General features: G+C 37.9%; 4 protein-coding genes across 7 annotated transcripts; 3 read left to right on the forward strand and 1 right to left on the reverse strand.

The window, feature by feature from the left end:
- Window positions 1-2468: 2468 nt before the first annotated feature.
- Window positions 2469-10133, reverse strand: LOC137252165 (uncharacterized). The gene is made up of 4 exons (XM_067787505.1): window positions 9964-10133; window positions 9591-9880; window positions 5057-7537; window positions 2469-2599 (listed from the first exon to the last, which is right to left on the reverse strand). The coding sequence occupies exons 2-3, from the start codon at window positions 9868-9870 to the stop codon at window positions 5442-5444; spliced, it is 2376 nt and encodes a 791-aa protein (XP_067643606.1). The 5' UTR covers window positions 9871-9880; window positions 9964-10133; the 3' UTR covers window positions 2469-2599; window positions 5057-5441.
- Window positions 10134-14230: 4097 nt separating this feature from the next.
- On the forward strand, window positions 14231-17741 carry zpg (zero population growth). Its single transcript, XM_067792257.1, has 3 exons — window positions 14231-14912; window positions 16623-16762; window positions 16826-17741. Exons 1-3 carry the CDS (start codon window positions 14435-14437, stop codon window positions 17339-17341), a joined length of 1134 nt encoding a protein of 377 aa, XP_067648358.1. The 5' UTR covers window positions 14231-14434; the 3' UTR covers window positions 17342-17741.
- Window positions 17742-28917: 11176 nt separating this feature from the next.
- On the forward strand, window positions 28918-93466 carry ndl (serine protease nudel). 4 transcript variants are annotated; one of them, XM_067787507.1, is made up of 18 exons: window positions 28918-29414; window positions 65285-65422; window positions 65479-67497; window positions 67568-67982; window positions 68502-69150; window positions 69225-69728; window positions 77258-77591; window positions 77659-78910; window positions 79968-80137; window positions 81501-81614; window positions 81678-82467; window positions 84994-85185; window positions 85263-85765; window positions 85841-85999; window positions 92061-92193; window positions 92263-92370; window positions 92664-92810; window positions 92879-93466. In XM_067787507.1, exons 1-18 carry the CDS (start codon window positions 29384-29386, stop codon window positions 93303-93305), a joined length of 8085 nt encoding a protein of 2694 aa, XP_067643608.1. In that variant the 5' UTR covers window positions 28918-29383; the 3' UTR covers window positions 93306-93466. The 4 variants fall into 4 exon arrangements, with proteins under 4 accessions (XP_067643608.1, XP_067643611.1, XP_067643609.1 ...); XM_067787510.1 differs by having other exon boundaries at window positions 28937-28989; XM_067787508.1 differs by lacking the exon at window positions 28918-29414 and adding an exon at window positions 29470-29545.
- A 42305-nt stretch (window positions 93467-135771) lies between these two features.
- On the forward strand, window positions 135772-141509 carry LOC137254530 (trypsin-like). The gene is made up of 2 exons (XM_067792262.1): window positions 135772-135830; window positions 140539-141509. The coding sequence occupies exons 1-2, from the start codon at window positions 135787-135789 to the stop codon at window positions 141281-141283; spliced, it is 789 nt and encodes a 262-aa protein (XP_067648363.1). The 5' UTR covers window positions 135772-135786; the 3' UTR covers window positions 141284-141509.
- Window positions 141510-144179: the final 2670 nt, after the last annotated feature.

Raw genomic sequence — 144179 nt, forward strand, 5'->3', positions numbered from 1 at the left:
CGAATGGATTCAAAATTCTAGTAACAAATGAGAATCGAAATTAAGCGCCGTGCCAGTAGAACTTTACGCCACACTTTAACTTTGACAATTGAGAACTTCGTAGCAAGAAGAGTCAAAACACAACTTTTGCAATTGCATTGAAACTGGTTTTATACAGTATTTTTTACTAGTTATTGGAAATGTTCTTACGTTGATCTGTTGATGTTGATTTTACTGTAAAACTTGAAAACGCGGGGAACAAAAGTCAAAATAAAATACGGCAAATAACAAAGTTATCAAAAGTTGCCTAACTTTTCGTCGACGAAACAAAGTACCTTGGTATGCACCTCGACAGAAAATTATCTTGGAGGACCCACATATTCAACAGAAGAAAAGCCCTTGGTATCAAACTAAGAAATCTGTACTGGCTTATGAACCGAAATTCACAATTATCAGTTGATAACAAAATCCTGCTTTACTCAGCCATCATAAAACCCTTTTGGACATATGGAATACAACTGTGGGGAACTACAGCAAACTCAAACATAGAAATTCTCCAAAGATTCCAGTCGAAAACCCTTAGTATGATTGTAAACGCACCCTACTATGTGACTAACAACCAGCTACACCGGGATCTAAAGGTACCAACAATAGCTGAAGAAATCAAAAAGTATGCTATTTCATACAACACGAGGCTTCTAACTCACCCCAACCCATTCATTCTAGCCCTGTCAGCAAGACCAACTAATTTCACGCGCCTGAAAAGAAAGTCAATCACAGATCTTCGACACTGATTAATTCTTAAAAAAATGGTTGCAGTACAAGAGCAATCCATCCATGCCCACCAAGTTTATTAAGTGGTATTAATAAATTCTTAAAAAAATGGATGCACTACTGAGAGCAATCCATCCGGGGATTCAAGGGGTTGTGTAGCGCAATATATAGCTTCTCTAACCCAATTTTCAACCTCACCTTCGAGCGGCGAATCCCGTTTCACTAACAGACGAGGCTCTGGCGACCCCAAGCTCCTCATGGAACTTGGGGTGGGGAGGAAGGGATCGCCTGAAGGTTTAATGTGGCCATATAAATCGTTCCCGAGATGGTCGGGCCAGCACCTTAATGGTGCTGTGTTACCGGAGCATATCGGATCTGTATCCGACAAAGGACCATCACATCGATAACACTCCCCAAAGCCTTCGGGGAGTAACCTAATCGCTACAACAACAACAACAACAGCAATCCATCCATGCCCATCAAGTTTATCAAGTTTAATTAATTATGAATTACTTTTAAAAAATCAAAAATTTGTTAGATGTATTCTATGTATACAGTTGGCAAAATGTATTGGATGCTAAAACAAAAAAAAACAAAAAAAAAAAAAAACTTCGTAACATGTTTACGCCAAAGCAAAATGTATTCATTCTGTTAACTTTCCCTAAATTCGTTTGCCTTAACTTTATTGTAAAAGTTAAAGTTGTATCGTATCTTATGTCGAATTGGTTATTTTCAGTAGTATACGAAAATTGGAAGCAATTTTTTATTTATAATTTATTTAATAATTTGGGAAAAATTTAAACAACGTGACATCAAGTAATCGGAATTGAGCTATTTCTGAAACGTGTTATGTTTTTTTTTTCAACCTATGTGAAATCGCATGTTTTAACGTGAATATTTTAAGTTTTAAGACAATTAAATTGAGTAATTGTGATGGATTCTGATATTTCAGGTAAATACTAACATTATTAACGGTGTTAGTGATTTTTAAAAGTTATAAATTGATAAAGAACCTATTTTATTTACGATGTTAAATTTTTTTTTTATTTTTTTTATTTTTGGTGTTCAAAACCAGTTTTGTTACGTTTCCAAGTCCGTCCAACTGAAAATTAGTTTTGAACGTGGTACTTGGCACAATTAGCTTGCCAACAGCATTAAATTTAGCTGCAGATACTTGCAGATAGGGTGTTAGATAGGAGGCGTGATACACCATTGTTGCTGTACAGCATGAAAAATAGCCTCAATGCGCAGGTATTTTTTAGTGTTACACAGTGTAATATCTATTCTAATATAACCGATTAGTTACACAAATTATTATAATTTTTCATAAAGCTAATTAAAAATTTACCCTAGATAAAGACAGAACTAAGTTATTACACTTCTTGCTGTACAACAAGAAAAATAGGCTCACCGCGCAGAAATTTTTTAGTGTTACACAGTGTAATATCTATTTTTTTAATATAAGCGATTAATTACACAAATTATTATAATTTTTCATTTATTAAACAGTTTTAAGAAGATATAGGCAATAAAATATTTTTGGCCGCCTAAAACTTGAAAATCTACCTATGTGCGCTGAAGATAGCCCGCCGGTTGCGCCGCTATATTGAACATCCTGTCAAAACGCTGCCTAGCCGCGAAAAACTAGCTATCTTGAACAACTTGTCAGGCAGTTGACAGATAAGATATCACACTTATTTTGTCCACAATGAGTTGCGCATTCATCTTATTTTCACTATCTTCAGAGTTAAAAAGAACATGGCTGCTTTCCTTTTTAACCATTTTTTGTAAAAACGTAATATTTTTTTGGGCTGCTGACGGATATGCGTTAATAAAACAAGTGGTCCTGGGTGAAAAGGAAAAAACAAATATTTCACTAATTAATATTGTCATTCCATTATACTATGTTCAAACAGAAAAATTAATAGAGGCAATTTCGATTTAAATTGAGTGGCGTTCATACAACTCAATTTAGTTTACACAATAGTAATTTGATAGCTGGTTGGCTCATCTCTACAGCAACAACATACCTTTGTTCAGATTGTCAAAACTTAAAACATAAAACTTTGAAATTTTTGTGTGGTGTAAGAAAATGTTAGTTTTTTAATAAGCTGATGCCGTCTGAAGTGCGCTAGTGCAAGAGAAAAAAGAGAGAACAAGATATACACTGGAGAGCCTACATATTTTGAAAAACAGAGAAAAAACAATGAACAAAAAGGAAGTTAGCGACGAAATCGCGGCAGCATATTTGTTATGTTTATGATAACAAATCAGTCTGACAAATGTACCTGACATTGATGGTACAGATAAATTATGTTATGTGACTCAAATTTAAAAAATTTGTTGTTATTGTTTAATGTTTTTATATTATACATTTTTTCCAACTTTTCAATGTAAGTGACACTTATACATGTTTTTATGATATTGTCTCTTATGTATTATCTTTGTTTGTGTCTTATAAAATAAAGATCCTGCCCCTGAGGATGCCAAGGAGATTGGCGAAACGTAGGGAGTTAAGTGGAGAAAAAGTGTATATTTTTTTCTTGCACTAGCGGACATCAGACCGCATCAGCTTATTAAAAAACTAACATTAATAAAAAAATCTATAAAGTGGTCAGCAAATAAATATCATAAGAAAATGTGTTCAATGTTTTGGATTCATTTTCAGCATTGTAAATTTTACCAAGTAGCGCAACTAACAGCTGATCGGTGAAAATTGCACATTCAAACGCACAGTTCTCGACTCAGTTTCAAAAAAAAACTTTAGATTATTTAATTCAAATTTTAAAGTGAGATAATCCTTACAAATTTATGTATACAGAATATATATGGCGTGTTTGTTGTTATTAAAACAATAGTTTTATTTTTATTAAAGCTTCTATCATTTTTTTTTTAACTTTGAAAAAACTCCGAACACCATTCCTTCATTATATGATATTCGACTGCCTAGTCCACTGCCTTCCACTCTATTCGCAACATAACCTCTACTTAAGCTGCCAAACTATATAGTAAACAATGATTTTCAGTTTGCCATCTTCTTTTGACAATCCCTACTCCAGGTTAATGAAAAAAATAACATCAGCTGATGAGATGAGCCAGCCATATAGTTGAGCCATGCGTAAACTGACGTTTAAATCTACTCAATAAACACAATTTACAAGGTTGCATTTGCAGTTGCAAACAATTTATTACGCAATTTTTTTAAATTGGCAACTTATTATATGGCAAATTGCGTAATAAATTGCCCAAATGGTATAAATTGCCAATTTGGCGTATGTTTGTACATAGTATTAAGCTTCTGTGTGAAATTGGTATAATAACACTGGTCAACAGTTTTCCAGACTTTTTTTAGTCGTTTTAAGTCAATTTAAGGGTGCTGATTACGAACAAACGATTTTTTTCTAACAGTTACAGTTTTTAATTTTCGTATAGGTGTTAAATTCTTACAAAAATGAGAATTTTTACATACTTAATTTTAATGATTTACCGCGTATCAGCACAAAATTGCCTTTTATAAGACTTTCTTGTCAGTGGGTCTTGTAACGATCCCGACAAGGACTCCAGCAGTAATCGGCCAGCACATGGGGTCCTTCTTTGGTATCGCTCTTCCATAACGCGAATGTCCTGGTGAAATATTTCACCCTGCTCTTCACTATAATCTCCAAGATTCTTAGGAAACCGATTTAAATTGCTATGCAAATAATGAATCTTAATGCTCATGTTGCAGCCTAGCTCTTTTATATTACACAGTCAAAGCCAATACGAACGAATAGTAATTGAAAAGTGCAAAAGCGAAAGGCGCAAACTTCACTTTCATTTTCATTTTAAACTATTTGTTTTTGTACTTGTTGTGTATTTGTTGTTTAATTTAACGAAAGTTTAAGAACAAAAACAAAATAATGTCGATCACTTTCGCTGAGTCCTTATTGGCATTCTTGTAGATTTTTTTTTTAATTTTTGTTAAATGAAACAACAAATACACAATAATACAAAAATCAATAGTTTAAAATGAAAGAACAAAGGCAAATAATAAATGAAGTATTAAAAAAATTGAGGTTTGCTTTTGTAAATTGTTGCATTTTTTGTTTTTGCCTCTTCTACTCCTGTGGGATAAGTTTTCGGTTAGTAGAAAATATCTCGAAAACTAGAGCTGTTACAAAAAATGATTTATGAAATCAGCACACAAAATTACATCTAATGTGATAAAAATTTCCTTGGAAAAATTTGAAAAGTGGAAATTTGTTCCGCAGTGTAATTTAACTTTCAACGCAAGGAAAATATGTGTAGCTTTTTTTTTAATTACCAGAAAATATGATTTTAAAAATGATCCAAATGTATTTGAATTAACATATTGAGATATGATTCGGCACAATGTTGTTGATATAACAAAATTCCGATCACAATTCATGACAGTTTTTAACCTCTTCCACTTAGCCGTGCATATGCATCGATATGGCAGCATAAGAACAATAATCGGATCTAGAGAGCCCCCCTGTTAATTTAGTTGACCTCTTCCTGGTACACCAACATCTTTACCGATCTCGTTACGGCACAATCCTTTTTTATGGCTCCTGCTTTAACAATTAGTTCTTTCTCTGTATGTCTCGCTCTAACGTCCCACACCACTCTTTACCTCTCTTAATTACGTATAACATCTCTTCTTCTCGCCATAATTCTCTCATTTTCCCTTAATCCTTTTGGTTCTCTTCATACAAAATTGGCAACTCCGCTTGCAAACGCAACAATCGCACGTATGTCACCAGCTTCCAATCATCTGGATCATCATTACCCTTATGTGTGAATGTTGACGAATATGATACCAATTCCTGTGAGCCGTCCATATCGAAATCAGCAATCAACATTGAATTCTCTTGATTGTTTAAATCTGGTTGGCATATAACTTCACCATGATCATTACGACAAAATTGTACAATATTGCTCTGTGATGTATTTTCAATGCGCGTATCAGCGCCTACGAAAATCACTAAAATTACGCTTTCTGTTATCATTTGCATTTTATAGTTACTAAGAAATAAATTAGTGTTACTGCTACGACGTGGGCGTGTCACGTTTTGTATAACTAACGGTAATGTGTAAGTATGCCTCTTATGTATAAAATGATCGAACACGTTGTTTGCTGTTGTGGTTGCGGGGAAATCATATATAAGATCATATTTCTTATCTGTTTTCTCACTGTTATCCACACTACTTTGCCGTTTCGTTGTATTTGTTGTAATATGATTTTGTTTGGCGGTTTTTGTTGTACTTTCTTTAGCATAATGAGTTTTGGCCTTTTTATTTGAATTAAATATTGCAGAATCGCGTGAATTATTGATATTACTGCCGCCGTTTGTGTTGGTGTTTTCTTTCTTGAGTTGTTTGGTTGCGGGAGCATGTACGGCCTCCTTGTGATTAGTCCATTTCCAAAATTTCATTACAAATCCGGACATTTCACGTTTCATATTTTTAAAATGCCATTGTGCCGGCACCATACCGTACATTGCAGGGTTTGTAAAATTTCTCAGCACAATTGTTTTGTTTTTGCGTGTTTCGCGTAGCACAAATGTCACATTGCAATCTTCAGGACATTTGCCACGATTCTCTACAACCAGTTCACGCCCGCTTAGCGAATAAATATTGCGCTGTGCTTCCGTTTCCTTGCGTTGTCCATAATGACGATGCTGAGATATTTCCGATGCTGGTAATAACTTTTGTCCTGTGGCTATAGATTTATTTGTTATAAGCGCATACAAATCAGCCAAAGTTTTCGACCGCTGCGCTTCTGTATTATTGCGCCAACAATTAAATGTTATTTTTTGTGAATTTTCCAATTGCAACTTATGCAAAATATCACAATCTTGCACCTTGAAACCATCACCCATTGGCTTGCCATTACGTCCAGACAGTATGCGCAAGAAATTCCTTTCATCCACACGATGATTACGTGCACGCAACTCTCCTTTATAAACCAAATTGCGTGTACGCATTTCAAATGGCATACTTGTGACCACGAGAATCTCTAAAACTCCATCACCATCTAAATCTGGTAATATCACTGGGAAATCTAGCGCATCCACCCTATGTGGTGAGCGTTCTTTATAATGCCAATGCCATTGTCCGGTTAATGGATCGATTGCACGCAATTCACCAAACTCATCGAGTACCAAACAATCCGAGCGTCCATTATGATCCACATCAATTAGCGTACAATCAATGGCTACAGGCTCATCTACCATTTCATCATACCATGCAACAGCGCCAGCATTTCCAATTAGCGATATAATCCCATTACGTTTGGCATTATTGCCATCGGGAAAGAATGCATCGCCACGATATAAAAATATTAAATTATTCTCCCAACTACGTAGCCCACTAACAATATGCACGCCTCCTTTGAGTTCGATTTTAGTATAGTTATTAAACCAATTGTGTGTACGTATTTGATCCACAGGTGCTGGGCAAGTTTCATTGCAGGGCACCAACCATACAAATCCAAATATAGCAAATACACACAATAGCAATGATGATATGAAACAACATTGGCGAGCTGATGACATCGGCTCATGTGTGTTGATATCCTTTGAGTTGCCTCGTCCTAAAATAGCGACATTATCGGCATCAGTCTGATTACGTTCATCGTAGTCGCTATTGAAGCTGGAAAAAGTGCTTCCCTGACCATTTGAACCTATGTCGGACATCATTACAGATCTAAAGGTATTTTGCATATTTGTGGTGTAACTGGTGGGTTGTGGCACTGGTCTTTGGATGTTTATTGAGTGGTTTCCTGAAAAGTAATGTGTGTGCGAAGATATGTTAGTGAGTTGAAGTAAAAAGAAGTACGTTGTTTAATTTAAACAGCACAGTTTTAATTAACACAGCGGCTATGCTGGCTAGTTCATGTTTATGCGAATTGAAGATGATCCGGCTAAATAAGTATTCTTATTGGAACCCGCCTATGAAGACAGAGGAGGAGGGTGGCTCCACTCCGCTGGAAAGGCTGGAATCCAGGTGGAAAACGATTTTACCAGTAAACCCAACGAAGAAGCGACTGGAGCGCCTGGTTGGACGGCCATAACCGTTTAAACGGTTAAGCACCAAATAAGTAAGTTTAATTAAGAACCAATCAACTACACGCAAACAAATCCGTACCGCTTTAAAAGTACATACATATGTACATGCAATCATAGAATTAGAGCTAATATAAGCGTGCTGATAACAACTTGAATTTGTTTTCAATAGCAACTGGAAGATGCATGCCTGTAATGTGTTGTAGTTAACTTTGTATTCAAAATTTAACTCAAAAATCAGGGGCCGAAGCGTAACATACGATCCATATGTTGTTGTTGTAGCGATAAGGTTACTCCCCGAAGGCTTTGGGGAGTGTTATCGACGTTGATGGTCCTTTGCCGCATACAGATCCGGTACGCTCCTGTAACACATCACCACTAAGGTGCTAGCCCGACCATCTCCGGAACGATTTATATGGCCACATTAAAACTTCAAGCCATCCCTCCCTCCCCATCCCCAAGTTCCATGAGGAGCTTGGGGTCGCCAGAGCCTCGTCTGTTAGTGAAACAGGATTCGCCGCGGATAGGTGAGGTTGACAATTGGGATTGGAGAAGCTATATATTGCGGTGGCAAACTGAAGGGTTGCGCTACACATCCCCTTGAATCTGATATTTTAGTCACCTCTTACGACAGACATACCTACCGCGGATATATTCTGACCCCCTAACCCGCTGGGGAGACGATTGAATGCCGCTTTCAAAATCACAATATCTCTGAAATGGTGTATCGGATTAATGAAATATGTGAACTAGGGACAATGCGTACTCACTAGATTCATAATATATTATTGTTGTTTTTTTTAATATATATTTTTAATACCCTAATTTTTATCGCTTAAGTAAAAATAGTTTTCGATCCGTGATCATATGTTACGATTCCGTAGCAGATCAGCCCCAATGGCAACTGGAAGATTCATGCCGGGAATACGTTGTTGCTGTTTTAGCTGTAGCGATAGAGACCCACCCTGAACTTTTGGGGATATTTATCGATGTTGCCTCGACCTTTGCCGGTTATAGAAACGGTAAAAACGCCATTAAGGCACCAGTTCGACCATCTGGGGAACAGTTAACTCCTCGGGTAGGTGAGGTCCACAATTGCGTTCCGGAAGCTGTGAAGCTATACAGCTTTGTATAGCCTGGAATGCAACCCCAATCGCTTTCGTTTAGTCCCAAAAAGAGTCGAGGTTTACCTCCGAAGGAACAGCCTTTTGGCGGATATGAATTTTGTTCGGTTCTTTAAACGATTTACTTTCTTTACTTTATTCGCCTCTTATGACATATGCACATACATACATTCGTTTACTGAGACTGATCTTGGATAAGTTTGTTTAAAGAGGTGTGTTTGCGTTATTAAGTTACCTCATATTCAAAAACTAAAGCGATCCGTTTCATATAGACTTCACTTCCCTCCTTCTGTTACCACATATGACGAAGGAAGAATACACATTAATTGACGGACTATAGGTAAATTTCGTCAAGTAGCCATCGGTGGCTGCTTTCTTATGTGCCGTAAAGGCGGCCCCGCTTCGTTAAAAATACCGTTTAGGTTCTTGGTTCCAGGCTTTTGGGGCTACTTTGGGATAAGGCATGGTCCCCTCCGCAGAAAAGTAGGGGCGGATTTCCAATTTCTATGCGCCTTAATAAAATACTCTTAGCAGGGGCTATGATCCTAGGGCACTACAAAATTTTATAACAAAGTTTTCTTGGCACTGTAAACGAAACGAGGGTCTAATAGATATTTAGATACTTATTAAGTACATATTTACATACCCACATTTGCGGTTGTATTACTCTTTGTAAAATGCACTGTGTTAAAATTGGTTTTATGTTGGCGAAACGCAAGACTCTTGGGTGGCTCTTTTTTCCCAATACTAACACTTCCGTTTTGTTTCACCTGTTGTGGTTGTTGTAGATGTTGTTGATGGTATATTTGATGTTGTGGATGTTTTGTGCTATTATGAATTTCCTCCTCAGATTCTTCATCGGAATCAGTAACCATTTGATTTAAGGGTGCATAAATAACTTGATTTGGATAATCCATATGAAGCATTGTAGCTAAACTGTTCCGCAAAATGAGACAAGGAAGTACATGAGATCGTATGAAAAATCAATAGATAGTGAATTGTGCATCAAATTCGTTTACCTGAATCGTCAATGTAACTCTTTCATCCAACAACCGCATAGTTAAACAATTTAATGCATTTGATTATACAGAAATCGTTCAAACTAACTTATTTCAAATTGTTAATAAATTTTATTTTACTTTGAGATGGAACTATACATTTAACGGTAACACAGTAATGAGCTGCTCACTTCCGCAAAAAGGAGTTTCTGTACAGCTGTTCTACGCCGGGTGCTAACAAAAAATTATTTCATAATAGTGTGTGATAGGGTGACTCAGCGGAATACAATTTTTCCGTTTATTAGCAAACGAAACGTATACGTAAAAAAACGCCTATCCTCGCTTAGATAATGCTTTGAAGACCCATCTAGCGGCAGTCGTTAAACAACTAGCTACAACTACAGGGTGTACCGAAAAGCGGAGACACAACCCTCTGTTGTATTTCTGTGTATAACATATAGCTGAATCAGTTGTGATAGATAGTGGACGCGCATAGAATACATGGAATTAGTGCAGAGGGTGAAACGTGGATACATATTTCAGTTACATCTGAGTATAATGCGTATTGAAATTTAGTAGTACTAATTTTATGCGTAGCAATTTCAGAGGTGTATTTAAAGTTTGTCGCTTAGAAGTCCATATAAAGTTTAAGCGTAAACGTATATAGTCGTGAAAAAAAAAACACAACTTATGTTACATTATTATACAGAAACCAAACAGAATAGATACAGATGTCAAACCAACAATTTTTTGCATGGTATAAATATTAATAGGTAAAACCATTTACTCTTCTTGGCGGCCATGATGGTTTTTTGATTTTTAAACAAATTTTAAAATCACATGATTGTGGTCTACGATCCTTTTAAACTTTTTTATATCTAAGTTGCCGTGGTCTTTAACCGATTTTACTAGGCATACCTTCGACTATAGGGGAAATTTGTGTACCCAATTTAATTACGATCCGTTAATTTTTCTTCGAGTTATTGCTCCCGAAACATAGAAAATTGCTTGGTCATAAAAGGGGCGGTGCCACACCCATTTTAAAAAATTTTAGTGTTTTCCAATTTAATGTTATAATTCAATTTAAAAGGTAAAATTCTATTGATACAAAGTTCTTTTTCGCTAAGATATAGCTTATTATTTTCGTCTACGACCCTTTTAAAAATCTTTGTTTATAAGGGGGCGTGGTCTTTAACCGATCTCGTCCATTTTTCCTAGAAATATTTCCTGCTATAGGGAAAATCTGTGCACCCAATTTTATTACGATTCATTAATTTTTCTTCGAGTTATGGCTCCCGAAACATAGAAAATTGCTTAGTCATAAAAGGGGTGGTGCCACCCCCTTTTTTTAAATTTAAAATTTTTCATATCTATTGTTATAAATCCACTTGGGAAATGAAATACCATTGATATAAAGCTCTTTTTTTGCAAACATATAGCTTATTTTATTCGTCCATGACCCTTTTAAAAATCTTTTGTATAAAAGTGGGCGTGGTCCTTAACCGATTTCGGTAATTTTTCTTCATAGCAATCCTTATAGTAAAGGCAACCACTCTGCCGATTTGAGATTTATGATTAATAATATATGTAAAATTGATTTTATCACAAGTGGGCGGTACTCATTTAAAAAAAATTTTTTAATTTAGGTGATCCCACTCTCGCTTTGGTTGTGGGTATTCCATAGAGTACATACGTAAGAGTACTGTCCAAAGTACTTTCACTGTAGTACTACATGGAGAACCCACAGAGGATCATATGCCAAAGTACTAAAGAGGAATTGGGTCTTAGAGTATTATCGAAGTGAATTTAATTTAAAATGAGAATAAATGAAGAGGGGCAATACAACTTTTATATTTTATACTACGAATATTCTTATGTTATTTAGCATTTGCGTGAATAAAGAACCTAATATTTCTCTATAAATAACTGTAGAATGTATACATAAAACCAGTGCGCGGTTGCATTTTATCAGAGTTGCCATAGTAAAATTTTATTATCAGTTATTTGCATGCAATATTTTACTTTTGGCAACTCTGTTCGATCGTCATCGTGTCGTGATCACTGTCGTTAAAAACGAGCAATGATCGGCTGATGGTGGTCCGCAAACGCATTGCAAAGGAGTATTGTTAGAGTACTCCAACATGAAGAAGGGTTATCTGGCTCAAATCGTTGTTGTTGCATTTATATGCAAAATTATTTATTATTATGGCAAACATCACTACCCTTCAAAAAACGCGAGTACTCTATAAATAATGTATGGAATACTCCTTTGGGAGTATAGGACTGCTCCAAATCTAATCTGTATTCATACAAAAAATGTGCTCCAATTAACATTGCGATGTCCTAGGAGAGGAGTAGGTGATCCCACTCTCGCTTTGTTTTTGAGTATCCATAGAGTATACATACTTGAGAGTACTTTCCAAAGTACTTTCACTGTAGTACTTCAAGGAGCACCCACAGAGGATCATATGCCAAAGTACTAAAGAGGAATTGTGTCGGAAAGAATTATCGAAGTGAATTTAATTTAAAATGAAAGTAAATAAAGAGGGGCAATACAACTTTTATATTTTATACTACGAATATTCTTATGTTATTTAGCATTTGCGTGAATAAAGAAACTAATATAATACGCATACGCATACGTGAATAAAGAAACTAATATAATTGCCGTCTTTCAGTGAGTTTTACAGCTCCGGCTCACGCTCAATTCTCACGGGAATGCTCTGGATCATTGAGAGACTTGAGAAGCAGATGTCGTGAAATTTTCGCACACGTGAAATGAGATAGGCAGATGTCGCTGCTGTTTTTCGTTTAACTCATACGGCGAAAGGCTAAGCAGCGACATCTATTTTTGAAAAAGTATGTATATTAAAGGCCGCGTTGCCAACCTAAAAAGAAGTAATTAACAAATTATCTGGCTCACAAATTGAACCATCTATCTGGATTAATCTGGCTCAAATCGTTATTGCATTTACATGCAACATTATTTATCTGGCTCATGATTTTCCCACCGGATGATAGCTAATATGTACACATAAAACCAGTGCGCTGTTGCGTTTATCAGAGTTGCCAAAGTAAAATTTTATTATTAGTTATTTGCATGCAATATTTTACTTTTGGCAACTCTGTTCGAAGGTCATCGTGTCGCGGTCGCTGTCGTTAAAAAACGAGCAATGATCGGCTGATGGGGTCCGCAAACGCATTGCAAAGGAGTATTGAAGAAAATGGAACACGTAATCCAACAATTTTTGCAGGGTAATGGTAGTAGATGATATCCGGGCGAAATGCATTCGTCGCATGGCGGAACCACAAATCACACATGAAGATTGCGAGTTCACGGGTTTAAAATTGATTCGTTCTGCTCATCTACGTCACACTTGACTGCTTGAGCGAATGAAAGAAAGAGAGAAAAAACAAGAACTAAAGGAAAATGACGTAAAAATTTCCCATAAAAATAGCTAATCTTTTGTTTACATGCGCAATCATTGTGAATGATAACTAAGTGTGATATCTTCTGCATAAACGTCAAAATTCCAAAGTGATTGGATCACCTGATTTGTATTTGACTATCGCTGTCTCATTCTGTATCTCTTTCTATCACACGCTGAAGATAGCCGCCACCATATTGAACACCCTGTCAAAATGCTAAAAAGTAGCCATATTGAACATCCTCTCAGGCATTTGACAGATAAGATATCACACTTAAAACATCATCCGGTGGCAAAATCCTGAGCCAGATAATTAATTTTGCATGTAAATGGAACAACAACGATTTGAGCCAGGTAAGTCCAGATAGAAGTCTGGTTCAATTTGTGAGCCAGATAATTTCTTAATTACTTCTTTTTAGTTTGGCAACGATGACTTTAATAAACCTACTTTTTCAAATATAGATGTCGCTGGTTAGCCTTTCGCCGTATGAGTTAAATGAAAGCCAGCAGCGACATCTGCTTATCAAATTTCACGTGTGCGAAAATTTCACGACATCTGCTTCTCAAGTCTTTCAATGATCCAGAGCATTTCCGTGAGAATTGAGCGTGAGCCGGAGCTGTAAAACTCACTGGAAGAGGGCATTAGTTATCATTCACAATGTGCAATCTTATGCCAATGATTAGTTGGCGGAACTATACAAGGTAGCAGCACGGGACAGCTGATTTGTACTTTTTTACTTTATTTGATACATCAACTTCCGGCGCAGTACAATTTTGACATTTGTCCATCGAATTTACAAAAACAAAGTATATGGAACTTTTATTTATGTTTGTATGTCACCTTGCTGCCACCTTGTATGGTTCCGCCATGATTCGTCGTAAACGCCAAAACAAACCGTTATAAAAGATGTAAAAAAAGTGTATTATTTTACACAAAATACCGCGCGTTTTCTATAAGAAACTTGTAAATAAAAGTTTATATGTTTATCGCAACTTGAAATTAGTACAAAATTTACGATTTCGTGTTAGAGGTTTTGGAAATTTTCATCCCACAAACGGTAAACATGTATGCCGCTGTGAGGCCACTCTCCAAATATTTGCAATTCAAATCTGTGCGCATCTATGATCTCGTCTTCACGTTGCATTCCAAGTGCACGGTGGTCTTCCTTTTAACTTGTTCCTTTTTGCTATCGGCCAAGCAGTACTTTGGTGAGCCTATACAATGTATAGGCGGTGTGGATAACATCGAATATGTTAACTCATTTTGCTGGACAATGGGAACTTATGTATTCAACGTTTACGAAACATATGATCGGATACCACATGGAAACAAATTTATAAGTACACAGACCGGAGAAGAATCCCCGTATATAGCGGAAAATGTTCTCGGACGGGTACATGGCGTTACAGAACGTATATATTTACGTTACTACCAATGGGTTATTATGCTACTTTTGTTGCAATCTGTCGTCTTCTATTTTCCATCATTTTTATGGAAGGTGTGGGAAGGTCAACGCCTTAAACAATTATGTTCGGAAGTCGGTAAGTTAGCAATATATGCGCGTATATGTTAGACGCGCGCCGTTGTGTGGCGGTAGCGTGCTCCGCCTACCACACCGAAGAACCTGTGCAAAGCAACAAAAATTTAGAAACAAGTTTTGGTAATAGTCTAGAACATGAGTCGACTGCTAATAGGCTCCAAAAAATATCAAGAGAGGTGTCAAAAGAGGCGTATTGACCTCGACAACAATAATCTGAAGGCGGAAACAAAAAATTTTAACTCGATCAAAATATATTAACGAAACACCCCGGGTCCCTCCGAAACTGGTGGTGGGATTCATAGTATTTTTACGCAGACCATCTTTCTGTATTGGCGGCCATCAGCAGCGCTTATAAAATATTACTCTGGCTGGTTCACCAATGGGGTGGGTGCAAAATTAAATTCGTGCAAAATCCATTTGTACACAACATTTTTTTTCAGTGCACAACAACATTACAACAACCACATAGAAATTACCAACTTCAACTGCAAATATCTCTGGACAGCAATACAATTTTTATTTTCCGTCTTCGGATTATTGTTGTGAGATTAATAGGCGTCTTTTAAAACCTCTCGATATTTTTGACCGCGTATTAGCAGTCGACCATTGTTCTAGAGTTTTACCCAAGTTTTTTCAACTAGAAACAAGTTTATCTAAGCGGAGTCGCGCCGTTCGGTGTCGGCGTAAAACGTTTAGGTTCCGTCCCGCCAAGAAACACGAAAAGAAACGACCTAAAAAACAGCCCAATTCTAAACGAAAATTCCGTGCGAGTTTTTTTCCCCTCCCATTCTTCGTATTCTAAATAACAATTCCTTGTGAGTTTTTTCACTTCTCCCTTTCCTCCTATTCTGAACCATGTTCGAAAAAGCGGAAAACGGTTATGGGAGAAAAGTAGGTATTATGTATGTGAGGGAGGGATTTCACTAGTTAAATTAAAGGGAATGCATCAAAATAGTTCAAAGGCGAAATTGGTTATTTTAAGAAAGAATACTTATTTGTGCTAAAATATGTATTTACATTCATTATTCTCACTGTTAATACAACAACAACAACCACAATATTCTTTATTTTAAGTCGAAATGTATATCATAAGCAACGGAAGAGCTCTTCGCATATTTGATGCAGCCATCCAGAAATAGCGCAAGGATTTTTTAAGAAGGCTTAAGTAGATTTTGGCATATGGCGAAAGGCGAATTCAACTCGACTTGGCCGCCAGAAAATTGCTTTGCAGAATGAATGCAGGCAACTCCAGGATTTGTGTTATCCAGCCGGTCTTCTTCTAATGCTCCTCTGTTGGCCACCAATTCTTTACTCATTTCAGTGAATACCACATGAAATGCAATAATGTGCATTGTTTATACCTTATTCCTTAATTTCAAACCAATTGGCAACAATAATCAAACTTTTAAATTTTTTAAACAAAATAAAAAATGCGCAACGAAATTTCAATTGACAAAACAGCTGACTTCGAAAATTCGAATTTCCTATTCCCCAATTACTCTTCTCCCTAGGAGAAAAGAATTGGAGGAATTTTTACGCGGGAATAAAAAAATCCGCGAGAACAAAATTCCTCGAGAATATTTAGAATTGGTCTGAAAATCTTTTCGAAGGTTATCGCGCCTTGTATTTATTTATTGATATGTTTGCAGCAGTCATATGCACTACAAAGAATTTGCCCTAAACTAATTCCTATTAAATTGCTTTTATATAGGAGATGCCCTTATACCGGAAAGCACTTATGTTGAACGACTTCGAATGCTGGTAAAATATTTTTCTACTGACTATAAGGAAATACATTTTTGCTACATGATCAAATGCTTATCATGTGAGGTACTAAACTTTATAATCAGTGTAAGCTTATATTTTCTTTTCTGTTCTGCTTGCTGCCAAATTCTAAATAATTCTTCATTTTAGATATTAAATATGTTGCTACTTAACATATTCTTAAATGATTACTGGACTAAATATATCGATGCGTTAGCAGCTATACCACGTTATGATTGGGACAATTGGAATCGTATGACTTCACGCGTTTTCCCAAAAATTTCTATATGTGACTATAATGTATTTGGACCTGGCGGCTCACAAACTAGGCGCGATGTATTATGCATTCTACCGCTAAATATATTAAATGAGAAAATGTTTGCTTTTCTTTGGTGCTGGTTCATTATAATGGCAGTTATCGCTGGCTTAAATTTGTTGTATCGTTTATTTTTAATTTCGAGCAGAACTTTTCGTTTGAAAATGATAAGTACACAGGTACGGCCGATGTCAAGAACACAAGTGGAACTTGCTTTGGAAAATATAAGCTTTGGAGATTGGTTTTTGCTTTTCAAAGTTAGCGTAAATATAAATCCAATTTTGTTTCGAGAAGTCATTCAGGAGCTATATGAACAACGTAAATTACGTAATAATTTGGAATCGGTTTAGTTTAGAAACTACGTGGACAACTAATATTTACATATTTACCCTGACTGATAATTAACTTTTAAGTATTATTTTCTCTAAAATGTGCCTTACTAGATTTTACAAATGAATTGAATTTAGTAGTTAAAAGTAAAATATACTGATATGTTCGTTATTTGTAAAAGTACATAATATGTATGTAAATTTCACCTGCTGGGAAGTATTATAGTTTGTTTTTATAGTTATATAATTTCTGATTTTTATATATAACAAATTGTTCTTGTATGCATTTAATTTAGTTCATTGATGGAATAAAAAGTTATATTCTCTTTTGTTATATTTGCATAATTTTAGTTATAAATAAAAGTATGAATTTAGTAAACAATGAAATAAATTTGAGAAATGGAATTAAATTGGACACAAATATATTTATTTAATTTTTTGGAATAAGCTCATCTGTGTACGCACGAAGTAAAAAAATTTAGTTGATTTAATTTAATTAACTGCCCTGACGGTTTTGGCGATCTCGTAACAAAGTACACCAGATCTATCTTAAGCTTCCAAACACGACAGTTCTCTTTTGAATTATATCAATGTTTGTTATAAAAATTATTCATGTCTCTGAAATATTCCACTATTTCGAATATGAAGTAGAGCAATGTCCGTAATGACCCCAAATTTTTTTTATTGAAGCGGGGGCGAATTATGTACTGGTCAACGCATTGCATGCCCTTTGCTTACCAAAGCAAAATTTGCACCTACATATGATTTAACAATATTTTCAGGCTAAGCTTTAGTTTAATTTATTTCTATATAGGCAGTGTTAGGCAAAATGTATTCGCATAATAATGTTGACTCAAATTTCCTTATCGTAATTAGTCTGATGCTACAATGATCACATGTATCTAAACAATGTTCTGTATACGAGCTTTGTCTTCTTTTCTCCTCGTTTTTTAAAGACGTGGGACTCGATATGTAGATGCTCTGCGTGTAGAACTTCTTTGCTTGCTTTCGTTCGGGATCTCGTTTAGCACACGTCGGGTATGGAAGTGCTCTACTTGAGCTCGTTGGCTACTCTCGCGTTAATGAGCTAGACAACCATCGTCACAGTTTTTAGCTTTTCCAACCCAATTTTCAACCTCACCTACCCATGGCAAATCCTGTTTCTTCAGGCAGGCGTGTTTTCGGTGACCCCAAGTTCCTAGAAGGTGCAATATGGTCATATTAATTAAACTCTTCTTAGTTACTGGCCACCTAAAGTACTTATTTGGTTCCACTTAAACGGCTTCATCCTTATCTCAATAAACGGCAAATAAAAATGACTTTAATATCGAGCCCCTAGGCAGCTGTGGGCTTCGAATATTCCGCGCTAAGCATGACTGTTGTTGTTGTTGCTGTTGTAGCGATGAGATTACTCCCCGAAGGCTTTGGGTAGTGTTATCGATGTGATGGTCCTTTGCAGGATACATATCCGGTACGCTCCGGTAACACAGCTCCATTAAGTTGCTAGCCCGACCATCTAGGGAACGATTTATATGGCCACATTAAACCTTCAGGCCATCCCTCCCTCCCCACCCACAGTTCCATGAGGAGCTTGGGGTCGCCAGAGCCTCGTCTGTTAGTGACACGGGTTGCGCCGCTCGAAGGTGAGGTTAACAATTGGGTTTGGAGAAGCTATATATTGCGCTGGCGACCTGAAAAGGTTGCGTTACACAACCTCTTGAATCTGGTATATTCTAACCCCCTAACCCGCTGGGGGTAAGAATGACTGTCGTAAGAGGCGACTAAAATCCACCAGCTCAAAGGTTACTTAATTGGCGTTTAACCCTCTAAACGGTTATGGCCGTCCAACAAGGCGCTCCAGTCGCTCCTTCGCTCCGCCAGAGGCGTTAATTGGTCACACCAAGGGAGTTTAAATGGTTTTCCACCTGGTCCTTCCAACGGAGTTGGGGCCGCCCTCTACCTCTGCTTCCATAGGCGGGTTCCGATAGAAACACTTTCTTGGCCGGAGCATCATCTTTCATTCGCATAACATGGCCTAGCCAGCGCAGCCGCTGCGTTTTTATTCGCTGGACTATGTTGATGTCTGCGCATAGCTCGTACAGCTCATCATTAAATCTTCGGTACTCGCTATCGCCAATAATCTTTCGAAGAACTTTTCTCTCGAACACTCCCAAAGCCGCTTCATCTGCTGTTGTCATGGTCCATGCTTCTGCCCCATATAGCAGGACGGGTACGATAAGTGACTTGTAGAGTATGGTTTTCGTTCGCCGAGAGAGAACTTTACTTTTCAATTGCCTACCTAGTCCAAAGTAGCATTTATTGGCAAGATTGATTCTTCGCTGGATTTCAGTGCTGATGTTGTTACTAGTGTTGATGCTGGTTCCCAAATAAACGAAGTCTTTTACTATTTCGAAATTATGGCTGCCAACAGTAGCGTGGTTGCCCAGGCGCGTATGCGCTGACTCTTTGCTCGATGACAACAGGTACTTCGTTTTGTCCTCATTCACCATCAAACCCATCTTTACCACTTCCTTTTCCAGTTTGGATTAAGCAGAACTAACAGCGCGGGTGTTTAGGCCGATGATATCAGTGTCATCAGCATATGCCAGTAATTGCACGCTGTTATAGTATATTGTTCCAGTGCGGTTAAGTTCTGCAGCTAGTATAATTTTCTCCACGATCAAATTAAAGAAATCGCACGATAGGGGGTCATCCTGTCTGAAACCTCGTTTAGTTTCGAACGGCTCGGAGAGGTTCTTCCCAATTCTGACTGAGCTGATGGTGTTGCTCAACGTCATTTTGCACAGCCGTATAAGTTTTGCGCGGAAACCAAATTCAGACATAGCGGCATATAGGCAGCTCCTTTTCGTTCTGTCGAAGGCGGCTTTAAAGTCGACGAAGAGGTGATGTGTGGCGATTCTCTTTTCACGGGTTTTTTCCAAGATTTAGCGCATTGTGAAAATCTGGTCGATGGTAGATTTACCAGGTCTGAAGCCGCACTGATAAGGTCCAATCAGCCGGTTCACGGTGGGCTTCAATCTTTCGTACAATACACTTTAAAGGACCTTATATGCGATATCAAGAAGGTTGATTCCACGATAGTTGGTGCATTTTGCAGTATCTCCCTTCTTGTGGACTGGGCAAAGAACACTTACATTTCAACTCGTCCTCCCATATTTTGCTAAGAAGCTGCTGCATGCGCCTTACCAACTCCTCGCCGCCGTACTTGAAGAGCTCTGCAGGCAATCCATCAGCGCCCACGGCCTTGTTGTTTTTCAATCTGGTTATTGCTATTCTAACTTCGTTATAATAGGGCGGGGGACATATATTTCATCATCATCGATTGCGGGATCGGGGAAGGGGTTAGTTGAAAAGAGAAGCAGGGCGAAGGGTACAGGAAGACCGGAAGCAGGAAGAAGAAGAATAGACAGAAAGTGGGAGAGTGAAGGGATAGAACATTAGACAAAGAAGAAGAAAACGCGGAAAGATTATGTTCTGCTGACAACGCAAAGGGGAAGCGGAAGGCGGAGATAAAGAAGAGAACGAAGAAAACTAGTAATGCAAATAAAAAAGTCAAGGAGCGGAGGAGGAGTAGGGGAAGCGGAAGGTGGAGAGCAAGACGAAAAAAAAATAGTAATGTAAAGGAGGAGGAGTGGGCGAAGGAGTGAGAGGAATCGTGGAAGGAGGAGGAGTCGGGTAAGGGGTAAGGGATTCAAGGGTGTGTACCGTAGTTTATAGCTTCTACAATACAATTGTCAACCTCATTTATCTATGTATTACGAATCCTGTTTATTTCGCAGGCGAGGCTCTGGCAACCGCAACTTACTCAGAAAAGGAAGGTATTGGAAGCCTCACCGTGATTATATCAAGACGATCCCGAATTAGTTGGGCTAATACCTTTATGATGTTATTTTCTGGAAAGTAGCTATGGATCTGAGCTGACAAAGGACCATCAAAATCGATAAACTCCCAAAAACCTTCGAGGAGTCTTTTGGTCGCTGCAATAAGGTAAGAAGCGCAAGGGAGTGTGAGTGGAAGACAAAAGAGGAAGGGAGGAGCGCATGGCGTGGCAAAGCCAAAAAGAGTGTGAAGGGCGGAAAGAAGACGAAAAGAAAGAGGACGGGCAAAGGAGAGTAGTGTAAAATTAAAGTGGTCGTTTAAAAATGAAAGAGAAGAAAAATGAGAAGGTTAAAAAGGGAGCAGATGAGAACTTTGAAATTATTTCCGTATAAGACCAAAACGCAGCGAATGATGGCTTGATAATTTTGTAATAACTGGTAAAGTTTCTAAGTAAAAGGTAAATTACGCCTAGCTAAGTTTGGTCATTAAGGCAAAAAAAAAATATAAGTTCGTGCGATTTACCTTCGCAAAGGTTTTAAGCCAAGCTTCTCTTGCAATTTGCGTCGTGATTTTTTTAAATTTTTCTTGCAAATTGGCGGGAAATGTTTTACGACGACTCCAAACGGCATCTGCAAGGCAGATAAATTTTCACTGCGAAGCTTTTCATGACAGAAATACATTCGGAGTGTTTGCCAAATCACAACCGAGGGTCCGGCCCCTTCTATTTAATTGAACAAATTTTTTTTCTAACTGTTCGATATTGCTTTGCCTGCAACTCGAACACAGGGCTTTCGAAGTGGTAGGCGGGGCACGGTATCAACACGCCATGGGCACCGGTCATCCAGGTACTACCTTCTGATGCGAATATTGCCCAACTCTGTATTTAGATATGTATCTGTTCTTTGTGTTTCTTTTGAATTCAGTGCAAAATAAAACTTTTTCATGAAAAGGTCGATAATGTCCGAATATTGTTGTACTTTTTTATGCGAACATCAACAAAATCCGCGTGTATAACAAAAAAAAAATATTTTGCATTTTATTAATTAACTGCAATTTTTAGTTGGTTTAGCAAAAAGAAAAAAAAAACAAGTAAGGAAGGTTAAGTTCGGGTGTAACCGAACATTACATACTCAGTTGAGAGCTATGGTGACAACATAAGGGAAAATAACCATGTAGGAAAATGAACCGAGGGAAACCCTGGAATGTGTTTCAATGACATGTGTATCAAATGAAAGGCATTAAAGAGTATTTTATGAGGGAGTGGGCCATAGTTCTATAGGTGGACGCCATTTAGGGATATCGCCATAAAGGTGGATCAGGGTTGACTCTAGAATTTGTTTGTACGATATGGGTATCAAATTAAAGGTATTAATGAAGGTTTTAAAAGGAGTGGTGGTTGTTGTATAGGTGGTCGCTTTTTCGAGATATTGCCATAAAGGTGGACCAGGGGTGACTTTAGAATGCGTTTGTACAATATGGGTATCAAACGAAAGGTGTTAATGAGTATTTTAAAAGGGAGTGGGCCTTAGTTCTATACGTGGACGCCGTTTCGAAATATCGCCATAAAGGTGGACCAGGGGTGACTCTAGAATGTGTTTGTACGATATGGGTATCAAATTAAAGGTATTAATGTGGGTTTTAAAAGGGAGTGGTGGTAGTTGTATAGGTGGTCGCCTTTTCGAGATATTGCCATAAAGGTGGACCAGGGGTGACTCTAGAATACGTTTGTACAATATGGGTATCAAACGAAAGGTGTTAATGAGTATTTTAAAAGGGAGTGGGCCTTAGTTCTATAGGTGGACGCCTTTTCGAGATATCGCCATTAAGGTGGACCAGGGGTCACTCTAGAATGTGTTTGTACGATATTGGTATCAAATTAAAGGTATTAATGAGAGTTTTAAAAGGGAGTGGTGGTAGTTGTATAGGTGGTCGCTTTTTCGAGATATTGCCATAAAGGTGGACCAGGGGTGACTCTAGAATACGTTTGTACAATATGGGTATCAAACGAAAGGTGTTAATGAGTATTTTAAAAGGGAGTGGGCCTTAGATCTATAGGTGGACGCCTTTTCGAGATATCGCCATAAAGGTGGACCAGGGGTCACTCTAGAATGTGTTTGTACAATATTGGTATCAAATTAAAGGTATTAATGAGGGTTTTAAAAGGAGTGGTGGTTGTTGTATAGGTGGTCGCTTTTTCGAGATATGGCCATAAAGGTGGACCAGGGGTGACTTTAGAATGCGTTTGTACAATATGGGTATCAAACGAAAGGTGTTAATGAGTATTTTAAAAGGGAGTGGGCCTTAGTTCTATAGGTGGTCGCCGTTTCGAAATATCGCCATAAAGGTGGACCAGGGGTGACTCTAGAATGTGTTTGTACGATATTGGTATCAAATTAAAGGTATTAATGAGAGTTTTAAAAGGGAGTGGTGGTAGTTGTATAGGTGGTCGCTTTTTCGAGATATTGCCATAAAGGTGGACCAGGGGTGAGTTTAGAATGCGTTTGTACAATATGGGTATCAAACGAAAGGTGTTAATGAGTATTTTAAAAGGGAGTGGGCCTTAGTTCTATAGGTGGACGCCGTTTCGAAATATCGCCATAAAGGTGGACCAGGGGTGACTCTAGAATGTGTTTGTACGATATTGGTATCAAATTAAAGGTATTAATGAGGGTTTTAAAAGGGAGTGGTGGTAGTTGTATAGGTGGTCGCCTTTTCGAGATATTGCCATAAAGGTGGACCAGGGGTGACTCTAGAATACGTTTGTACAATATGGGTATCAAACGAAAAGTGTTAATGAGTATTTTAAAAGGGAGTGGGCCTTAGTTCTATAGGTGGACGCCTTTTCGAGATATCGCCATAAAGGTGGACCAGGGGTCACTCTAGAATGTGTTTGTACGATATTGGTATCAAATTAAAGGTATTAATGAGAGTTTTAAAAGGGAGTGGTGGTAGTTGTATAGGTGGTCGCTTTTTCGAGATATTGCCAAAAGGTGGACCAGGGGTGACTCTAGAATACGTTTGTACAATATGGGTATCAAACGAAAGGTGTTAATTAGTATTTTAAAAGGGAGTGGGCCTTAGTTCTTTAGGTGGACGCCTTTTCGAGGTATCGCCATAAAGGTAGACCAGTGGCACTCTAGAATGTGTTTGTACGATATTGGTATCAAATTAAAGGTATGAATGAGGGTTTTAAAAGGAGTGGTGGTTGTTGTATAGGTGGTCGCTTTTTCGAGATATTGCCATAAAGGTGGACCAGGGGTGACTCTAGAATACGTTTGTACAATATGGGTATCAAACGAAAGGTGTTAATGAGTATTTTAAAAGGGAGTGGGCCTTAGTTCTATAGGTGGACGCCTTTTCGAGATATCGCCATAAAGGTGGACCAGGGGTCACTCTAGAATGTGTTTGTACGATATTGGTATCAAATTAAAGGTATTAATGAGATTTTTAAAAGGGAGTGGTGGTAGTTGTATAGGTGGTCGCTTCTTCGAGATATTGCCATAAAGGTGGACCAGGGGTGACTCTAGAATACGTTTGTACAATATGGGTATCAAACGAAAGGTGTTAATGAGTATTTTAAAAGGGAGTGGGCCTTAGTTCTATAGGTGGACGCCTATTCGAGATATCGCCATAAAGGTGGACCAGGGGTCACTCTAGAATGTGTTTGTACGATATTGGTATCAAATTAAAGGTATTAATGAGAGTTTTAAAAGGGAGTGGTGGTAGTTGTATAGGTGGTCGCCTTTTCGAGATATTGCCATAAAGGTGGACCAGGGGTGACACTAGAATACGTTTGTACAATATGGGTATCAAACGAAAGGTGTTAATGAGTATTTTAAAAGGGAGTGGGCCTTAGTTCTATAGGTGGACGCCTATTCGAGATATCGCCATAAAGGTGGACCAGGGGTCACTCTAGAATGTGTTTGTACGATATTGGTATCAAATTAAAGGTATTAATGAGAGTTTTAAAAGGGAGTGGTGGTAGTTGTATAGGTGGTCGCTTCTTCGAGATATTGCCATAAAGGTGGACCAGGGGTGACTCTAGAATACGTTTGTACAATATGGGTATCAAACGAAAGGTGTTAATGAGTATTTTAAAAGGGAGTGGGCCTTAGTTCTATAGGTGGACGCCTTTTCGAGATATCGCCATAAAGGTGGACCAGGGGTCACTCTAGAATGTGTTTGTACGATATTGGTATCAAATTAAAGGTATTAATGAGGGTTTTAAAAGGAGTGGTGGTTGTTGTATAGGTGGTCGCTTTTTCGAGATATCGCCATAAAGGTGGACCAGGGGTGACTTTAGAATGCGTTTGTAGAATATGGGTATCAAACGAAAGTGTTAATGAGTATTTTAAAAGGGAGTGGGCCTTAGTTCTATAGGTGGACGCCTTTTCGAGATATCGCCATAAAGGTGGACCAGGGGTGACTCTAGAATGTGTTTGTACGATATGGGTATCAAATTAAAGGTATTAATGAGGGTTTTAAAAGGGAGTGGTGGTAGTTCTATAGGTGGACGCCTTTTCGGGCTATCGCAATAAAGGTGGACCAGGGGTGACTCTAGACTTTGTTTGTACGATATGGGTATCAAATGAAAGGTGTTAATGAGTATTTTAAAAGGGCGTGGGGCTTAGTTCTATAGGTGGACGCCTTTTCGAGATATCGCCATAAAGGTGGACCAGGGGTCACTCTAGAATGTGTTTGTACGATATTGGTATCAAATTAAAGGTATTAATGAGAGTTTTAAAAGGAAGTGGTGGTAGTTGTATATGTGAAGGCGTTTTCCAGATATCGAGCAAAATGTGGACCAGGGTGACCCAGAGCATCATATGTTGGATACCGCTAATTTATTTATATATGTAATACCAGCCAAGATTTCAAGGGTTTTTATTTCGCCCTGCAGAACTTTTTCATTTTCTTCTACTTAATATGGTAGGTGTCACAACCATTTTACAAAGTTTTTTCTAAAGTTATATTTCGCGTCAATAAACCAATCCAATTACCATGTTTCATCCCCTTTTTCGTATTTGGTATAGAATTCTGGCATTTTTTTCATTTTTCGTAATTTTCGATATCGAAAAAGTGGGCGTGGTCATAGTCGGATTTCGTTCATTTTTTATACCAAGATAAAGTGCGTTCAGATAAGTACGTGAACTTCAGTAAATATATGTCAATTTTTGCTCTAGTTATCGTGTTAACGGCCATGCGGAAGGACAGACGGACGACTGTGTATAAAAACTGGGCGTGGCTTCAACCGATTTCGCCCATTTTGACAGAAAACAGTTAACGTGATATAATCTATGCCCCTACCAAATTTCAAAAGGATTCGTAAATTTTTGTTCGACTTATGGCATTAAAAGTATCCTAGACAAATTAAATGAAAAAGGGCGGAGCCATGCCCATTTTGAAATTTTCTTTTATTTTTGTATTTTGTTGCACCATATCATGACTGGAGTTGAGCGCATGTCTTCAACCTGTCTCTTTCCACCTCTGTCATACCCGAGAAATGGAAAATGGTCCCGCTACTAAAGCCTGGGAAACCAGCTAACATAGGTGAGTCGTATCGTCTGATATTTCTCCTATCGCCAGTGGCAAAGACGCTTGAAGCCATTTTGCTCCCTTATTTCCAAGCAAATTTGCAGCTAGCCCCTCATCAGCATGGCTTCAGAAAACTCCATAGCACTACCACCGCGCTAAATGCCATTAGCACCCAGATAAATTGCGGTTTAAATCAATACCCCCACCATAGAACAGTACTCGTAGCGCTAGACCTATCAAAAGCTTTTGATACGGTCAACCATGGCTCGTTACTGCAAGACCTGGAAGGGTCTACCCTTCCCCCATGTCTTAAAAGGTGGACCGCAAATTATCTGGGTGGTCGGCAGGCATCGGTACAATTTAGAAACGAAACATCAAAACCAAGGAGAATTAAACAAGGGGTGCCACAGGGTGGTGTCCTATCCCCACTTTTGTTTAATTTCTACATATCTAAGCTACCTTCACCACCGGAAGGAGTCACAATCGTTTCCTACGCCGATGACTGCACAATAATGGCCACAGGCCCAGGCCCAAAGATCGATGCGCTATGCAATAAAATAAACGGCTACCTCCCTGATCTCTCCAGTTTTTTCGCCTCGCGAAACCTGGCATTATCACCGACTAAATCTTCCGCGACCTTATTTACAACCTGGACGTCCCAAATGTCGACCATTTTGAACGTACACGTCGATGGCACTACGCTACCGACTGTCCTACACCCCAAAATCTTTGGTGTGATGTTTGATCAGGATCTACATTTTGGTGAGCACGCAGCCGCAATTGTTCCGAGAATTCAGAGCCGTAACAAAATCCTCAAATCCCTCGCTGGCAGTACAAAATTACCCACTGGAAGAAACTACAGGCCTGCCAAAATACTGCTCTCAGAATCGCCACGGGCTGTCTTCTTATGTCCCCAGAACACCATCTGCATAATGAGGCGAGAATACTCCCCATCAGGGAGAGAAATGAGATGCTGACCAAACAGTTCCTGTTAAATACCCAGAAACCCGGGCATCCCACCAGACATCTGATTGATAAACCAGCACCGCCTAGGGGCTTAAGGAGTCATCTCCGTAAGCATTTTGAGGAAATACGGCACCTGAGAACCCCGCCGTATGAAGCGAAAAAACACAAGCAAATCTTTGGTGAACTCCATAAACAGGCGTCGGACCTTTATGCCGGGAATTGCCCGGTGAATCCAGTACTTAAAGAAAAGTATCCAAAACTCGCGGAAGAGGAACGCATACTCCCCAGGGAAACGCGTGTCACTCTTGCTCAACTTCGTTCTGGATACTGTAACAGGTTAAACTCTTACCTATCCAGAATCAACCCGGACATACAAAATGTATGCCCCGCTTGCAATGTGTCCGTTAGAGGATATTGATGACAATTTGTGATCGGTCGCGGCTATTAGGTGGGGCGAGCATTGCTACAACAACAACAACTGGAGTTGAATGTTGACATAATTTACTTATATACTGTAAAGATATTAAATTTTTTGTTAAAATTTTACTTTAAAAAAATTTTTTTTTAAAAGTGTGCGTGGTCCTTCTCCGATTTTGCTAATTTTTATTAAGCGTACATATAGTAATAGAAGTAACGTTCCTGCCAAATTTCATCATGATATCTTCAACGACTGCCAAATTACAGCTTGCAAAACTTTTAAATTACCTTCTTTTAAAAGTGGGCGGTGCCACGCCTATTGTCCAAAATTTTACTTATTTTCTATTCTGCGTCATAAGTTCAACTCACCTACCGAATTTCATCGCTTTATCTGTCTTTGGTAATGAATTATTGCACTTTTTGGTTTTTCGAAATTTTCGATATCGAAAAAGTGGGCGTGGTTATATTCCGATATCGTTCATTTTAAATAGCGATCTGAGATGAGTGCTCAGGAACCTACATACCAAATTTCATCAAGATACCTCACAATTTACTCAAGTTATCGTGTTAACGGACGGACGGACATGGCTAAATGAAATTTTTTTTCGATCCTGATGATTTTGATATATCGAAGTCTATATCTATCTCGATTCCTTTATACCTGTACAACCAACCGTTATCCAATCAAAGTTAATATACTCTGTGAGCTCTGCTCAACTGAGTATAAAAAAAAAATTGGGGCGCTTCCCTTATGGTTTTTAGTGTTATTCTACTTACGGAAATGATTGAAAAGCAGCATTGCGAGCTCTTTTTGGTCACAGTCTCGTCTCGTTCTTCAAACGAAAGTGTTCGATTTGTGTTGGTCGGAATTTAAATATTGGATTTGTTTTCTAATTGTTGATATCTGGAAGGTGAACTACTTACATAGATGCATATATAAATAAACACATCGATATACATATGTATATATCAATTGCCATAAAAGAGCTCAATGAGTTTTGTATTTCATTGGAAACGTGAAGGTGTCTTGTGAATTAATGAACATTTTTATGTGTAAAAAAATGCAATTTGATCCTTGTGATGACAGCTAATAACAACAAATGTTAACATTTATTCAAAATATGTATGATTAATTTGGATGTACTAAAAAAAAAAAAATTTTACGATATTTTTTTAAGTGTAAACATAGCTTCTCAAGACAAATTCGGTTTGTTAAGAATAATTTAAAAAATTTTATCGACTCTGTGAAATAAAAGCAGTTTAATGCATAATTAATAAATTATTTTTTTTTGTAATAAAGCAAAAATGATGGCGAAGTTAAAGCATTTATCCGATGGTAGGTTTGACAAATTTTGTATAAAGTCCTTTTTGTGGCCCGATTAGTGTATTAAAAAAGGAGTAAAAAAATAAAAAGTTTTCGAGAAATATTTTTTAAAATAAATTAAAACGCCGAAAAATGTATAAAAGGTATAAAAAAGCAATTTTTTGAAACTAAGAAGCAATACAAAAGTTCGAAAGAGAAATATAGCAATATTAAAAAAAAAACGATGTGCTAAACTTTTTTCGTTCGCATTAAAAAAGACACATGGGGGGGGGGGGGGGGGGGGGGCGGGGACTTACAATACATCCGCGGCAGTTATGCCTGTCGTAAGAGGCGACTAAAATACCAAATTTGGTAAAGGGGTTGTGTACAGACCTATTAAATAATGATTACTAACGGTAATGATTAGCCGTTCCATTGATTATTTTCTTTAAACGCCATTTAATGATTACTTGCCATTATAATGATTAAATAAAAAAAAAACTGTAAGGCGCGATAACCTCCGAAGAGATCTAAGGCCGAGCTTCTCTTCCAATTTGCGCCGTGCTCCTCTTGATTTTCCCTACAAACTGGCCGGACGGGACCTACATGTTTTATGCCGACTCCGAACGGCATCTGCAAGGCAGATGAGTTTTCACTGAGAGCTTTTCATGGCAGAAATACACTCGGAGCGCTTGCCAAACACTGCCGAGGGGCGACTCCGCTTAGAAAAACTTTCTTCTAATTGAAAAATCTTATTTCTAAAATTTTGATGTTGCTTTGCCCGGGGTTTGAACCCAGGGCATACGGTGTGGTAGGCGGAGCACGCTACCATCACACCACGGTGGTCGCCAATATAATGATTACTTTTCAATTGATTAAAAAAATAATCAAAACAAATCATGATTTTTTACGATTATTGAAAAAGATCAAAAAAAATCAAAAAGAGAAAAAAAAAATCAAAAATAATTATATCAATTCACAATGAGATAAAAGTATTATTAATTATATCCTTTAATATTTATTTGGAAAATGGTTACTGATAAGTTGAAAGTTAGAAACATTGAATGGAAAAATTCAATTGAAATTTTTTAACATATTTGAAATTTAAAGATAATATATTGAATATAAATAATTTTTTATAACACATATAAGTGGCAAAATACACAAGTAGCACCATATTTACTCCCCCACCAGTAAAACATAGAAGTAAAATAATTTAAGTAAATTCTTTAAATAACAACTATAAAAATTAATTAATATTAAAAGTAACCTTTTTAGTTGTTGTTTTAGGTTCAGTTGTAAAATTAGATGATATATGAGCAGGTTTTAAATGGCTTATTGATACTGTTTTAATAATATTACCTTTTTGAATTCTAAATGTATTTTTGAGCTTTGATATGACCTTAAAAGGTCCTTCGTAAGGTGGATTGAGTCCTGAAATTTGATTAACTTTAATAAAAACATATTCACATTCCTTAAGTGATCTTGGAACAAAGCTCACATCTTTATTGTGATGTAAAATTTTGGTTCTAACTGTTGAAAAGTGATCCCTTAATCCTTTAAGAGTGTTTTGGGCAGAATTTTCACAATGTGTAGAAACAACAAATTCTCCAGGAATTCTGATAGTTTGTCCATAAACTAACTAAGCTGGGGATGTTTTTAAATCTTCTTTAACTGCAGTACGTAACCCTAATCATATAATTCGTAAAATTTCTGCCCAATGAATTGAATCTCCTGAAGCTATAATTGAGGTTTTTAGTTGACGATGAAATCGTTTTATTATACCATTAGCCTGTGGATTATAAGCATATGTTTGAATTTTATGTGAACCGAGAATTTTAGTGAGTTCATTAAATAGCACAGATGAAAATGGAGCACCTTGATCAACAGTAATTTTAAGAGGAACCCCAAATCTAGAAATATAATTTTGAACAAAAGTCTTTACTACCGTATGCGCAGTTATATTTCTAAGAGGATAAGCCTCTGGCCATCTTGAATGCCTACCCTGCAAAAATTGTTGGATTACGTGTTCCATTTTCATCATGTTGGAGTACCTAACAATACTCCTTTGCAATGCGTTTGCGGACCACCATCAGCCGATCATTAAATAAATAAATAAATGTAAGGCGCGATAACCTCCGAAGAGATCTAAGGCCGAGCTTCTCTTCCAATTTGCGTCGTGCTCCTCTTGATTTTTCCCAACAAATTGGCCGGACGGGACCTACATGTTTTATGCCGACTCCGAACGGCATCTGCAAGGCAGACGAGTTTTCACTGAGAGCTTTTCATGGCAGAAATACAATCGGAGCGCTTGCCAGACACTGCCGAGGGGCGACCCCGCTTAGAAAAATTTTCTTCTAATTGAAAAATCTTATTTCTAAAATTTTGATGTGGCTTTGCCCGGGAGTTGAACCCAGGGCATACGGTGTGATAGGCGGAGCACGCTACCATCACACCACGGATCAGCCGATCATTGCTCGTTTTTTAACGACAGTGATCACGACACGATGACGATCGAACAGAGTTGCCAAAAGTAAAATATTGCATGCAAATAACTAATAATAAAATGTTACTTTGGCAACTCTGATAAAATGCAACAGCGCACTGGTTTTATGTATACATATTATATTAGTTTCTTTATTCACGCAAATGCTAAATAACATAAGAATATTCGTAGTATAAAATATAAAAGTTGTATTGCCCCTCTTCATTTACTTTATTTCATTTTAAATTAAATTCACTTCGATAATTCTTTCCGACACAATTCCTTTTTATTACTTTGGCATATGATCCTCTGTGGGTGCTCCATGGAGTACTACAGTGAAAGTACTTTGGAAAGTACTCTCACGTATGTACTCTATGGAATACTCACAAACAAAGCGAGAGTAGGATCATCTACTCCTCTCCTAGGACATCGCAATGTTAATTGGAGCACATTTTTTGTATGAATACAGATTAGATTTGGAGCAGTTCTATACTCCCAAAGGAGTATTCCTTACATTATTTATAGAGTACTCGCGTTTTTTGAAGGGATATCAATAATTTTTAAAATATATCGATATCCATCAGATGGTGGAAGTGGATCAACTAAATCCAAATGGATATGTTCAAATCTATCATTGGGTATATCGACTTTTTGTATAGCTGGTTTTGTGTGCCTTGAATTTTTTGATTTCTGACAAGAAATACAGTTTGCAGCCCATAGGTTTATATCCTTTCGCATGTTAGGCCAAAAATATTTTGATTGAATTAAACGCCTAGTTGCACGAATCCCTGGATGTGATAAAGAATGTAATTTTGAAAAAATTATATCCCTCATGGAATTTGGAACATAAGGACGTGGTATTGAACCGGAAATATCACACCAAATTTTTAAATTATGAATTGGAATGATAATCTGCCTTTAATTATTTTTAGATGTTTGAGAAGACACTAGAGCTTTAAGAGTCTCATCGTTTTCTTGCTCAACATACAAAGTATGAAAATTTATATCTTTAATCGAAAGTGCATCCATTTCTGGAAACCTTGATAACGCATCCGCTACAATATTATTTTTCCCTGATATATGTTGTATATCATTCGTAAATTGTGCTATATATTCCAAATGTCGTGTTTGTCGATGAGATCGTTCCGTTTTTGAACTCAAAACATATGTCAACGGTTTATGATCTGTGTATATTGTAAATACTTGACCTTCTAAAAAATGCTTGAAATGTTTAATTGCCCTATAGATACCTAAAAGCTCCCTATCAAAAGTGAAATATTTACGATGTATATTGGAACGATTTTCCATCATCCCTTGTCATATTTACATTCTTCAGGAGTTAATTTTCTAGAAAAATAAGCCAAAGATTCCAAAGTATCGTGCTTAGATTGTTGTAAAACAGCTCCAATCGCAACATTTGAAGCACCAACAGATATAGATAATATAGAATCTGTATCAAAATGATTTAAAAGCGTGTTTTCAGCAAAAAGACGTTTTACATAGTCAAAGGATTTAATTGACTCATCAGTCCAAACAAGTGTTTTTTTTTTTATTTTTGTTTGCACGGTCCCTGAATGATCTTTTATCTTTATTGGTAAAACTATTTCGTTCATTAGATTTTGATCTGGATCGTAACTCATTAACATCAAGAGTCAGTTTATTCAAATTTTCGCAAAGAATAGAAGTTAATTGCGTTAAATTTTGAATACTTTGTTCTAAAAAAAAATTTTGTGAAATTGAAGAAACTTGCGATTGAAAATAAAGACCATAAATTTTGTCAGCTATTTTAATTTTATTATCTACACTTTCTTTATCAAAAGATGTTAAATGAGCTTGAAATTGTTGAGGCAATTTACGTAACCAAAGTTTATAAAGCAAAGCCGGTCCAATCGAACTAGAACCAATTAAACATTTCATTTCACGATATAACTTAGAAGGTTTTCTATCTCCCAGGTGAGTATTAGAGAGTAGTTGTTCTATTCGACTATCTTCAGTTTTAGATAATCTCTCACATAAAATCTTCTTTATTGTTTCGAATTTGTTTGTTAGTGGTGGAGGATTGATAACATCTGATATTTTTGTAACAACTTCTTGCGGAAGAGCAACTAAAATATTATGAAACTTCAATGTGTCATCACATATATTATTAATAACAAATTGTGCCTCCGCTGAATAAACCAAATTTCAGGATTTTCAGACCAAAAATTTGGTAATTTTAAAAATTTATTTATTGGTTGATTATTTTGAATGGAAGACATTGCAACAAAAGGAGTTGTCGAACTATTTGAAATATTTGAGGTTGGAAAAAATTTCGTGTAACTGTTGGTGTTGCAATTGTTAAATTTTGTGTAGTTATTGTTGTCACTGAACTCTGGAGAAGTATAGGATTTGAATTCGTAAATGTGGAAAGATGACTTTGATAAATTTGTGATGTGGTTGTTGGACTATCTGTAAGTGGCATGTTTTCTTCTAATAAAGTAATATTATTTTCTTGAGCTCTTGTTAAAACCATTATATTCTTTAAGGAAATGAATCATGTATATTCATAAACAAATAAACTGGAGATAGAGTTGACAAATTAAGTAAAATGTATGAATTTTTTTTTTAAATTTAATAAATATTTAGTGTTAAGATCGAAATTTTACTCACGCACATAATAATTTAATAAAAATAATTCATTAAATTGTTTATATATTTGGGATAGTTGATTGATGAGTTTAAATAATTTGTATGCTCTAGTTGTTGATTGTAATTAAATTTATTGAAGAATTATTGATTGTTGTTTATTTATATTGAAGTATTTGATAGAAGAAAAATGTCTATCGCACCATGCAGAATTTGGTGTTTTATATATTTGTAATGGTTGAGGTTTTTATTGATTGTTTCATTTTGTCACTATTTTGATACAATTTTAAGAATCTTTTATTATTAAAATTTTTTATCAAAATTCTTTGTAAATGTTTTTCCTTTAATCAAGTCTAATTTTGCATTATTAAATTTTAAATTTATATTTTATTTCAAAACAAATTTCACTATTTAAAAAAAAAATCAGATTCATTTAATTCTTATTTGTCTCTTTCTTAATTTAGATTTGTGGCATGGTTCAACTATATGGTTGGCTCATCTGTACAATAACAAAATATGTCTGTTCAAATTGTCAAAATATGTGTATTGGTGTTGGTGCGGATGGTATGGAATGGAAACATAAAACTTAGCAGTTTTTGTATGTGTAAGAAAATGTTGTCAATGTGTTGTTTTCATTTTGAGTTTGCCATCTCCTTTTGACAATCCCATCGACCATGCAATGAAATAAATAAAATCAGCTGATGAGATGAGCCAACCATATAATTGAACCATGATTTGTAATCCATGGTTCAAATCTAAAAAGTTTCATTTTAATACGTATGACACTAAACTATTAAACAGACTATTAATTGGACGTACATATAGAAGAGACTATCTTATCAAAATTAAAGCAAATATTTCTGATCAGTGTAGTGTATGTAATACTATAGAAATTGCTGAACATCTTGTTTTCCATTGCACCAAGTTTGATAGAGTAAGAAACAAATATAACATTTTCAATAAATTTAATACATTAAGTGAATTATTTTATATGAAGAATGTGGATAATTACAATGTTTTGTTATCCTTTTTTACATGAGACAAAGTTAGACAAGGTTCTATGGTTGTTATTTTATGCTGAAATGTATACAAGAATATTACTATAGGAAATATAAGTTAGAAGATATATAAATAATTGGTTTTTTGCTTTGCTTGTAAGCATTTTGCTTTGTTTGAATTTGTTTTTATTTTTTGTATGTGTTACTTTTATTTTGCTGCATATGTTAAATATGTATTAAACTTTAAACTAATTTCTAAATGTTTAATAAAATAAAAATAAAATGTATAATCAAAAAGTTAATAAGTAATTAAAAAAAAAATAAAAATTGGAAAAGAATGAAAAATTTACATTTAAAAAAAATATATATAACTAGTATATATTAAAGTAAAAATGTATACTAAGATATAAAAGGTCAAAAGAAAAAAAAAAATGGAAAAAAAGAACAATTTACAGTTTAAAAAATATGTATAAATATTATATATTAAGCATTAAAAAAAAATAATAATAATAAATTAAAAAAAATATATATATACATATATATAATTAATATATATTCATCTTAGGTTTGATATACAAGGTTATTTTATGTGAAGTATGTATCTGAGAATTTTTTTTGTGTTCTTTTATTGAAGTATATTCATTTTATGTGTATGCCGCTCACTTTTGAGACCATCAATCAACTTTCTTATGTGGATATGACATGCTCGCTATGCAACTTTTAAAAATCAATTCAGTTTTCTATATTTTAAATATTTTGAGCTCATGTGAAGAAGTTCAAGACGCATTATATACATAAATTGTAAATTTTCGACTAAAACTGGATTTACAAAAAGGAAAATATTAAAGGAAACTTTGTGCGACGGGTATTTACGTTGCGGCATGTGTTAGCTGCTTAGGCACTTCTGAATGTGGCATGTATAGTAGTACCCTTTTACGTTTGTTAACCTGGCGATTTAAGAGGCAATTTAAAAGTCCTCTTGCCATTTATTGGAATTGGAACATTCAATTCCCAAAACTGGAAAAAAACCATGATTTGTAGTAAAGAAGATTTTACCACTATGCTTATATAGTCGATATGTATCTTGCTGTATTTTCATTTATTTAGTTCATTGTTCTAATTTGTTTCAAAGTTTATATGTATTTATTTGTTTCACTAATTTGTATGCGTTCTTAGTTAAGAAGAACAATTATTTTCCGTTGAAAATATGTTTAGAACTATAATTCTACTTCTTCTCATATTTAAACGGTTTTATTTAGCTTGAGTTGACAGGCAGGCCGCATGCACGGCCGCACGGCCGCATGCATGGCCGTTGTGAACGAATTTTGTAATTGAAATTTAAGTAACTTTCCGATAAGCTACAAGCTTGAAACTTGGAATATAGTTCAGAATCCGATGACAATGCAATAATAAAAAAAAAATCGCCGCTAGGTGGCGCATGGATCGAGATATTCGCAAAATTCGCATTTGTGGTCCGATTTGGCTCATATTTGGAACACATAATACATAAAAAAAAATCGCCGCTAGGTGGCGCAAGGATCGAGATATTCACAAAAATCGTATTTGTGGTCCGATTTGATTTGGTCCATATTTGGAACACATAATACATACATGAATAGAAATGGACCTATGATGCCCGATTTGGCTCATATTTGGAACAAATATTGCATACAGTCCAGTAGAAGTGACATCAAAATATTTTGGAGTTGGAGGAGGGACAAACATACGTGGCGCAGAGTCGAGTAAAGTCTTTGGAAGGATTATGTATTGAGGACTTAGGTTGTAACAAATTGTCAGGAAAGAGTCCTTGTAATAATGAGTCACTAAATGAACTAAATAGAATGAGAAATAATAGGCAATTAAATAAAGACTAAAAACTTGAAAATAAAATAATTAAAAAAAATTTTTAAGTTAAACGGTTTTATTAAAAACAATACTTACATGAAATAATAATAATACGAAAAGCTAGAAAATAATTAGGTAGGTCCTAGGTACTAGTCATCACACCCCTTATCAATCTAGGGCGTTGATCAGACAATTAAATAAAAGCGTTGGACGCGTCATATTTCTATTGATAGTCATAAGTAAAACCAACTGAACCTTAATCAGGTTATGCTACGCCTCACATTTTTAGAAATTTCACGCGTCCAACGCTTTTATTTAATTGTCTGATCAACGTCCTAGATTGATAAGGAGTGTGATGACTAGTACCTAGGACCTACCTAATTATTTTCTAGCTTCTCGTATTATTATTATTTCATGTAAGTATTGTTTTCAATAAAACCGTTTAACTTAAAAATTTTTTTTAATTATTTTATTTTCTTCTGTAGTTAATATTGTCTAATAGGGAATTCCAGATAAGGAGGATCGCCATTTATATCAATTCACAATGAGATAAAAGTATTATTAATTATATCCTCTAATATTTATTTGGAAAATGTTTATTGATAAGTTGAAAGTTAGAAACATTGAAGGGAAAAATTCAATTGAAAATTTTTTACATATTTGAAATTTAAAGATAATATATTGAATATAAATAATTTTTTATAACATATATAAGTGGAAAAATACACAAGTAGCACCACAATAATCAAAAGTATTTGTCTTTTAGGCCTGGTATATATTTGACGCCTGCGTATCTTTTATTTTCGTTTTCAGGTCTATATCTTAATAAATTTATCTGGGATATAACAACCTTTGGTTAGACAACTGATCATGATGATGAAAGGCAACTTAGAGGATCGCTCCAGTTGGAAGTTAAGCTATTGTAACGAATTTAGTGCAATTCCGGTTATTTGCAACCTTCTACTAACGTTCGAATCACTAAACTGTTGAATAAATAACTCCAATATTCATTAATGCAAAATGGCCTTTATTCAAGTACTTTCAAAATAACACTTCTATTGGTCGACAGATACGTTGCTTAATCAAACTGATTGTCGTGCCTCTACTATTGCTGCTCTTTATACTCTTCGATTTCCTCGTTCCATACTTGTAGGCGTTTCCAGAATTTACTTAGTTACTGCTATAAAATTATAACTACAGATGCACGTGTATAGCTTCTCATATGCGCGTGTATATGTGAGTGACACTTCGACAGATAATTGCCTACTTTTGGGAGCATCTCAGATTAGATATATGCATGTGTTTGTACGTCTCTTCTTCGCTGCGTGTACGTATATATGTGTAGACATAATGATTGATTCGTTTATGTAAATACAAGTGACTGCCTGCTTAATTGTTGTTGTGGCTTCATTTACTTAGCATTAGACTAGTGATGTGAGTATCACATAGTGTCACTAATATTCGTCACACTGACCTCCAACTAAGTCTGATCGTCCCGATCAGACAAATCTCTCGATCTAACCGCTGCTAGCCCCTCCAAATGAACCACCCTTCTATTTCGTGGTTTCCCAATTGTTTGTATGCGGTAGATGACATCACTGATCCTCTTCACAACTCTGCACGGGCCTTCCCAACTGCACCAAAATTTGGATGGAACACCTTTCCGCTGGTGAGGGTTGTATAGCAGTACCAAATCTCCCTCCAAGAAACCTTCCTTATTATAGTTCTTGTCGTACCTGTGTTTCATCCTACTACTCATTACCCTGGGCCGTTCCCTCACACTCTGTTCTTTTGCCAATGAACTACATCGCAGAGCTTGCGCTTGACGGATTGGCTTTGCATAATCAGTATCGTTCCCACGTTTCACAACAGTAGTGCGCTTCGGCTTGAAACTACCCTCGCATTCTTTTTGGGAAATTCTTTCCTTCGTTTCCGTGCACCCCTTTGGTTTTGTCAATGCCAGTGTTTCTCTCGCAGGTACTTTTGATTTCGCTTTATTTGGCCCATTCGATCCATTAGCCTTTACCTTTGACTTTCGTGGTCTTTGTCGAGTCTTCTCCACCAGTACTCGATTACTGCTGAAACCTTTCTCCAAACTAAAGTTAAGTGGTATATCCAGGTTCTCATAGCGCATATTCCTTCTTTGCCTGTCGATCCTGATGTCAGGGTCAACTAAGAAGTCCACTCCCAATATGACTTCATCAACGATCTCTTCCACAAAGAATTTGTGTAGAACCATGACCTTCCCAATTAAGACTTCACATACCTCTTTTCCCTGGACTTGGTTATACTTTCCAGTAGTTGTACGCAATCTTGCTCCAGGTAATGACTTTACTCTCCTGTTGACCAAATCAGATCAGATTTAACAATGAGATGCGCCCGTATCTACAGTCAGTACACGCTCCTTTCCATCCACATTTCCTTTGACGGTAAGACTGCTCGATTTCCTTCCAGTTTGCGATATAGGTATCACACGACATTCAATAGCTGGGGCAAGTTCTCGATGTTTACATCTGACTCGCTCTTGCTCATCTCCTCCAGCTTTGCGTTTACGACCAGCCAAGTTGGAACAACCACGACCGGTGCTGCAATGGCGTGCAATATGCCTTGGGTTACCCGCTCTTGAAACACTTCATAACTTCGGCATATTTCTGTTGTAATTCCTTCAGTGCTTCCAAAGTTGTGTCTATCCAATCAGGCCTTTCCACTTCCACGCGATGATCTTTGTATGCGGGCTTACTCAAAAGTGACGCTGTTTCCTGAGTCAGTGCATGGGATACCGTTTCAGCAAATGTTGGCTTTGGGTTCGCACATGTAGCTCGTTTCGTTTCGATATCCCGTATTCCATTTATAAAGCTCTGAATTTTAACCCTCTCGATTTATTCCACGGGTGCATCTGCATTTGCGAGATGAGCCAATCTTTCAACATCCGACGCAAACTCCTGCAAAGCCTCATTCGCTTTTTGGTAACGGCTTTGCAACTCAATTTGGTATATCTGTTTTCTATGCTCGCTTCCATAACGTCTCTCGACAGCGACCATCAATGCTTCATAACTGTTCCGTTCGTACTCTGGAATAGTCTGTAAGATTTCAGCTGCAGGACCTTTCAATACCACGAACAGTGCAGAAACCTTATCTTCCGCATTCCAGTTGTTCACTGCTGACGTCTTCTCAAATTGTAGCTTAAAGACCTGGAAAGGAACAGAACCGTCAAAGGATGGTGTTTTTACCTTTGGATTACTCGTTGAAACTGCTGGGCGATTTAGTTGCAACTGCTCGATACGTCCTCTCAAAGTATCCACCTCGGTCTCGATTTTTTCCTCAAACTGTAAAATTTTTGTATCTTGCGCCTCCAACTTCGAGGAAATGCGTCCTTTTTTCTCTTCCAGTTGAGCAGAGATCTGCGATGATATCTGTGCTGAAATTTGCGCCGACATTTCGGATATTCGTGCCTCTTGTGCTTAATCTTCGCTGTTATACGGTTATCCTGCGATTCCAGCTGAGATAACATTTGCGACGACATTTCGGATATACGCGTTTCTTGTGCTTCAATCTTCGATGTTATTTCAGATGTTATTTCTGACGAGATTTCTGCAATACGTGTCTTCTGTTCTTCCATCTTGGATGTTGTACGTGTCTCTTGTTCGGCCAGCTGATATGTTATATTTGTCTTTTGTTCTTCCAGTTGAGATGACATTCGTGACGACATTTGCTTCAACACTGCTAGTATCGCGTTAGTGTCAACACTTGCCAACGGATTCGGAGTCTCTATCTTCTCCTCCATTTTAGTCGCTGGCTCTTCCACATCAGGGTAAAATACATACTCGTCCACACCAATTCCTTGCCACTCCATTACCTCTCGTAGCCGTGCTTGAAGTTCGATCTTATTGCCGGTTGTATTCAATCCACGGGTTTCCAACTCCTTTTTCAGTTACTGGATCTTTAATTCACTCAACTTTGCCATGTCCAAGTTATATTCAAAATCTTCGGAACTTATTCAACAATTCCTCTTCTGACACCAATTGTAACGAATTCAGTGCAATTCCGCTTATTTGCAACCTTCTACTAACGTTCGAATCACTAAACTGTTGAATAAATAATTCCACTATTCAATAATGCAAAATGGCCTTTATTCAAGTACTTTCAAAATAACACTTCTATTGCTCGACAGATAGCGTGCTTAATCAAACTGATTGTCGTGCCTCTACTATTGCTGCTTTTTATACTCTTCGATTTCCTTGTTCCATACTTCTAGGCGTTTCCGGAATTTACTTAGTTACTGCTATAAAATTATAACTACAGATGCACGTGTATAGCTTCTCATATGCGCGTGTATATGTGAGTGACACTTCCACAGATAATTTCCTACTTTTGGGAGCATCTTAGATTAGATATATGCATATGTTTGTGCGTCTCTTCTCTGCTGCGTGTACGTACATACGTGTAGACATAATGATTGATTCGTTTATGTAGATACAAGTGACTGCCTGCTTAATTGTTGTTGTGGCTCCATTTACTTAGCATTAGACTAGTGATGTGAGTATCACTTAGTGTCGCTAATATTCGTCACACTATCAACCTAAGTGGTAGTACTCATACATATTGTTTTGTCGTAAAACAATACGCATTCCCCCGCAAGGTATTCGTCGGATACATCTATAGAAACGATAATTTGTAGGTGTGTATATATGTACCCATATGCCTAGATAAGCGCTCACGATATACCGTTACATCCACCAATGTACTTGTATGTACAATATAATCAGTGCATAGCCATAACGTAATCCAAACTAGTGGATATACATATTTATTTTGGATATAACAAAATTGGCTAGATTTAAGGATGAAACCATAAAGGATCGTTGCTAAATAAAAGCTTTTGGACGCCAACCTATGAATCCAACATTTTTTACATATTGTCTTGGCAATTAGAAAAACAGCCGTTTTCGATCCCACATTATTTTATATAATGAGTGTAGCAAATAATGCACATGTGTTTACTTACCGGAGAATATGTTTGAATCAATCATATCGTTAGCTTAATGTGAAAATATGCTAAGTCACTTTTTACGAATTTTGCAGGAGACGGAAAAAAATGAATAATTCTTGAAATAACCTCTTTTTTTCAAAACTTTGAATGAGGATACCTTAGTTGCAATACTTTTGAGTGTAAAAGCTTTGAAAAAGTTAAATAAAAATCATGTATGCTAACCCAGCAGCTATTTTATGACTTAGCACAATTTCCGCACTCAAAACAAATTTTTTCTCCTGACTTACCACTTTATACTCAATATGTTTCCTCACCACTCCTCCCCTTTAATGATTGAAATATAACACTAAAGATATATATTTCACAAAAAATACTATTTATTTGTCAAACGATTCCTAACGGTCCTGATCTGGCCTCTTTTGCCTGATGGTGCGCAGACAATAATTTATTTTTAAATTTAAACAAATGCTGTGTTGTGTCTTAGTCCATAACGACAACTGCCACATACTTTATCCACAAACTAAATGCTAAATCTCTTCATCGCTGTCACGAGGGTAAAGGCTTGGGTGTAATTTTTGACTCCAAACTCTCTTTTTCTAGTCACATTGACTCCATTGTTTCAAAATTTGTTGCAATGGCTGGGTTCAGTAGATGTAATACCAGTGACTTTAAAGACCCTATGACGTTGAAGGCACTTTATATATCCTTGATGAGAAGTAGTCTTGAATATGGCTCAATAATATGGAATCTTTTCTATGAATCTAACTCCTATAAAATTGAGAAAGTTCTAAATTTTTTACAAAAAATGCTTTACGTACGCTTCACTGGCCAGACGGCCTGCCATCATATACCAGCAGGCACAAATTGCTTGGTCTTCAGGCTTTGTATGACAGAAGAACTTTTATCTCACTCATGCTTGCCTATAATGTAATAAACTTTAGCATGAATTGCCCTGATTTATCTAGTTTGTCCATTCCAAATATTCCACTGCGTCATCTTCGGCATAATAGATTATTTATCGAAATAAGTAATAAAACGAATTATGGCTATAATGAACCTATAACTAGGACTATACATCTAGCAAATCGATTCAGTAGTGTTAATAATTTTAATAACAGCTTATATAAGTTTAAGCTTGAATTGTTTTCTATTTTTAACTAGTCTGTGAGAAAGCATGTAGTTATCGACATGTAAGAATTGAAGTAGATTATGGTCAGCGCAAAGCATTTTTCAAACACCAAAGGCATGTCTCAATTAGGTGAATCCAATTTCAAGAGGTTGTGTTCGCAACACTATCAAGGGGTTGTCAGCGCAATATATAGTTTCTCCAACCCAATTGTCAACCTCACCTAACCGTGGCGAATTCTCTTTCATTGACAGCCGAGGCTCTGGCGATCCCAAGTTCCTCATGGAACTAGGGGGTGGGTAGGGCGGGATGGCCTAGAAGGTTTAATGTGGTCATATAAATCATTCCCGAGATGGTCGGGCTAGTAACTTAAAAGTGCTTTGTTACCGGGATGTACCGGATCTATGTATATCCGGCAAAGGACCATCAACATCGGTAACACTCCCCAAAGCCATTGGGTAGTGTCGTTATCGTTAGTACAACAGCAACAAAGCATGCGGGAACAAAGAACTAGTAATTCAGATTGATATTATTTACAGGTTGACTTAGCACATTCTTTTTAACAACTGACGACTTAGCACATTTACACATCATTGCCCACAGCACGTAAAAATGAAAAATGAAAATATTTTTTTTGTGATCGATGTATTTTCAATTCAGTTTTAAAACTGCATTAAAATAAAATTTTTCAAAAAAAGTGACTTAGCATATTTTCACATTAAGATAACGATATACTATTCGCCCTATATATTACATGTATATATTCGCCTCGGTAAGCGCTTACGATTTTCTATTGCATCCTAAAATGTACCGTGCATGCAACAAACGAGAATTTTTCTTTCAACAAAGCGGAAAATAATCAAAAAAAAAAAAAAATCAAAAATAATCGTAATTGATTACTTTTGATTATTTTAGATTTTTTTAATAATTGGAAAAAATCATAATTTTTTTTTTTGATTTTTTTCTAATGGTAATCAATTAGTAATTGTTCCTTCAGAAAACAATTGAAATAATTATTGCCCATAATCAGATGCCATAAAATAGGCATCTAATTAATTGTTTACTAATGCTAATTAAAATTTAACAGGTCTGGTTATGTAGCGCAACCGCGGCGAATCCTGTTTCTTTAACAACCGAGGCTCTACCGACCCTCAGCTCCTCAGGGAGGGTGGGATGACCTTGAAGGTTTCATGTGGTCCTGCTAAATCGTTCCCGAGATGGTCGGGCTAGTACCTTAATGGTGCTTGCTAACGGAACGTACCGTATCTGCAACCGGCAAAGGACCATCAACATCGATAACATTCCCCAAGGCATTCGGGGTGTATCCTTATCGCGACAACAACAAGAATAAGAAGCATGCTTATAAAAATAGTAAAACAAATATATTTCTACAAAAAAAAAAAATAAGTAAAAAATTGTTTAAAACAAAATTTTAAAATAAAACCACTAAAAAAAAGTAGAGGTGTCTAAGTTCGGGTGTAACAGAACATTATATACTCGGCGTGAGCTTCAATTGTACATTTCATTTCAGATAAATTACTTTTCTACATAACACGTGGCACCGTCCGTTAAAGAAAATGTCTCCTCATTTTCTCTTACAGTAAAACTTGTTCTAGTCTACGAACCTTTTAAGCTTGTTTTATATCTAAGTTGCTGTGGTCTTTAATCGATCCCGTCCATTTTCCTGCTATAAGGAAAATATATGTACCCAATTTTGTTACGATATGTAAATTTTTCTTCGAGTTATGGCTCCCGAAACATTGAAAATTGCTTAGTCATAAAAGGGGCGTTGCCACACCCATTTTCAAAACTTTTAGTGTTTTCCAATTTAATGTTATAATTGATTTTAGAAAGTAAAATTCTATTGATACAAAGCTCTTTTTCGCTAAGATATAGCTTATTATTTTCGTCTACGACCCTTTTAAAAATCTTTCATATAAAAGTGAACGTGGTCTTTAACCGATCTGGTCCATTTTTTCCAGAAATATTTCCTGCTATAGGGAAAATTTTATTACGATCCGTTAATTTTTCTTCGAGTTATGGCTCCCGAAACATAGAAAATTGCTTAGTCATAAAAGGGGCGGTGCCACGCCCATTTTTTTAAATATGAAGTTTTTCCTATTTATTGTTATAACTCTTACTTCGGAAATGAAATACCATTGATATAAAGCTTTTTTTGCAAAGATATAGCTTATTTTATTCGTCCACGACCCTTTTAAAAATCTTTTATATAAAAGTGGGCGTGGTCTTTAACCGATTTCGTTAATTTTTCTTCAAAGCATTCCTTATAGTAAAGGCAACCTCTCCACTGAATTTTGTTACGATAGGTTTAACGATTTTTAATTTATTATTCATAATATTTGTAAAATTGATTTTATCACAAGTGTGCGGTGCCACGCTCATTTAAAATTTAAAATTCTAGGTGTATTATTTACTAAATTATCAGGTTTTTTTGTGTTTTCCAAAATTTTATATATATAAAAAGTGGGCGTGGTTATCATCCGATTTCGCTCACTTTCAATACCAATCTATTCTGGGTCCAGATAATCTAGTGTACCAAATTTGGTGAAGATATCTCAATATTTACTCAAGTTATCGTGACAGACGGATAGACGGACGGACACGGCTCAATCAATTTTTTTTCTCGATACTGATGATTTTGATATATGGAAGTCTATATCTATCTCGATTCTTTTATACCTGTACAAGCAACCGTTATCCAATAATAGTTAATATACCCTGTGTGCAAAGCGCGCTGAGTATAAAAATAAGATACTCTCATATAGTCCAATATCTCTCCTATAAGACATTTGCAGCCGTCCTTCGCCCCTATTTCACGCCAAACCTGCGACTCTCAAAAAAAACAACCAATTAAATTGAGTTGAAAAAAGTTGTCATATACATACCTAAATAACTGTTTACACGATTTTAACAGTTTAATAAAGCTGCCCAGTGTCTTCTTCATTTTGCTAACCGGAGCTAATTGGCAACATCAAGGGTCTCACATGTTTCTTCCCTTGCTCCTTCCATCGGAGTGGGAGTATTAGTGTATTCGATACTGTTATATCATACTTTTTGTGTTGTTTCGAAGCTTATCATAGTAGAGAAATCGACCTCGGGTGCCAAGGAGCATGCATATTTTTTTTTAAGAAATACCAATTTTGTGCGCAGAAATTTCTTCTGTAAGTTCAGCCATCACTTAATTAAATAGAGGAAGCATTTGCAAGCAGATGAAAGGGGAGACCCCCACCATGTGACATTATTTTCCTTGGTGTTCGTAACTGGTTTTATTTATTTTAAAACAGGGACAACTGGCGGGCCTTTTCTTAATTTAATGGGTGCTTAACCGTTTAAACGGTTATGACCTTTTCATCCAATACCAAAATCGCCTAGGCCTAGCGCAATTTTATAAATTTTCATCATCTTTCTCCTTTCTCTCGAAGCCATCAACACATTGGCACATAGTCTTAGGTTATGGTTCAATAATTAATTTAATAATTAGGTTGTAGATTTTTGACATAAATTCCTATTAGAGGTTTACGCCGATCACTTTATCGGCGGCGGCGGCGTGGGTGGCGCGCCGACACACGCCGGTGTTCTTACTTTAAAAAGCTTGATTTTTTCTATTTAAAAAAAATAATATTTAGTAAAGATTTTGTTTGTATGTATTTCTGGAAATCAACTTTTTGGCCATTTCGGAAAGATCCGAAAGATCTGAATCAAAATCTCCCAGATCGTTCAAAAATTTTCAGGAGCAGCTCCTTGCGGAGGGATTGTCCCTCGTTCACTTACTCCAGAGAGGCTTCGAACCTAACCCCGATCTTTGGAATTGGTACTGCTGCGTCTGCTGAAAAGAAATAGAGATACATAAAATGGTCACACTTTTGTACGTATATCTCGTGCAAAGCGTAGTTTCACCTGGGGTTAACTCTTAATAATCGTCGCGAACACAATTTCTTTAAATCATTTGTGGCTCCTTGGGGGTCACGCACAAAGGAGACTTACGTTTGCTATTTATGGTCTATTAATACTCATTACTCTCGTGGCACAGGGCCCCTCCAGTTTTTTCGGTTGTTTTAAGAGCTACAATTCCCGATGTGGGAACAGTAGCAATACCGACCACCAGTCGCTACCACGCCTCCTTACCCTAACACCGCATGCCAGCACAGAAGCTATAGGACTGCGATTTCGAACTCATGCCTTCGTCGACGTCACTTCCCTAGAAGCTCTTGGTGGAGCTCAGGAGACTTTCTAACGGATGTTTTTGTCGCGCTATGCTGCCGACGAAACACCTTGAAACGTTAGAGAGCCACTATTCGGCCAAGGATGCCGCTCTCGAAATCATAAGCAGTCTAAGTGGATGTCATTGCGTAACTCGTGGATAAAAATCGTATAATACTCGGCGCATCTACATAATTAAAATTTTACAAGGACCCTGGATAAAATTTTTAAAATGTAGGCCAAAATTTGCAGGCGTTTGTGTTCAAAACACTGATTACAATAGCCTTTGTTAAATCAAAACGATATTTTAGAATTAAAGTCGGTCTTATGATATAAGAGCTCATTATGGATGACCGCGTAGCTTCAGTTTTCAGACTAGTTCGACTGTCCACTACGTTAGGGTAGTAGCGCACATCGTCATTAGTTCGACTGTCTTGGGAAAGCTTTCGCTTCACTATTTTGAGTATTCCTGCGAAAGACAAGGACTAACCTGGTAAATATATGTGCTTACGTAAAAGGAGCCGTAACGTGTAGGTGATATTTAAACTTGGTTGATAGCATAAAATCAATGTGATTCACTCCAAGGGACTAGTTTTGGATAGGGCCGCAAACTTTAGGAAATGTCAAACCGGGAAACTTGAGTGTTATAATCAAAATTTACATTTCAGACGCTATTGTATAGTTTCGCAAATAAACAACAGCTGTTTGAATGTACGTTACTCGCAAAAATAAGTACACACTTGGTTTTTGTTCAAAAAAACTCAAATGCAATGGTCACAGCTTAATTGATAATTCTCATCTAAAATATCGCAAATTCCCTAATATAAACCACATGCAAAAAAATGTGAAAGGTTATTCAAAGGTAAGGAGAATTTATCAAAATTTCAAAAATGATCCTCAAAATTTTCAAATTTTTTTTCAGAACTTATAGAAAATTTTGGAGTATGCAGTATTGTAGCCCAATAAATTTTAGTATAATAATGTGCAAGTTAGAAATAGCTCAAAATTTTTCCTGAATTTTCAGAATTTTTTTCGCCGAGGGTGTTGTTACAATTTCGCACATACAAAATGCATTTTTGTTCACGCGATGTATGTGCGAAATTGCTCAACACCCTCGCCGAAAAAATTCTGAAAATTTTTAAAAAATCGGCACCTTTTTGGAGTAATTTGCTTTTCTTCACAACTTGAGGACCATTTAAACATGTTCGCCTTGGGTCATTTTATTTGAATTCATTATTCATTACTAATTTTTTGAAAAAAAAAAAAAAATATCCAAAGTGAGCATATAAATTTATTATCAAACTTTTCTCTTAGTGTTTTGAACTTGGTGAATTGGGCGATGCAAAAAGTCCGTGTTAAGCTGACATCGAAAGCGCCTGTTTTTTAAATAACTTTTGAACAGTTCGAAATAGTTAAATTTCGCAATTAGTTTCTTATAACTGGCAGTGATTCGCATCCGTTGATACCACTTCGACCATATCTGACCAATTTTCGACATATAATGGTCTAAATAGTTTTAAACGAGTAGAAAATATAGTAACGCGCCGGACGCCGCCGCCGCCGCGCCGATATTTTTGACATTCGAAAAACGACAAAAATCGGCGGCTCCGCACAGTGGACCGAAATTGATACATTTTCGTATCCTGTGATAATTTATAGTTATATAACATCTTTTCGTAAAACCTAATTTAAAAAAGTTATGACACTTTTAGTAACCGGGTTTCATATCGACATACCCTAACAAGCATATGGTACATCTAGATATTTTTTCCAATTTCCAGCAATTTTGGCTTCACTAAAATAATTTTTACTATTTCTCAATAAAAATATGCATCAAGGTCTAACCCAGAAGTTTTCAATTTTATTTTAAAAATCTGTGCAAAATATGCTAAAACTCGACAAATCTTAGAGGTTATACAGAGTTAATAGTTGGTCATGAAATCAAAGTGACGCTTAGATTTACTTGCTATAAAAAAGATTACAAAGAGTTGATAGTAGGCCATGAAACAAAAGTTGAGAAAATTATTGAAGTTTTTGGGCATTAAGTTTTTGGAAGTGGAGCAAAAAATAAGCAGTGCGCGTCAAACTAACTTAAATTGCAATAAAGGATCCTAATCCTGCGACATATATTTTTTTGCTATAAACGATATTTTTAACAAATCAAGTAATAGATTGTTGTTCAAATTCAGAGAATCAAATCAATCATTAGTCATTAGCTTAAGGCTACCTTATTAACCTACTATCTACGACTCGCTGTTTTCGAAATGGATTGTGATTTAGTGATAAATTCTGATTTATTTGAAAAATTTAAAGAATTTTACAATATTAAAGACTATATATTTTTATACAATTTTATTAAATCCAAAATTTTGATACATCAAGAAGATAGATTGATACATCTTAATGGTAAAAATTTGAACAGTTCAAAAGCCTCTTGCTCAAAATACTGCTTCAATTTGCATAGAAGGTGGAAAAATGAGGATCCAAAGATCAAGTGTTTAAAGATACAAACAGTGAATGGTTACAGAAGCAAGTACCTTGGCCAGATTATAAAAAAAAAAACTACCGATGAATCCAGTTTACCAGCACATCTACTAAGCTTTTGACTACAAAAAAATCTATAGGAACCTCCACCAATATAGCTCCTCGAAAACCTTTCAAAGAATTAGGTAACAAACAAAAAGAAGAGACGCATTGAAGTGCTCTCCAATAGTCGTTCAAATGATGAAATATCATATGCAAATGCCGCGCAGTTAAAAGCAGCAGGAAATAAGAGTGTCTTAGAAATAACTGAATACTTAATTAAAAATCCTCAAGATGTAGATAAAGTAAAAAATTTACTTTTCCAAAACAAAAAACAAGTCTCATTTTCATCGTATGAAGCTTTGGGTTTAGCTTTATCACTGAAGTTGTCTAAATGGCAATACAACATTTTAAGAAAACGTATGCATGAAAAGGCTGAGGACATACTTCCTTCATATTATAAAATCCAAGGAGAAAAGCAGAAATGTTATGTGCCTAAAAACGATGTAACATTAACAGATGGTTGTCATCACTTTTGGATCTAACAGTAATAAGGCTATTGAAAACGATGAAGTTGGGGGGTAATGAATACCAAAATTTAACATTAACAAATAAATGGGGATTTGATTGTGCTTCCAGTGAAGCCAATTACAAACAAAAAATTAGCACTTGTGATGATATTGAAAATGATTCTTGCATTTTAATGGGAATTGTGGTACCGATTAAATTAGTTTATGAGGAGAAGATTGTTTGGGAAAATGATTTTCCGAATTCGACATATTTTTGTCGTCCCATTTTTTTCAAATTTGTGCAAGAAAACAAATATACTATCACTCAAGAAATGAGTGCGATTCAATTCGAAATCGACAATTTAACGGAAACAAAATGTGAAAAAGTTAAAATCAGTCACTCATTAGTACTAACCATGATTGATGGAAAAGCTTCATCAATTTTGAGTGATACATCCACGCAACCTTGTGACATATGTAAGGCTACCCCAAAAGAGATGAATGACCTCACTTTAATTTTTAACATAGACGATGATACTGACATTTACAAATATGGGATGTCAACTCTGCCTGCGAGAATTCGGCTTATGGAGTGTATTCTTCATATATCTTACCGATTAGAATTTAAAACGTGAATAACGAAAGGAGATAATAAATCTAAATTGAAAGAAAAGCGGAGAACGGTACAGAATTCTTTCAGAAACTGGTTTATTGGTAGACGTGGTAAAGCAAGGACGCGGTACAACGGATGATGGAAATACCGCTAGAGGATTTTTCGCTGACATTAAAACTGCCGCCTCTATAATTGGTGTTAGTGAAAATCTCATTTAAAGATTCTCCACAATATTAGGGGCACTTTCATGTGGGTGTCCAATAGATGTACAAAAGTTCAAGATGTACGCCAGAGAAACCATTCGAGTTTACGTCGAACTATAGCCGCAAAGCCACAAATGAGGACATTTTAAATAATTTGTTAGTTACTTCTGACCCATTTATTTCATCGAGGAGATGGATATTACCTAGTAAGCATGAGGAAATATCCAAAGAAGTGAAATCTCTACTACTCCTACCGCAAAACCTCGACTATGATACCGAAAACTAAATATTTTAGTTTCTGAATTTTAAATGGGTGCGAATATATATACTACATATGAAACGCAATATTTACTTAAAATAATAAAAATTGTTTTTTTTTTTTAGTTTTTTGTTTGGTCATGTACCTATATGTATATTTGGAGATTTCATGGACTATTGGCCGATCGAATAATTTCTGCATGTAATTACTCTCTCTGGGGGCCACCGTGGTGTGATGGTAGCGTGCTCTGCCTACCACACCGTATGCCCTGGTTTCACACCCCGGGCAAAGGAACAGCAAAATTTTAGAAATAAGTTTTTTCAATTAGAAGAAATTTTTTCTAAGCGGGGTCGCCCCTCGGCAGTGTTTGGCAAGCGCTCCGGGTGTACTTCTGCCATGAAAAGCTCTCTGTGAAAGCTCATCTGCCTTACAGATGCAGTTCGGAGTCGGCATAAAACATGTAGGTCCCGTCCGGCCAATTTGTAGGGAAAATCAAAAGGAGCACGACGCAAATTGAAAGAGAAGCTCGGCCTTAGATCTCTTCGGAGGTTATCGCGCTTTACATTTATTTATTTTTTTTAATTACTCTTTTGGAATAGCTACATTTTTGATTTGAGCCTTTTTTGTTTGTTAAATGTAAATTCAATATGAAAAATAAATGTATAATATGAATTATCAAATATTTTTGTTTTTAAATATTACCCAGAATTAAAAAGTGATTCGCAATACTAAAAAAAAAAAAAAAAACGCGAACCTTCTCGATACATGAAACCGAGTACAGTGCATAGTATATAACCCTAAATATATAAATAAATTAATCAAGTTTTGAGGAACTGTGAGGAAAATGAGTTAACGGTAAAAATGTGATTTTTCCCATACATACATTTTTTTTATTTCCTATAACTTTTTTGCAATTTTTGTTGTTATATCGGCCTACTGATTTGTAAGATCGCGGGTTCGAATCGAGCTCAAGGCCTAACGATAATTTTTTATCATTATTATTGTTATGATAAATTTTTTCTTAATTGAAAAAAATTTTTAAATTAGAATAGAAGAAAGAAAAAATTTAGACAACTGCCAAAGCTCGTTGTATAGATCCATTTCGGGAACTGCTAAATTCCTTCATCGGCAACGTTTAGGCGCCGCTGCTATAACCATTCAGCCATCACAGCGGTTTTTTGTTTGTCTTCATTAATCCTACTTCTATTCTGGTTCGTGCCAATTGATATTCACAACACTGCGACATCTGTTGCAGAATGGATGTGAAAATTGGACTTGTTTGATGGCAATGCAGCCGTAGTGTCATATTTTATTGACACTTTTTTCCCCGTGCTCTGGGATGTATTAACAATTTTTGTTGTTATATCGGCCTACTGATTTGTAAGATCGCGGGTTCGAATCGAGCTCAAGAAAAAATGTATCATAAAAATAATAATGATAAAAAATTATTGTTAGGCCTTGAGCTCGATTCGAACTCGCGATCTTATAACTTTTTTGTTTAAGATTTTATGAAAAAATCCCCATCAAAGTTTTTGTGTTATTAACTAATATTTTTTTCATTTCCACTGAAAGCCAAATCCAGTCCACTGAAAGCCAAATCCAGACCACTATGCGGCGGCGACGTATATCTCTAATTCATATGAGCTATCTGTATGTTAAGCTGTAATTAAATGTAAAATTATTTTATTTTTATGCACCAATAAAGCTAAATTTAGAATATAAATTACAATAAGCATACTTACTGTCCTATTTTATTAATATGAAATTTTAAGATGATCAAGATATCGCAGGCTAAAAAAACGCATGGCTGCATAATAACGTTATTTTCATCAAAAATTCGAACATTTTTTTATACTCAGCGTGCTTTGCACACAGAGTATATGAACTTTGATTGGGTAACAGTTGGTTGTACAGGTATAAAGGAATGGAGATAGATATAGACTTCCATATATCAAAATCATCATCGTCGAAAAAAACTTTGATTGAGCCATGTCCGTCCGTCCGTCCGTCCGTCTGTCCGTTAACACGATAACTTGAGTAAATATTGAGATATCTTCACCAAATTTGGCTTATATGGACCCAGAATAGTAGTAGTAGTAGTTTATTTATTTTCTTTTAAAATGGAATTACAAAAGTAAAAGCAAAATTAACCTGAACTAGATATAAAATAAATAAAATTTTTTTTTATACAATAACAATAAATGTTGTGTGTCTTAATATCACTTATATCTAAACAAACATTTAGGAAAATTCGTTCATAATAAGACTTCTATATTTAAGACAGTTACTTATATAAACGTAAAGCGAATGATAGTTACAACCTTTAAGGATATTTATCACCATCTTCAGATCTAAAACTTTCTCACTAGGACATATGCCAATATACAGCAAATAGAGCAGTTTACGGAAGCAACGTTTTTGAAAGTTCTAGCATTAAGATTTAGCAAGCCCACCCCTTGCCCGGAAGATCAGACTTATGGCATACGCAGAATACGTATGATTATAATAGGTGGAGTCCGTAGGAATCAAGCCGTAGTCGAGGTCATGTGACCTAGACTGGCGTGCTCTTTCGGTGTAGTTATCAAACTCTTTTTGAATCAATTTTTCTAGTACTATTGGAATACTAAGCTTGAGCGATGTGTGGGAGAAGTCCGACTGGGGAATCATGTTAACACTTTCGTAAATATGTTTTTCTACTTTTTTACCCAGGAGGAACCTTGCCTTACTGCTTCCTCTGCTACAACACGGGGGAGTCTGTTTGGAGTCAAACTTAAACAGCGTGAAATATAAAGCATGTGTGTACGCAAAGTATGTATGAATAGGGAGCATAAACCTGATTCTAGGTGTATCATATAATTTGGTGTGTTAGATGGCAGAGAGATTAACTTTTTTACAAAGAAACGGAGAAGTTTCTCTACGCATTCAAACTAATCAACACCCCATATTTGGGCACCGTAAAACATGATGGACCTACATGCGGCGTCAAAAATTTTCATCTTTTTTGATATACAAATGCGAGGGTTATTTATGTATTTTAACCATGTAGCATTTATAGCTGTCTTAACCTCTTCCAGTTTCGCCGCAAGGTGCTTTATGTACCATAATTTGTAGTTAAAAAGAACTCCCAAGTACTTGTACTCATTAACAATTTCAATGATCTCGCTCCCATAATTCCATTGAAAAGAAGGAGACCTGTTACATTCCCTGAAAACTATTATTTTAGATTTGGCGAGGTTAACTCTCAAGCCCCACTGCATACTGTACTCGTAAAGCTCATTTATCATTTTCTGTAAAACTTGTGCCGAGTCGGCTAAAAGCACGATATCGTCGGCGTACATAAGAGCTTTTACTGTTGTGTCCGCAACCTGTACACCGCCGGAGAGACTGTCACTTAGGTCATTTATATATATAGAGAAAACAGTTGGACTCAGCAAGCAACCTTGTCGAACACCTTGATTGACAGTAAACGGCTCAGAAAGCACTCCATCAAACCATACCTGACTTGGTGTATCTTTATAAATGAGTCGCAGAACCTCTATAATGTGGCTGGAGAGACCGATATGAGCCAACTTGTAAAAAAGCATATTCCGAGGAACTGTGTCAAAAGCACATGAAAAATCAACAAAGAAAGCGAAAGTTTTCTTCTTCGCACTGAAGTTTAAATGTACTATATTAGTTAAATTGAAGAGATTGTCCATTGTTGAATAGTTTTTGCCCGCCTGGTATTCCGTAATTATATTGTTACAATCAAGCCACGCGTTGATGCGGCTCAGCAGCAAACCAGCGAAAATTGTATAAATTGAATCAAGCAGTGTTAGGCCCCTGTAGTTGGATGGAAGATCAGGGTCACCTTTTTTGAAAAGGTTAGATTATAATAGCGCTGCGAAACGAATGAGGTACTTATTTTTTAGAAAAATTAAGTTAAACAAAGCAAGTAGTTCGGTTAAGATGGATTGTGACGCATATTTGTAAAACCCATAGCTGATACGGTCTTGGCCAGGAGCGTTGTTGTCTTTCAAACCTTTGAGTACAAGCTGCAGCTCACGGAGCTCAAAAGGTGCATCGAGAAAAGGGTCGATCACTGAGGGCAACGTCCATTGCATGGAGGGTGCTTCATGTGTATCCGACAACAGCATCTTAAAGCAAGTAAGGAAGGCTAAGTTCGGGTGTAACCGAACATTACATACTCAGTTGAGAGCTGTAGAGACAAAGTAAGGGAAAATCACCATGTTGTAAAAAGAACCTAGCGTAACCCTGGAATGTGTTTGTATGACATGTGTATCAAATGGAAGGTATTAAAGAGTATTTTAAGAGGAAGTGGGCCATAGTTTTATATGTGGACGCCATTTAGGGATATCGCCATAAAGGTGGACCAGGCCTGACTCTAGAATTTGTTTGTACGATATGAGTATCAAATGAAATGTGTTAATGATAATTTTAAAAGGGAGTGGGCCTAAGTTCTATAGGTGGACGCCTTTTCGAGATATCGCCATAAAGGTGGACCAGGGGTGACTCTAGAATTTATTTTGTACGATATGGCGATCAAATGAAAGGTACTAATGAGTATTTTAAAAGGGCGTGGGCCTAAGTTCTATAGATTGCCGCCTTTTGGAGATATCGCTATAAAGATGGACCAGGGGTGACTCTAGAATTTGTTTTTACTATATGGGTATCAAATGAAAGGTGTTAATGAGTATTTTAAGAGGGCGTGGGCCTTAGTTCTATATGTGGACGCCTTTTCGAGATATCGCCATAAAGGTGGACCAGGGGTGACTCTAGAATTTGTTTGTACTATATGGGTATCAAATGAAAGGTGTTAATGAGTATTTTAAAAGGGAGTGGGCCTTAGTTCTATATGTGGACGCCTTTTCGAGATATCGCAATAAAGGTGGACCAGGGGTGACTCTAGAATTTGTTTGTACGATATGGGTATCAAATGAAAGGTGTTAATGAGTATTTTAAAAAAGAGTGGGCCTTAGTTCTATATGTGGACGCTTTTTCGAGATATCGCCATAAAGGTGGACCAGGGGTGACTCTAGAATTTGTTTGTACGATATGGGTATCAAATGAAAGGTGTTAATGAGTATTTTAAAAAAGAGTGGGCCTTAGTTCTATATGTAGACGCCTTTTCCAGATATCGCCATAAAGGTGGACCAGGGGTGACTCTAGAATTTGTTTGTACGATATGCGTATCAAATGAAAGGTGTTAATGAGTATTTTAAAAGGGCGTGGGCCTTAGTTCTATAGGTGGAGGCCTTTTCGAGATATCGCCATAAAGGTGGACCAGGGGTGACTCTAGAATTTGTTTGTATGATATGCGTATCAAATGAAAGGTGTTAATGAGTATTTTAAAAGGGCGTGGGCCTTAGTTCTATAGGTGGACGCCTTTTCGGAATGTCGTTATAAAAGTGGACCAGGGTTGACTCTAGAATGTGTTTGTACAATATGGGTATCAAACGAAAGGTGTTAATAAGTGTTTTAAAAGGGAGTGGGCCTTAGTTCTATGGGTGGACGCCTTTTCGGGATATCGCCATAAACGCGGACCAGGGGTGACTCTAGAATGCGTTTGTACAATATGGGTATCAAATGAAAGATAGTTAATGAGTATTGTAAAAGTGCGTGGGCCTTAGTTCTATAGGTGGACGCCTTTTCGAGATATCGCCACAAAGGTGGACCAGGGGTGACTCTAGAATTTGTTTGTACTATATGGGTATCAAATGAAAGGTGTTAATGAGTATTTTAAAAGGGAGTGGGCCTTAGTTCTATAGGTGGACGCCTTTTCGAGATATCGCCATAAAGGTGGACCAGGGGTGACTCTAGAATTTGTTTGTACGATATGGGTATCAAATGAAAGGTGTTAATGAGTATTTTAAAAAAGAGTGGGCCTTAGTTCTATATGTGGACGCCTTTTCGAGATATCGCCATAAAGGTGGACCAGGGGTGACTCTAGAATTTGTTTGTACAATATGGGTATCAAATGAAAGGTGTTAATGAGTATTTTAAAAAAGAGTGGGCCTTAGTTCTATATGTGAACGCCTTTTCGAGATATCGCCATAAAGGTGGACCAGGGGTGACTCTAGAATTTGTTTGTACGATATGGGTATCAAATGAAAGGTGTTAATGAGTATTTTAAAAGGGCGTGGGCCTTAGTTCTATAGGTGGACGCCTTTTCAAGATATCGCCATAAAGGTGGACCAGGGGTGACTCTAGAATTTGTTTGTACGATATGGGTATCAAATGAAAGGTGTTAATGAGTATTTTAAAAGGGAGTGGGCCTTAGTTCTATAGGTGGACGCCTTTTCGAGATATCGCCATAAAGGTGGACCAGGGGTGACTCTAGAATTTGTTTGTACGATATGGGTATCAAATGAAAGGTGTTAATGAGTATTTTAAAAGGGCGTGGGCCTTAGTTCTATAGGTGGACGCCTTTTCAAGATATCGCCATAAAGGTGGACCAGGGGTGACTCTAGAATTTGTTTGTACGATATGGGTATCAAATGAAAGGTGTTAATGAGTATTTTAAAAAAGAGTGGCCTTAGTTCTATATGTGGACGCCTTTTCGAGATATCGCCATAAAGGTGGACCAGGGGTGACTCTAGAATTTGTTTGTACGATATGGGTATCAAATGAAAGGTGTTAATGAGTATTTTAAAAGGGAGTGGGCCTTAGTTCTATAGGTGGACGCCTTTTCGAGATATCGCCATAAAGGTGGACCAGGGGTGACTCTAGAATTTGTTTGTACGATATGGGTATCAAATGAAAGGTGTTAATGAGTATTTTAAAAGGGCGTGGGCCTTAGTTCTATAGGTGGACGCCTTTTCAAGATATCGCCATAAAGGTGGACCAGGGGTGACTCTAGAATTTGTTTGTACGATATGGGTATCAAATGAAAGGTGTTAATGAGTATTTTAAAAAAGAGTGGCCTTAGTTCTATATGTGGACGCCTTTTCGAGATATCGCCATAAACGTGGACCAGGGGTGACTCTAGAATGTGTTTGTACGATATGGGTATCAAATTAAAGGTATTAATGAGGGTTTTAAAAGGGAGTGGCCCTTAGTTGTATATGTGAAGGCGTTTTCGAGATATCGACCAAAATGTGGACCAGGGTGATCCAGAACATCATCTGTCGGGTGCCGCTAATTTATTTATATATATAATACCGCGAACAGTATTCCTTCCAAGATTCCAAGGGCTTTTGATTTCGCCCTGCAAAACTTTTTCATTTTCTTCTACTTAATATGGTAGGTGTCACACCCATTTTACCAAGTTTTTTTCTAAAGTTATATTTTGCGTCAATAGACCAATACAATTACCATGTTTCATCCCTTTTTTCGTATTTGGTATATAATTATGGCATTTTTTCATTTTTGGTAAATTTCGATATCGAAAAAGTGGGCTTGGTCATAGTCGGATTTCGGCCATTTTTTACACCAATACAAAGTGAGTTCAGGTAAGTACGTGAACTGAGTTTAGTAAAGATATATCGATTTTTGCTCAAGTTATCGTGTTAGCGGCTGAGCGGAAGGACAGACGGCCGACTGTGTATAAAAACTGGGCGTGGCTTTAACCAATTTCGCCCTTTTTCACAGACAACAGTTATCGTCCTAGAATCTAAGCCTCTACCAAATTTCACAAGGATTGGTAAATTTTTGTTCGACTTCTGGCATTACAAGTATCCTAGACAAATTAAATGGAAAAGGGCGGGGCACGCCCATTTTGAAATTTTCTTTTATTTTTGTATTTTGTTGCACCATATCATTACTGGAGTTGAATGTAGACATAATTTACTTATATACTGTAAAGATATTAAATTTTCTTTTAAAATTTGAATTAAACAATTTTTTTTTTAAAAGTGGGCGTGGTCGTTCTCCGATTTTGCTAATTTTTATTAAGCAGACATATAGTAATAAGGGTAACGTTCCTGCCAAATTTCATCATGACATCTTCAACGACTGCCAAATTACAGCTTGCAAAACTTCTAAATTACCTTCTTTTAAAAGTGGGCGGTGCCACGCCCATTGTCCAAAATTTTACTAGTTTTCTATTCTGCGTCATAAGTTCAACTAACCTACCAAGTTTCATCGCTTAATCCGTATTTGGTAATGAATTATCGCACTTTTTCGATTTTTCGAAATTTTCGATATCGAAAAAGTGGGCGTGGTTATAGTCCGATATCGTTCATTTTAAATAGCGATCTGAGATGAGTGCCCAGGAACCTAAATACCAAATTTCATCAAGATACCTCAAAATTTACTCAAGTTATCGTGTTAACGGACAGACGGACGGACGGACGGACGGACGGATGGACGGACATGGCTCAATCGAATTTTTTTTCGATACTGATGATTTTGATATAGGGAAGTCTATATCTATCTCGATTCCTTTATACCTGTACAACCAACCGTTATCCAATCAAAGTAAATATACTCTGTGAGCTCTGCTCAACTGAGTATAATGATTATATAGATCTCTTAGCGTCAAACTACCAGTCACACTATGAGGACGGTTTTTTAACGAGTTAGCAACCCTCCACCAGTATTTTGAGTTTCTTACTGTATTTAATCGGTCAATTTCTTTGCATATATATTCCAATTCTTTCTTGGAGCATAACTTAGAATAGCTAGAACGAAGAATAGATAGGTATTGAAAATGAGCGAAATCGGATGATAACAACACGCCCACTTTTTATATATATAACATTTTGGAAAACACAAAAAACTTGATTATTTAGTAAATAATACACCTAGAATTTTGAAATTTGACGTGTGGACTGATATTGAGACTTTTGATAAAAATATGAAAACATTTTTTTAAATGGGCGTGGCACCGCCCACTTGTGATAAAATCAATTTTACAAATATTATTAATCATAAATCAAAAATCGTTAAACTTATCGTAACAAAATTCGGCAGGGAGGTTGCCTTTACTATAAACAATGCTTTGAAGAAAAATTAAGGAAATCGGTTAAGGACCACGCCCACTTTTATATAAAAGATTTTTAAGAGGGTCGTGGACGAATAAAATAAGCTATATCTTTGCAAAAAAGAGCTTTATATCAATGGTATTTCATTTCCTAAGTGGATTTATAACGATAAATAGGAAAAACTTCAAACTTTAAAAAATGGGCATGGCACCGCCCCTTTTATGACTAAGCAATTTTCTATGTTTCGGGAGCCATAACTCGAGAAAAATTAACATATCGTAATTGTGTACACATATTTTCCTTATAGCAGAAAATATTTCTAGTATAAAAGGACGGGATCGGTTAAAGACCACGGCAACTTAGATACAGAAGAAAATTTTCCTAAGCGGGGTCGTTGGCAAACGCTCCTGGTGTATTTCTGCCATGAAAAGCTCTCAGTGAAAACTCATCTGCCTTGCAGGGAAAATCAAGAGGAGCACGACGCAAATTGGAATAGAAGCTCGGCCTTAGATCTCTTCGGAGGTTATCACGCCTTACATTTATTTTTTTTTAACTTAGATATAAAACAAGTTTAAAAGGGTCGTCGACTAGAATAATAAGCTATACTTAGCAAAAAATGGTTTTGAATCAATGATATTTCACTTATCGAGTTTTATTGTACGAGGAAATGTGGAGACTTTTTTTAAACGGGCGGTGCCACGTGTTATTTAGAAAAGTAATTTATCTGAAATGAAATCTGCAATTGAAGCTCACGCTGAGTATATAATGTTCGGTTATACCCGAACTTAGACACCTTTACTTGTTTCATTTGTTTTTCAATAATTTTAACGTTATTTTTTCAACCGAAAAATTTTGTTTTGCTGGGCCCGTATCGTGTTATACGACCTGTGATCGAATTTAATTTTTTGAATCGCAATAGCATTGAAATGAAACGGATTGAGGTAATACGGAATTAGCGGCTACGAGTACTTATTAGACTCACTATGTATTATCGTTTTTGAGAAAAGCTTGACAGATACATACGTGATCGTATAACACGATTCAGGCCCTGGGTCATGGGTCGTATCGGAATCCCATCTTCACTCAATTTATAAATATGAAACTGCCAAATTGTTTATACAAATTATGATAAATTATAAATTCAACTAGTACGCCTCTAATTCTCTAGTTCACATAGGTCGTTATTCGGACTCACGATTTAGAAATACATATCTTGATCTAATGATTGAGTGAAAACTTTATTTAGATGCAGTTGAGGAACGTAACATCAAAACGCGGAAGAATTAAACAAGATACTCAGCTTTTTTTAATTTTTACATATCGAAGCTCCTTTCCCCACCCGTAGGAGTTACCATTGTGTTCTACGCGGATGACTGTACGATAATGAGAACAGGCCATAACCCATCCATTGATGAACTTATGTAAACAATTTACCACTTTCTTCCTAGACTTTCCGGTCTTTTCACCTCGCGAATATTGTCAATGTTACCGACGAAATCCTCGCCGACTATATTTACAACGCGGACGTGTCAAATGCGCTGACTCTTTGCTCGATGACAGCAGGTACTTCATTTTGTCCTCATTCACCATCAAACCCATATTTTCCGCTTCTTTTTCCAGTTTGAAGTAAGCAGAACTTACGGCGTTCAGACCGATGATATTAATGTCCTCAGCATGCGCCAGTAATTGCACGCTTTTACTGAGCTGATGGTGTTGTTCAACGACATTTTGCACAGCTGTATAAGTTTTGCGGGGAAACCAAATTCAAACATTGTGGCATATAGGCAGCTCCTTTTCGTGATTTTGAAGGCGGTTCTTAAATCGACGAACAGGTGATGTGTGTGTATTCTCTTTTCGCGGGTTTTTTCCATGATTTGGCGCATTGTGAAAATCTGGTCGATAGTACATTTACCAGGTCTGCAACCGCACTGATAAGGTCCAATCAGCTGAACCACGGCGGGCTTCAGTCTTTCACACAAAACATTTGACAGGACCTTATCTGCGATATTAAGAAGGCTAATTCCACGATAGTTGACGCAGTTTGCAGAATCCCCTTCCTTGTGGTCTGGGCAAAGAACACTTAGATTCCAATCGTCGGACGTGAACCCGTCCGACCATATTTTGGTCGGAGTCGATGTTAGGTCATCGGATCGTGCGCAAATCTAAAACAGGAGGCATGTCATCCTTCCATCACAACATGGTCGGCAGCCATTTAGCGTGATATATATTTTTATGCATCAATCTCGTGCTGGATATGACCATGTTTCGATCACCGGCGAAGTCGATCAGCCTCAGTCCGTTAGGAGAGGTTTCGTTGTGGAGGCTGAACATTCCGACTGTGGGGCCAAAAACACGTTCTTCGTTTACCCTGGCGTTGAAGTCGCCAAGAACGACTTTTATATCATAACGAGGGGCACCGCTCGTTTGTGCTAGGCGAAGTTTCACCGTGAAATGAGAGAGCAGGACGGTTTCCAATATCTTCGCTATTGGCGAAAGGAGTGATATCGGTCGATTCGTTAGCTGGTTTACCAGGCTTTAGTAGGGGAATTATCCCTGCCATTTTCCATTGTTCGGCGGGAATGACAAGGACTTCAACGACAGGTTGAAAACGTGCGTTAGGTAGTTTATCCGCTCAGCGCCAAGGTTTTTTTTTATCATTGGCATGACTATTCCGTCTGGGCCTATTGATTCAGAGAGTTTGGTCTTTTGGATGGCTTCTTCAACGTTTGTGGGTGTGATGGTAATGGGTCACACTTGTTTATGTTTATGTTATAAAGTTTTATCGCCGAAAGCGTTGGATACTTTAATAATTTTGTTAGAAAATTGTTTATCCCAATCCGAATCCGAATTTGACATTTATTTTCATGTATTTAATTTGTGAGAGCCGCTATTCGTATTGGGTTATACAATTTTCTAACAAAATTAGGGAGTCTCGAAATTCATTTCAGACCTATGGTTACATGGACAAAATTACTCAGTATGACCCATAGATTCAGAAACTGGTTGTGTCTTTTCAACAATAAACTTGACCCACGCTAATATACATATTAAAAACTTTGCTTTTATTCGGCTAGCGGCGAGACTTTCGTCGACAGGTGTGTCAGTACTTGGCTACAAAGTCTCACTCCCATCACGAATTCGACGCTGAAACTGCTTTTATTTGCATGACCACTCCAGTAGATGTCACAATTTGTAATCTTCTTTCTTCCCTGCTTGGTCCTTCGCATTTTTTGAATGGCGGTGTTGTCGGATTTTGCTTTGGGGAGAACATTATGGGCATCTGCACCAATCCCATTTAGGGAACGGACATTCCAGGTGCATGTTCTCAAGTACCATGAAGAAATCCGACGCATAAGAACTCAGCCGTTTGAACCTGATAACTCAAACTTATACACGATGAGTCTGGGCAAAGTCCTATGCCAATAAATGCCCGACGAACCCAGTTCTCATAGTCTTATACACGAAACTCGCAGTTGAGGAAATCATACTTCCCAGGGAGATGCACGTCACCCTGGCTCAACTTCGATCTGGATACTGCAATAAGTTAAACTGTAAATTATGAAGAATCAATTCCAACATACGCAATGTATGTATGTCCTGCATGTAATGTGTCTTCACATCATACCAACCATCTCTTCAATTGGAATGTGAAACCAACGACTCTAACACCCATGGTAGGGACCTTATTGAAACTGCAAGTTTCTTGAACTGCCGTTAGATTATATCGATGGCAGTTTGTGAGTGAAATTGGAAATATAAAGCCTCGTTGCTAGCATATGTGATTCTCAGGTCAGTTGTTGTTGTTATTTTTGTAGCAGTGCTTCGCCCCATCCAATAGGTGCGGCCGATCACAAATTTCCATCAATATCCTCTAACGGGAGTCCAAGGAAACTTGCTGTTTCAACAGAGGTGGACCATAATGAGAGGGGCGTTAGAGGCGTTGGTTCCATATTACAATTGAAGAGATGGTTGGTGTCATGTGGGGACACATTGCAAGCAGGGCATACATTTTGTATGTCGGGGTTGATTCTGGATATGTAAGAGTTTAACCTGTCACAGTATCCAGATCGAAGTTGAGCTAGAGTGACTCGCGTTTCCATGGGGAGTGTGCGTTCCTCTATTGTTCTTTGAGCACTGGATTCACCGGGCAATTCCTGGCATAAAGGTCCGACGCCTGTTTGTGGAGTTCACTGAGGACCTGCTTGTGTTTCTTGGCTTCATACGGCTGAGTTCTCAGGTGCCGTATTTCCACATAATGCTTAAGGAGATGACTCCTTAAGCCCCTGGGCGGTGTTAGTTCATCAATCAGATGTCTGTTGGGATGCCCAGGTTTCAGGTATTCAACAAGAGCTGTTTGGTTAGCATCTCATTTCTCTCCCTGATGGGGAGTATTCTCGCCTCATTATGTACATGGTGGTCTGGGGACATAAGAAGACAACCCGTGGCGGTTCTGAGAGCAGTATTTTGAACACACCTAAAGCAATGTCTTGATGGTGCCGCTGGCAGTGTCTGCAAGGGATAATTGGCCCCCGTCGGCTTTGAGTGCACCCTTACTTATACCAGTTTATTTTTCACTTATTAGATAATGATATTCAGCGCACACGATCTCAAAGAAAATGCTTCAAAACTGTTTTGACGCGTATACTAGCCGTATTGGGCTTACTGCTGGTGGTGATAATGATGGCTTTAATTTATTACGCAATAGCACTAGATAGAATAGGTAAGTTGAATAAGACCTATGCATTTTATATTCATTTAACTATAAACTTTGCCTAGAAAAACTTCATAAACTTAAAATTTTGAGTTCGCAACACGAGAAACACCAAAACGGGAAACACTCGCATTCGAATCACATCTCGTCAAATATAGAGCTTGAGACAGCCACTGGTCCCATTTCAAACAATGATGCGATAGAATCACTAAAAGATTACGACCCAAGCTTAGACGTACAACATTTGCGTGCGAGAATCTTACATCATCGTCAAGCTAGATTCGTGCCAGATATGTTGGATCCGATATTTTTACAACGTGAACCCGATTTTGATAGTCTCTATGCGAAAGTACGTAACAAGCGCACTCGTTTGGAGTTAAGTAAATTGGAAAAGGAGTACTTTCGTTGTAAAAAAGAATCGATAAATAGCAGTGGATGTATGGCGGCCTTTGCACAACTTTATAGCTTAGCTAAAGAAATCAGTGAAAAAATGGATAAAATGAAAGATATCTTCAATGAAAATGAAGAAGCCCTCGAACAAAGTGGAGGCTCAGTTTCACACGATTCCAAAGAGAATGTGAAGGATAAAACACAAAACAAAGATGAAAAGAGTACGAAAAATAAAAAAAAGAATGAAGAAGTGATAGTAAGCTCAACAACCGAGACTAGCTTCAATGCAGACTTGCAGAAAGGAGATGATGGAAAAAACCATTCGAGTACGAATAATGAGGATAAACATATATATTACAGTTGGATAATCGATGGTCCAGACTATGGTGTACCGATGAAAGATGCTTCAAAGGAAAATAAAGAGAAAACTGTGAGCTCGATTAAACCGGAGTCAACAATAGTACCCGCCACAATATCGACAACCTCTATAGTGCCTAATGGAACTGATAGTATGTCAGAAGCGACCTCATACAGGCCTACCAATGTGAGTTTGGTAGTAGTCAGTGAAACGAGTGTGGATTTCCAACAGACCGGCACTGAGAAAAATCACAATGATACTGCTAATTTGGATACAGATAATGAATCGCATAAGATAAGTTGGATTTTGGATGGTTTTGAAAACGATCAAGAAGTGAGGCCTGCGGATAGACCATTAACAACTGCGAAGCCACTGGAAACAGAGTTTAGAAGTGAAGCAGCACAGAAATCTAAAACTACAATCGATGATAAGCCCGAAAAAATTAGCTGGATAATCGATGGTCAGCATGACGATGATGCAAAACCAGAAATGAAGCTCAAGAGCACAACTGAAACAATTTTAGTGAAGGAGTTAACAACGAAAATTGCAGAAGAAATAACTTGGATACTGGACGAAAATGAAAACGAAGATGAACTCGTGACCGAAGCAACAGCAAAACCAACAAAAGAACCAACAGAGAACAAACCTGATAGAATAAGTTGGATTATAGATGGACATGATGATAGCGAAGACAAAGCTGCAACAACTCAAAAAAATAGTGCTACATTTACGCAAGATATCTTCCAAGAACTGAAACTAGTCACAGAAAGTGTTGATGTGGATGAAGATAAATTACGTAAACTGAAATATGATACAATAGCAGGAGAGGGAGTGCCAGCTGCAAGTGTACTGGCAGATTTCGAGCGCATTGAGTACACAACAATAGATCCAGATATACTGTCCACTCACACTTTGGTTATGAATCGTACGGTGACACTAAGTAATTTTACAAGTGTTACAATCACATATGGGCGAGATTGCGCTACAACACCTCCACAGCCTACAGCTTCAAAATTGGATGAGTTAAATGAACAATCAGTTTTGCAGGGAAAAGGCTCAAAACATCCTCTGGATAGTCCAACGAGTTTAGAATATATGCTTGAAAGCGCTGAGCGGCAACTCCAACCTAAGACCAACAAAGAAGTAAGCGTCACCTTAGATACAAAAAATACGAGCGTACCAAGCGCGTATGATCCACAAATTTGGGAGGAACTATTTCGTAAAAGCTCGCTAGTGCAACAAGACGAGCTAATTGATACCTTTGATGCAGCAGATGTACAGGAAATGATGAAGAATGGCGCAAAACTAAATTCAGCGAATATTGACTCTTTTCAGGGTGAGTTTTTTTTTGTTTTTTACACAAAACCAGCATTGGTTATGCGAATAGTTCATAATTTTAATTTCAGATATGCAGTTTATGTCACTCTGCGAGCAGGTAGCTAAACGCTTACGCAACAGAGGCGGTTATAGAAACTCAACAAATGTAACACCTCCACCGAGTTCTCATTTTACAAGCCGCGGTCCTGGTGGATTTCCGGTGACTGGTGAAACAATGAAGGCAACAGCGCAATTTCTTTATAATCCCAATTTCGGCATGCCCACGATACCGATCTGCTTTTACCTAACACCAGCCAATTTTCGTATGGTCAACCAGAGCCCAATGTGGGGTCAAGGTTTTCAAAGCTTTCAAGGCATGCAGAATAATTTTATGAATACGCAAATGGGTATGAATATGAATAACGGTGTTTTCTTTGTACCACAACAAAGTTTTGGACCGACAGCTGGCTTCTTTGCACAAACTGGCGCTACAGGCGGGGGAGGGTAAGTGACTTCCCCATCTTATAAATAAAAAGTGAATGTGTGTCTGTGTATATGTGTACACAACGTGAGTTCTCAGTCGATTTTGTGAGAGTGGGAGTTGGGAATGGCAGTGTAGTGAGAGTGGGAGTGGGAATAGTATTGGAAGTGTGAGTGTTGGAGTTTAGGATGAATAGAAATGAAATGTGAAAAGGAAAGAAATAGGAAGGAGAAATGGAAAATAGTTAGCAGAGGAAGATATGGGGGGATGAACATATCTGCAAGATGATTAGTGTATTAGTGCCATGAAAAGCTGGTTACAGATGCCTTTTGGAGTCGGCATAGAACATATAGGCCCCCACGCCAATGTGTAGGACATTTTAAAAGTAGAACGATGCAAATTAGAGAAGAATCGTTGCCTAAATATCCTCGCATGTATATCGCCCCATGTAAATATTTATTTATTTTTACATATTCGTGATTTTAGGGCTGCCGATATATTTGAGGCTGCTAAAACTAATAAGTTTTTTATAATTTTTGCAGTAATCAAGGTAACATGGCCAATGTGTTTTCCAAGAATGCCTCACCACAAAAGCAACAACAACAATTCTTTTGTACCTACATGCAAAATAATGCAAATAGCAATAAAATGTCATCCACCTCAGGGATGGGTAGTGGAGGTGGCGCCATGAATGCCATGAGTTTTTCCAATGCCAACTTTAAAATGCGTACCAGCGCACAAAATCTGTCAACTGACATCATTTATGCCTCATACACAAGTATTCCCGATCATTTGGGTCATGCGGATCACTACGATTGTGAGTCGCCCGAAGAGATCGGCTGCTATAGCGGCAAGGAATGTATACGGAAAAGTTCGTGGTGTGATAATTTGGTTGATTGTCATGATGGCAGTGACGAATCAGCTTGTCGTTGTATCGATCGTCTGACCAACAATCGTATATGTGATGGCTATGCGGATTGTCCAATGGGCGAAGATGAATTGGGCTGTTTTGGTTGTACGGATGCATCTTATTCCTGTTATGATGGTCCTGAGAAGTACGCTCAGTTTCATCGATCCACAGTATCGATGTGTTATAGTGCGATTGAGAAATGTGATGGTATTATGAACTGTTTGAATGGACGTGATGAGCTTGAGTGCAATATAATTGTGAAAGATGTAAAGGATCATATGGTAAGTACTGTAGGCATAAGAGCTCCCAAAGTACACTTCGCGTACCATATACTCGTTTTTGCTTGCACTTTCAGTCACATGCCGTTTCCAGTTCAAGTGGTTTCCTCTTTCACAACTATCGTGGTGATTGGTATCCTGTTTGCAATAATGCTGAAAAATGGGCGTATGAAGCTTGTGAAAATGAAGCAGATCAAAGTACAAAGCCAATAGTATCGTTTCGTGAGATTACATTAACGGGTCCTTTCATTGAACCCACCATCGTGGGTCAAGCTCATTTTCCTCAATCATGTCAACAACGGAACGCAGGTGATAAGCTCAAAGACCAAGCCGCATTTGTTGATTGCGCGCCAACTGCATGCGGTCGAGTGAAGAAAAGAAAGAAATCTCCATTCCGTCAAAAACGATCTCGTGCATTATCTGATTCGGTGAAATTAAAAAAAGACAGACTGAAGCGTGAAGTATCTGACGAACGTATCGTGGGTGGAAGTTACAGTGCTCCAATGCAGTGGCCTTTTGTTGTTGGTATTTATCGAGATGGAAAATTCCATTGTGGTGGGACCATCTATACAGAAAATTGGGTAAGTGTTGATATGAAAAGTTTTGTCTCACATGATATGTTCACATTTGGAGATTTTTTGAACTACATATATGCTCAACTATTATAGACCATAAGTTGAATAAGTCTTCTTTTTAGCATTCCACTTTGATATTCAGAACTTGTTTAATGAAATCCAACTCTTATGAGTCTTTTTTCGGTAATTTCCTACATGATCACATGCCAAACCAATAGGTTTTTAGACCTCGAATGAACTGTAACTTCCAAATTGTACAAAGTCAAATCAAACCGGATATAGTATTCTAGGGCATCCTCAGTCTGCCGAAAGTGCAATCAATCTATCGAGTCTGATTAGGAGTGGATCACGTTCGTGCATCGTATTGTCACGGATATTAGCATCACTAAATTATCCCATCACTAAGGCGATGCTAAGGCCATGCCAAGCAGTATTTACGTTAATAATTAAATCAAGTATACACATATATAAGGCAGCCCAGAGAGATGTCACACACAGATGCATTTACTTATATGCCTATGTGCGCAAACTACAAACATTCACATCAATAATTCAATCTTTATGTATCTACTTAAACGAATAAATAATTGCGTCTACACATATGTACACATTCCGACGAGCAACATTTACATACAAGGCAGCAAGAGATGAGATGTCACACACCGATGAATTTACTTATACGCTTATGTGTGTGCGGGAGACTGTAAACTACAAACACATGCATATACCTTATCTGAGTTGTCACAAGAGTGAGCAATAATTTGTGCACGTAGTTGTGGCTGGCGATTTTGTAGCCGAAACAACTAGTAAGTTCTGGAAATCGAAGAGCCTAGAAGTATGCAGCGTAAACTATAAAAGCGGCGCCAGCGAGTAAGAAGGAATTCAGTTTGATTTGAGTTGTCAAGCAGTTCCGATTAAGACGATATCTAGCGAGCAATAGCAGTATTATTTTGAATAGCAGAGTTTCATTGAGCTATCAATCAGTGTGGTTATTAAGCAAGCTATTCGTTGCACAGTTGAGTGTTATTGTGAAGCACTTTAATAAAGGCCATTTTGCATTACTACAAATTGGAGTTATTTATTCAACAGTTTAGTGATTCGAACTTAGCAGAGGATTGCAAATAAGAGGATTTGCAGAAAATTCGTTACAATTGGTGTCAGAAGAGGAATTGTTGAATAAATTCAGAAGATTGGGAATACAACTTGGACATGGCAAAGTTCAGTGAATTGAAGATCCAGCAACTGAAAAAGGAGTTGGAGAACCGTGGATTAAATACAACCGGCAATAAGATCGAACTTCAAGCACGGCTGCGAGAGGTAATGGAGTCGCAAGGAATTGATGTGGACGAGTTTGTCTTTTATCCTGATGGGGACGAAACAACAACAAAAATTGAAGAGAAAAACGAAACATCGCAGACGGTTACCAGCACAGACTTGAACATGATATTGGCTGCAATATCTGCACAAACATCGACAGTAGCATCAATGTCGTCGCAACTGGCATCCCAACTGGAAGCGCAAGAGGCACGTATAACAGAAATGTCATCGCAAATATCCACCAACATGTCATCACAATTGGAATCGCAGGAGACACGCATAACATCGAAGATGGAATCGCAGGAAACCCGTATAACATCACAATTGGAAGAACAGAAGACATATATGGCATCCCAACTGGAATCGCAGGAGACACGCATAACATCAAAGATGGAAGAACAAGAGGAGCGCTTATCATTGCAGGTGGCACAAATGTCTTCACAGTTAGAAGCACAGGAAGCAAGGGTAACATCAAAGCTGGAAGCGCAGGATGAAAAAATCGCTCAATTTCAGGCAGAAGTCGATGATTTGAAGGGTCGTATGGAGCAGTTACAATTAAATCGTCCAGCAGTTTCAGCGAGTAATTCAAAGGTAAAAACACCATCCTTTGACGGTTCTGTTCCTTTCCAGGTCTTTAAGCTACAGTTTGAGAAGACCGCAGCAGTGAACAACTGGAATGTGGAAGATAAAGTTGCCGCACTCTTCGTAGCATTGAAAGGACCAGCTGCCGAAATCTTACAGACTATTCCAGAATACGAACGGAACAGTTATGACGCATTGATGGCTGCTGTAGAACGGCGATACGGAAGCGAACACAGGAAACAGATATTTCAAATAGAATTGCAAAACCGCTACCAAAAAGCTAACGAGACTTTGCAGGAGTTTGCTTCTGACATTGAAAGATTGGCTCATCTTGCAAATGCGGATGCACCCGTGGAATACACGGAAAGAGTGAAGATTCAGAGCTTTATAAATGGCATACGAGATGTGGAAACGAAGCGAGCTACATACGCGAACCCAAAACTGACATTTGCTGAAACGGTATCACATGCATTGACTCAGGAAACTGCCTCCCTATTAAGTAAACCAGCATATAAGGCTCATCGTGTAGAAGTAGAAAGGCCAGAATGGGTAGACACAATTTTGGAAGCACTGAAGGGATCACAACAGAAAAATGCCGGAGTTATTAAATGTTTCAAGTGCGGCAACCCAGGTCATATTGCACGACATTGCAGCACCGGTCCCAATAGCTCCAACAATGTGGGTGGCCGTAAACGCAGAGCTGAAGGAGATGAGCAAATCTCCAAGTCCACTCAATCGTTAAACTAAAGCGAGTCAGCCGCAAGGGGCGACAGCTGGCTCCCTCAATTGAATGCCCCATAATCTCTATCTCACAAATTGGAAGAAGGTCAAACAATCTTACTGTCGGAGGACATGTGGATGGAAAGGAACGTTTACTGACTGTAGATACGGGTGCATCTCATTCCATCATTCGAGCGGATTTAGTCAACAAGAAGATAACACCATTGCATGGAGCAAGATTGCGTACAGCCACTGGAGAAGACAGCACGGTTCTAGGAAAAGTATCATGTGAAGTCGCAATTGGGAACGTCACGGTAGTACACAATTTTATAGTGGCAGAGATTGTTGATGAAATCATAATTGGAGTGGACTTCTTAATCGACCAGGGCATCAAGATCGACATGCAAAGCAAGACGATGCGATATAAGAACATGGATGTACCACTTAATTTCGGCTACGAGAGAGGCTACAGCAGTAAACGAGTGCTGGTGGAAGAGAGTCAGCGAATACCACCAAAATCCGAAGCAGTCATCTGGGCAAAGGTTGATGGAGATTGTGGGACAAACAAATTGTGGGTTGTCGAAGCAGCAAACAAATCAGCACTGAACATACTTGTAGGAAAAACCCTGGCTATGACAAAACAAGATGGACGTGTTCCAGTAAGAGTACTCAATGAGTTCAATTCACCACTCAAACTAACTAAAGGAGCTATTTTGGGAAGATGCCAAGAGGCTGAAGTAGTTATTAACTGTGAACAGCTCCAGGAACACGTTTCAGCTAGTAATACTAATCTTTCAAATGACATCACGGCATGGACGCAGGGGCTAGAGGAAGCATATCAGAGTAAGGCAAAACAACTGCTCCTAAAGTACGCGAACATATTTGACCAGGATGGTTCTAAACCAGGCCGCACCAACGTTGTGAAACATCAAATTGACACTGGAGATGCGAGGCCGATCCGTCAAGCTCCACGTAGTGTTCCACTGGCGAAGCGGCAAGTTGTGAGTCAAATTATACAAGAAATGAGCGACAGCGGCGTCATCGAACCATCAGCTAGTCCCTGGAGCTCACCGGTAGTACTTGTAAAGAAGAAGGATGGAAAAATGAGGTTTTGCGTGGACTACCGGAAGTTGAATGACGTTACGAAAAAGGATAGCTACCCATTGCCAAGAATTGACGACACTCTGGACTCGCTCTCTGGTACGAAATGGTTTTCCACACTGGACTTGAAAAGCGGCTACTGGCAAGTGGAGGTAAATGAGGAAGACAAAGAGAAAACAGCCTTCAGCGTCGGAGATGGTCTTTGGCAATTTACAGTAATGCCCTTTGGACTATGTAATGCACCAGCTACTTTCGAGAGACTCATGGATCAGGTATTGAAAGGACTACATTGGAAAACATGCTTGGTGTACCTGGACGACATCATCGTATTGGGCAAGAATTTCGATGAACATCTTAAGAACTTGGAGGAAGTTTTCCAAAGAATAGCTGGCGCTGGTCTGAAGTTAAGTCCCAAAAAGTGTGCGCTGTTTAAAAAGGAAGTAAATTATTTGGGTCACAAGGTAACGACAGAGGGCATCTGCACTGCGAACGAAAAGATAGAGGCTGTAAAGGATTGGCCAAGACCACAGAACCTACATGAATTAAGAAGTTTCCTTGGGCTGTGCACATATTACCGCCGATTTGTACAAAATTTTTCCAGCGTAGCCCATAGCCTACATGAGCTTACAAGAAAAAATAAAGCTTTTGAATGGAAGAAGGAGCAAGAAGTGGCTTTCCAAACATTGAAGGAGCGTTTGTGCACTGCCCCAATGTTAGCATATCCGATTCCAGGAGCAACATTTATTCTAGATACAGATGCGAGTGGATATGCTATAGGAGGCGTTTTATCACAACTGGTCGATGGACAGGAGAAGGTAGTTGCATATTACAGCCGTTCGATTGGAAAACCAGAGAGGAACTACTGCGTTACGCGGAGAGAGCTGTTGGCATTGGTAGAGTGCGTTAAACATTTTCACAAATACCTCTACGGCCAGCGATTCCGTGTCAGGACAGATCACGCAGCTTTAAAATGGCTACTGCAGTTCCGTAATCCAGAAGGACAATTGGCACGGTGGATCGAGCGACTACAAAGCTATGACTTTTCCATTGAGCATCGAAAAGGTAGTACCCATGGAAATGCCGATGCAATGTCACGAAGACCATGTAGTTTGGAATGCAAGCACTGTTCAAAAGCCGAGGCTAAAGAAGACATTATAGATGTCCGGCTAATGACTATAACATGTACAGATGAATGGGACAAGGAACAGCTAAGAAAGTGCCAGCTAGAAGATGCAGATCTGTCACGTGTTATGCAAGGGCTCGAACGAAATGAAAGACCAAACAGAGAAGAGATGTCAGCAGAGAGTCCCATTGCGAAGTCATTTTGGGCACAGTGGAACAGTTTGGAATTGATATCCGGTTGCCTTCATCGAGTATGGGAGAGTGAGGATGGTAAATACAAGAATAAACTGATAGTTGTTCCCAGAAAGAGGATTCCTGATGTGCTCAGCGAGCTGCATAATGGTCCAAGCGGAGGTCATCTTGGAATCACGAAGACGCTCGAGAAGATTAAACAGAGATTCTATTGGGTTGGTTGCCGTCAGTCGGTCACTGATTGGATTGCGAACTGCGAGGTTTGCAGCAGAGCGAAAGGGCCCAGAACACGAAGTCATGGCCAGATGAAGCAATATAACTCAGGTGCGCCATTTGAAAGGATCGCTATGGATGTCGCCGGTCCATTTCCTACTAGCAACGGCGGAAACAAATATGTACTGGTAGTTATGGATTATTTCAGCAAATGGCCAGAGGTATACCCAATCCCAAATCAAGAAGCGGAAACGGTAGCAGAAGTTTTTATAAACAATTGGGTTGCAAGGTATGGTGTACCAATGGAGTTACATTCTGACCAAGGCAGGAATTTCGAATCGGCTGTGTTCCAGGAAATGTGTAAGTCATTGGGCATTCGAAAAACACGGACAACTGCATTGCATCCTCAATCCGATGGTATGGTAGAACGATTCAATAGAACATTGGAGGAGCACTTAAGGAAAGTAGTGGACAAGTACCATAAAGAATGGGATACCCGCATACAATTATTCTTGATGGCTTACCGATCAGCAGTGCATGAGACAACGGGCCAAACCCCTGCAAAAGTAATTTTTGGCAATGACCTTAGACTGCCAGCTGATTTGAAGTTTGGGATAGATGCCAATGCGGAGAGAAATGTCAGGAAATCCACTAGTGATTTGGAAGAAGAGCTAAGAGAAATACATGATCTGATAAGGCAACGAACAAAGATTATGAGTGACAAGATGAAAGCCAGATATGATAAAGCGATTAATTCAGAAGGTTTTCAGGAAGGAGATTTGGTGCTGTTATACAACCCACAACGTAAAAAAGGTTTGTCCCCGAAATTGCAGTGTAATTGGGAAGGCCCATACAAAGTTGTAAAACGGATCAACGATGTAGTGTACCGCATACAAACCATCGGTAAACCACGAACCAAAATGAAGGTGGTCCATTTGGAAAGGCTAGCAACGTTTAGATCGAGAGATTTGTCTGATCGGGACGATCAGACTTAGGTAGAGGGCAGTGTCACGGATATTAGCATCACTAAATTATCCCATCACTAAGGCGATGCTAAGGCCATGCCAAGCAGTATTTACGTTAATAATTAAATCAAGTATACACATATATAAGGCAGCCCAGAGAGATGTCACACACAGATGCATTTACTTATATGCCTATGTGCGCAAACTACAAACATTCACATCAATAATTCAATCTTTATGTATCTACTTAAACGAATAAATAATTGCGTCTACACATATGTACACATTCCGACGAGCAACATTTACATACAAGGCAGCAAGAGATGAGATGTCACACACCGATGAATTTACTTATACGCTTATGTGTGTGCGGGAGACTGTAAACTACAAACACATGCATATACCTTATCTGAGTTGTCACAAGAGTGAGCAATAATTTGTGCACGTAGTTGTGGCTGGCGATTTTGTAGCCGAAACAACTAGTAAGTTCTGGAAATCGAAGAGCCTAGAAGTATGCAGCGTAAACTATAAAAGCGGCGCCAGCGAGTAAGAAGGAATTCAGTTTGATTTGAGTTGTCAAGCAGTTCCGATTAAGACGATATCTAGCGAGCAATAGCAGTATTATTTTGAATAGCAGAGTTTCATTGAGCTATCAATCAGTGTGGTTATTAAGCAAGCTATTCGTTGCACAGTTGAGTGTTATTGTGAAGCACTTTAATAAAGGCCATTTTGCATTACTACAAATTGGAGTTATTTATTCAACAGTTTAGTGATTCGAACTTAGCAGAGGATTGCAAATAAGAGGATTTGCAGAAAATTCGTTACAGTATCATAAGAGGAAACGAGATGGCCGGTGAATCAATTTAGCATAAATCGGTCCTTGATGTCGCAAATACTTTGCGCCTGGAGGTTTCAAATATTAATAGTAAAAGGGGGAGAGGTGCGGCAGCCAACGAGGTAAAAAAAGAAAGAATAGGAGAGAATGGAAGAATAGAAAAAGGGCAGTAAGGAAGGGAAGACCAGAAGCGATTAAAGAAGAACATGGCAAAGGTCTAGACAATTGAGAGAAGAAAATGAAGGAAGAGTAAAACTACAAAAAAAGAAAGAAAATGCAGTTGGAGGGGAATGCGATGAGGGAAATATTACGCAATGGCTTAGATTAGTCTGAAATTATTATTCTATAAGACTAAACTGCAGAGAAACGAGGAAGGGTCTGCTGGTAGTTAGTTGTAGTAGGTTTTGTGAAGACCATTACTCCTAAAAAGCATTGCTCTTATAAATAACATCACCGAAAATAAGCCGATTTATCTCTTGTTTCGATAGATACTCAGCGCTGCTCACTGCGTCATTAACTACCACAAATACTATTACGAAATTCGTGCTGGCACGCTACGTCGTTCAAGTTTTGAGAGTTCTGCACAAATACGTAGCATTACAAATGTCGTTGTACATCAGGCTTATGAGAGACGAAGCATGAGGAATGATCTGTCGTTGCTGCGAATGAATGAACCGTTGATGTTTAATCGTTGGGTAAAACCAATATGTCTACCAGATATGGGACGAAGTACAGCTGGCAATGATTGGATTTGGGGACCAGAAGAAAATACACTATGCACTGCAGTAGGTTGGGGTGCGGTGCGGGAGAAAGGGCCTGGAAGTAAGCTTAACTTTATGCCGTTTTTAAGATGTTAGGTATCGTCATTTTAAATTGCACTTCTTTTCAGGCGATCAATTACGTGAAGTTGTTGTACCAATACGTAAGCAATGTATTGAATTGGACGATAAAATGTCCGAGAATGTTTGTGCTGGTGATATAAGTGGAGGGCGAGATGCTTGCCAAGGTGATTCGGGTGGACCACTCTTCTGTCGCAGTGTCAACAATACAGACGAATGGTATTTGGCTGGCATTGTTAGTCATGGCAATGGATGTGCACGTCCAGGTGAGGTTGGTGCCTATACGCGTGTGTCACTTTATTTGGATTGGATTGAAATGGCAATGAAGTATTCGGGTAAAATAAAACCCCGTATCCTTTGTCCGGGATATACTTGTGTTTGGGGTGGTAAACGTTGTATAGCCATGAAGAAGCGTTGTGATCGTGTGGTGGATTGTTTAGGTGGGGAAGATGAGGTTGGTTGTTTTTATAATTTCATACCAGATATGGTTGGTAGTAGCTTCAATATGACAACAACAACGGAGAGTGACTATTATCCTGAGAATGTGGTAACTTCACCACCCTGCAAGCTATCAGATAAGGGGCATGAAGTCCGTGAAAGGGTTGAAGATGAAGAGAAGAAGGAAGATGGAGAAAAAGCAAAAATAATGGTCACAACTATCGCGAATGAAACGGAAACAGAAACAGAATTTCAAACATCTGCTACCAAAATTAGCAGCACCGACGCAACAACTACAACTCAAATGAATACAATGGCATACAGTTTGCCAGAAACGCTAAGCACGGAAGAAGTTACTACGGATGGTAGTACTACTAAAGAGAATATTACCGAATTTGATACAACCGAACGAAGTACGATCAAATCTAGTACAGTGCAAACGGTAATGAATAATACGGAATCGTCAACTCTAGACACTAACACGTCTATGACAACTCAAACTACTGCATCTTCTACTGTTCCAACTACGACTGAAATTACTAGTGATAGTCCAAGCACAATTTTGGCCGACAACACTGCCATTTATACAACAGAAGAGATTAGTACATCGGAATCGAGTACAACGGAAATCACTACTGAAGGGCCGTCATCAAGCGCAACAAATACAAAATCCCAAACACCATTTGATGTTCAGAATTTGGTTACAACAACCATGAAGGACTTTGTAATGTCTTCTACAATAAATTCTGTTTCAAGTCAAGTACCCGAAATAGCCAGAACTGAGGCAACTACAATAGCAACTGTTTCTGTAAAACAACCAAAGTTTAATACTTCAACCATTCCGGGAAAATTCGTTTGTCAAAGGTGGGTATCAAATATCATATCATATTATAAACTTATGTAAAGAGCGCTAAAAAGGTGGGCAGACCTACTGCAACGCAACTGCTAATGCTGTGCACAATGTCATTCATTCCAAGAATGCATGTTCAGAGCGGGGCATCTGTAATGGAAGCATTTAACACTATTTATCTCTTTATTGACGCCAAAGTTCCGCTAGAAATCATTCCCTGGGATTCCTTCACCTTCACCGAGTATTCCCATGTGATAGTGACCCATAAATATACCAATCAATATGTTTTTATTTAAGATTCATATGAAACCCACGTTAGGTTAGGTTGAGTGGTAGCTAAGCCAGTAGTAGAAGCTTGCTTAAATTATATGAAAAAGAAATTCGCTGCGTAAGGATGATATAGTCTTAAATATGACTGATCTTGACCTCTCAGGAGACTCGTGAAAACCGAGCGTGAAATACTTTTGTATAGTTCCGGTAAAAACTGGGCATCCAAGCACGAATTGACTCGATGACTCCACCCTATCATTCACCATGAAGCTGCAGCAGGAAGGGTTCTTCAGTATGTAAAAACGTGCGACGTTAATACGTCAGAAACCCTGAAATCACCACCACCAAATGAGCTCTAGTGAATATAATTATTTCGGCAGATCACCTGCCATCCACTTATAGCCAGAAGCATTACGTCAACCAACAGGAGGAAGTGGCTTCGCCGTAGAGTTTATTTAGCTCATTCCCCTTCTGTATAAGGGAAGTCTACAAATGGCCAGCGGGACCACGGAACTCTATGTTCCTTCTTATTTTACCCATTCGGGCTGAATAGTCCGCGCGAAAATTTCTAGGATTTAATAATGCATCCGAACTCAGATAATCCTAATCTTAATAGCAATCCAGCTCCGCTCTCATTTATGCACGACCAAAAATTCAACTCTGCTTTACGTAGTTGGGCTCCTTATACATGTACTCAGGACTACGCACTTAATGACTCTGTTTTGATCTATGATCTATGATCTGAAAAGTAATATTGAAACTTATTTATTGAATACAATTTTCATCTTATATAACATTCAGGATACCTCAAATCGTTGAACAAACAAATCGTTGTGATCGGATTTTGGACTGCGAAGATGGTACCGATGAGGAGGCATGCAGTTGTCGCGACTTTTTAAAAGGAACACTAAACATCCTCATCTGTGATGGAAAATCTGATTGTGAAGATTTAACTGATGAAGAAAATTGTGGTAAGTTTAATTTTGCCGCCTTGGTGAGATGATAGCGCGCTCCGCCTGCCACACCTGAGGCAACATTAAAAATTTAGAATAAAGCCTTTTCAATTAGGTCAAAGCCTTCATAAGCGGGGTCGCACCTTGGCAGTGCTGTTGACAAACATTCCGGGTATATTTCAGCCATTAAAATCTTCTTAGTGAAAATTCACCTGCTTTGCAGCTGCCTTTCGGAGTCGGCATTAAATGCAGCTCCAAAAAATTAAAAGGGATCGCTACAAAAATTGGAAGAGATGCTTGGCCTAGATCTCTTCGGAGGTCAATCGCCAAATAACAACAGTCAGTATGTATTAGTCAAAGCCTTGCCTTGCAAACGAAAGGATCCTGGTTGAACGAAGTTGATTATTTTTACGAGAAGATATAAGATCCCCACATTCGGAGGTCCCCTTATAGGGAGAGCGCCGGTAGGGATAAACATTAAGGGATTATTTTCGACGGAAAACTGCAATGGCGGCCAAATGTAAAGGATGGAATTAAGAAGACCGCGGTTGCCTAGTTCTATTGCAGAGGGCCATCGGCGAGAGATGGGGACTCTTCTTCTTGTATCAGTGCTACGCCCCATCCATTAGGTGCGATAACTCATTTGGGGACATTCGCCAAGGTGAGTACATTGCCTTCATGAAATGTCTGACAAGTCGATTCTCTTCAGTAGCGTGCTTATCTTGTGAAACGCATTGGACAGGTTGGGCATAACCAAGATATAAGTGTCAGTAGAACTGACAGCGCTATTGGGTATCAGCGGCGTTCTAAGAATACCATCTACCTCGTACTTCCTTCAAGACTAGGCTACTACTTCATCCCTGGTAGGACAGACAGTGTAAGGTTTAACGCAGATTATTAGGATTCGCGATACGGGTGATGTTGTTGTTGTTGTTGTTGTAACGATTGGGACACTCCCCAAAGGCCTTGGGAATCGATGTTGATGGTCCTTTGCCGGTACGGTTGATAATGGTCTCTCTTACTTCGAGCACTTTACCAACTGGGATTTCAGCCCTGACAGGACAGACATTGCAAGCTTTAACACAAGATGACAAGGAACATGCAAGTGCATCATTATTATAGTAAACTTGATTAGCAGGTGTTGGCAGCGTGCTCGTCTACCACACCGAAGGTCTCGACTTCATGGCTCAAGAAAAGAAAAAAACATCAAAAAGTTGCATGACGCAAATTGGAAGAGAAGCTCGGCCTAATCCTCTTCGAAGGTATATCGCGGATAAACAGGCAGAGTCAAATCAGAATACCCACCAATGTGATGGTTTTTTTTTCATTATAAAGAGCCATTGAGCTACTCATGAGTTATAGACAAAACTTTCTCCTTCAGATAACTGCCGGTCCAGTGAATTCCTGTGTCCACTTTCAAAAACTTGTGTATCACTAAAAAAGCGCTGTGACGGCATCATCGATTGTGATTTCAAGGAGGACGAAAAGGATTGTTGTAAGTACTAAATAATATCGTTTGAGAGCAAATATTCAACTCAAATGATTCTCCTTTTTCCAGTCGCACTAACTAATGGACGCGAGATCGTGTTGGATGCTGATAAACGTCCAACATTGAACAGTGCTGGGATATTTTCACGCAATTCTCATGGTAAATGGCTCGTAGTGTGTACTCATGAAATCCCACTCGTCGAACAAATAGCCAACACAGCAAGCAGCGTTTGTACACAACTTGGATTCAAAAGTTTAAAATTCTACAACATAACCCATTTCATTACACACGATACTATTGTACCGATTCATCCCGATTTTCACAAACCCAAAAGTATACATTCACATTTTTCTTCCATCGCTGCCGACAATCACAATTTCCCCAATTTCCGAAATGAATTCCGACCAAATGATTTGAATAACAAAGCCCGTACGCTTCATATAGAACGCACTAGTAATGAGTGTTCGGGTCTTTTTGTGGAATGTGAAGCCAAAGCAAACAACGTCGAACCTATTAAGACAATAAGTGCGGGGGATCAAATATCTTCGGACGGTGTATCATCCTCAGGATTGCGACCAGCATTAGAGACATATGGTAAACCGAATGTCTATGTTACACCTCCAACGTCGTCAATGATTTTGATGAACAAAAAAGATGAAATACTCGAGAAAATGGAGAAGGTTATTGAGAGTCGAAAAAATATATCGCTGATGATTGATAATAAATTGCATGAGGCTGTGGAGGAAATGCATTGGCCGTGGATAGTTGATGTTTACGTCGATGGACAATTGTGGTGTGTTGGTGCTTTGGTTGATCGATATTGGGTGTTGGTGCACGAGTCGTGTCAATTTGGAGTGAGGTGAGTTTTCTTTTCAGTTATTTATTTGTAATGAATTCTTTTTGGGAGGTTAAGGGGAGTGTGGACGTCTACTATTTTTTCAAAGCTGAGTCCAGTCACTGCTGAAGTTGAGTTTCAAAATCTACAAACTCTAAATTGTCTCCTTAATTATACATACACGAATGGAGAGCTTGAGTCATTTTTTGGGCCCGATTATGGATTTTTTGTCGTGGATCATTCCTCAGTGAAGTTGAAGGCTAGTTGTTGCTGTTGTTGTAGCGATAAAGGCACTTCCCAAAGGTTTTGGGGAGTATTATCGATGTTGATGGTTCTTAGCCGGAAATAGATCCCGTACGTTCCGGTAAAAGTCCAACTATCTCGGAAACGATTTAATATGATCACACTGAACCTTCTAGACCATCCCTCCTCCCCACCCCCTTGTCATGGGACTTGGGGTCACCAGCTATGGAACTTTCTTGGAGTAGGATATGAATAACAAGGTACTGTTTGCCTTTTTCTGCTGCAGCATCTCCTGAGCAAGAGCTGGGGACTTTCGCCAACGATTGTGCTCTGACGTTTTGCGATAGTAGTCAAGCCGATTGATACGGGATGCTGGTCTGCTGGAACTCGCTAGACATGGCGATCATTACCAAAATGTTAGTGTCAGTATAGCGGACAGACCTGGTTGGTATCAGATCGCAGTCTAGGCGGCTGGGGTCCGATAGTTTGTGATATGGGCTTTCCAACTTTGTGCAAACCAGTATCCTTACCTCTATCCCAGAAAGGACAAATTATTTTTGTCAAAAACTGCTCTCTCTGCAACCTCCACCTAAGTCATTCCCCCTATACAGGATAAGGACTCATTTCGGGCTGTGGTCTAGCTAACTGGTTCATGGATGGGTATAAGTTCGAAGAGATAATTGGTGGGGATTTCTGTCTGGCGTTCGATACGATTCGCTAGTTGTTGTGGTTTTGGGGACTGTTATCAATGTTGAACCCAGATCTGGTACGTTCCGGCAATAAGCATCATTAAGACATTGAACCTTTTTGGCCATCCCGTCCCCCAACCCCTAACTCCATGGTAACAAAGCGCCTATTACAACTTTGAGTTCAACTGTGTTGCGATCGCGAGTGGTCGGAGAACTCTTTTTAGATTTTAAAAGTTTGGACAACTGTCACGCTGATTTTTAAGCTCATATGCCTACAACTGAACTGAATTTAAAGGGGGAAGGAAACTTGTAGCACCGCTGCTCAATTATGATCTAAAAAAAAAAAATAAATGTAAGGCGCGATAACCTCCAAAGAGATTTTAGGCCGAGCTCCTCTTCCAATTTGCGTTGTGCTCCTTTTTAATTTTTCCTACAAATTGGCTGGACGGGACCTACTTGTTTTATGCCGACTCCGAACGGCATCTGAGAGGCAGATGAGTTTTCACTGAGAGCTTTTTATGGCAGAAATACACTCGAAATGCTTGCCAAATACTGCCGAGGGGCGACCCCGCTTAGAAAGATTTTCGTCTAATTAAAAAACCTTATTTCTAAAATTTTGATGTTGCTTTGCCCGGGGTGTGAACCCAGCGCATTCGGTGTGGCAGGCGGAGCACGCTACCATCACACCACGGTGATCTGCTTCTGTATAAATAGGCTTCAAGACAGCAAAAGCTAGGCGGATCATACCTCTTCGAAAGTTGATGGCAAGCGGTCTGCTAAAATTATGCGTTCACCAAGGCTCATCTATCAGTAGTGATTGGCATTCATCGGGCCACAGTCCATGCAGGGTCTTAATATAGTGGAAACGCCTTTCCAGACCAGTTGCGTGGATGATGATGAGGCAATTCCTGTTTGACTGTTCAGCTTTTGCCAGAACCATTCGAAAGTATTCCGCTCTATTCTCACCTAGGTCCTAGAATGATTTATCCAGGGTCTTATTCGAAATCATAGCGTTTCTGCACAATCATTCTCTCCCGTTATCTGGACAAAAACGGTGCGACCATAAAGTATTTCTTTCGAGGAAGGCGACCTCCAAAGAGTTTGAAAATAAGTGGGGAGGAAGGCTTGATTTATTTTGGGGCTCCCAATTGGTGTCAGTTACCGCTATTCAAAGTTCAGAACCGCAACAAACAACAAAGATTTCGACAGTCCGTGGAAACGTATATATTGAATCTTTGTTGGGAATTTACCACATTTTCAAACTTTCATAGAAAGGTCGTGCCCACATGAACGCCCCATAAAAATACCGGTCCCTTAGCATGAAGCTGTTCTTAGATGCCTTTAAAAAGATCAATCGATAGATTGGTGATCACACCACAGGCGCCCTCATACCTAATTTTGTTCTCAACGCCCTTTTGCAAACTCGCAGATCATTCTGACTCTATGCTTTTGGTCAAAAAAGATCTCGATAAGTGTTTCACATTCTGCTTTACTAAGGGACAGTCCATTAGAACTCCGATCATGTTTCATCCTACTATTTTGCCAGGCAAAGAAAAAAGCCACAATCGACATCAAGCTTCGTTATAATAAATTTAATTTCACACTAATTTCTTTATAGATTCCATATCAATTACATCGCTGTCCTACTAGGCGGAGGCAAGTCAAAACATCTTCGCCATAAAAGCACACACGAACAAATACGACGCGTCGACTGTTTTGAACGAGTACCCAAAAGTGATGTTCTGCTGTATCATTTGGAAAAGCCCACGCACTTCACACATCATGTTTTGCCTACTTTTTTGCCTGATTTGTAAGTTTTTATCTGAGCTAAAACCTTCTTTAAGCAATTGTTTTACTGCGTTTTGTCTACAAAACATTTCATCCCAGCTCAGCGCGCTTATCCGAAGAGGGCAAACAATGCATCGCCATTTTACATGATGACAACAGTGGCCGCATAAAAACCGTTACTGCAATTGATGAGCGAAATGATGCACTCTGTAAGTCATCCGATATGTCCTGCTATCGTTTGGTGGAACGTAAGCCACCAAAGGACCTCATCGATGAATTGGGAGTGAGCGACGAAGATTTTATAAATTTGTCGGATGAAGTGACATTGAGAGAAGCTTTAGACGACAATGACGGCGATGGAATTGATGCTTTGGGTAAGGCAATTTCTCGTTTTACTACTTGCACACAATTTGGTAAGAAGAATATCAGCCGCACTGCACTCGAACCGGTTGATCAAGGTATTTTGGCTTGTCGTGAAACGAATACTGGTTGGTATCCAATGGCGCTGTTCGATTATAACAATACAAATTGTGATAGTTTTAAGGATGCATTGGCTTTGCGAAGTTTGGAAAAAGTGTATGGTACGATACAGAATATAATTGGTAAGTAAAGAGTTTGAGTTTCAAAAAGTTGTTTGTTATTTTTTTTGTGTCACGTCCTTTTCGATCTTGTTAAAGACAAACCAAAATGTGAACAGCCTAATGGAGTACCGGTTTGCAAAAGTTTTCGTTGTTTACTTGGCGAGTGTCTGGATGATGCAAAGATTTGCGATGGTATAAGTGATTGTCATGACGGCGCGGACGAGGAGAGACAGCTGTGCATTGGAAGAAAGAAAGGTATATAATGAGATAACCTTTGATTATGCTTTTGTTTAGCTTGAAGAGATGAGAAAAGTTCTTCCCTTTTTACTGTAGTCCACGAATAAAGTCATATATACGAGATGTAATGATACGTAAGAGTGCCATCAGTAAAAGTGTCATTTTAATTTTATCCACGTAGTCGAACCAAGGCGAATGGGTAATTTTATGAGCTGCATTTGGGCCAAACTCTTGCTTAGAATTTGCTGAATTGTGGCTCCTGAATCGAGCAGGCCTCAATATGATGAGACCAATTTCAGCACCGTGCATCCCATCATAGGTTGGGATTTCTCACTCTAGAGAGCATTGACTGAAAATAATCTACTTTCATAGTACAAGATTCTTGAAAAAGTCGGTATTGCAAAAGCCTAAACCACTCCCGGAAAGAGATACACTTGCTCTATGGACTTTGAAAGGCTATTCTTATGCATGCGTTGCAGTTAGTTTCGGGACGTCGATTGGATCTGACAAAACCTTCTTCCGTTCGTTTTGCGTACCTTCAAAAAAGCATTTTTCACCAATGAAAATTATGTTCATAGGGATTGTGTATTGAATAGTTCTAAATGTAGGTAGCTACGTCGGTAGGAGAAGTTAAGATTTGAAATTTGTACATGAAGGCCCACTACATAAAATAACGGCGAAGTAAACTTTAATAACTAAGAGAATCGCCCCCTAGCGATGATGTGGCTTAGAATGTGCCTGATCTTGACATTGGAGAGCTTCTCTGGGCATCTGAGTATACTGAGGCCGAAATACTTTTATTTAGTGCAACAGCTGCATACTCAAGCACGAAGTGACTCGGTGACTCAAATACCTTATCCTCCAAGCAGCTGCAACAGGAAGGAGCTTGTAGTATATTGAGACGTGCCGCATTAACTTCCATATATGAGCATTAATGAAGTCAATGATATCGCAGACCTTCTGCCATACGCTACCAGACAGAAGGATGTCGAGACTTAAGAGAGCGTTTTCGCATAGGCGACCAGGGGAACTCCAAATTTTCTACAGTCAAAATTTTCTAGATCCAGTTAAATTGTACCCGTTCGGGCTTAGAAATCCACATTAATCCCGGAACTTGCGGGTTGTGCTGCCGATTAAAGGGGCTTAAGCCCGAGAACAGAGAGGCTGTCGGTACACAGTAATCTGAAGCACAAATTCGAAGTTTTTTAAAATTCTGGAGGCCCTGAAGTCGGAGTCCATTTCACGAAGCCTAATGAATACAATGACAACTCTTTCTACCAGAAGTATTGTGTGCTTTATTGAACCAAAAGCCTATGTGGCTGTGCTTGCCTGCAAAAAGTGTTCGGCAAAAAGTTTGGCCTGAAGTTACAGATTATAAATCAGCTATCCGGACGATTTTACAAGTGGAAAGTAAATGAAGTTCAACCGGTTGTCAGAGGGTCAGAAAACGATATTTACTGATCGATCTGTTTTTTTTTTTTTTCAAGAAATGCATATGTCCTATGACATATTGGTACATGCTTTCCAATTGGGAAAAAGTGAGGAAATGGTAAACTCGCACGGATGATGTCTTTCGATTCTTTGTTACACTCCTCGCTATGTCCATATCAATGACCGCGTTTCGACTCTCTATTGTACGACTGTTCTGCACTCCCGTAGAGAAATAAAATAAAAGCTTTATTCATGTATATTATTCCTTGAATAGTGAGAAAGGACTTTTACCATGAGTTTGGAAACTCGTCAGCTTTCCTAAAACTTTTTCCAAAGGATAATTTACAGAAATACCAGTCAGAGTTGGGAATTTCGACCCAAAAAAAAAACATGTGGCATGTAACTATCAAGTAAAAATATCAATACCGATTGGTATCGTAACGAATCGATAACAACTGTGAGACGGTCGTACAGTACACAACTCTTATTTACTGCAAATTCAGCGACTAAATTGAATGGCTAGAAGCTTGCGAGCTTTACGAGTACACGAGCTGAACTCTCGATTTCGCGAAATTCTCGCGCGTATTCCAGAAAAAAAAACAAGCTTTAGTAAAAACAAATAAAAACGCAGGATTAATATGGAATACACAAACGTGAGGTGTTAGGAGGAAATCAGCATTCCGTACAAAGAGAGTATGGAAGCAAAAGAGAAAGGTGGGTAGGTCTTATAAGTATAATCAGGCCAAAGAATAAGTTAGCAGATATTATCAGAGCAGTCAGATAGTAGGGAACTGCAGTTTCTGCGTCACTATGGAGCGGTAACGGTTGAGTTAACAATAGCAATAGTATGGTGCGGCAAATCAGCGGAAGAGTTGAGCAGCAAAATCGGATATAAAGGAGAGGGTTTCTTGTTTTTGTCGCTACTTACCCTTGGTGCAGATGTATAGCTCGAAGTGCAATCACCAAAACCGCACTTTTAAATGACGAAGGTTGTAAAGCGTTCGAAAATCAGAAAGCGAACATTGGCAATGCAATGAAATGCTATCGATTCACAGCTGACTGTACAACAACAACTTATCCACACGTGCTATTTGTTAATTTCCTATGTTCCCATAAGAGTTGGATTTTTTAGTTCAATGAAGAGATTGATTGGTTCACTTCTCGTTCGATGAGTACATCGAACTAGTTCTTTCGGCATTTAGTTCGGTCACCTAGTTGAACTAGTTCAATTCGGAAGTCAAATCTACTCACTCCCTGATTTAAACAATTTGAGTTTCTTTGTTATTCTAAGGTTGTAAGACCTACACATAATCTTCTACATTTTACAGCCCCGCGCTTGAACCCACGCCTTTCCTGCTTGGTCGATCACGCCCATTCTAATTGGGGCGTCTACGGAGCAAGCTTCAAGGGATGCGCCTTTTTTAGCTAGTTCATCCGCTTTTTCATTCCCATCTATTCCCATATGCCCTGGGACCCAATATAGATGTATGCCGTGCCGATTTTCTCCAGGGACTGCTTACACTCTAACACACATTTAGATGCTGTGCTATGCGAGATTATTGCCTTAATTGGTGCTTGACTGTCAATATAAAAGTTACCACTGTTGCAGCTTAAGTTATTCTCTTCCAGGGTTTCTACTGCTTTGGTTACGGCTAATACTTCCGCTTGGAAAACGCCACAGTAACTCGGCAGCCTGTAGGATCTGTTTATTTCCGGATAAGCACAGTATACCGTAGACCCTACTACTTTGGAACCATCTGTGTACACATGTATCGCCTCGTCCGCCATTTGAGTACCCATGCGTCAACCGTCCACCTCTATTGTGGCCTTAAGATCGCCCCCGAAGCGCAGATAGGGAGCCATAACTCGAAGAAAAATGAACGGATCGTAATAAAATTGGGTACAAAATTTTTTTCTATAGCATATTTCTAGAAAAAATGGACGAGCTAGGTTAAAGACCACGCCCACTTTTATATAAAAGATTTTTAAAAGGGTACGATCCGACGAATATAATAAGCTATATCTTACCGAAAAATAGCTTTGTATCAATAGAATTTTACTTTATAAATTGAAATATGACTTTAAATTGGAAAACACTGAAATTTTTGAAAATAGGTGTGTCACCGCCCTTTTTTGTCTAGCAATTTTCAATGTTTCTGGAGTCATAACTCGAAGAAAAATTTAAATATCGTAACAAAATTGGGTACACATATTTTCCTTATAGCAGGAAATATTTCTAGCAAAATGGACAGGATTGGTTAAGGACCACGCCCGCTTTTATATAAATAACTTTAAAAAGGGTCGTTGGCAAAAATAATAAGTTAAATCTTAGCGAAAAATAGTTTTGTACCAATTGTGTTTTGTGCCATTATAACAAGAAATGGGAAAAAATTCAATTCTTGAAAAATGGGCGCGGCACTGCTCACTTCTTGCAATGCATTTCCCAATGTTTTTGGAGCCATAACTCGAAGAAAAATTTGGTGCACATATATGCCTTTAGCAGGAATATTTGCAGTAAAAATGGACTAAATCGGTCAAATCGCCTTCCTTTATATAAAAGATTTTGTAAAAGTGCGTAGATGCAGGTAATAAGCTATTTCTAGTAAAAGTCGGACAATTTCGTTAATAACCCTGCCCTTTCTTTTTGTAATAACGCTTTTTAGTACAATGGCACTTATGTGTTTATGTTTATTGTTCTGTTTTATCATTATTTTAAAAAAGAAATTCATTTAGCCATGTCCGTCCGTCCGAAAACACGATAACTTGAGTAAATTTTGAGGCATCTTGATGAAATTTGGTATGTACGTTCCTGGGCACTCATCTCAGATCGCTATTTAAAATGAACGAAATCGGACTTTAACCACACCCACTTTTTTCGATATCGAAAAACCGAAAAACTGCGATAATTCATTACCAAGGACGGCTAAAGCGAGAGAATTGGTAGGTGGGTTGGCCTTATGACGCAGAATAGAAAATTAGTAAAACTTTGGACAATGGGCGTGGCCCCGCCCACTTTTAAAAGAAGGTAATTTAAAAGTTTTGCAAGCTGTAATTTGGCAGTCGTTGAAGATATCATGATGAAATTTGGCAGGAACGTTATTCCTATTACTATATGTGTGCTAAATAAATAAAAATTAGCAACATCGGATAAAGAACACGCCCACTTTAAAAAAAAATAATTTTAAAAGTAAAAATTTTAACAAAAAATTCAATATCTTTACAGAATATAGAAGTAAATTATGTCAAAATTCAACTCCGGTAATGATATGGTGCAACAAAATACAAAAATAAAAGAAAATTTCAAAATGGGCATGGCTCCGCCCTTTTTCATTTAATTTGTGTAGAGTACTTTTAATGCCATAAGTCGGAAAAAAATTTACCAATCCTCGTGAAATTTGGTAATGGCATACCTTCTATGACGATAACTGTTTTCTGTGAAAATGGGCGAAATCGGTTGAAGCCACGTCCAGTTTTTATACACAGTCGACCGTCTGTGCTTCCGCTCGATAACTTGAGCAAAAATCGATATATCTTTACTAAACTTAGTTCACGTACTTACCTCAACTCACTTTATCTTGGTGTTAAAAATAGGCGGAATCCGACTATGACCACGCCCACTTTTCGATATCGAAAATTTCGAAAAATTAAAAAAATGCCATAATTCTATAGCAAATACGAAAAAAGGGACGAAACATAGTAATTGGATTGGTTTTTTGACGCCTTGGAATCATGACACGAATACTGTTCGTGGTATTACATATATAAATAAATTAGCGGTACCCGACAGATGATGTTCTGGGTCACCCTGGTCCACATTTTGGTCGATATCTCGAAAACGACTTCACATATACAACTAAGGACCACTCCCTTTTAAAACACTCATTAACACCTTTCATTTGATACCCATATCGTACAAACACATTCTAGTCACCCCTGGTCCACCTTATGGCGATTTTTCGAAAAGGCGTCCATATATAGAACTATGGCCCACTCCCTTTTAAAATACTCTTAATTACCTTCCATTTGATACACATGTCATACAAACACATTACCCTAGGTTACCCTAGGTTCATTTTCCTACATGTTGATTTTCATTTATTTTGTCTCCAAAGCTCTCACCTGAGTATGCAATGTTCGGCTACACCCGAACTTAGCCTTCTTTACTTGTTCTAGTTAAATTTATGAAAGCAATATGGAAACACTTACTATTACATTTTAAAGACTAAACTTCTAAAATAAATTGTAAAACTTAAAAAATGACGATATGGCGGTAAACATGGCGAAATTCGATCAGCTGTTTTAATTTTGACAAAGAAGTGAGTTGCCATACATTTTGAAACTTTAATTTTGAAAGTTGCCACATAAAAGTTTAGTTCACTTTACTGAACGAACTAGCGAACTAGTTCAATTAAAAGATCTATTTCTTTCGTTTTTTAGTTCAATAGATCCCCAAGCCTAGTTCCCATGTAGCTTCCTGGTAGTATATTTTTAGACGTAGTATGCCAAGTGTTACCGTATTAATGAAATGTTACCTTACTACTTCAGTAGAAAAAGTTTTTCCAATTGATTTTTTTCTTTAAACTGCATATATGTAGTTTTTAAAACTTTTAATCCATGATTTATTTTTCTTAATCCTTTTTTTAAACAGTTTGTCAGCCGTCAGAGCTAAAATGTCGTACCAGTTATAAATGCGTTCCGAAGACTAAGTTTTGCGATCACATTGCCGATTGCGATGATATGACCGATGAGCCCACGCTCTGTTCCTGTTACACATATCTTCAGTACGTAAGATATAATGAGTTAACTTGATGAACATAAGAGTCCTAATCGAATAAATTTTTCATCGATAGAGCTACGGATCCAAAAAAAATATGCGATGGCATACGAAATTGTTGGGACAAAAGCGATGAGAGTCCAGCGTTATGTAATTGTACTGCGAATCATTTTCGATGTGGAAAGTAAGTAATTATACTACATATTTAAGATTAAAAAATCTGTATTTTAAATATCCAATTTCTATATAAAGTAATCTAGTTATTAACTCTAATGGAATTATCGCTAAAGTATATATACATGTCCACGATTTTGTCTTAAATATGTGTGAACACTATATTCGACGTCTTTAAAGGCTTATTCAACTTTCGAATAATTTTACCCTCAATTAGTTTTGTAGTATTGCCTGCCGAGAATGAAATTTAAAAGAGATTAGAATAATTTGAATATTAGTAATTAAAAAGAAAACAAATTACAGATCAGTCAATGAATGTGTACCGAGAGATTTTGTTTGTGACAAGGAACCCGATTGTCCGAACGGTGAGGATGAGCGATATTGCTATGGCATTGAATTCCCGCAACAGGAAGTTACAGGGAAGGCAGACTTTAAGCATATAGCACCAATGTAAGTAGAGATTTGTATATTATTGTATTGTATTATACCGTACTAAGATTTTCTCTACTCGTATACAGTCATCCCAAACAATCGCAGCAATATGGACAAGTAATCGAACAGACTTATGGGGTGTGGCATACCAAATGCTTTCCACGTAAGAGTCCTCCAGATGTGCGTGAGGTACGTAAAATTTGCAAACAATTAGGTTATAGCCCATACAAGCAACCTAGCTACCGTGTCATAGACGATGCGGCTATGGCGGTAGTCGAGACAAATGAATGGCCCGATCAGCGTGGGCGTAGTTTTGGTCGCGAGGAAGAATCACCTTTAAAGGGTCGATATCGTAGTGCCACCAAAGCAGTGGTGGTGAGTAAATTTTCGCCTTTGAGTCTCAACGAAGAGCTGACTTTGTTCCTGAAACCTAGTCGACCTATAGCGGAAGTAGCGCAATGGAATCGCACGGATTCGGAAAATTGTTATAGGCTCGAAATAAAATGTATGTAAAATAATCATGGGGACACTGATAGATTATGATTTATAAATTATTTTATAGTAAGTGGATTGTGCCTGTTTAAAAAATTAATTTCGAAACTAATTATGTAGTTTAAGACTTAGGAAATTTTTGTACTTTTGTAAAAAAATTAATAAATGAAAAAAATTAAGAATATCACTTTTTAGGTGGGCGTTTCTTTTTCTAAAGATTAATCTACGATTTGATTCAAAGTTCTGTCATTCACAGTTAAGGCGCTACGTGGGTTAATCATCGTCGATTTGTGCATATCTTTTGAACCAAGCCAAATTACAAATTTTTTGTTTTTGCAATACATAGGTACTCACCTGCATATTAATCCACAATTTGACACAAATTTCTATCATTAGCTCTTCTGGACAAATGAGATTTTATCGGTACACAAATGACCCAGCGCTCAAACTGTCATAAGTCTCTTAAATCAAGCAAGATTAACCATTTTTTTTGTATTATATAGATACCTACCTGTAGCTTAATCCCCAGTTTGATATATAGTTCCGTCATTAACCCTTCAAAGTAAAAATAGGAATTTATCGATACACAAATGACCCTGCACCATTGATTGCCCTACATCTCTTGAACCGAGCAAGATTTTCAAAGCTCTTGTTTTTGCATTATATAGCCAACTATTTGTAGATTAATCACAAAGTTTTTGTTTTTGCAATATATAGGTGCCTTCTTGCAGATTAACCCACAATCTGACATAAATTTCTATAATTAACTCTTCTGGGCAAACTGGTAGTTTATCGGTACACAAACGACCCAGCGCCTAATATGCCCTATATCTTTTGAGTACGAGTTTTTAATCTTTTTGTTTTAATTATATTGCCCACTTCTTGTAGATTACTTCACAACTTGATTAAAAGTTCCATTATTAACCCGTCAAGGCAAAAATTGGAACTATCAGCACACAAATGACCTCAGCACTTAGATTGCCATATATCTCTTGAATCGAGCAAGATTTCAAAACTCTTGTTTTGCATTATATAGCCACTTGCTTGTAGATTAATCCTTAATTTGATCCAAGGCTCAATCATTTCGGGCCAAGTGCTACGTGAGATATTCGGCTTATCGACAGCTACTGACGACTAAACCGACTAAACCGGCGCGATTTGATTCAATATTCTATCGTTAGCGGTTAAAGCGCAAGCTGTATTAATCGGATTTTCGATAACTACTGACACTCTCTTTAACCAAGACAAATGACAATGTTTTTGTTTTTGCAATATATAGGTACCCACCTGTAGATTAACCCACACTTTGACATACATTTCTGACCTGACCTGAATTGCCCTTTATCTCTACAAACAAACAAGATTTCTATAACTTTTTTGTTGCAATATATAGGAACCTATTTGCAGATTAGGACACTATCTGAGCCAGGGTTCCATTTGGCTTGGTTCAAGAGATATACAAAATTAAGGCGCTGGGTCATACGTGTACCCATAATTCCTATTTTTGCATTGAAAGGTTAATGATGGAACTTTTAATCAAGTTGTGGATCAATCTACTAGTAGGTCTATATAATACGAAAGAAAACTTTAAATATCTTTCTTGATATAAGAAATATAGGACAATTTAGGCGCTGGGTCATTTGCGTACCGATAAATTCTCATTTTGCCCTGAAGGGTTAATGATAGAAAATTATGTCAAATTGTGGGTTAATCTGCAAGAAGGTACCTCTATATTGCAAAAACAAAGACTTTGTCATTTGTTTTGGTTAAAGAGAGGGACAGTAGTTATCGAAAATCCTATTAATGCAGTTTGCGCCCAAACCGTTAAAGGTAGGACCTTCAATCAAGTTGTGTTTTAATCTGCAAGTAGGTAGCTAGGTAATGTAATGAAAGGAGTTTTGAAATTTTGCTTGCTTCGAGAGATATAAACAATAATCGGTTTAGTCGTCAGTAGCTGCCGAATAACCCTATATTTCACGTAGTGCTTGAACCGTTAATGGTAGGACCTTGGATAAACAGTAAATTAATCTACAAATAGGTGGCTATATAATGAAAAAGAGAATTTCGAAAACCTTGCTCGGTTCAAGAGATGTTGGGCAATCTAGGTGCTAGGTCGTTTGTGTACCAATAAATTTCCATTTGTGCTTTGAAGGGTTAATTATGGAACTTTATATCAAATTGAGGATTAACCTACAAGTGGGTGCTATATAATAAAAAAAAAAATTAAAAAATCTTGCTTGATTCAAGAGATGCGTGGCAATCTATGTGCTAGGTCGTTTGTGTACAGATAAGCTCCCATTTTCTTGTGAAGGGTTAATGACAGAAATTTATGTATAATTTTGGGTAAATCCACAGGTGAGTAGCTCGATACTACAACAACAACTAAAGCTTTGCTATTTGTCTTGGTTCAAGAGATATACAAAATTAAGATGCTGGGTCATTCTTGTACTGATAATTCCCATTTTGCCGTGAAGGGTTCATGAAAGACATTTATGTCAAATTGTGGGTTAATCTACAAGAAGATACCTATATTGCAAATGCAAAAACTTTGTCATGTTGCTTTGTTCAAGAGATATACATATACAATATGACGGTAGTTATCGAAAAACGTTTGTTAGCATTTTTAGTTCAGTTTTTGTTTTTTTTAGAATTACAAGTCCAAATATTGGTAAGGGAAAGTTTTTTTTTTAAATATATTTTAAAAGCTTTAAGATTTTAAATGATGTTTAATTTTTTTTTTGTATGTAGTTAATTTTTGTTCTGATTGGAGTAATTTAAAAATGGCTTTAAAAAATGGCTTGTTTATAGAAAAATTTACTTATAAATACAACTCAAATTTTTTTTTCGGCGTTATATTTTTGTTTTAGTATTTTTGTTATAACAATCACTATTTATGTATGTAAAAACACTTATTTAAAAGTAAAAGTTAAAATTCTGAAATTATTAAAGCCCTTCTATATGCTATTTATATGTATATATATACTTATATATACATTCGAAAGTAAATTTGCTAAAGATTAGAGAGATTATATAAGATTTAGTAGTTCTCAGTTAGCTTTGGTATCGTTCCAAGTAAAGGATTTTTAATTTTTAGTTTTTAATATAGTATTGCTAGATATTTATAGTTAATCTACTTATTCTCGGAGGGTGGGACCGTGTGTAGAAGTCCACGAAAGTGGGGAAAGCTTCTGACCGCCATTCACCTGGGAATGGCCAGAGCGATTCTTTTGCATGCGGTTCAAGCAGCTCACTACTGCCGGTCGCTTGCGGCCAAGTATCCTCTGAGTAGCCGCTAAACATCCGTTTAACGGTGAGCTAATGTGAGAAGGTGACAACCTGGCTAGGCCGCTCTGACATAATCGGTTTACGGGCTAGCCGGGGGAGATCTCATCGGCAGCGTCTGTACACCTCTAGGTGCGGCTGCAAGCTGGCGTCTGTCTTGGAGCAAGCGGCTCGCTATATAAACGTGCCAAGTAACATTTTCACCCCCGCTGAGCGGGTTGTGCGCTGGGCTTGGGACCCGCCACGTAAAACCATACTCCAATGAAATATAACAAAAAGCCTCGGATAAATACACTCTCTATTGATGACGACCATGGCAAACGTTTGAAGGACAATGAATTGAGGGCATGCACCTGGAACGTACGCTCCCTGAATGGGATTGGTGCAGATGCCCGGCTGGTTGATGTTCTCGTCAAAGCAAAATCTGACATCACTGCCATCCAAGAAATGCTTTGGACGAAGCAAGGAAGAAAGAAGATCAAAAATTGTGACATATATTGGAGTGGCTATACGAATAAGCGTAGTTTCGGCGTCGGATTCGTGGTGGGAGGGAGACTTTGTCGCCAAGTTCTGGCGTTCACACCTGTGGACGAACGTCTCGCCACTATCCGAATAAAAGCAAAATTTTTTAATATATCATTCATCTGCGCCCATGCGCCGACAGAGGAGAAAGACGATGAGGTGAAATACACTTGTTATGAACAATTAAAACGCACATACGAGCGCTGCCCCCGTCACGATATAAAAGTCGTGCTTGGTGACTTTAACGCCAGGGTGGGCAAAGAAGGTGTTTTTGGCCCTACAGTCAGTCGGAAAGTTCAGCCTACACAATGAAACTTCTCCTAACGGACTGAGTCTGATTGACTTTGCCGGTGCTCAAAACATGGTCATATCCAGCACGAGGTTCATGCATAAAAAGATACATCAAGCTACATGGCTGTCTCCTGATCGAAATACTCGCAATCAGATCGATCACGTTGTGATAGACGGACGGCATGCCTCCAGTGTTTTAGATATGCGCACGATCCGAGGACCTAACATCGACTCGGACCATTATCTCGTTGCAGCCAAAATACGCACCCGCCTCAACGCGGCTAAAACCAAGGAACAAAAAACACAAGGGAAGCTAGAAGTCGAAAAGCTTCAATCACAACAGACTACCAATGATTTCGCAACTCGACTCTCACACCTGCTCTCTGAGAGCACAACTCATCCTGAAGGAATACAGGAGCAGTGGTAGCATATTTCCAAAGCACTTCGTACTGTGGCCGAGGAAAAAATTGGCTACCGGCGACCACGAAAAAACAACTGGTACGATGAAGAATGCCTACAGGGCTACGTTAAAAGCGAGCGCGACAAGAGGAGTGTGTGAACGCTATCGTGAGTTGAAAAAGGAAGCGAAACGCCTTTTCAGGAAGAAAAAAGCAGAAGCAGAAAGGCGTGAGTGCGAGGAGCTTGAGCTGCTAGCCACCAGGAATAACACCCGAAAATTTTACCAAAAAATACGGAGACAGACGGAAGGTTTCAAGACCGGGGCAAACTCCTGTAGGAACGAAAACGGCGACCTTGTAACTGATGTCCAGAGAGTGCTTAGATTATGGAGGGAATACTTCTCTGTTCTTCTAAATGGAGGCGGCAATTCAGTGCGCAGAGATGAAGAACCCGATCCCGCAATCGATGATGATGGAATATATGTCCCCCCGCCCGATTATGACGAAGTTAGAATAGCAATAACCAGATTGAAAAACAACAAGGCCGTGGGCGCTGATGGATTGCCTTCGGAGCTATTCAAGTACGGCGGCGAGGAGTTGGTAAGGCGCATGCAGCAGCTTCTTAGCAAAATATGGGCGGAAGAGTGCATGCCCGACGGTTGGAATCTAAGTGTTCTTTGCCCAGTCCACAAGAAGGGGGATCAAAGCTTTTCGGGTTGTAAGTGACATTTATTTTACTTCATCTTCTTAGTTCTGCCTTTTGTAACTTCATACATGGGACATAAAATTGTTCTGGATATGACATCTGATTAAACCCTAATAGGGGTCTGTACCCTATGCGACTGAAGAGCGAGCGAGCTTCGAAGAGTTAGTGTAAGTCTTTTAAAGTTAGTTACATCGATAAGACTCGTGGAAATCAAAATGAACTTGGTATTGACGTCTTGCCAACACATACAAATATAACTAGCGAGTCGCACGCACCGTGTGTACACTCCGTAGACTTTATAATGATACTAATGGAGTTTTCTTTTGTGCAACAAATTTTACCTTCATGTTACACTTTTAGACCGTACTTAATTTCTAATCAGAATTTAAATAACTCGATTTCGCCTTCGATAATCGGTAGTTATGAACGTATTTTGCAAATCCCGATTTTTTTCGTAGACAAAAAACCACCTCCAGGGAGCCATCTCAAAATGGAAGCACGAAATAAAAGAGAAACGTGAAAATTTGACAGTTCTTAGGGATGGGGAATATGTGAACGCGTAGATTAACAATTGCGGATTTAATATAGATTAATATAAACATAACATGTGTAAACGTGGTCTTAAATTTTAACTGTTCAACTATGTCACCTAGTGTTCTGCAAAACAAAACGCCATAAGACCAAGTTTAAATGCAACGACTTTATCCTCATTTTCATACTTAACTCCTAATCCGTGATTAATTTAGTAGATTTTCGATGTTCATTTATTGGAACGATTGTGCATTATCCCTTGTCAAATTTGGTTTCGTGACAGACTGGTTTGGGCGTTGTGCCCCTTCAGTGTAATTTTACCTCGCAGACATCTGTTAAGGAACTCAATGTCCCTTTTTACTGGATCTCTGGGCTCAGCGATATCGTAGGACGCCAAATGGCTGACGAGATGAATGAAATACACAAACACACTAAGGTAAATTACGAGGCATAGTCCTGTTGTCGTTGCATTAACCGCAAACATATTCCGCGAAGGTTTAGGGGAGTGTGACAGATGTTGTACTAGCACCTTTACGGTAACGGCCAACCTCACTCTAAACACCTGTAAGGAATTAATTTCTTCGGATGGGAAAGGGTGTACAGCAAAGTAATTAAGTGCTCGAAACAGGCATTAGTAGAATTTTCAAACGTACGCGGCATATACCCACTATGGTGTAATTCTTACAGGTCTAAGGTCATTTCAATACCAAATGGAGCTATAGTAGTGATAAGTGATAGTTATTGCTCGAAAATAAACAATCGCTCCGATCTCTATAGCTCTTTTGCTCACGCGGTACGTCACTATCATCCATCCATTACATAATTATCTTGATGAGATGATCTCATTTAAAAAGTATTAGGTAGGCAACCAGTGTTGCCAGAAAAAAAAATTTCTTTGGAGCTAGAATCTAGAAAAAAAGGGCTGGAAAGAGCTAATATTCTTCAAGAAAATCCAAAACCCGTTGCAAAAAGAGCTAAAAGTATATGAATATTCTTCAATGTATAGTTTCACACTTATTTCAAATCAAACTGAAACAAACTTATAAAAAAGTACAGTAAACTCGCAAAAAGAAAAAAAAAACAAAAAAACAAAAAAAAAAAAAAAATAAGGTACAATAGAGGTACATAAATAATACTGTTTTTATAGTTCATTTTATATTTTTTAACAACAAAAATACGTTTTATTTTTTAACTTTTGTTTTGCCATTTGGCGGTAAGGTATCATTAAAAAGTAAGAAGTATTTTTCACACTACTACAATGACGGAACGGCTATAGGTTCGCCAAAAATACGACTTGCCAAAATGATGCAAATTTATTAAAATTTTTTTATTAAATTTATTAAATTTTTAACGTCGCACGGGTGGTCGAATCACCATTAAAATACACGTGTACGATATTCAAATTTATGTTGGGATTAGATATATTTGAAGGGCCTTAGACTTCAAAATCTATGATTTCGTCCTCAGAAGATGAATTATTATTATTGCTACATTCATAAATATTTCTTGTGTTCATTAATTTTAAGAGATCGTTGTTTATTTCAAAGTCTTGACAGCATTTATTCAGCCGTTTAAGACCACTTCTTATTGTCAGAAGCGAAATCAAAATAACTAAATTGATTTTGTTTCTGTGTTTGCTTTTAATTATACTCATGTTTGAAAACGTTCTTTCAACTCCAGCATTACTTATTGGCAGCAAAAGAAAGGTAAGCATAAAATCGAAAAGCTCTTGGAAAGGGTTTTCATTTAACGCGTTCTTAAACTCTTTAACCTCAAACCAAAAACTTAAAGTTGAAGTCACATTTTTCCAATTTTGTAGATGGATATTCTTCCACTGCATTTCTAACCTAGTTGTTTCATCAGTGCTATACTTGTCTTTTTCATTTGTGAAATATGAAAACAATTGAGGTTTCACAATTCTCAATGTGTTTTCAACTGAAAAGAAATCTATTTTGCTAAGCGTTTCTATATTTTGCGGCAAGCGTTGCCTTAATTGCTCTATTAATTTAAAAAGTCGCGACATATATTACGCATCTTTCTTTCAATAAATTCGTGATGAAATTCATGATGAATAAACTCGTAATGAAAATAAGGTACGAGAGAAAAAATTTATTATAATCTGAAGTTAAAGTGTCGAAACTCTTAGAAGGTGACACTATGCTGTTTCACAAGCTGGAAAAGCAAATACGCAACCTCATGACACGGTTTATCGATTAATGGTTTTGTTATCAATTGAGTACCGAGTTGCAACATCATACATAACGAAACAAATAAAACAAAACTTCGACACACATAAAACACATTACAAATTTCAAAATAGCTATTGCCGAAATAGATTTGGAGCCAAAAAGGGGCAAACATTTTAAAATGGACCAAAAAAGAGCTAGGAGCTAAACCAGAATTTATGGAGCTAAACTCAAAAAAAAGGGCTAGATCTGGCTCCAAAAGCACCAAAATGGCAACACTGTACGCAACACTATACTGATTTTTTTTTTTCGAAAACGCTTTATGTCATATTTCTGGTTTTTTCATAAATGACCCAACTCATGTCAAAATCTGTTGAAACACATTCTGAGCATGGCTGAACTATATGTTTGGCTCATCTCTACAGCAGCAACATACCTTTGTTCAGATTGTCAAAATCTTAGTGTTGGTGTTAGGCGAATAGAATGGAGAAAAAACATAAACAATTTGCAATTCTTGTGTATTGTGGGAAAATGCGCTAAATTCAAGGCGAATTTATACCAGGTGGTGGCAATACGAATTCAATCTATTCGCCGTGCAGATGAGTGTCAAATCAAAAGAAAATTTTCATAGATTTCGATTAACTGACATTTTGTTGTACAAGGCTTTGTATGGAAAATTATCAAGAAGGAGCAATCAGCTGATGGGATAAGGTGATGTAAGGCGAATCCATACATTCAATCCATTCGCCGTGCCAAAAAATGTCAAGTCAAAAGAAAATTTTCATTGATTTCGATTAACTGACAAATTCATGTACAAGGCTTTGAATGAAAAATAATCAAGAAGAAGCAATCAGCTGTTGGGATAACAACACCTGGTACTGAATTGGACTTGATTAGATGAATTTACTAAAAAGTGATGTGAAACAATTTTTTAATAAAAAATTGACCACCGCGGCAGTAAATAATTGTGAATGTGTTGGTTACATTTGCGTTTGCCATCTCCATTTGATAATCCCTATGCCAGTGAAATGAAAAAAAAAAAATATAATCAACTGATGAGATGAGCCAACCATATAATTGAGCTATGATTCCGGGATAGGGCGTTTTTGAAAAAAAGTTTTGAATCACAGCGGAGATAGGGTGATATTGTTGATTCGTATTTTGTAATTGAAATTTAAGTAACTTCCCGATAAGCTATAAGCTTGAAACTTGGAATATGGTTGAGAACCCGGTGACAATGCAATAATAAGAAAACAAACTCCGATAGGTGGCGCATGGATCGAAATATTTAAAAAAATCGTATTTGCAGTCCGATTTGGTTCATATTTGGAACACATAATACATACACGAATAGAAAACGACCTATGAAAAATCGCCGCTAGGTGGCGCGAAAATCGAGATATTCAAAAAAATCGTATTTGTGATCCGATTTGGCTCATATTTGGAACACATAATACATACAAGAATAGAAAGCAACCTATGAAAAAAATAGCCACTAGGTGGCGCAAGGATCGAGATATTCAAAAAATCGTATTTGTGGTCTGATTTGGCCCATATTTGGAACAAATATTAGAAGAAAATCAACAACAGCAGCAGCCGTTTGGAAACAAATGTAACTAATTAAGTGTACGCTTTGTTCTTTTCACAAAAATATAAAGCTAATACAATAAGAAATTTCAACAGAAATGCCATTTTAAAAAGCTGTATAAATATTTTGTATTTTTCATCATTAAGGGCATTGAAATTTTAATTAAGCTCTTCAAACCAAAAATTTACTCAAGGTTAAGTGGGTTGAGTAAACAAAAAAAATTTCCATTCTGTGAATACCCAACAAGCAAAATAAACGTAATGTACGTGTTTAATAAGTTTTCTCAAAAAAACATTAAGCTTACAAAAACGTGGTAAAAACATCAAAAAGTCTACAGTAACAAGGCTGTTTTATTTGAAGCGACGTAAATTCATTTTCAAAATTCCTATAGAAGCCGTCTAAAACACATTAATTTTACAAACATAAGAAAGATGGAAAGATGCTTAAATCCATTACAAATTAAGGTCTCGTTAACACTTTCAACAAGATTTTGATTTGTCATCCCGCTTAAGTTCGAGCAGCGTTGTTACTCAAAATTTAGGCGTTAGAAAAGTACCCAATCCGTCGGGAACCGCACAGACGGCGCCGACCAGGCCTCCACGGCGCCAAAATACTCTTCGGCCACCTGTGCAAGTTAGTGGAAGGACTAAACCCCTTGAGTGCAAGTCCAATACTGCGGCAGCCGCCAAAGCTAGCCCCACAGATGGTAAGCAGCGTCCGACTGAGCAAGCACAGGAGGCTCGTCCCACGCCCGTAACAGGTAACTCTCGCCAGCAATTGGGAAGCAGCACTAAGTCCTACACGGACAAAAGTACTACCTCTATCGCTGCGAATCTATCTCACCAGCCGGCTGAACCCCTTGAATGTTCCAAGGCAAATAAGCGAATCCCTATTTCGGTCCGCAACCAGCGGAACATCCGCAACGCCGCCAAAATCGTTGAGAGATTTGGCAGCTCTCCCAGCGAAAAGTTGACGGCAGAGCATAAAAGTTCTCTGGCCTGGGTCAGGAAGATTATTGCTGCCAAGAAGAGCAGCAATAACAGTACCCCCAAGGTACTGAGACTACTTCTTTTGCCACCAAACAACCCTCTGACCCGAATATTCCGGCCTTTAAGACACAAAGGTTTATGGGAAATGCCTCGAGCGTTCCCAAAAGGCACAGGCCCTCGGCCTCTACTCCCCCTGAACTGACCAAAACCTTCAGCGAGGTGGCTAAGGACAACATTACGCTGGCGGTTCTGAATCGCGGTCACCCGGATGGGAACATGACCCCAGATAACTGGAGGGATGTCCTTAACGAAGGCCGGTTAAGTTAAGGACAGGATAGTTAAGGACATCATGACCAAGTATCCGGGGCCGACTCCCACTATCCGTGATACCGGCCGGTACCAAGGTAGGGTCAAGCTCGCCGACTAGTGCTCGTGCAAGCTCTACAAATTCGCCATAGCTTCGCTTGGACACCTGTGGCATGGGGCCAGCTTGGATGCGTTCAGTTTGGAAGAAATTTCGAACAGACCGAGAACTTGGGCCTGGGTCCCAGACGGCATTGCAGATCCTGGTGAGATTTTGGATACCATCGCGGAATCAAATAAGGGGCTACCTTCGAGTGATTGGAGATAGTCCGGGCTGGCGAGACAAGGGAGAAGCAGCGTTATGTTGGTTTAATCATAAACGAGGCTTCTCTCCCTTGGTTTGACGAATGTGGTGGAGTTTTAAGCTACGGCTTCTACTCCATCACGTTGAAGGTTCGAAGGGATAGTACACAAGAAGACCTGGACGGTGTTGAGCCTACCTCAGGGATGGAAGATAGACAGAAACACTTTGAGTGGATCTGCTGCCCCTGGCCCTGAGGTGAAAGGAACCGCCACCACGCTGGAAAATCTGGTGATTGGGGACACCGCCTCGAGCGAGCTCGCAACCGCCACAACGAATCTCGAGGACCCGTGCAACACCTTGAGTGGACATGGGGCCGATATCGAACTGGCACGCAGCGCTCCGGATGCCAAGAGAGATACACTCTCGGTATCTGAGATGGCGAACCAGTTCTTAACTAGCATCGACGAGCAACTTCTGCTGGAATCCGATCCGTCGGGTGCCGAATTCGTCGATACTATCGTATAGGAGTTATCCGACAATGCGGATCAGCCGAGGATGGACGTCGATGCTGAAGCCGACCTTTAACGGACGCGGAGGTACTGCAAATAAACCTGCACCACTCTAAGGCAGGCTCGGCTGCACTAATCTTACACCTCAGCACAACATATGAGGACGTCGTTCTCAGTCCAGGAGCCTTGGGTCGTTGGCAGCAAAGTCTGTGGGCTCTCATCTAAGGACTACCAGCTGGTGACACCGCACGTGACAGGTAGAATCAGATCGTGCATTCTAATAAAGAAAACTCTAGTATTTATTCTACTATCTCTTTTTAGCGCGAGGACTTTACCTGCATTAGCCTCTAGCTACAGGATCGAACATTCTGGATGAGGTCCGCTTATCTTGCGCACGATCGCCCAATTTCTGTGCAGGACCGGCTCTGCAAACCGGTACGGGAGGCCCACATTAAAGGGTTCCCGATAATAATCGGGGCCGATGCCAATGCAAATCACACTGCTTGGGGCTCTACCGACATTAGCACAAGGGGTGAGTCTCTGACCTTGTAAAAAATTGGAGAGTTTCCAACGAAAACTCCTACTCTGATCATATGTATATCACTTTTACGCTGCACACCGCCTAGGGTGGCTTACAGGAATAGGGGACGTACGGACTGGAGCCTTTATAAAAAAGTCCTATCCTCTATTCTCCTAAAAAACGCTTTTCACGGTAGGTCGAGCTTACCGCTAAGAACTGATGAAGCGCCTCCTTTAGGCACAACATTTGCTTCTCTCGGTGAGCTAGACTCATCGTCAAAAATAGAAAAAGCAGTAGATCTTATCACCACATATTGTAAGGGGTAAAAAGGACCCCTATTGGTGGAACCAAGAAATCTTCGAGCAGAGGAAAAACAGCAGAAAACTTTTTAACCAGGCTAAGCGCACTGGAATCTGGTCCCATTATAAGAACACCTTAAAATCTTTTAAGAAATCAATCCAAAAGGCCAAAAAGGACTCCTGGAAGAACTTCACCAATGATATCTCAGAGACCAATCGGGTCCTCTCCAAAAACCCCATACTTCGCAGCTGCATTCGCACCGCGAACGGAGAATAGGCCACTTCTAGTACGGAAATTCTAGAAACCCTGGTCAGCACTCACTTTTCAGGCTGCACTTCTCAACCATATCTCTTAAACACGCAATCTAACCCAGGGCCGTTTCGACCCCTGGACCACATTGTAAGCGAAAAATGAGTTATCTGGGCAATCAAGTTCTTTAAACCCTTCATATTTCCGGGAATGGCTGGAATATTTCCCGCTGAATTACAAGCTGCAAGCGAGCTTATAAGCACGCTGCTAGCTAAAATCTAAAAGGCTTGCCTCAACCTGGTCTATATCCCCACGGAATGGACCAAGGCAAAGGTAGTCTTCATACCCAAAGGAGGCAGGATATCGTGTAAAAGTCCATAGGATTTAAGACCAATTAGTCTGACCTGCTTCCTCCTAAAAGTTCTAGAACGATTGCTGGATGCCTATATTAGACGATCGGCAAACCAAGCACTAATCTCGAACAACCAACACGCCTACTCTAAGGGCAAATCCGTAGAGACAGCTCTACATGCTATCGCCACTAAGATAGAGAATGGACTTGCCTTTAAAGAATTCACGCTGGGTATCTTTCTCGACACAGAAGGAGCGTTCAACAACGTTCTCCCAGCAGCGGTCACAAAATCTCTACGTTCACTAGGGGTAGAAGAGCGTCTTGTGGAATTCGTCGAGCTCCCTCTAAACAACGGAAACATTATCTCTGAGCTGGGCAACTCACCGTTAATAAAGTATACCAACAGAGGAACCCCCTAGGGGGCGTTCTTTCTCCTCTACTATGGAACCTGGCGGTGAACCCTCTGTTATCTATACTACAGCCCACCGGATGCCAAGTCATTGCATATGCCGATGACATATACAGTTACCGGCAAACACCTTCCGATGCTTGGCGAACTCTTGCTCTTAATCTAACAAATACTTCGTCTAGGGAGTGCGGACTCAGCATCAGCAGTGAAAAACTAAGATGGTGCTTTTTACCCGCAAACGCATTATAACGTATTTAGTCCAGAGGATGGCGGCAATGCTTACTAGCGGTGCCCTTCCCTCCACTCCCCCAATGTTCTTGAAACCATATTATTCCTTCTCTCCACTGATCTATATGGAAAATACTGTGCCTCCTGCAACGCGACAAGGCTAAACGGTATCGAACCATGGAGGGACTGCAGGTTTGGTCATACAATACTGTCCCCTACCTGGGACAACACGTTTTCCACAAAGTTCCAGAGGGGAACAAGTGGGCAAACGGCAGGGAGCCGGGATCTTTCGAAATCTCCGTTTTTAAAGATGGCTCTAAATTGAACAACAGAGTCGGCAGCGGAATATTCTCAGAGAAGCTCAATCTAAGCGAGAGCTTATGCTTACTAGACGACTGCAGTGTTTTTCAGGCTGAACTTATAGCTATCTGAGAAGCAGCCCTCTATCTTGCTAACCTGCAGGTGACCAATTCTATTTCAATTTTCTCGGACAACCAAGCCGCCATAAAATCCCTGCAATGCAGTAACACCTCGTCACTAGTGGCGTTGAAGTGCAGAGAAACCCTCAACAAGCTAGCTGATAAATGCAACCTGAGCATTATATGGATTCCCGGCCACTGTGGCATCTCAGAAAACTGCGCTGCGGATGAGCTAGCTAGGGAAGGCACCAATAACCTCTGCTGGTTGGGCCAACCCTCCTCTAAACACATGCAAGCACTGCTTGCGATCTCTATTCACGGATCAAGCCAACGCCAGATGGGCCATGGAACCTACATGTAGAATATCCAAGGAAATCTGGTCGAAGAGGGATGAAAAGAGATCGCAATCGCTGACAATGTTAAAGCGTATCTCTATAAGCCCACTAGTGGGCCTTCTTACAGGTCACTGTCTCCTGGGCACTCATGGTGCCTATATGGGCCTATAGACAAATTACTTCTGCCGCAGCTGTAGGGACGAGAACAGCACAGTGAAAAATCAGGTACCGATGCCTCCACAGACAATCCTTTGGGGGTCTTGCGGAGCTTGAATCTGCACACACAAACGACATCTTGCATTTAATCAGGCAAACGCGCTGGTTTAGCCTCACTGGGGTCTAAACATGCTTCAGAAGTAGGGAAATAGGATATAGGGGCCCCCGCGTGATAGCACAACGGGCCACAATGGCCTACGTGAACCTCCGCTTGGACAGCGGATGCAGCCACTTCAACCTAACATAACCTAACCTACTCAAAATTTATTGCACTACTCCCAACTCTGGCCATGTAACAGTATACGATAGAACATATTAGCAGTTTGAAAACCTCCCAGCGGGTTAGGGGGCTTAGAATATACCCATGGTAGGTATGCCTGTCGTAAGAGGCGACTAAAATACCAAATTGATTCAAGGGCTGTGTGGCGAAACCCTCTCAAGGAGTTGCCAGGGCAATATATAGCTTCTCCAACCCAACTGTCAACCTCACCTATTCGTGGCGAATCCTGTTTCATTAACAGCCGAGGCTCTGGCGACCCCAAGTTCCACATGGAACTAGGGGGTGGGGAGGGCGGAATGGCCAGGAAGGTTTAATGTGGTCATATAAGTCGTTCCTGAGATATCGGGCAAGTGGTTTAATGGTGCTTTGTTACCGGATATAACACTCCCCAAAGCCTTCGTGGAGCGTCTTTATCGTTAAAACAACAACCACGACAGCAGCAGTTTGGAAACAAATGAAACTAATCATTTGTACGCTTTGTTCTTTTCATAAAAATATAAAGCTAATATAATAAGAAATTTCAACAGAAATGCCATTTTTAAAAGCTGTATAAATATTTTGTATTTTTCATCATTAAAGGCATTGAATTTTTAATTAAGTTCTTCTAACAAAAAATTTACTCAAGGTTAAGTGGGTTGAGTAAACACAAAAAATTTCCATTCTATGAATACACAACAAGCAAAATAAACGTAATGTACGTGTTTAATAAGTTTTAACATTAAGCTTACAAAGACCTGGTTGGGACCCCACATTATCTTGTAAAAACATCAAAAAGTCTACAGTAACAAGGTTGTTTTATTTGAAGCGACGTAAAAACTCATTTTCAAAATTCCTACCGAAGCCGTATAAAAGACATTAATTTTACCAACATAAGAAAGATGGAAGGATGCTTAAATCCAATACAAATTAAAGTCTCATTAACACTTTGAACTAGATTTTGATTATGTCATCCCGCTTAAGTTCGAGCAGCGTTGTTACTCAAAATTTATTGCACTATTTCCAACTTGGTCATGTAACAGTATACGATAGAACATATTAGCAATTTGGAAACTCCCAGCTGGTAAGGGAGCTTAGAATATACCCACGACAGGTATGCCTGTCGTAAGACGCGACTAAAATACCAAATTGATTCAAGGGTTGTGTGGCGCAACCCTCTCAAGGAGTTGCCAGGGCAATATATAGCTTCTCCAACCCAATTAGCAACCTCACCTATTCGTGGCGAATCCTGTTTCATTAACAGCCGAGGCTCTGGCGACCCCAAGTTCCACATGGAACTAGGGGGTGGGGAGGGCGGAATGGCCAAGAAGGCTTAATGTGGTCATATAAATCGTTCCCGAGATGTCGGGAAAGTACCTTAATGGTGCTTAGCTAATATAATAAATACAGAAATGCCATTTTAAAAAGTTGTAGAAATATTTTGTATTTTTCATCATTAAAGGCATTGAAATTTTAATTAAGCTCTTCTAACCAAAAATTTACTCAAGGTTAACTTTACAAAAACAAATCTACATACACACAAATTAATAGAGGCAGAATGGCTCAGTTGTGTTGTTAGTGTGGAAATAAGATAAACTGAATTAAGCAAAGAGACAAATACAAGCAGGATAGCCTAGTGGTTAAGGCAACTGCAGTTTCACCGTGTGATTCGCGGCTCGAATCTCGGCGAAACCTTTGATAACATTACAAAATTGCCTGACGATGAATTGTGGCGATTTACGAAATGGTACCATCGCAATATGCCAGTAAATATTTTTTTCCTTTCTTTTCAGTTTCTCTTAGAAAAACATAATAATTGAATATTCAATTATTATAAGCCGGTGTTAAGCTCATGAATTATTAATAATAAGTATAAATTGAACACACCATTAAAAATAAACAAACATACATATTATGGGAAGGTTATTTCCACCGCCCAACATGTTTCAAAAATTTTTACAAATATATTTTTCTTCCGAAGAGGAGTAGCGTTCGTTGTGCCAAAATCTGCACCAACTCTTCAAAGAGATATTTTGAAATTAATTCAAGAAATTCTGCTTGAAAATAATGTGTATGTTCGAAGTTTTATGACTTCTATGGAGCGTATGCCATTTAATACGACTAACTATGGAGTTGTAATCCATGCCGACAAACGTCCTGTTAGTGAACTCCATGGTCGATATAATGCCAAGACTACATGCGAGGTCGCAGTATTAATTGTTGACGAAAATGCTGGTCCCCGCCATATTGTGCTACAGTTCGACGATAACACCCTCTATCGTGTGTCAGAAATTCATCTTTCATATGACCCCTTGCATTACCCTATCATATTTTTATATGCCGAGGACGGTTACAGCATAAATCTACTGCAAACTTCTCCAAGCAGTGGGGCACCTAACCCACAAAAAATAGTTTCATGTCTGCAATTTTATGCATATAAAATTATGATTAGAGAAAATAGCTTTAATGCGCTTCATAGATATAGATATATCTTTAACCGATACTATGTGGACATGGCTGCTAATCTGATGACCAAAAGTTTGAATTTTATAAGAGCACACCAAAAGACGTTGCGTGCATATAGTTATATACATCTAAGGGATGCTGTTAACTAGGACTGCAATCCTGAAAATATGGGGCCGTTAGTAATTTTGCCGTCTTCATTTACTGGATCGCCTCGATATTTGCATGAACGTACACAAGTCGCGCTCTTATATGTCCGTCATTATGGTCAGTCAGGCCTTATTTATAATATTAATATGCAATCCAGAGTGGACTGAAATCTAAAACGAATTGTTTTCTAATCAACGACCAAGTGAGCGCTATGACATTGTTTCGAGAGTATTCCATATCAGACTACACCAACTCATGAGTTTAACTACAAAACAAGATATATTTGGAACAGTTAGATGCCATATGTTTACTGCTGAATGGCAAAAGCGAGGTTTACCTCATGCGCATATGTATTTTAATTTGGCTAATACATAAAATTCTTCCCGATGGCATGGATCGCATTATATCAGCGAAAATTCCAAATAAAGACCTGCATGTTGAATGGACGATGCTCAAAACGATACCCCTGCGAGCTCTAGCAGCATACACAGACCGGGGAAGATGGATATCCAAAATATAGACGAAGGTCTTCAGCGGACGGTGGCTATACCCATATTGCCCCGTTCTTTCCAAGTGTTTCTCCGCTCACATAAATGTAGAGTACTGTCATTCAGTGCAAGCAATAAAATATATTTTTTAGTATGTCAACAAAGGTAGCGACGCAGCGACATTTTCCGTTCAAGACTATAAGGACGAAGTGCAAAATTTTTTGAAGGGCAGATATTTAAGCACATCAGAAAGTATTTGGAGATTACTCGGATTTTCGCTCCATGAGCAATTCCCAACGGTTGTACATCTATCTGTTCACTTAGAAAATGGACAAAGGGTTTATGGTACTGCAGGAACCACTACAAACCACTTTGACAGCATTTTTTCCCCTTTGTTCAGTTGACGATTTTGCAAAGACTTTGCTTTACTCCGAAGTACCCCCTATTGCACTTGGACCAACACAATTACAATTAATAAGTCGCAAGGACAAACATTTAGTTATGTTGGTGCAGACCTTCGTTGTGAAGTGTTTTCTCACGGTCAAATGTATGTGTCTATTTCAAGAACTGGTTCCCCACAGAACCAAAGTTTTCTCATTCCTGGAAATGATAATAAAACAAAGAACGTTATCTTCCCGGAAGTTTTTAATTAATAAAAAAAGTGTACCTTATTTTATGTATTAATTTTTCAAGTTCTACAGTCCAATTTCGACTGCTGAGTATAGCACCCTATTCAAAATTCTTTTCAAAAACGTCCTACCTGAGAATTTGACTCAAAAATGCCCTACCGCAAAATTTGATTGAAAAACGCCCTATTTCAAAATTTGTTTCATCTCGGTATAAATCCAATACATTTTGAGCAGTCGATTTACTTAAGTACATAATGTTATTTGAATTGCTATATTTTTGCGTTGTGTTTTCTTTCAAAGTTGTTCATTAATAAATCGTTTATAACGCTAACGAATTTAAAAATGTTTGCATTTCTATTCTCTTCGTAGCAGAAAAAATACATGACATATGTATATGTATCTCTTCTTTCAAACTATACCCAAATAGGAAAAACTCAATAGATAAACTTTTTGCGGTGTAACGAAGTAAGCCGGGTACTTGCTAGTTTCATATAAGGAAGAATGTACTTGCAGTTGTTCGTAGGCACTTAAGATATATTATGCAATCCATCGCTGAAAGGCCTTCCAAGATAATGCAGCAGGTCTGACGTTATTGCTATTGTTAGGATGTAAAGTTTTGGTTGAATATTACTCTTTTTTTTATTTTTTTTTTGGGGTTTTACGGATGTTTAGACGTTTTCTTTGTCAAAAGTTTTTATTATTTCACGAAACAATTTTTCTCTTAAAAAAGTAAACGTACTGTGTCTTTTTTCGTTAGTGTGTTTAAAGATCTCACCAGAGAATTTAAACACAATGAGAAGGCGTTTTTGCTAGATTCCAACTTTTTTGCATGTGAACACGTCTTGCACTTCACCACACACAATCCAATTTCAATGTTAACCAGTTAACAGCAGAAAATTCACTGTCAACAGTTTCAGCTGGTGTATAAATTCTCTGGATTTTCTCTTAATATGATTTCTTTGTGGGAATATAGGTATTTAGTAGGATTAATTATATTTAAATTTTATTACTTGTAGCAATATATTTGCTTGTTTTATGTTGATGCAAATTGCAGAAATTTTGCTTATTTCTTTACAAACAAAAACCTATTCATATACCCAAAATATGCCCTTTCATGAAATGTATGTAAATTAATCATACATTTATGAATTATCCCATCCCTTTTTGTTAATAAATTAAAATGTTAGGAAAATGTATGCAAATTAAAATATGCATGCAAATAGTGTTTTGCCGACGGCATTTGCACACTTGGAATTTCTGTGCACACGAAATCCATTGCATATTTATAAAACGTTAATTTGCATAAAATGTATGCATATTAACCATGAAGTATGAATTATTAATAAATTGAAAAATTGAAATAAATAAAATATTTGATAACAGTTGAATAAATAAAAAAAATATTTAGTTATTATTTGGACTATGGGTGGGAGGGGAGGTACCTATAAAGAAATTTCCTAAAGCATTTTATATGTGTTATTCAGTACAATGATGTAAGTACCTATGTACTTGAATATTTTCAAAGGCAGGTTTGATAAGCCAAGTCAAACTTAAATACATTTGACCTGCCTCAAATCAACCCTTAAATACATATGTAAATAAGACCAACAATACACAAAAGACATGTGCCTGTTGATCAGATGTTGAGCATTGTATCATTGAATATATACATATGTATGAAAATACAAACCAAAGCAAAAAAGTACAAATGTACATACATATATACATATTCAATAATACTCCAATTAAAGGCAGACATGTATAAAAAGCTTGGTCGCTTTGATGCTGTGGCAGTGTCTTAAGTTATTAATAAAACAACTTGTCGCTTTCCGCGTTATGAAGCGACCAAATCAATTATGGCAATCCGCGTATACGGCCATGTATATGTAAATATCAATGCTCGTAGCAATTAGCCGACGAAATACAATAGGCACGAGCCAAATTATGTGTCGTCGGTGGTTAAAAGTGTTGCCGTTTATACCTTTAACAACTCACAGCTAAAAGGGGAATTTATTATAAAATTAAAATAAACGAATTTATTGCTCTTTTGCGAAATAATGGTATATTTTTTCGCAAAATTACTTTAATTTATTTCGCCGCTCCCATATATTAATTTTTATCTATGAAAATAATGTAAAATTCTTACTTTGTACTGACATGTGATAAACAAGTCAGCATATACAGTATGACGTCACAGTGCGAATTCGGGCCAGAAACGGGTAAAACACCACTCTTATGTTACAACTGCAACACAGTTGCTGCAAATTTGGCTGCGTGACTGCGCGAACAATTTTTCGGCAGAATATGATAGGGGGTTTCAAATAGCAAATAAAAATGTCCATAAGCTGTGACAACTCGGCAATTCAGGATATGAGAAAATTATTTGCAATAATTTATATGAACAATGGATGGACATTTTTAGATTATATTGCTAATATGTTAGTGGACATTTACTAGGCAATATCTGTGCATGTTTATTTGCATTTTTTACTACCATATTAGTACTTTCATACAGACTTATAAATAGTTTGGTATTATTTCAAAGGAAAAGTGCGAGGTTATGAAAGTAGTTATGCTCGTCATAATGAATACCCCCAATATGCATCAAAGTTGGAATTTATAAAATCGCAAAAATTTGTCTTTTGACGATTTTATCAAATGCCATGTTGCCGAATTGCAAAATTCTATCATCAATTTGGACAACTTAAGAAGAAGCATTAAGAATGAAAAATCAAGAGGAAGCTAGTTTTCAGGATTTTGTGATTTACATACAAAACATGAGCATACATATGTAAATATGTATGTGTGCTTGTGCGTATGGTTGGATGGTTGAAGTGAATTTTGTTTTCTTTGTCAACATGCGAATATAAAAATATTTCTTAGCTTACATATGAACATAGATTTGTACATATGCTTGTGCGTAAGAATAATTTTTGTTGGAAGTGTTTGATTGAAACAGTTTGTCTTTTATTTGAACATGTGAATGTACAAACATTTGTTAGCTTATGCATGGATATATTGGTATCAATGAAGTGGGTGGGAAATGGGGGTGTAGGCTGATCTTTAGTTTACATACATATATACCAATCTAGGTTTGTTTATACCCACTCACCATTTAGGTGATTAAATTTTCAATTTCCCTACATATCAATATAATTTGATTACTCTTTCTGACAAAATAATCAGTTACCATACAATTGAACAAAAGAAATAATCAAATATGAATACTTTAGATGATCAAACACTGAATATATTTTTTCAACCACATTTTGGAATCATATTTGAATCAAATGTGTTTACTTTAGGAGATCAAAAATTTATAATAATTTTTATTTCAGCTTTCTGAATCTTTTTTGACTATATTTGTTGACTGAATAATGTATTTTATACTTGTCAAAATATTTCTTTACATCGGAGCTGCTCAACCCCTATACACTTGTAGCACTTTTGTTTTTGTTTTGCCCTGAATCATAGGCACAGATTCAAATTCACACTTTGAATATAAAAAAAAACAAGTAAGGACAGGACTGTCTGCGGCTGTGCCGAAGACTTCAACCTTCCAACCATCATAATTTATTTACAAAAAATCAGAGAATTCAAATTTCCAATATATTTGCTCTGATCAGAGATTTTTTGGTAACAGACGAACAGAGGAAATCGTTAAGAGAATTTTCTGTTACGTCTTGCACCCTGTTAAGTTAACATGAATTTGGGGAATAGTGGTGAAGTGCAAGACGTGACACATGCAAATGGATCGTAAGCAGTGGATGCCAAAATAACGCCTTCTCATTGTGTTTAAATTCTCTGATCTCACATTAACTTTATAATTGTAGATAGGCTATATTCTTTTTTTCTACTGTTGTGCAACACAAATAAATTCGCAGTATTGCAAGAGAACTGTATACCACTTTTACCAAGCCTATTTTAATACTCAGCTGAGCACAGCTCAAAGAGTATATTAATTTTGCTCGCATAAAGGTAATCCCAGAGAATTTAAACACAATGAGAAGGCGTTATTTTGGCATCCACTGCTTACGATCCATTTGCATGTGTCACGTCTTGCACTTCACCACTATTCCCCAAATTCATGTTAACTTAACAGGGTGCAAGACGTAACAGAAAATTCTCTTAACGATTTCCTCTGTTCGTCTGTTACCAAAAAATCTCTGATCAGAGCAAATATATTGGAAATTTGAATTCTCTGATTTTTTGTAAATAAATTATGATGGTTGGAAGGTTGAAGTCTTCGGCACAGCCGCAGACAGTCCTGTCCTTACTTGTTTTTTTTTATATTCAAAGTGTGAATTTGAATCTGTGCCTATGATTCAGGGCAAAACAAAAACAAAAGTGCTACAAGTGTATAGGGGTTGAGCAGCTCCGATGTAAAGAAATATTTTGACAAGTATAAAATACATTATTCAGTCAACAAATATAGTCAAAAAAGATTCAGAAAGCTGAAATAAAAATTATTATAAATTTTTGATCTCCTAAAGTAAACACATTTGATTCAAATATGATTCCAAAATGTGGTTGAAAAAATATATTCAGTGTTTGATCATCTAAAGTATTCATATTTGATTATTTCTTTTGTTCAATTGTATGGTAACTGATTATTTTGTCAGAAAGAGTAATCAAATTATATTGATATGTAGGGAAATTGAAAATTTAATCACCTAAATGGTGAGTGGGTATAAACAAACCTAGATTGGTATATATGTATGTAAACTAAAGATCAGCCTACACCCCCATTTCCCACCCACTTCATTGATACCAATATATCCATGCATAAGCTAACAAATGTTTGTACATTCACATGTTCAAATAAAAGACAAACTGTTTCAATCAAACACTTCCAACAAAAATTATTCTTACGCACAAGCATATGTACAAATCTATGTTCATATGTAAGCTAAGAAATATTTTTATATTCGCATGTTGACAAAGAAAACAAAATTCACTTCAACCATCCAACCATACGCACAAGCACACATACATATTTACATATGTATGCTCATGTTTTGTATGTAAATCACAAAATCCTGAAAACTAGCTTCCTCTTGATTTTTCATTCTTAATGCTTCTTCTTAAGTTGTCCAAATTGATGATAGAATTTTGCAATTCGGCAACATGGCATTTGATAAAATCGTCAAAAGACAAATTTTTGCGATTTTATAAATTCCAACTTTGATGCATATTGGGGGTATTCATTATGACGAGCATAACTACTTTCATAACCTCGCACTTTTCCTTTGAAATAATACCAAACTATTTATAAGTCTGTATGAAAGTACTAATATGGTAGTAAAAAATGCAAATAAACATGCACAGATATTGCCTAGTAAATGTCCACTAACATATTAGCAATATAATCTAAAAATGTCCATCCATTGTTCATATAAATTATTGCAAATAATTTTCTCATATCCTGAATTGCCGAGTTGTCACAGCTTATGGACATTTTTATTTGCTATTTGAAACCCCCTATCATATTCTGCCGAAAAATTGTTCGCGCAGTCACGCAGCCAAATTTGCAGCAACTGTGTTGCAGTTGTAACATAAGAGTGGTGTTTTACCCGTTTCTGGCCCGAATTCGCACTGTGACGTCATACTGTATATGCTGACTTGTTTATCACATGTCAGTACAAAGTAAGAATTTTACATTATTTTCATAGATAAAAATTAATATATGGGAGCGGCGAAATAAATTAAAGTAATTTTGCGAAAAAATATACCATTATTTCGCAAAAGAGCAATAAATTCGTTTATTTTAATTTTATAATAAATTCCCCTTTTAGCTGTGAGTTGTTAAAGGTATAAACGGCAACACTTTTAACCACCGACGACACATAATTTGGCTCGTGCCTATTGTATTTCGTCGGCTAATTGCTACGAGCATTGATATTTACATATACATGGCCGTATACGCGGATTGCCATAATTGATTTGGTCGCTTCATAACGCGGAAAGCGACAAGTTGTTTTATTAATAACTTAAGACACTGCCACAGCATCAAAGCGACCAAGCTTTTTATACATGTCTGCCTTTAATTGGAGTATTATTGAATATGTATATATGTATGTACATTTGTACTTTTTTGCTTTGGTTTGTATTTTCATACATATGTATATATTCAATGATACAATGCTCAACATCTGATCAACAGGCACATGTCTTTTGTGTATTGTTGGTCTTATTTACATATGTATTTAAGGGTTGATTTGAGGCAGGTCAAATGTATTTAAGTTTGACTTGGCTTATCAAACCTGCCTTTGAAAATATTCAAGTACATAGGTACTTACATCATTGTACTGAATAACACATATAAAATGCTTTAGGAAATTTCTTTATAGGTACCTCCCCTCCCACCCATAGTCCAAATAATAACTAAATATTTTTTTTATTTATTCAACTGTTATCAAATATTTTATTTATTTCAATTTTTCAATTTATTAATAATTCATACTTCATGGTTAATATGCATACATTTTATGCAAATTAACGTTTTATAAATATGCAATGGATTTCGTGTGCACAGAAATTCCAAGTGTGCAAATGCCGTCGGCAAAACACTATTTGCATGCATATTTTAATTTGCATACATTTTCCTAACATTTTAATTTATTAACAAAAAGGGATGGGATAATTCATAAATGTATGATTAATTTACATACATTTCATGAAAGGGCATATTTTGGGTATATGAATAGGTTTTTGTTTGTAAAGAAATAAGCAAAATTTCTGCAATTTGCATCAACATAAAACAAGCAAATATATTGCTACAAGTAATAAAATTTAAATATAATTAATCCTACTAAATACCTATATTCCCACAAAGAAATCATATTAAGAGAAAATCCAGAGAATTTATACACCAGCTGAAACTGTTGACAGTGAATTTTCTGCTGTTAACTGGTTAACATTGAAATTGGATTGTGTGTGGTGAAGTGCAAGACGTGTTCACATGCAAAAAAGTTGGAATCTAGCAAAAACGCCTTCTCATTGTGTTTAAATTCTCTGGTAATCCGTAATGGCATAAACTAATCGATTTCATTTAGCAATGTCCGTCCGTCCGTAAACACGATAACTTGAGTAAAGTATCAGGTATCTTGATGAAATTTGGGGTGTAGGTCCCTGGGCACTTATCTCAGATCGCTATTTAAAACGAACGAAATCAGACTATAACCACGCACACTTTTTCGATATCGAAAATTTCGAAAAATCGAAAAAATGAGATAATTCTTTACCAATGGCGGATAAAGCGATGAAACTTGGTAGGTGCGTTGAACTTATGACGCAGAATAGAAAATTAGTAAAATTATGGACAATGGGCGTGGCACCGCCCACTTTTAAAAGAAGGTAATTTAAAAGTTTTGCAAGCTGTAGTTTGGCAGTCGTTGAAGATATCATGATGATATTTGGCAGGAACGTTACTCCTATTACTGTATGTGTGCTACATGAAAATTAGCAAAATCGGATGAAGCATACGCCCACTTTTTAGAAAAAAATTTTTTAAAGTCAAATTTTAACAAAAAATTTAATATCTTTACAGCATATAAGTAAATTATGTCAGCATTCATCTCCAGTAATGATATGGTGCAACAAAATACAAAAATAAAAGAAAATTTCAAAATGAGCGTGGCTCCGACCATTTTCATTTAATTTGTCTAGAATGCTTTAGTTTTTATACACAGTTGAACGTCTGTCCTTCCGCTCGGCCGTTAACACGATAACTTGAGCAAAAATCGATATATCTTTACTAAACTTAGTTCACGTACTTATCTGAACTCACTTTATCTTGGCTTAAAAAATGGCCGAAATCCGACTATGACCACGCACACTGTTTCGATATCGAAAATTACGAAAATTTAAAAAAATGCCATAATTCTATACCAAATATGAAAAAGGGATGAAACATGGTAATTGGATTGGTTTATTGACGCAAAATATAACTTAAAAAAAAAAACTTTGTATAACGGGTGTGACCACCTACCATATTAAGTAGAAGAAAATGAAAAAGTTCTGCGGGGCGAAATCAAAAGCCCTTGAAATCTTGGCAGGAATACTCTTCGTGATATTACATATATAAGTAAATTAGTGCTACCCGACAGATGATGTTCTGGGTCAACCTGGTCCACATTTTGGTCGATATCTCGAAAACGCCTTCACATATAGAACTAAGGGCCACTCCCTTTTAAAATCCTCACTTAACCCTTTGATACCCATATCGTACAAACACATTCTAGAGACACCCCTGGTCCACCTTTATGGCGATAACTCGAAAAGGCGTTCACCTATAGAACGAAGGCCTACTCCCTTTTAAATACTCATTAACGCCATTCATTAGATATCCATATCGTACAAACACCTTCTAGAGTCACCCCTGGTCCACCTTTATGGCGATATCTCGAAAAAACGTCCACCTATAGAACTAAGGCCCACTCCTTTTTAAAATACTCATTATCACCTCCCATTTGATACCCATGTCATACAAGCACATTCCAGGATTACCCTCGGTTAATTTTCCTACATAGTGATTTTCCCTTATTTTGTCTCCAAAGCCCTCAGCTGAGTATGTAATGATCGGTTACACCCGAACTTAGCCTTCTTTACTTGTTTTTTTGTTAGTTAAACTTATTTCTTTTTTTTCAGTTCTCTCAGTATTTTTTTCTTATGTCTCTTGTTCTAATATTTTCTTTAAATAACCAAAAAAATATATATATTAGTACAAAGTTTTTGTTGCAGCTATATTCCTGGTTTTTCTTTACGCAACAGGTTTTTCGTGGTTTGGTTATTGGAACATCATATGCCATAGTTAGTTTCAATAAAAAAAAAATCTGGTGCCCACATCAATTCTGCATGCCGGGTATGCGTGGTCCGGCTTTACGCCTTTATGCCTACATTAAGGTGCCTCGTGTTCCTTGCTGCCTCTAAAGTTCTTGTGCAGATGCTGATACAGAGTCTTTCCAAGATGGGCTCTATTTTTCCGGTTATAATCGGCGGAATTATGGGCACATCGTCCAACACATGATGGCACATATAGCAGGTTACTTGAATAACTTTTCCACCCCCTCACCAAGCCGTGATGGAGGTGGCGAGAGGCTGCCAATTTTTTTGCGCAAATTGCATCGGAATCTTGGTGTTAGGGATGGTGTTTTACCGCTTGCACGAGATTGGTAGCACGCAGATGGGTAGATTCTCTGTTGGTTATAGCAAATGCGTTGTAAACTGCAGGATTTGAGCCCATAGTATTTAATCAACATACCTTTTCTATTAATCAGCACGTGGATGGCAAAATTCCTAGTCGATTTATCCTTTTGTATGGTACATGATGGAAATTAATAAAAGAGGCTAACTGTTGCGTCGAGCGCCCTTTTATACCGTCGGAAGACAAGACATTTGGCTTCAGTTGTTGACATTTTACGTGCCCATTTTTGCAAAGTTTAGTAGCTTTAAAATTTTTAGCTTTTTGTATACCCACGGTACTGACTGACAGGGTGACAAGCACACGTTCATTGATTTTTATCGCATGCGACAAATTTTGACGTGCAAGGGAAGGTGACAACGCAATAATGTACATTTTCTTTGATGGACTATTACAATCCATCACAAATTAAGGTCTCATTAACACTTTGAACAAGATTTTGATTATGTCATCCCGCTTAAGTTCGAGCAGCGTTGTTACTCAAAATTTATTCAACTACTCCCAACTCTGGTCATGTGACAGTATACGACAGAACATACATATTAGCAAGGCCAAGAAGGTTTAATGTGGTCATACAAATCGTTCCCGAGATATCGGGCAAATGCTTTAATGGTGCTTTGTTACCAGATATAACACTCTGCAAAGCCTTCGTGGAGTGTCTTTATCGTTAAAACAACAACAACAACAGCAGCAGTTTGGAAACAAATGAAACTAATTAATTGTACGCTTTGTTCTTTTCATAAAAATATTAAGCTAATATAATAAGAAATTTCAACAGAAATGCCCTTTTAAAAAGCTGTATAAATATTTTGTATTTTTCATCATTAAAGGCATTGAAATTTTAATTAAGCTCTCCTAACAAAAAATTTACTCAAGGTTAAGTGGGTTGAGTAAACACAAAAAATTTCCATTCTATTAACAAAAAGCAAAATAAACATAATGTACGTGTTTAATAAGTTTTCTCAAAAAAACATTAAGCTTATAAAGACCTGGTTGGGTCCCCACATTATCTTGTAAAAACATTAAAAAGCCTACGGTAACAAGGTTGTTTTATTTGAAGCGACGTAAACTCATTTTCAAATTCCTAGAGAAGCCGTCTAAAACACATTAAGGTAGTTTAGAATTTTGTGTATTTGGGTTTGGAAACATTGCTCTAGCAAATGAAAGCTATAGATCGTGAACAACTTTTTCTCGTTTTTAAATTTTTTCTTTGCGTATTTTGTTTTGTTTTGATAGTTGTTCATTTGCAAATCAAAATTCAAAAAATAAAATACGGGTTTTGAGGTTGCGTATTTGCCATGACGTAGCAAATGCATAGCCGTAAATTTTTTTGGCGTTTTGTGTAAAAATACTACACCATTTTGCAAATCCAATGGTGCTAGGACATTTGCACAAAGTCGTGAACCCCCCTATTAATTTTACAATAATAAGAAAGATGGAAAGATGCTTAAATCCAATACAAATTAAGGTCTCATTAACACTTTGAACAAGATTTTGATTATGTCATCCCGCTTAAGTTCGAGCACTACTCCCAACTCTGGTCATGTGACAGTATACGGTAGAACACAATAGCAGTTTGGAAACAAATGAAAATAATTAATTGTACGCTTTGTTCTTTTCATAAAAATATTAAGCTAATATAATAAGAAATTTCTATCGAAATGACATTATCAGAGAATTTAAACACAATGAGAAGGCGTTATTTTGGCATCCACTGCTTACGATCCATTTGCATGTGTCACGTCTTGCACTTCACCACTATTCCCCAAATTCATGTTAACTTAACAGGGTGCAAGACGTAACAGAAAATTCTCTTAACGATTTCCTCTGTTCGTCTGTTACCAAAAAATCTCTGATCAGAGCAAATATATTGGAAATTTGAATTCTCTGATTTTTTGTAAATAAATTATGATGGTTGGAAGGTTGAAGTCTTCGGCACAGCCGCAGACAGTCCTGTCCTTACTTGTTTTTTTTTATATTCAAAGTGTGAATTTGAATCTGTGCCTATGATTCAGGGCAAAACAAAAACAAAAGTGCTACAAGTGTATAGGGGTTGAGCAGCTCCGATGTAAAGAAATATTTTGACAAGTATAAAATACATTATTCAGTCAACAAATATAGTCAAAAAAGATTCAGAAAGCTGAAATAAAAATTATTATAAATTTTTGATCTCCTAAAGTAAACACATTTGATTCAAATATGATTCCAAAATGTGGTTGAAAAAATATATTCAGTGTTTGATCATCTAAAGTATTCATATTTGATTATTTCTTTTGTTCAATTGTATGGTAACTGATTATTTTGTCAGAAAGAGTAATCAAATTATATTGATATGTAGGGAAATTGAAAATTTAATCACCTAAATGGTGAGTGGGTATAAACAAACCTAGATTGGTATATATGTATGTAAACTAAAGATCAGCCTACACCCCCATTTCCCACCCACTTCATTGATACCAATATATCCATGCATAAGCTAACAAATGTTTGTACATTCACATGTTCAAATAAAAGACAAACTGTTTCAATCAAACACTTCCAACAAAAATTATTCTTACGCACAAGCATATGTACAAATCTATGTTCATATGTAAGCTAAGAAATATTTTTATATTCGCATGTTGACAAAGAAAACAAAATTCACTTCAACCATCCAACCATACGCACAAGCACACATACATATTTACATATGTATGCTCATGTTTTGTATGTAAATCACAAAATCCTGAAAACTAGCTTCCTCTTGATTTTTCATTCTTAATGCTTCTTCTTAAGTTGTCCAAATTGATGATAGAATTTTGCAATTCGGCAACATGGCATTTGATAAAATCGTCAAAAGACAAATTTTTGCGATTTTATAAATTCCAACTTTGATGCATATTGGGGGTATTCATTATGACGAGCATAACTACTTTCATAACCTCGCACTTTTCCTTTGAAATAATACCAAACTATTTATAAGTCTGTATGAAAGTACTAATATGGTAGTAAAAAATGCAAATAAACATGCACAGATATTGCCTAGTAAATGTCCACTAACATATTAGCAATATAATCTAAAAATGTCCATCCATTGTTCATATAAATTATTGCAAATAATTTTCTCATATCCTGAATTGCCGAGTTGTCACAGCTTATGGACATTTTTATTTGCTATTTGAAACCCCCTATCATATTCTGCCGAAAAATTGTTCGCGCAGTCACGCAGCCAAATTTGCAGCAACTGTGTTGCAGTTGTAACATAAGAGTGGTGTTTTACCCGTTTCTGGCCCGAATTCGCACTGTGACGTCATACTGTATATGCTGACTTGTTTATCACATGTCAGTACAAAGTAAGAATTTTACATTATTTTCATAGATAAAAATTAATATATGGGAGCGGCGAAATAAATTAAAGTAATTTTGCGAAAAAATATACCATTATTTCGCAAAAGAGCAATAAATTCGTTTATTTTAATTTTATAATAAATTCCCCTTTTAGCTGTGAGTTGTTAAAGGTATAAACGGCAACACTTTTAACCACCGACGACACATAATTTGGCTCGTGCCTATTGTATTTCGTCGGCTAATTGCTACGAGCATTGATATTTACATATACATGGCCGTATACGCGGATTGCCATAATTGATTTGGTCGCTTCATAACGCGGAAAGCGACAAGTTGTTTTATTAATAACTTAAGACACTGCCACAGCATCAAAGCGACCAAGCTTTTTATACATGTCTGCCTTTAATTGGAGTATTATTGAATATGTATATATGTATGTACATTTGTACTTTTTTGCTTTGGTTTGTATTTTCATACATATGTATATATTCAATGATACAATGCTCAACATCTGATCAACAGGCACATGTCTTTTGTGTATTGTTGGTCTTATTTACATATGTATTTAAGGGTTGATTTGAGGCAGGTCAAATGTATTTAAGTTTGACTTGGCTTATCAAACCTGCCTTTGAAAATATTCAAGTACATAGGTACTTACATCATTGTACTGAATAACACATATAAAATGCTTTAGGAAATTTCTTTATAGGTACCTCCCCTCCCACCCATAGTCCAAATAATAACTAAATATTTTTTTTATTTATTCAACTGTTATCAAATATTTTATTTATTTCAATTTTTCAATTTATTAATAATTCATACTTCATGGTTAATATGCATACATTTTATGCAAATTAACGTTTTATAAATATGCAATGGATTTCGTGTGCACAGAAATTCCAAGTGTGCAAATGCCGTCGGCAAAACACTATTTGCATGCATATTTTAATTTGCATACATTTTCCTAACATTTTAATTTATTAACAAAAAGGGATGGGATAATTCATAAATGTATGATTAATTTACATACATTTCATGAAAGGGCATATTTTGGGTATATGAATAGGTTTTTGTTTGTAAAGAAATAAGCAAAATTTCTGCAATTTGCATCAACATAAAACAAGCAAATATATTGCTACAAGTAATAAAATTTAAATATAATTAATCCTACTAAATACCTATATTCCCACAAAGAAATCATATTAAGAGAAAATCCAGAGAATTTATACACCAGCTGAAACTGTTGACAGTGAATTTTCTGCTGTTAACTGGTTAACATTGAAATTGGATTGTGTGTGGTGAAGTGCAAGACGTGTTCACATGCAAAAAAGTTGGAATCTAGCAAAAACGCCTTCTCATTGTGTTTAAATTCTCTGACATTATAAAAAGCTGTATAAATATTTCGTATTTTTCATCATTAAGGGCATTGACATTTTAATTAGGCAGTTCTAACCAAAAATTTACTCAAGGTTAAGTGGGTTGAGTAAGAAATAAAATAAAAAATTGCCTTTCCAACAATAGCTTTAATTAAAATGCGGAAGTGTTTTTATTGTTTAAATTCCTGGAATCTAGATGGAAGCGTGTTTACTTATTTTTTATTCACACGACCCAATTACGTATAAATACCGCCCACAAAATTGATCTTGGTGTAGTTATACTTAAAAAGTGGTGGAAATAGTCTAAAATGTGTATACGCAATTACTTAACGTTCTTGTTTGTCATAATTGCCTGCATTTTGACTTTCACGAATTCGGAATATCGCATGGTAGGTGGCAGTAATGGGCATCGAGAGATAACTCCATATGAGAGAACTCCATATCTGATATTAATACGTCATGACAACAGGAATCATTGTGTTGGCTCATTAGTTACTTTTCGGAAGGTTCTTACGACTGCAGATTGTGTTATAGGTTTAAACACGACCTTATTCAGAGTTGTAGCAGGTTTAACGAATGTACATGATAACTGGGAAAATGGACAAGTTTCCAATGTGCGGACTGTAGATTATCCACCTGGGTATAGATCCAACACAAAACATTTGAATATTGCTGTGATGAATTTGGATAGATTGATTAACAGGATCCATGATACAGTAGACATAATACGGTTCTGCCAATTTGGATTTGGATGGGGCCAAAGAATGCGAGTTGGGCAATTAGGTTGGAAATATGCAGAAAATGGGGACATTTCGAATCGAATCCGATTTACTGACTGGGCTTCATTGGAACCTAGAGATTGTGAGCAGCGTTGTAAAAGCCCAAATATTAATTTAACGCCACCAATGATTTGTGCTAGTCCTGTTACAGCTGGTGGGTGCCTTGTAGATCCAGGAACACCGAGCGTTGTAAATGGAAAACTTTATGCGGTGGCTTCACATTATCTTCATGATACGGACTACAGTTCACCGATTGTTTTTACAGTTGTAACTAATATTGAAGTTCATGAGTTTTTAGGTCCACTGTTGCGGCCTTAATTGCAGGATTTTGTTATAAGTCGACTACTGAGTGGAAAATCACCCTAACTCGGCTGAATGTCCCGTTTCAGAACTTTTCTCCTACACTTTGCAGCGCACGTCAAAGCATATAGAAATTATTCTAAGGTAGAACTTTTTCGAAACGGCAGCTGAGATATGGTGATATTCCAATCGAATTGGCGATATTTTTTTCATATTATCTTCAAATAAATGTTTATAATACGTTTTAAAAAAAAAAATAGTTTTGTTTGTATTCAATGAAGGTGTGAGACATACAAATGTCTTAGGTTGTGTGATGAAAATTTATTCTTAGCTTTAAAATTTCTCTCTTTAATGAATAGAACATGAGATAAAAAGAAAATTGCGGAATAATCATTTTATGGCCCTGGCAATCTCCGTTTGAAAGAGCTGATGCAATCAACTTTATTTGAAATCAATGTATTCTGTTATTGATGCCATACCATAACGCCTTAGTGAAAACCATACCGTAGCTAAGCAATTTGTTTTTGGTTGAAGTACATAGCTGAGCCTAGCCTAGCAGTTCACCAAGGTTAGGTTAGGTTGAACTGGCCGGTCCATGAGGACCTCACATAGACTGATTGAGTCCGTAGTGTTACCAGAAGTTTGTTTTAACGACCAAACTTAAAAACCGTATCAAAAACCAGGACCTATGTTATAAAATAACTCCGTCCTCTTGGCAAATACTAGAAGCCTCCTAGGACTTAAGCCACTTGCTGCTTCTAGATCTAACAGCTGTATCACTCCAATAGCTGGAGTCTTAGCCTGGCAAGCGCAGGGCACGAGTACAGAACGCGCTCGATCGTTTCCTCCTCCAACCCGCACTTTCTACATCTGCTATCACTGACCAAGTCTAATTTAAAGGCAGGGTGACGCCAGAAGGCAGTGTCCAGTCAGAATACCCATAATGAGTCTACAGTCCTCTCTTTTTAATGATAGAAGCAACTGTGTTAGTCTAAGGTTGTAAGCCCTACACATAATCTTCGACACTTTAGAGCCCCGCGCTTGAACCCGCGCCTTTCCCGCTTGGTCGATCATGTGCACCTCTCGCCTTCGCTTAATCTCGCCCAATCTAATTGGGACGTCTACGGAGCAGGCTTCAAGGGATGTGCCCTTTTTAGCTAGTTCGTCCGCTTTTTCATTTCCATCTATTCCCATATGCCCTGGGACCCAATATAGATGTATGCTTCTCCGTGTCCCGATTCTCTCCAGAGACTGCTTACACTCTAACATGCATTTAGATGCTGTGCTATGCGAGATTATTGCCTTAATTGCTGCTTGACTGTCAATATAAAAGTTAACACGGTTACAGCTTAAGCTATTATCTTCCACGGTTTATACTGCTTTGGTTACGGCTAATATTTCCACTTGGAAAACGCTACAGTAATCCGGCAGCCTGTACGATCTGCTTATTTCCGGATCATCACAGTATACCGTAGACCCTACTCCTTCCACCACTTACCATCTGCGTATACATGTTTCTCCTCGTCCGCCATTTGCGCACCCTTGCGCCAACCGTCCACCTCTATTGTGGCCTTAAGATCTCCCTGGAAGCGCAGATAGGGAATCATGTAGTCTGTTCGTCTTGTGATTGATGACGCTATACTACTATAGCCATATGGTCGGTGCTCAAGCTGCCCCGAGGTACCGAGCCTAGTTGTGGTTGTTAATGCTATGTTCTTTGCTACCAGGTCTACAGGTGGAATGTGCAGAATGGCATACAGTGCAGCCATCGGGGTTGTTTTCAGGGCTCCCGTAATGCTAAGCATCGATAGTCTGCATACCCCCTCTAATTTTTTGAGGTATGTTGTTTTTTGTGTGGCTTTCCACCAAACAAGAAATCTATAGTATAGAATAGGGCTTACAATCGCTGTAAAAACCCAATAAGAAAGAGAGGGCGATAAGCCCCACGTACACCCCAGCATTCTTTTACATGCATAGAGTGTCGTTGAGGCCTTCTTGACCCTCTCCTCCGTCTTATCCGCATTTACTTTCAACCCGACATTAGATGCCCAGGTATGAATATCCCGAAGCGCCCGATCCATCAAAGAACTAATCGTTGGAAGACACTTTCCACTTATGACAATTGAAACGTCATCTGCGTAAGCCGTAAGTTTTACGGGTCCCTCATCGAATCGCCTGAGCAGTTGGTTGATGACCAGCGTCCACAGAAGAGGTGATAGGACCCCTCCCTGCGGCGTGCCCCTGTCCACTGATTTCGTGGCATCGTACAATCCCCATTGTGATGTAATCTTTCTGCAATTTAGCATGCATCCGATCCATCTGATTAAGGCAGGATGTACTTTAATGTAATTAAGACCATCCGTAATCGCCCATTTCGCAACATTATTGAAAGCCCCCGCAATGTCCAGGAAGATTCCTAGAGCATACTCCTAATATTACAGGGATTTCTCTATGCTTATTACCACCCTATGCAATGCGGTGTCTACCGACTTGCCTTTGGTGTACGCATGCTGTGTTGTGGAGAGCAGCTTTTCAGCCACGTTGGACTTTATGTACACATCTATCAGCCTCTTAAAGGTTTTGAGCAGAAATGATGTAAAGCTAATGGGTCTATAGTCTTTGGGATACACGTGGCCGATCTTCCCCGCCATTGGTAGGAAAGCTACACGAGCAGTTCTCCAAGAGTGCGGTACATGATTCAGCCTTATGCACACATCGAATATTATTTTAAGCCATTCCACGTCCGCTATATTTGAAACTTGTAGCATGGCCGGGAATATACCGTCTGGGCCCGGCGATTTAAACTTAGAAAACGTTTATACTGCCCATTCTATCTTGGTATCGGTCACCAAACCCGGCACTACTAGCTCCGTGATCGAAGTGTGAGTGTACACATATATAGTAATAGGAGTACCGTGCCTGCCAAACTTCATCATGATATCTTCAACGACTGCCAAATTACAGCTTGCAAAACTTTTAAATTACCTTCTTTTAAATGTGGGCGGTGCCACGCCCATTGTCCAAAATTTTACAAATTTTCCATTTTTCGTCATAAGGTCAACGCACCCACCAAGTTTGATCGCTTTATCCGTCTTTGGTAATGAATTATCGCACTTTTTCGGTTTTTCGAAATTTTCGATATCGATAAAGTGGGCAGACCGATATCGTTCATTTTAAACAGCGATCTGAGATGAGTGCCCAGGAACCTACATACCAAATTTCATAAATATATCTCAAAATTTACTCAAGTTATCGTGCTAATGGTGTGCAGATGGACGGACGGACGGACATGTCTCAATACAATTTTTTTCGATACTGATGATTTTGATATATGGAAGTCTATATTTATCTCGATTCCTTTATACCTGTACAACCAACCGTTATCCAATCAAAGTTAATATACTCTGTGAGCTCTGCTAAAATGAGTATAAAAACTACGACAGGTGGCGCAAGGATCGAGATATTCTTTGTGGTCCGATTTGCCCCATATTTGGAACAGATATTAGAAGTGACATCAAAATATTTTGGAGTGCCGGAACGTACCGGATCTATATCCGGCAAAGGACCATCAATGTCGATAACACTCCCCAAAGCCTTCGTGGAGTGTCTTTATCGTTAAAACAACAACAGCAGCAGTTTGCAAACAAATGAAACTAATTAAGTGTACGCTTTGTTCTTTTCATAAAAATATAAAGCTAATATAATAAAAAATTTCTACAGAAATGCCCTTTTAAAAAGCTGTATAAATATTTTGTATTTTTCATCATTAAGGGCATTGACATTTCAGTTAGGCATTTCTAACCAAAAATTTACTCAAGGTTAATTGGGTTGAGTAAAAAAGAAAAAAATTCCATTCCATAAATACCCAACAAGCAAAATAAACGTAATGTACATGTATAATAAGTTTTCTCAAAAAAACATTAAGCTACAAAAACATGGTTGGAACCCCACATTCCCGTGTAAAAACATGAAAAAGTCTACAGTAACAAGGTTGTTTTATTTGAAGCGACGTAAACTCATTTTCAAAATTTCTACAGAAGCCGTCTAAAACACATTAATTTTACAAACATAAGAAAGATGGAAAGATGATTAAATCCATTACAAAGTAAGGTCTCATTAACACTTTGAACAAGCTTTTGATTATGTCATCCCGTTTAACCCTAGTTCGGCCGACGATTTTTACGCCTATTTTTGGGCGACGCAGTCACCCGGTGACTGCCAGAAAAAGAATATTGAACACTTGAACACCCGGTGACTGCCATAAAAAAGAATATAAGTGTTCAACCCGTTACAGTTGTCTATGACTAAAATTATAAAACCTTATTTTGTATTATTTGTACTTAAAATTCATTAAGTTAGGATGTTACAGAAAATGAGTTAAAAAAATTGTGTTTTTTTGAGGGGAGAATATGAAAAAGTCACCCCGGTGACTCGCCGGCTGAACTAGGGTAAAGCGTTGTTACTCTAAATTTATTGCACCACTCCCAACTCTGGTCATGTGACAGTATACGATAGAACATATTAGCAGTTTGAAAACAAACAAAATTAATTAATTGTGACAGTATACGGGCAAAATTTACATGCGACACAGGAAAAGAAGTCCCGAGGATTAAAATCCCAACACGCTAGAGATGGGCGAAGTCGAAAAGGACCTCAAAAGCCTAAGAGAAAAAAGACAGATGGAGGTGTTAGAAGAGGACCAACCGCCAAATGGTGCTGTGACTCGCACAGAGGAACACTCGGAACAACAGTTACGACCGGCAGAAGGGGGCCTCGAATGCTCTAAAACAAAAGGGCAAGGGGAGTACGGCGACGTCACGACGAAGGTGCTGGAGGGGGACAAACAACCCAATGCTGCGAGTCCTACAGATAAACCTCCAACATAGTAAAGTGGCGTCGAGCGAACTCCTCCTAACCATTGAGGAGGGTTCATTTGACGTGGCGCTGATCCAGGAGCCGTGGCTCTCATCGGGAGAAAAGGTTCCTGGACTTAGCGCGCACGGGTTTGGCGTTTACTACGCGCAAACGGAAGGACGGGTGCGAGCTGTAGTAATGGTAAGGAAACAGCTGTATTCATATATGCTGCCTAATTACACTACTGAGGACCTTGAGCAAAAGAATAAGCAGGCATTTATCCTGGCATCCTGCTACATGGCCCATGCTGCGGAGGTTCCACCGATGGAGTGCAGGAGCCTAGTACATGAGGAAGGGCGCAAAGGGTGGTTGGTCATAGGCGCAGATGCAAATGCGCACCACAATGCGTGGAGGGAACAGATATAAACGAGAGAGGCGAATCTCTATTTTGTTACATCCTGCAAACCAATTTGCAGATAGCCAACAGGGGAAATGTCCCTACATACATTGGCCCAACATCCAGCAATGTTCTGGATATTACGTTAATCTTCGAGCGTGATATATCAAGGTATGATGGGATGGTTCTTGATAGACCATCCTTCTCCGACCATGTTTATATCAACTTCAGCATCCCCCTAAAGAAGGTAGAGAAGGAGGAACCTTTAGAAACCCTAGGTCAAGGAACTGGACTAAATCCCAGAAACATGTAGAAACAAAACTGGGACAACCCAAAGAGGTTGCCAATGTGGAGGAACTGGAGGAGTCGAATGAATTCCTAACAAGGACGCTTATGACTTCGTTTAACAAAGGTTGCCCTATAAGAAGATTCAGAGGAAAAGCAAAGCCACCATGGTGGAGCGATGACCTGAGCCTTCTAAGAAGATAGGTAAAATAAATGTTTAGCTAGCAAAGACCGCGGAAAGCGATGCGTCTCGGGACGAGTACAGGGTTCTACTGAGGATCTACAAGCGTCAAATTTTCAGGGCGAAGAAAAAAAGTTTCTGTGCGGAGATAGAATGCTCCAGCGAAACAGCACGGTTAACAAAGTCCTATCAAGGGGAAACATATTCCAGGGACTAATTTAGAAAGAGAACGGGAAATGGTCACGTAATAGTGAGGAATCCCTTGAGCTGCTTCTCGACACACATTTCTCATCTGCAGACGGCTTAGAAGAGCCAGCAGACATCACTCACACTTCGATCACGGAGCTAGTTGTGCCGGGTTTGGTGACCGATACCAAGATAGAATGGGCAGTATAAACGTTTTCTAAGTTTAAATCGCCGGGCCCAGATGGTATACTCCCGGCCATGCTAAAAGTTTCAAATATGGCGGTCGTGGAATGGCTTAAAATAATATTCGATGGGTGCATAAGGCTGAATCATGTACCGCACTCTTGGAGAACTGCTCGTGTAGCTTTCCTACCAATGGCGGGGAAGATCGGTCACGTGTATCCCATAGACTATAGATCCATTAGCTTTACATAATTTCTGCTCAAAACCTTTGAGAGGCTGGTATATGTGTACATAAAGTCCAACGTGGATGAAAAGCTGCTCTTCACAACACAGCATGCGTACAGCAAAGGCAAGTCGATAGACACCGCATTGAATAGGGTGGTAGTAAGGAAAGAGAAATCCCTGGAACATAAGGAATATGCTCTAGGAGTCTTCTTGGACATTGCCGGGGCTTTCAATAATGTTTCTAAATGGGCGATTATGGATGATCTTAATTACATTAAAGTACATCCAGCCTTAACCAGATGGATCGGCTGCATGCTAAATTGCAGGAAGATTACATCAGAATGGGGATTGTACGAGCCCACGAATTCAGTGGACAGGGGCACACCGCAGGGAGGGGTGCTATCACTTCTGCTGTGGACGCTGGTCATCAACCAACTACTCAGGCGATTCGATGAGGGACCCGTAAAACTTACGGCTTACGCAGATAATATTTCAATTGTTATAAGTGGAAAGTGCCTTCCAACGATTAGTTCTTTGATGAATCGGGCGCTTGGGGATATTCATACCTGGGCATCTAATGTTGGGTTGAAATTCAATGCGGAGAAGACGGATATGGTCTTTTTTACAAAGAGGTACAAGATCCCAAATTGGACCAGGCTAAGTTAGGAGTTTATTGCCGCTGGTATTCAATCCACGGCTCTCCAACCCCTTCCTCAGCTGCTGGATCTTCAATTCACTCAACTTTGCCATGTCCAAGTTGTATTCGAAGTCTTCGGAATTTATTCAACAATTCCTCTTCTGACACCAATTGTAACGAATTTAGTGCAATTCCTCTTATTTGCAACCTTCTACTAACGTTCGAATCACTAAACTGTTGAATAAATAACTCCGCTATTCATTAATGAAAAATGGCCTTTATTAAATTCCTTCAAAATGACACTTCTACTTCTCGACAGTTAGCGTGCTTAAATCAGACTGATTCGTCGTGCCCCAGCTACTGCTCTTATACTCTTTGATTTCCTCGTTGACATATTTCTAGGCGTTTCTATTTCTAGAATTTGCTACTTGTTAGCCAGCTATACATTTCTCAGCTATAACTACAGATGCCCTATTGTTATAGCTTCTCGCATAGCCCATGCGCGTGTATATGTTAGTGATACTTCCACAGATGATTGCCTACTTTGGCGAGCATCTCAGATAAGATATATGAATGTGTTTTTGCGTCTCTCTCTGCTGCGTGTACGTACATACGTGTAGACATAATGATTGATTCGTTTATGTAGATACAAGCGACTGCCTGCTTTATTGTTGTTGTGGCTTCATTTACTTAGCATCAGACTAGTGATGTGAGTATCACCTATTGTCATTAATATTCGTCACAATATGGTTCAAGTTATAGAATCAGTTCATGGACAAAACAAATTTGAGTTACTGAAAATTCGAAAAATTTTTACTTTCTATGGTTTTGACCGTAATCCAAGAGTATAACGACAGCCTGTTTCCATACTGGCTTTAATTAGTGGCAGCGTGTATCCGTGGCTATGTGTGTTGTGTTCAGGTCCGTTTTATTGCTCATATTTAACCACAAAAATATTATGCGCATGGGCGTTTCTTTGCAAAATATCTGTTTGGAAACACGTAAATGAACATTCACCTCCTCTGATGTTGCTATTCTGCTTGTTCAGCAAATATTAACCAAAGAGAGCAATAATGTGTGTGAAGTGAGCTATGTAGAATAATTATTTCACTAGCTAACGACCGCTGGTATAGATGAAATATACGGGAAAGCCGAGAAGAAAGTTATGCATGTATGGGTAAAAACTTTTCGTTTCTGGGTAACGTTCTTTACCACTGCGGTGGGGGCGCGTTTCCCTGGGGAGTATGCGTTCCTCTTCCGCAATTCCTGGCATAAGGGTCCGACGCCTGTTTGTGGAGTTCACTGAGGACCTGCTTGTGTTTTTTGGCTACATACGGCTGAGTTCGTATTTCTTCATAATGCTTACGGAGATGACTTCTTAAGCCCCTGTGTGGCGTTGGCTCATCAATCAGATGACTGCTGGGATGCCCATTTACACTTTAAACAAGATTTTGATTATGGTATCCCGCTTAAGCGTTGCTACTCTAAATTTATTGCACTACTCCCAACTCTGGTCATATAACAGTATACGATAGAACATATTAGCAGTTTGAAAACAAATGAAACTAATTAAGTGTATGCTTTGTTCTTTTCATAAAACTATAAAGCTAATATAATAAGAAATATCTACAGAAATGCTATTTTAAAATCCTGTATAAATATTTTTTATTTTTCATCAATAAAGGCATTGACATTTTAATTAGGTATTTCTAACCAAAAATTTACTCAAGATTAAGTGGGTTGAATAAAAAAGAAAATAAAAAATTTCCTTTCTATCAATAGTTTTAATTAAAATGCGGAAGTGTTTTTATTGTTTAAATTCATGGAATCTAGATGGAAGCGTGTTTGCTTATTTTTTATATTCACACGACCCAATTACGTATAAATACCGCCCACAAAATTGATCTTGGTGTAGTTATACTTAAAAAGTGGTGGAAATAGTCTAAAATGTGTATACGCAATTACTTAACGTTCTTGTTTGTCATAATTGCCTGCATTTTGACTTTCACGAATTCGGAATACCGCAATCCAACTGGGTATAGATCCAATATAAAACATTTGAATATTGGTGTGATGAATTTGGATAGACGGATTAACAGGGTCCCAGATATAGTAGATACAATATTGTTATGGACACTTGAATTTGGATGGGGCCAAAGAATGCGAGTTGGGCAATTAGATTGGAAATATGCAGAAAATGGGGAAATTTCGAATCGAATTCGATTTACTGACTTGGCTTCATTGGAACCTAGAGATTGTGAGCAGCGTTGTAAAAGCCCAATAATTGATTTAACACCAGCAATGATTTGTGCTAGTCCTGTTATAGCTGGTGGGTGCCTTGTAGATCCAGGAACACCGAGCGTTATGAATGGAAAACTTTATGCGAAGGCATCACATTATCTTCGTGATGAGGACTACAGTTCACCGATTGTTTTTACAGTTGTAGCTGATACCGAAGTTCGAGAGTTTTTAGATACAGCGTTGTGGTCTTAATTGCAGGATTTTGTTATAATTCGACTACTGAGTGGAAATCACCCTAACTCGGCTGAACGCCCCATTTCAGAACTTTTTTCGTACACTTTGCAGCTCACGCCAAAGCATATAGAAATTATTCTAAGATAGAACTTTTCGAAACGTACGAATTATAAACAATATGTTTTTATACAAAAACGTAAAAATCCTATTCGCAGCATATATTTACATAGACAGGGATGCATATTAGTTATATCCTTGTTTAGAGATGAAAAGGAAATTACTTTTTGCTCCCACGTTTGTATTTGGTGCGCACTAGAAATATTGGATATGGATTTCGCATTTGAAAATAACTCAGCAGTTTTAGATTCCGCTTTGATCGCTTAATTTGTTCTTGTGTTACTTCTTCAACCGCTATTTTGGATGGAGTCATGGATACAACGCGCACAAAGTCAGAAGCGTTGTTAAATAAAATATCACGCACTTTAATGTGCTGAAAAAATTAGAAAAAAATTTGGGCCATCACAGCTTTCTTTTTAGTTGGTGATTGTGGAAATGCACGATCTACTTTCCGCACCGCTTTGCCGAGTGTTTGTTGGTAGTTATAACCCTGAGGTATAATTTTACCTGTTGGAGTTGCCTTCTAACCTAGACAATTTTTTTGCTCTATATTTTTGTACACTTTTTCGTGTGGCTTCGCATCGCTTCTGGTAGTTATTTTTCCCTTGAGCAGCATTTCATTTTCTTCATCATTCTTTTTTTTCGATACAATATTGCTTTGGCAGATCTGTTGTGCCTGTATTCTTCACATTTTGCTGCAGTCTTGAGCTTAGCCACAAATTTTAATTTTGCTGAGCATTGTTTAAGTGAGCCTGTAAATTTATAGTTTATTGAAAAAACTATATACATTTTGCAAAATTACTGCCACGCTACACAAGCTTGACCAGTTTTAGTCCATGTCGCCTATTATTATTCAACGTTTTTTCAACAAATACCAAAATTCCATCAACCACGTTAAGATAATTTATCAGTGCGTTATTGAAAAATAGCTTAAAAACAAAAATAAAAGAAAAACTAAGGGTTTTTTGCACTGCCACGTTACACAAAATTGCAGCCTAATCCTTGCAGCCAAACATGCATACCGGACACAATTAATTTACCACTTATTTGGATTTAATAAAATAAATTATTTTCTTTATACTAAGCTTAAAATTGTACAATGGAAATATTTCGTTAAAATATTATTCACCTTTTTCACTGATGCTGATTTTTTCTCCATTTTCCTACTTCAGAGGTTTTTTTTTAAATGGGTGATGTATCAAATATAGACAATTTTAAATCACAGATATATAGTATTTTTAGGTGATTTAGGAAATAAAGTTCCATAGCAAGTTATGTTTTACGCAAAAAGAAAAAAAAAGTTCGGTATACTTTATCGCGATTTCGGCCAGATGATGAATGACCCTGTGATATCTTAATATTTTAAGACTTTATGTATATTTTTATCTCACTACTACTACCTTTTATATGTATGTATATCTTGTTGCAACCAATGAAATAGTTGTAGTAGGAATAGACGAGTGGTCAAATGATTGACTTTAAAAAATTTGTATAAAACATATATTGCATCTGTAAATTATATTTGGAGTACAAATTAATTAAAACTTTTTACTAGATGTATAAAACACTAAGAGTTGTATGACAAAATGAATAATATACTTGAAAAATTGCCTTATATTTTTAGCTTTACATTTTTTCAGCTTTTTTTGTCCACATGGCTTTTTTTCTGAAAAAGTTCAGGCAACAGTAAGCAGCCAAACTTATGTATTTACATGCACACACATAACCAGCAGCTCGAAGTGAAGAGATATCACACACACACACATGTAGTCATCAGTCAAAGTTGTTACTCGCATATACACACGAATATGGCTAGTAGAAAGAACAAACTACAAATATACATGTATGTATATAGCCGGTAAACAAGCATGAGATTCAATTGTTCTCGAACTGTTCGCGAAATGGCTAGACCTTAGGAGAAATGGGTGAAAGAGAGTATAAAAGCAACGCAAGCTCATGAATCAGTAATCAGTTTGATTTAAACACGGTTTTGTGAAGTACGTGATATTGAAGTATAATTGTACTACTCCCAAAGTAGACTGAATAAAGACCATATTGCAATACTGAATATTGGAGTTATTTATTCGACTGTTCAACGATACGAGCGTTAGAAGAAGGTGCATAATAACCAGGATTTAACCAGAATTCGTTATAATAAGCCAAATTCTAAATATTCCCTCGGAATTTTGTTCTCGCGGATTTTTTCATTCCCGCGGAAAAATTGCCCTAATTCTTTTCTCCTAGGGAGAACAATAATTGGTGAATAGGAATTTCGAATTTCCGAAGCCAGCTGTTTTGGCAATTGCTATTTCGTTGCGCATTTATTATTATTTGTTTAAAAAATTGATTTAAAAAGTTAAATTATTGTTTATTGTTTCGAATTTGTTTAAAATTAACAAATAAAGTGTAAACATACACAGTATTGCTTTTCGTATGGTATTCACTGAAATAAGTAATGAATTGGTGCCACAACAACATCAACAGAGGAGCATAAGAAGAAGAAGACGGCGGCATAATTCCGCCGGAGTTGCCTGATTCCATTCAGCAAAGCAATTTTCTGGCGGCCAAGTCGAGTTGAATTCGTCCTTCGTCATATGCCAAAATCTATTTAAGCCTTCTTAAAAAATCCTTGCGCAATTTCTGGATGGCTGCATCAAATATACTGAAAATTCGAAAAAAATTTACTTTCTTGGGTTTTGACCCTGATCCAATGGTGTAACGATAGCCTGTTTCCATACTGGCTTTAATGAGTGGCAGCGTGTATCCGTGGCTATGTGTGTTGTGTTCAGGTCCGTTTTATTGCTCATATTTAACCACGAAAATATTATGTGCATGGGCGTTTCTTTGCAAAATATCTGTTTGGAAACACGTAAATGAACATTCACCTCCTCTGATGTTGCTATTCTGCTTGTTCAGCAAATACTAAACCAAAGAGAGTAATAATGTGAGTGAAGTGAACTATGTAGAATAATTGTTTCATAGACTGAATGAGTCCGTAGTGTTACAAGAAGTTTGTTTTAACGAAACTGAAAAACCCAGGACCTTTGTTCAAAATAACTCCGTCCTGTTGCTGTTATTGGTGTAGCAGTGCTTCGCCCTATCCAATAGTTGCGACCGATCAAATATTGTCATCAATATACGCTAACGGGAGTAAAAGGAAACTTGCTGTTTCAACAATTCACACACATTCATTCCATATTACAATTAAAGAGATGGTTGGTATCATGTGGGGACACATTGCAAGCGTGTCATACATTTTGTATGTCGGGGTTGATTCTGGATAGGTAAGAGTTTAACCTGTTACAGTATCCAGATCGAAGTTGAGCTAGAGTGACTCGCGTTCCCCTGGGGAGTATGTGTTCCTCTTCCGCAATTCCTGGCATAAGGGTCCGACGCCTGTTTGTGGAGTTCACTGAGGACCTGCTTGTGTTTTTTGGCTACATACGGCTGAGTTCTCACGTGCCGTATTTCCTCACAATGCTTACGGAGATGACTCTTTAAGCCCTGTATGGTGTTGGCTCATCAATCAGATGTCTGCTGGGATGCCCATTTACACTTTAAACAAGATTTTGATTATGGTATCCCGTTTAAGCGTTGCTACTCTAAATTTATTGCACTACTCCTAACTCTGGTCATATGACAGTATATGATAGAACATATTAGCAGTTTGAATACAAATGAAATTAATTAATTGTATGCTTTGTTCTTTTCATAAAACTATAGAGCTAATAAGAAATTTCTACAGAAATGCTATTTTATAAAGCTGTATAAATATTTTTTATTTTTCATCATTAAGGACATTGAAATTTTAATTAGGCTCTTCTAACCAAAAGTTTACTCAAGGTTTAGTGGGTTGAGTAAGAAATAAAATAAAAAATTGCCTTTCCAACAATAGCTTTAATTAAAATGCGGAAGTATTTTTATTGTTTAAATTCCTGGAATCTAGATGGAAACGTGTTTGCTTATTTTTTTCACACGACCCAATTACGTATAAATACCGCCCACAAAATTGAGATGGTGTAGTTATACTTAAAAGGCTATTTGTCTAAGGCTAGTGTCTAAAATGTGTATACGCAATTACTTAACGTTCTTTTTTGTCATAATTGCCTGCATTTTGACTTTCACGAATTCGGAATACCGCATGGTAGGTGGCAGTAATGGGCAGCGAGAGATAACTCCATATGAGATAACTCCATATCTGATATTAATACGTCATGACAACAATAATCATTGTGTTGGCTCATTAGTCACTTCGCGGAAGGTTCTTACAGCTGCAGATTGTGTTATAGGTTTAGACACGACCTTATTCAGCGTTGTAGCAGGTTTAACGAATGTACATGATAACTGGGAAAATGGACAAGTTTGCAATGTGCAGACTGTAGATTATCCACCTGGGTATAGATCCAATATAAAACATTTGAATATTGGTGTGATGAATTTGGATAGACGGATTAACAGGGTACCAGATATAGTAGATGCAATATTGTTATGGACACTTGAATTTGGATGGGGCCAAAGAATGCGAGTTGGGCAATTAGGTTGGAAATATGCAGAAAATGGGGAAATTTCGAATCGAATCCGATTTACTGACTGGGCTTCATTGGAACCTAGAGATTGTGAGCAGCGTTGTAAAAGCCCAATAATTGATTTAACACCAGCAATGATTTGTGCTAGTCCTGTTACAGCTGGTGGGTGCCTTGTAGATCCAGGAACACCGAGCGTTATAAATGGAAAACTTTATGCGGTGGCATCACATTATCTTCATGATGAGGACTACAGTTCACCGATTGTTTTTACAGTTGTAGCTGATACCGAAGTTCGAGAGTTTTTAGATACAGCGTTGTGGTCTTAATTGCAGGATTTTGTAATAAGTCGACTACTGAGTGGAAAATCACCCTAATTCGGCTGAACGCCTCGTTTCAGAACTTTTTTCATACACTTTGCAGCTCACGCCAAAGCATATAAAAATTACTCTAAGATAGAACTTTTTCGAAACGGCAGCTGAGATATGGTGATATTCCAATCAGCAGTCGAAATGGCGATATTTTTTTTTTATGTTATCTTCAAATAAATGTTTATAATTGCGATTTAAAAAAATATATTTTTGATTGTATTCAATGAAGGTGTGAGACATGCAAATGCCTCAGGTTGTGTGATGAAACTTTATTATTAGCTTTAAAGTTCTCTATTTAATGAATATAACATAAGATAAAAAGAAAATTGCGGAATAAGTATTTTATGGCCCTGGCAAACTCCGTTTGAAAGAGCTGATGCAATCAACTTTATTTGAAATCAATGTATTCTGTTATTGATGCCATACCATAACGCCTTAGTGAAAACCATACCGTAGCTAAGCAATTTGTTTTTGGTTGAAGTACCCAGCTGAGCCTAGCCTAGCAGTTAACCAAGGTTAGGTTAGGTTGAACTTGCCGGTCCATGAGGACCTCACGTAGACTGATTGAGTCCGTAGTGTTACCAGAAGTTTGTTTTAACGACCAAATTGAATAACCCTATCAAAAACCAGGACCTATGTTATAAAATAACTCCGACCTCTTGGCAAATACTAGAAGCCTCCTAGGACCTAAGCCACTTGCTGCTTCTAGATCTGACAGCTGTATCACTCCAATAGCTGGAGTCTTAGCCTGGCAAGTGCAGGGCACGAGTACAGAACGTGCTAGATCGTTTCCTCCTCCAACCCGCACTTTCTACATCTGCTATCACTGACCAAGTCTAATTTAAAGGCATGTGACTCCAGAAGGCAGTGTCCAGTCAGAATACCCGTCATGAGTCTACAGTCCTCTCTTTTTAATGATAGAAGCAACTGTGTTAGTCTAAGGTTGTAAGCCCTACACATAATCTTCGACACTTTAGAGCCCCGCGCTTGAACCCGCGCCTTTCCCGCTTGGTCGATCATGTGCACCTCTCGCCTTCGCTTAATCTCGCCCAATCTAATTGGGTCGTCTACGGAGCAGGCTACAAGGGATGTGCCCTTTTTAGCTAGTTCGTCCGCTTTTTCATTCCCATCTATTCCCATATGCCCTGGGACCCAATATAGATGTATGTTTCTCCTTGTCCCGATTCTCTCCAGAGACTGCTTACACTCTAACACGCATTTAGATGTGTGCTATGCGAGATTATTGCCTTAATTGCTGCTTGACTGTCAATATAAAAGTTAACACGGTTACAGCTTTATTATCTTCCAGGGTTTATACTGCTTTGGTTACGGCTAATATTTCCACTTGGAAAACGCTACAGTAATCCGGTAGCCTGTACGATCTGCTTATTTCCGGATCAGCACAGTATACCGTAGACCCTACTCCTTCCACCACTTTGGAACCATCTGTGTACACATGTATCGCCTCGTCCGCCATTTGCGCACCCTTGCGCCAACCGTCCACCTCTATTGTGGCCTTAAGATCTCCCTGGAAGCGCAGATAGGGAATCATGTAGTCTGTTCGTCTTGTGATTGATGACGCTATACTACTATGGCCATATGGTCGGTGCTCAAGCTGCCCCGAAGTACCGAGCCTAGTTGTGGTTGTTAATGCTATGTTCTTTGCTACCAGGTCTACAGGTGGAATGTGCAGAATGGCATACAGTGCAGTCTTCGGGGTTGTTTTCAGGGCTCCCGTAATGCTAAGCATCGATAGTCTGCATACCCCCTCTAATTTTTTGAGGTATGTTGTTATTTGTGTGGCTTTCCACCAAACAAGAAATTTATAGTATAGAATAGGGCTTACAATCGCTGTAAAAACCCAATGAGGAAGAGAGGGCGATAAGCCCCACGTACACCCCAGCATTCTTTTACATGCATAGACTGCCGTTGAGGCCTTCTTGACCCTCTCCTCCGTCTTCTCCGCATTTACTTTCAACCCGACATTAGATGCCCAGGTATGAATATCCCGAAGCGCCCGATCCATCAAAGAACTAATCGTTGGAAGGCACTTTCCACTTAGGACAATTGAAACGTCATCTGCGTAAGCCGTAAGTTTTACGGGTCCCTCATCGAATCGCCTGAGCAGTTGGTTGATGACCAGCGTCCACAGAAGAGGTGATAGGACCCCTCCCTGCGGCGTGCCCCTGTCCACTGATTTCGTGGCATCGTATAATCCCCATTGTGATGTAATCTTTCTGCAATTTAGCATGCATCCGTTCCATCTGATTAAGGCAGGATGTACTTTAATGTAATTACGACCATCCATAATCGCCCATTTCGCAACATTATTGAAAGCCCCGGCAATGTCCAAGAAGATTCCTAGAGCATACTCCTAATATTACAGGGATTTCTCTATGCTTATTACCACCCTATGCAATGCGGTGTCTACCGACTTGCTTTTGGTGTACGCATGCTGTGTTGTGGAGAGCAGCTTTTCAGACACGTTGGACTTTATGAACACATCTATCAGCCTCTTAAAGGTTTTGAGCAGAAATGATGTAAAGCTAATGGGTCTATAGTCTTTGGGATACACGTGACCGATCTTCCCCGCCATTGGTAGGAAAGCTACACGAGCAGTTCTCCAAGAGTGCGGTACATGATTCAGCCTTATGCACACATCGAATATTATTTTAAGCCATTCCACGTCCGCTATATTTGAAACTTGTAGCATGGCCCGCAATATACCGTCTGGGCCCGGCGATTTAAACTTAGAAAACGTTTATACTGCCCATTCTATCTTGGTATCGGTCACCAAACCCGGCACTACTACCTCCGTGATCGAAGTGTGAGTGTACACATATATAGTAATAGG

Source organism: Eurosta solidaginis, chromosome 5, assembly GCF_040869045.1.
Source record: "Eurosta solidaginis isolate ZX-2024a chromosome 5, ASM4086904v1, whole genome shotgun sequence".
Classification (NCBI taxonomy): domain Eukaryota; kingdom Metazoa; phylum Arthropoda; class Insecta; order Diptera; family Tephritidae; genus Eurosta; species Eurosta solidaginis.

Coding starts and splice junctions, on each gene's coding strand:
- LOC137252165 (XM_067787505.1), bottom strand. CDS start 9,870: ATGCTTCATATGGATTATCCAAATCAAGTTATTTATGCACCCTTAAAT. Junction 7,538..9,590: donor TAATACAACCGCAAATGTGG/GTATGTAAATAT, acceptor ATTACTTTTCAG/GAAACCACTCAATAAACATC.
- zpg (XM_067792257.1), top strand. CDS start 14,435: ATGTATGCCGCTGTGAGGCCACTCTCCAAATATTTGCAATTCAAATCT. Junction 14,913..16,622: donor ACAATTATGTTCGGAAGTCG/GTAAGTTAGCAA, acceptor GCTTTTATATAG/GAGATGCCCTTATACCGGAA. Junction 16,763..16,825: donor TACTAAACTTTATAATCAGT/GTAAGCTTATAT, acceptor TCTTCATTTTAG/ATATTAAATATGTTGCTACT.
- ndl (XM_067787507.1), top strand. CDS start 29,384: ATGATGGCGAAGTTAAAGCATTTATCCGATG. Junction 67,983..68,501: donor GGCGCTACAGGCGGGGGAGG/GTAAGTGACTTC, acceptor TAATTTTTGCAG/TAATCAAGGTAACATGGCCA. Junction 82,468..84,993: donor TCGTGTCAATTTGGAGTGAG/GTGAGTTTTCTT, acceptor ATTTCTTTATAG/ATTCCATATCAATTACATCG.
- LOC137254530 (XM_067792262.1), top strand. CDS start 135,787: ATGTGTATACGCAATTACTTAACGTTCTTGTTTGTCATAATTGC. Junction 135,831..140,538: donor TTCTTGTTTGTCATAATTGC/CTGCATTTTGAC, acceptor TGTCATAATTGC/CTGCATTTTGACTTTCACGA.